The sequence below is a fragment of the Sceloporus occidentalis genome, unplaced genomic scaffold (assembly GCF_023333645.1).
Source record: "Sceloporus occidentalis isolate IW3139 unplaced genomic scaffold, rSceOcc1.0.p SCAF_2, whole genome shotgun sequence".
NCBI lineage: Eukaryota > Metazoa > Chordata > Lepidosauria > Squamata > Phrynosomatidae > Sceloporus > Sceloporus occidentalis.
In genome coordinates this window covers 155,226,757-155,365,292 of record NW_028316982.1, presented here as the reverse complement: position 1 = coordinate 155,365,292, position 138,536 = coordinate 155,226,757, and the positions used below count along the sequence as shown (strand labels likewise).

At 40.6% G+C, this 138,536-nt stretch overlaps 1 protein-coding gene and 1 long non-coding RNA gene across 4 annotated transcripts; one reads left to right on the top strand and one right to left on the bottom strand.

The window, feature by feature from the left end:
- The first annotated feature begins 16,978 nt into the window (after positions 1-16,978).
- LOC149319162 (NEDD4 family-interacting protein 2-like) lies at positions 16,979-74,049 on the top strand. 3 transcript variants are annotated; one of them, XM_089511181.1, is made up of 9 exons: positions 16,979-17,248; positions 35,549-35,708; positions 37,099-37,235; positions 39,395-39,454; positions 44,593-44,680; positions 48,260-48,384; positions 50,584-50,650; positions 52,828-52,933; positions 73,924-74,049. In XM_089511181.1, the coding sequence occupies exons 1-8, from the start codon at positions 17,195-17,197 to the stop codon at positions 52,929-52,931; spliced, it is 795 nt and encodes a 264-aa protein (XP_089367307.1). In that variant the 5' UTR covers positions 16,979-17,194; the 3' UTR covers positions 52,932-52,933; positions 73,924-74,049. The 3 variants fall into 3 exon arrangements, with proteins under 3 accessions (XP_089367307.1, XP_089367306.1, XP_089367309.1); XM_089511180.1 differs by lacking the exon at positions 73,924-74,049 and adding an exon at positions 55,533-57,772 and having other exon boundaries at positions 16,981-17,248; XM_089511183.1 differs by lacking the exons at positions 39,395-39,454; positions 73,924-74,049 and adding an exon at positions 55,533-57,772 and having other exon boundaries at positions 16,983-17,248.
- On the bottom strand, positions 49,052-67,165 carry LOC149319163 (uncharacterized). The gene is made up of 3 exons (XR_016280155.1): positions 67,122-67,165; positions 59,960-59,993; positions 49,052-49,145 (listed from the first exon to the last, which is right to left on the bottom strand). It is a non-coding gene; the product is annotated as an uncharacterized LOC149319163 (long non-coding RNA).
- Positions 74,050-138,536: the final 64,487 nt, after the last annotated feature.

Here is a 138,536-nt window from a genome sequence, read left to right as displayed (position 1 = left end):
TATTATTATTCACCTAATAATTACATGTGTTGTTGCACAAAAACTATTAGGGCCCCTTGGAATAGAATATCAAATCACCATTACAATAGTAAAACATAAAATTACAATAAAACAGTTCACAGCTGAATAATATAGTGAAATGACAACTTGAAACTGCAATATCCTGCATGCTCACAAGACTTTGAAAACAGATGTATATTTGCCTAGCTACCTAGAAAAGATAGTCCCCCTAAATATTAGGAATCATTTCGTCAAGAGTGGTTTGATAGTAGAATAAATTGCCAGAGAGAGTGGTGGACTCTCCTTGTTTGGAGGTCCTTCAACAGCAGTTAGACGGGTATTTTTCAGGAGTTCATAGTTGTGTATTTCTGCATGGCATTGGGTTAGACTAAATAGTCCTTGTGATTCCTTCCAACCCTATGATTCTGTCTGCTTGTTGACCTATGTCAGGGCAAAACTACCAAATAATCCTTGCCTAATGAAGAAAAAAGTAAAGGTTTCCCCTTTGACAAGATTGTCTAGTCATGACTGACTCTTGGGGATGGTGCTCATATCCATTATTTAGCTGAGGGAGCCAGCATTGTTAAAGACAACTCTGTGGTCATATGGCCAGCATGACTGCATGGAACGCGGTTACCTTTCCATGGAAGTGGTACCTATTTATGTACATGCATCTTTTTACATGCTTTCGAACTGCTAGGTTGACAGAAACTGGGACTAGTTACGGGATTCACTCTGTCACACAGCGCCTGGGTCTCAAACTGCTGACCTGGTGATCTTGTGAGCATCAGAATTAGCATTTGAAAAATTCATGGGGTCTCTATGAATGCGCGCGCACACACACACATGCAGAAGAGGGAGTTTTAGCTGGTGTTGCTAGTTGCCTGGTTGCATGACAAGCAGCACCTGCTAAAATTCCCTGTTCTATATGGCTGTTAAAAGTGCATGAGGCATCTCCAGTTTTCAATCTAGCAACCCTATGCTGTAGATGTCTGAAAAAGACTTTTGAGATGCCAAGAATTTCTGTGTACAGGTTGTCTCCTTTATCCAAAAAGTTTGGGTACTCTCCAGAGGTGTTTTGGTTCCCCCCCCCCCCCCCCAGATTTTGTAATATTTGGATGTACATAATGGAGATGGGACCCAAGTCTAAACATGAAATTCATGTATATTTCATACAACTTATATACACTTTGTAAACATAGCCTGAAGGTAATTTTATACATAATATTTTAAATAATTTTGTGCATGAAACAAAGTTTGTGCACAATGAACCATCAGGAAGCAAAAGTGTCACTATCTCAGACATGGATGGATTTTGGAATATTTTGGCTTTTGGAATTACATATAAGGGATACTCAACCTATATAAAGCAAGAGTGCTACCACTGAGCTGTGCATCCTTTCCTCAAGGTGTGTCCCCTCTTTTTAAAGAGTTCTTACATCCAAAGTGAGAACTATGCCATTAGACAAAGAAAAAGAGCATCGTAAGAGTGGCTACTTTATCTCACTTAATGAAATCAAAAGACATACTGATGCTGGTGAATTTATTCTGGTGTAATCAACATGTAATGCTATTCCCTACCTGAAAATAAACTCAATTTGCAGTGTAAGACCATTTTTAAAAATTAGCATTGCTACCCATGACAAAAGCCTATCATTTTAGCCAAAAAAACATTTTGGCCTAAATCCAATTGCTAATTCCAATTAGAGTAGATTAATTCAATAACTTGTTGAACGGTAATCCAACACTTATATAAACCCCATGTAAATTTTCACCATACTTTTAACTGTATCTTTATGCCTCACAGATGCTCTACTCTTCTCCAGAGAGGCTTCTTCTCAACTCATTATCATCATGTCAAGCAAAGAGATAACATTTGTGTATCTCTTACTTATTTTGAATTCTGACGTTTGAAACTCATCTCTTCCACGCCTCCGAATAAATGTGGTGGTATATAACAAGTGACATCCAGTTGGCTGTGTGCTGAACTGGCATGGTTTGTTTTAAAACCAGAAAATGAAGCCCTCTTCCAATCATCACAACAAAAGGAACTATGTATGTTTTTTAATCAGGGTACAAGGTGCAAAGGCCATGAAACATTCTGCATTGAGCCAACCTGGAACAGTGCATTAAGACACAAAACAGGAAGGCTGCATGCACTGCAGTGGAGATAACCTTAATGTAAACAGTCTTCAGATGATCTCCCTCATCTGTTTATATGAAAACATATAAACAGCCTGTGTGTGGGCTTCAAACACAGAATTGACTGGTAATCAGATGCCTACCCACCTGTCTGCTGTCAACCAAAGAGCTCTGCTAGATTTGAGGGTGTTCAGTTTGCCCTTTCATGTAATCCTAGCATGGGTAAACTTGGGAGCGGATATTCTTTCCTTAACTAACATTTGGCTCAAGTTGTGATATCAGACTTTCTTCTGCAAAAGCAATTTCTGTGGTGCTTTCAATTTTAAGATTCAGTGGACTGTGATTTTGTTTTGTTTTTTTAAAAATATTTTTTTAACAAGTATGCAACTCGCAGAATCTGCAAACATACAGCAGAGCTTTAACTTTGTTCTGTGGATGATTGTTTAAATCTCTGTTAAAAACAACAACCTTGCCTTTTAATGTAATATACACCATGGGCAGTCTATATATTGGTTACTGCCATGGTAGCTTTAATGTTAGCTGAAAAGCATTTATTGTTTCATAATGGTCCAAAACACACTGCACGAATAATTCAGTTTGAGATCACTTTAACTGCTCTGGCTCAATGCTATGGAATTCTGGGAACTATAGTGTTTTGTGAGATACTTTGCCTTCTCTCTCAGAGAGCTCTCATGCCACAGAGAGCTCTCATGCCACAATAAACTACAATTCCCAGGATTCCCTAGCATTGAGCCAGGGTAATTAAAGCAGTCTCAAGCTGGATGATTTCTGCAGTGTGATTTGGACCCTAAAAGCAAATGCTGGAACTGCTTAGATGTTGTTGGATTGCAGCTTCCCTTGACTATGCTCTCCAGTGAGGATAGGAATTAAAGGCCAACAAGATTTGCAGGATTACGAATTGCCCACCTATGTTTTAAAGAGAGAATCTGATCTTTGGAGCACTTACTGTGGACATTAGTTCAATTTCATTTCAACATCAGTACAAATGTAGATGCAAACTAAACGCTTCCCACACCTTTGTTGTGCATTTTGCAGCAGGCATCAACTACATGTGATAACACTTGACCTACATCTTTAAATGTAATGCACAGGTAGAATGTGTTAACCCTTGTGGCATTTCCCATTGCGCTCCTACCCACACATAATGCTAGTCACCACAATCAGCCTATAGGTCAAAGCGGCTTCATTTTGCCAGTTTGGGATGAAGCATTCCCACCCCCGACCATGGGCTTGCCACGACCTGTTTGCTATCTAAAATTGAGAAATGCTGAATAAGGTAGACGGGCTGATAGAAATTCAGAAAGGCACTGTGGGAGAGATTGTAGTGTGTCAGCAAGGGGAATGGGTGGAGGGACAGTTCAGCATCTCTATTGATAAATCTTTTTGCTCCAGTGTATTCTCATTGCTTTTGCACATGACTAGGGCAGTCCTATGCTAGGGACCTTATCACATGGGAGGGATCCCGTGCAAAAACAAGATTTAAAGTGAAAGAAACCTGTACAAGCGGATTTATTATCAGATGATGTCTGGGTTAACCCAACATTAACCTGGACAGAAAGTAGAAAAGACACGCAAAGGTGCAATTAATTTTCAGACAACACCATTGTTAAGATGCATTAACGCAACATTAACCTGGCTAGAAAGTAGACAAAACGTGATTCTTTTTACTTCAGGAAAATCCTAAAAATAAAAAGAATTGTATTTTGTCAACTTTCTAGCCAGTTTAAAGTTGCATTAAAATCAATCATGCTTTTGCATTTCTTCTTAGGGGTTTTGGGTTTTTTTAAAATCCTGTTTCTGCACGGGGTGCCTCCTGTGTGATAAACTCCTATGAGCTAGAAGAGGCATTGTCCTCTGTGTGAGAAATAAGGGGCAATGCTTTTTTAAAAGACTCTTTAGCTCTGGATTTTGTTTTGTTTTTGTTGCTGCAAGTATTAAAAATAAATACGTATTTTTTAAAAATTAAAGATCACTTGCTTCTAACCTTTCAAAAGCATATCTGGCCTTTCCATTATCTAGAGATGAGAGCTGCAGGATGCCAATTTGGAGACTTCTTTACCTATCTGATTACATACTGTGGTGCCTCTCATATTATATTTCAGGATACAGTTTTGCTCATCAGATACCACTGGCTTGTCTGTCAAACAAGTATCACAATTGTGTTAGCAGACTGATGTAACAGTTCCTCTGAAAGAAAACATATCAGAGAGTGAACACTGAGAGAACAAAGAGAATGAGTTTTCCTCATTCTCCTGCTGTAATTTAGAGTCACTTGTTTGTTGCTTCGTACCAATCACCACAGTAATCTCAGGCAGGACTTGGGAAGTTTTGGTCTGCCAGATGTTCTGGACTATATCTCTCACAATCCCCTTACCAGCTACGCTAGTGGGAGCTGTCAGCAAAGGTGTCCCCAAACCTAATGAAATACCACTCTCCATGTCCTTGTCATCTAAAATTAATCAGTTTATAACCAAGAACAGCTTTCAGTCAAGACACTCCATTTGGTGGCATGCCCTATCCAGTGAAGCTTTGCTTGTTACTCCCATTGATGTCATGTTAGTGCTATTTTAGTATTCTCTATTTGCCTTGATATTTTGGATCATAGTGTTAACTGTTGTTTCTGCTGTTTTATTTTTATAATGGGTTTGATCTGTCTAACTGCTGATTTCATTATTTTATTGTACACTGCTACCCTGAAGAGTTATAACCTCCCTGATGGGGTATAAAGACATTTCCAACATAATTGCGTAAATAAATACGGTATCGACTAGACCAGGGGTAGGCAACCTTTTTGAGCCAAAGGCCGGGTTGCTCTCCCTCAGACGACTGTGGGGCCGAAGCCGGGGGGTGGAGCTTCCACCCTCCGGGGGCGGGGCCGCATGCCGGGGTGGAGCTTCCACCCTCCGGGGGCCAGGCCTCCTCCTCTTTGCTGGCCCCTGACGGGGCCCCAGGCCCCGTCAGAGGCCGGGAAAAAAGCTGACAGGGGCTGCCAGCGCTGGAGGCCTTCCCTTCTTTGCTGGCCCCTGACAAGGCCCCAGGCCCTGTCAGAGGCTGGCAAAAAAGCCGGCGGGGGCCGCCAGCACTGGAGGCCTCCTCCTCTTTGCCAGCCCTTTTGCCGTCACTGGGGCCCTCCAAGAGGGCTCCGGCAGCGGCAGCAGGCCTCTGGGAGGCCCTTTTGCCATCGCCGGGGTACTCTTGGAGTGCGCCAGCGATGGCATCGGGCCTCCCAGAGGCCCGCTGCCGCCTCCGGAGCCCTGTTTGAGGGCTCCAGCGGCCGCAGCGGGCCTCTCAGAGGCCACCGCCAATGGCAGCGAAGTCTCGTGCAACCTTTCTTGTGGTCGCATGAGACTTCGCCTCTAGGTGCTGCCATTTTGTTTTCAAAGTGGCGGCAAAGTCCCGCGCAACCATGGGGGAGGTTGCGCGAGACTTCACCGCCATTTTGGAAAACAAAATGGCGGCGGCCGGGAGCAGCGAAAGCTGCAATCGGCATCATTGGCGGCAGGGGCAGGCGGAAAGGCCTTCACGGGCTGCTTTCGGCCTGCGGGCCAGAGGTTGCCGACCCCTGATCTAGACAGTCCCTTATACTTTATCATTAGACAGCCTTCATGATTGAGTTGGTCTTTGAGTAAACTTTTGCTGAATTTATTTATTTATTTGCGTAGTCATGAACCTTAAATTTTAAAATGGTAACCATAATAACATATATATAATATAAAACAAGAAAGCTCATATATAATGTCTACATTAGCCTTAACAAATACTGTCAGCCTCTCATATCCATGGGCTTCTGGTACACATATTTGACCAACCACTGATTCAGCCATAGTGAAAGGCATGAGGCTGGAGAGAGACTGAAGATCTGTCAAATGGTGGGAATCCAAACATAGTGCTTGATGTGAATCTATGCCTCCCACCTCTTCACAGATTCTCAGTCTTTCTGCATCCTCACACCTTCTTCATTCATTAAACAATAGTGTGTATTACAACTATTTACATAGCATTTACATTGTATTAGCTATTAAAAGTAATCCAGAGATGATTTAAAGTATATGGGAGGATGTGTATGATTTTTTTTTTACTAATACGACATCATTGTACATAAGGGACTTTATCATCCACAGGCCTGTTACAGACTGCCAAAATAAAGCTGCTTCGGGTCTCTTTGGAGGTATGCTATTTAAATGATGCCTGGGTCCTAAGAGTCCGGAGGTCGCGCCAAAGCCACACTCCATTCCTAAGCACTGGAGTGCAGCTTTGGTGCAGTTTCCGGATTCTTAGGATGCATGCATCATTTAAACAGCATACCTCCAAAGAGACCCAAAGCAGCTTTATTTTGGCAGTCTGTAACAGGCCACAGAATTGGTATCCAAGGTGAGTCCTGGAATCAGTCCACTGCAGATATGGGGGGCAGACAGTACATGGCAGGCTGGACTATACTAGGAAGGCTTCCAAAAGAAAAAGAACAAATAGTATTCCTTTGGTAAACATCAAAAATAAGATTGAATATCTAGTAGTATGTATGGGAGTTGCAGTCCAACACAGCTGGAGGGCACAAGGCTGGCTCTGGAATAACAACCTTTATGCAATATATAGTACCTGTTTGTTTTTACTCATAGCATACTTTGATCTGGATTGGGTAGATGGATTAGTAGGTGGTGGTGGTAGGGGATGTGGGACTACTGCCTTTTAAAATATTCCTGCTGTGATGCCTTTAACATAGGCAAATGTAGATAATGAACTCCCACACATCACATTTCTCTCTGCGTCTGCTTTCATTTCTGCATACCAGGCAGCTGATAAAGATTCAAACATGGATCCAGGGCTTTAGGGGAAAGTATTACCCTCAGAGTTAAATTGATTAGCTCTTAAAACTTGAATGTCTTCATTTGATGGAATATCAGAAACTGTCTTATACGTCAGGCCATTGGTGCACCTATAGGATTACCTTATTTTGAAAAGCAAAAAAGAAGACTCATCTATCTGACTGACTACTTCAAATTCCCAATTGCTATGACGACTCTCACTTCTATATAAGCATCTGAGGAAGTAGGCTCAAGTCTATGAAAGTTCATGGTACCAGTTTCTTTCCTTCAATTAGTCTCAAAGGTGCTACAAGATCCTTTTGCACACTATATAAGCTGTGATAATTGCTTGTAGAAATATTTTTACCCATCATTGTATTTAAATAACAAAAAAAATTGCCTTCCCCTACCCCCTTCCCAGCCTCTTCCCACAATTGCTTCACCAAGCTGCCCTGTTCCATTGTGCTTGTGTGGCCTCAGCTGCCTTGCTTGGCTGGCTTGCCTATCTGTTCTCTTCTCTCCACCCAATCTGTGGCTTTCTCTCTCTGTGTCTCTCACTCTGAGTGTGATGTTAAGTTGGCCTCCCTCTCTTCTCCTAGTGTATCTCTCGATGGAGATGGCCATCAGGAGGTTCTGTTGGAGGACAGGAGACAAAGCAGTAGTGGTCACTTTAAAAATCTGCTACGACAGAAATTTTAGCTCCAAAAAGCAACAATAATGACCACAGATGATTCAGATAACTTATACAATATATACAATGAAGCCATTGAAATAGCTTAAGACTTTCCATTCCTTGGCTCAATTATTAATCAGATGGAGACTACAGTCAAGAAATTAGAAGAAAACTTGAACTTGGAAGAGCAGATATGAAGGAACTAGAAAAATCCTATAGTGTAAGGATATATAATTGAATACCAATATTAGGATTATCTATACCATCATATTTCCCATTTCTATGTATGGTTGTGAAAGCTGGACATTGAAGAAAGTTGATACGAAGAAAATCAAAATCTTTTAAATGTGGTGATTGAGTAGAGTTTGAAGCTTATTGCATGAACTTTAAAACCGTCTCAAGCCTCCCGGCCTGCAGCTAGGACGTGGGATGGAGGCAGGGATTATTGCATGATAATATGACTGATTAGAAAAGACAATAATGCTAGGTAAGGTAGAAGTAGTAGGAAAAGAGGAAGATTGCATTACAGATGGATAGACTCAAACAAGGAAACCACAGCCTTGACTCTGCAAAACGTGAGCAGGGTAGTTGATGACAGAGTGGCTTGGAGGTCTCTCATTCATGGGGTTGCAGTAAGTCAAAGTTGGCCAGATGGCAGTTAATAGAAATAACAAATGGTAACCCTGTGCATCTAACAATACTGGCTGCACTAAGGGTGGGAAACCTGCATCTTACAGTCCAATGTGTCACCCCAGGCTTTTTTTTTAAATATCCAGGCCATTCCCATAGTGACCCAACCACCCTCAGATGAAAACAAATTGTAAGAAAGAAGAATTGCTATTTCTGGAAGTTTCTGAAAGTGATGATTCCCCTTTTAAATAATTTTCATTTTCTCTTTTCTGCTTCTCCACTGCATTTTAAAGTGGTAGAATGCAAACATATAGTTATGCATCTGAGGAAGTAGACCAAAATCTATGAAAGCTCATGCTGACAACTTCTTTATTTCAGTTAGTCTTAAAGGTGCTACAAGATCTCTCTACATGCATTTAAAAATAGCATTTTTTATAAAACCAAAAAGGACTTCTAGCTACTTCCAGTTTTATGATGAGGGTTGCTACTATTCTCAGTGAACTTGGCCCCTTGAGACAGTAAATTGGGCCCCAGTCTGTCAGAGATTTCTTACATACGGACTAGTAGCAGCTATCTGAGGTTTAAGATAATAATAATAATAATAATAATAATAATAATAATAATAATTTGTTTTATTTATATACCGCTATTCCAAAGATCATAGTGGTGAACAGCAAGTAAGCTAATTTGCCCCCAACAGTCTGGGTACTCATTTTAGCGACCTCGGAAGGATGCAAGCCTGAGTCGAGCTTGGGCCCTTTTGCTGGTCTTGAACTCGCAACCTTGTGGTTTTGAGTGAATGGCTGCAGTACAGGCATTTAACCACTGCGCCACCATATATATTTCCTAGCCTGATATGGAGATACTGGAAACTGGGGGTTTCTCTGTGTAAAGCATGTGCTTTACCACCAAGTTACATCCTTTCCCACAAAGAATGTCTCATCTGATCTGATACAATTGGGCACTTAGTATATTGGTTTATTTCCTTGAACACTGTCCCATTACATACATAGCTAAAAATTCAGCCACATTTCTAGAGCAACTGCAGACCTTATTCATAGCCTCCTTACACCAAAAATCCTAATCATTTCAAAGCTTCTCCCCACCACTCTTCTGCTCTAGTACACACTTTTGCACAAATATTACAGTGGTACCCCGGGTTACGAAATTAATCCGTTCCGCGGAGCCCTTTGTAACCCGAAAGATTTCGCAACCCGAAAAAGCCATAGGCGCTAGCGCTAAAAGCCGCGATTTCGTGCGAAATAGCGCCGAAAAGCACCAAAATTTTTTTTCGTAAGCCGAAAAAAAAAACGTAACCCGGAACAGTTTTTTCCTATCGGATTTTTTCGTATCCCGGGAATTTCGTAAGGCGGTGCTTTCGTATCCCGGGGTACCACTGTATTTGGTTAATTAAAAAACAGAACAGTGTTTCCTATTCCCCAAATATTCCAGTGTGTTTCAGTTATCAGTATGGAATTGACTTTATCATATCTTGATTGCTATGACGCAAAATACTGCTGAAGCATACATCTACCATGCAAGGAAACAACACTGCTTACATTGTATATAGAAACCAAAATGAAAGTGTCTGATAGCCATGTACAAAGCAAGATGTGTAGGAGAGCAGTGTGGGTTGCAAGAAAACTTTTCTCTTAGAAGTGATCTAACTGATTTTTCCATCACCTCCTACTTTGTGCAGTCACTAAGTGGTTTGAAAAGGGTAGCTCTCTGAACGAGAGACTTCTGTAGCTATGGTAAATAAGGTGTTACTAGAGGTAAACAAGAGAAATTATAAAGTTCAGGAGGAGTGAAGCTGGTTCACTGGCCCCACAGATCTGTCAGAGGAATAGTCCAGCCCAAGACATGCTTGCTAAGGCAATCTTCATTTCCAGATAGTGGCCTCCCTTTCTCATTCCACATACAAAAGCAAAGTGGAGCAGATGAGGCTTTCTTCAACACAGATGGCATACCCTCCAACATTTCACTGATGAAAAAGTGTGGCCAAGTAACAACAGAGCACAGTCAAGGTGGCAAAAGCTGTTAATGAGGAAGGACAAACAAACTAGGAGAGGCTGCAGCAGTTTGCTTTCCCATGAGCCTACGAGGAAAGACGACAGCCAGTGTAGTGTAGTAGTTTGAGTGTTGGACTATTAATTTTGAAGAACAGGATTCAAATCCCCAGTTAGCAGTGGAAGCCGTGGGTAACCTTGGACAAGTCACATTCTCTCAGCCTCAGAGGAAGGCAAACCCCCTCTGAATATATCTTGCCAAGAAAACCCTTAGATAACCTTAGGGTTATCATAAGTTGGAAACGACTTGAAGGCAAACAACAACAGGGAAAGGCAGGAATCCACCCCATCTGCTCCTCCCCCTCCCCTTGCTGAGTTAACTGAATGACAAATACTTTTTGCACTTTGAACTCAGCTTGTACCAATGGATGTAAGCCAAGGACAAAGGAGTAAATGGGAGGAAGAGAGAGAAACTGGGACATTCTAAAAGCATCCGAAAAAGCGAGAAGACAGGATTAATCGGGACTGCCCCTGCCAAACTGGGACAGATGGGGGGGGGGGGTAGTCTAATCCCATCTGCTGACCGAGGCAGCTACCTTGCTCTGTCTAATGGCAGGGCTAGCCATGAAGGGAGTGGGTTTCAAGGCAACAGGAAAAAACATGATGTTAACCTGTACAGTGACTGAATAATTCATAAAGTAGTTTCACGTTTTATTCTGCTCTACAAGTCCCCTGCCACTTTGTGTCATGACAATAAATTACATATTATTGACTAAGGCAGGGCTACACAAACCGGTGGTCTGTGGAATGGTGCTGGTCTGTGAGCCTTTTGCTGACAATCTGCAGCAAATGTCCAGGAAAATCTACAAATACAGTAATAATATGGCACTAATTATTGATCCCTGATACATTTGAGTGGCGGGGAGGGGGGATTGCTTGTCTACCACATCAGATATCTTGAGAAGTACTGGACTTTGCCACTACACAAACATTTTGTCAAACTTCCAAAAGAAAGTAGCATAGTGCTCAAGTCTGAATCTGAGGAGACAGATATTTATAACACGCAAAGAAGAAAAAGAAAAAAGGAGAGTTTCATCTTCCAACTAAAATGGTATGTTCCAACTAAAAATAGTATGTTTGAGGGAAATCAAAGATTTATAAAGTGTGTGTGTGTGTGTAATCACAGAATGTGATTTGGTGGTGATGGAAAGACAGAATAGAATGATATTGTTCACCAGATGCTCTCCAGTTCTGAAGGGAACCAGCTTGCACCACATTTTCCTGTTTAGCCTCTCAATTTTATAAGTATTAACAAATAGTACAGACTGCCCCTTCAGGGAACGATTTCTCCCCCAACCTGCCCAGTTAATAACAATGACTGCTGGGTATGCTCAGTGACTATGAAATGCTGACTGAATAACAGTGTGTGTGTGTGCGTGTGGAATCAAGCAGGAAGCAGAATAAAACAGTACTCTGGAAGAGAATACATTGCCTTGCTGGAACAGTGAGCCACAGCGCTCACTGCAACATTTCCATCATTCAGACGCCCCCTTTTTAGCATGACAATGCCAATCATCTCACTCATGCATTCTGGCTATGTTATTCACACTATGGAACCACATCGATGCACATCTCTTTAAGTTCAATTGCTCACACATGCAAGCATTCGAATAAAGATGGAGTCAATGATGCAAATGCATCTGGAACATATTCAAGGACTGCAGCATTTTATCTCGAGTCTTTTCAGGTCTATTCTGATTGGTTATTCACAGAACTGATTATGTGGATCTTAAGGGGAAAAAAACTCAGGGGAAACTCCAATATCAATTAATAACTACTACTACTACTACTACTACTACTAAGCTTTATTAATATCCCGCTTTTCTGTTACAAAGACAACCGGAGCGGCTTACAATTTAAAATTCCAACAATATATTATATAAATAACCCAATCTACCCCCTTTAAAATGACAATTAAAATAATCAATTAAAGAAACCATAAATTAAAATTATCCATAATATTAACAGCTTTTCAAATTGGGCGAGGAGGTGCAGGAAACGCAATGTGAGTAACTCCATTTATGGCCAGGGTTTTCCTATTCAGAAAAGGCCTGTCAGAAGAGGTCTGTCTTGATAGCTTTTTAAAAGCTATCTAAGCTGGTTATATGATGGCTCTCCTCCGGCAGGCCATTCCACAATCTGGGAGCGGCAGAAGAAAAAGTCCTCTGGGAAGTAGCAGTCAGTCTGGTCTTTATAGGCTGCAATAGGTTCTTCTCAGCAGACCTGAGTGTGCGGGGTGGATTATATGGAAGAAGGCGATCCTGTAAATAGGTTGGGTCCAAGCCATGTAGGGCTTTAAAGGTCAAAATCAACACCTTGTACTGCACCTGGAACCAATAGGCAGCCAGTGGTGTGATTTCAAGCTAGGTGTTATATGGTCACTACTGGTTTTTCCGGTGACTAACCTGGTTACCATGTTTTGTACAAACTGGAGTTTCTGGGTTAAGCACAAAGGGTAGCCCCATTTACTGAATTAAATGGGATTTTTGGCAGCCCCCCAACTTAACTGGGTGCATTTGGGATGCATGTGAACAATGGAGATTCAACCCGGATTCATCCTGGATTAGTCTCACAGTGTAAGGCCCCATTCTCACTAGCTCAGTTGCCCTGGGTAGATCCAGTCCAGATTTGCTAAGGCAGTACCGAATCTCCCTGGCAAAGAAGTTCCCACTACCCTTTACCTTGATCGAAGCTCCCCGATGCAATTTTGCCCCATTTGCAGAGTAGCACTTTAAACTGGAGCCTCCTTGTTGTCAATCAAATTCACTTCCACTCGTCAAAGGTGACCTGTCCTACAACCATTGCCCAATGGAATAGGTGCTTTCCCCCCTCCTTTAAAAAGAAACAACTGGCGGCAGCTTTCACATATTCTGTCAACTTGTCAAATTTAAAAACCTTCAGGTGTTTGTGTGTTTGTGTTGTGTGCATTTGGGTCATTACAGATTATGGCAACCCTAAGGTGACCCCATCCTGGGGTTTTCTTGGCAATATTGGTTCCGAGGAGATTTGCCATTGCCTTCCCCCTGAGAATGAGAGAGCATGACTCCCCCAAGGTTACCTCATGGGTTTCCACAGCCTTACCTCTGAATGCCAGCCTCTTGCCTCCTCTTCACTTCCCAGTCCAGCATTCCCTCCTCTTTGGAGCCTCTTCCCTGCCTCCCTTTCCTGCCCAATGCCACCTCCAAAGCCCTTGCCTTCCCTCCGAAAGCCAGCCTCTTCCCTTCCGGGGGATTATTCGCATAATCTGTCATAATAATAATAATAATAATAATAATAATAATAATAATAATTGTCACTTGCAAAGCAACCAGTGTGAGAGGGGAGGCAAGTTCTGCCCACTGCCCACCCTCTGACCTTGATCCCTCCCCTGAACTTGACCCGATCATGATCGGGGCCAAGTTCACATTCATTTGCACCAGGTTTTCTGAAAAGAAATGGGGAAATCCCCCGTTTCAAAAATCCCATGCTGAGGGGGATTTGCCCTGGATTGGGTGTGCAAATCCCTGATCCTGGTGTACAAACACCAGTGCCAGTGGAAACTTCCCACTTTTAATCTGGTTTGGGATTCAGGGTAAAAGATAGTCTGAATGGCCTAAGTAACCCCCAAGTAAAAAGTTTTCTCCTACTGAGCTGAGCCAGCAGAGAAAGGCATGTGAAGCACTATCACTATCAAGGGTGGACACAAAAGGCCATTATTATTTTTTCTTTTTAAATATAACCACACAGTTGAATATTTCCTATTTATTACAGGAGTGTCACAACATAAAATGCCTTTGTTGCTGGTTTTTTCTTTCTTAGGTAAGGCAAATCAGCTGGGAAAAGTGAATCTATGCCTTGAGCATCACAGAGGCTGCTTAGTCACTTCGGAGCTGATTAATATCCCAGGAGATCCTACCAAGTATTTTTTGATTTCTGTGGGTTGCCCAAATTCTCTGTCTTACTCATGCAGCAAAATTAGGTGAATGGGTTGCTATTTATAGAAAAAATGGCTTTGCGCTACTGTGCTGTTCATATGAGAAATATGTTTATTAAATTTTGAGCCCACCCTTCCCCTAAAATGTCTAAAAAAATAAACTTCTCAGGGGAGCATGCATGGTTTTCTTTGTCCCACTCCCTTCATCATAACAACCATTGCTGCCAGTGACTAGTCTGACCCTGGCTTTGCACAGAAGATAGTTGGGACCCTGTGGCCCTCCATAGGGCATTGAATGACAACACCCATTTTGAAAAATGCACCTTTATCCCAACAGGGATAAGGGATTTTAGAGCCAATGAACTAATCTCCTATATCTATCCATCTGGCATATGGCCTTTCTCTTTTCCTGTTGCCCTCAACTTTACCAAGCATGATAAGTCACACTCTCTCAGCCTCAGAGGGTGGCAATAGCAACCCTCCTCTGAAGATACCTGCCAAGAAAACGCCTTAGGGTCGCCATAAGTCAAAATTACTTGAAGCCATCCAACAACAACAAGTTGTCTTTTCTAGTGAGTCCTTTCTTCTCATGATATGGCCAAGTCTATGAAAGCTTATGTTACAGTATATCGTGAGTCTGAAAGGTGCTAGAAGATCCCTTTGCATACTGTTATTCCAGGTGAACACAGCTAGGGCTCTGAATTCAAGTCATCTTTGCTTCTATGGAGAGTTCAGGTGTGATTTCCATTAGGACCCATTTATTTGTCTTTTTAGCCACCCACAGTATCCCCAGAACTCTTCTCCAAACTCAATGACTTTATTTTCTTCCCATCAGCTTTCTTCGCCATCCTGCTTTCACAACCATACATAGAAATAGGACATACGATGGCGTAGACAATCATAACTTTAATATTCAGTGATATATATATTTGTATTGCAATTTTTACTGTACACTGCTATGATCATTGTGGAATAGCGGTCTATAAATAAAACCTATTATTATTATTATTATTATTATTATTATATCATGACATTTCAGGATCTTGTCTAGTTCCTTCATACCTGCCCTTCCAAGTCCTAGCCTTCTTCTGATTTCCTAACTGCAGTCTCCACTCTGATTAATGATTGAACCCAAGTATGGAAAATCTTGAACTATTTCAATGTCTTCATCCTCTGCTTTAAAATTATGTAGATCATCTGTGATTATTATTTTTGTTTTCTTAATGTTCAACTGTAAATCTGCCTTTAAGAGAGTCAGAAGTTTATCGCACCGGGTTCTCGGCCCGGCCCGGCAGGAAACGGAAACGAGTGGGGGACGGATTTTACCGCACACACCCGTCCCTCACTCGTTCCGTTCCCCCTCTCTTCCCTGCCCATTCCGTTCCAGAGGGGACGCTTTTTGAGAACTGTTCAGAACAGTTCTCAAAAATTTCCCCCTCTGGAACGGATTAAGAACGGAAGAGAGGGGGAACGGAACGAATGAGGGACGGATGCGTGCGGTAAAATCCGTCCCCCACTCGTTCCGCACTCATCCCTACTCCTTCCGTTCCGTTCTCAGAACGCGTGGAAGGAACGCAGTGCGATAAAGTTCTCAGTGTAGCCTTGTGTTGGACTGAGACTCTGGAGAACAGGATATGATTCCCAGCTTGGCCCTGAAAGTACTGGGTGACCTTGGGCAAGTCACACACTCTCAGCCTCAGTGGAAGGCCATGGAAAACCTCCTCTGAACAAATTTTGGTATACATTGGGGGTTCCTGAAACCAAACCCCAGCAGATGCCAAGGGCCCTACTGTATTGTTATTGTAGTTTGCTGTGGCACCAGAGCTCTGTGACAGAGGAGTTTATCAGACTAGAGAAATTGGAAGTGTAATCCAATGGCAATCGAAACACAATCATGGGGTTTCACATTATTGTGTGATAGACTACCACACGCAATTTTGGGCAATGGGAAGTTAGTCTGAATGCAATCATGGGGTTTCACATTATTGCATGATAGACTACCGCACACAATTTCGGGCAATGGCAAGCTATTTTTGGGCAATGGGAAGTCAGTCCGAACGCAGTTCGAATTCACATAAATTTGCTGAACTAGCGAATTCATGCAAATGTGTTATGGCCCCACTTTCTTTTTATTCAAAATCCGCTGTGTATTCATTGGGTGTCAATCAACCTTTTAGCTATATGTTTTGTTTTCACTGTCCTCAAACTGTTGATGCAATACTTCCTTTCATTTGGGTTAAAATCTCAAGTTAGGAAATATTTCCAAACTGTTTACATTCCCCCCCAAAAAAACAACAACACATTTGACATGACCTGCTGGAACAACAACAATTAATAATAACAATAACAATAATAATAATAAATAATCAGATATTTTACTATGCCCAGAAGTTAAAAATTATAGTGCATTATTTATTATTATTATTATTATTATTATTATTATTAATTGTTGTTGTTCCAGCAGGTCATGTCAAATGTTCTTTTTTTGGCACCGTATATGATGACTCTGGAGGCCAGGGTTCAAATCCTGGCTCTTCCCCTGAGAGACCCTTGGGCGAGTCACACTCTCTCAGCCTCAAAAAATAAGGAAGGCCATGGCGAAGCCCAATCTGAACAAATCTCGCCAAGAAAACCCCTCAGGGTCGCCATAAATCGGACCAAACGCCTCGAAGAAAACAAGGGGGAGGAGGAGGAGGAGGAGGGAAGGAGGGGCCGCCATTTTGCCTCCTTCCTGAGAGAGGCAGCTCCGCCTCGGCCTCTCCTCCTCCTCCTCCTCCTCCTCTTTAGTCACGTCTCTCTGGAGGGAGGAGGAGGAGGAGGAGGAGAAAGGCAAGGCCGGCCTAAGAGGGCGCTCCGAAGGGAAGGGAAGGGAAGGGAAGGGAGGCGAGGGGCCCTGCTAGTCTACCGAGGCGTTTGGGAGCTACCAAGGGCGGGCCAGGCCGACATGGAGCACCTTCACCACCCGCCGCAGCCGCCGGCCTCGAGTCGGTACCAAGTGGTGAGTCAGGGGCGGCCGGGAGGAGGCCTAGCTAGGCCCCAGGAGGGAGAGGGCCTGGGCCCGGTTTATGCAACCAGGCAGGGAGGGAGGCAGGGGGTCTGCCCTTGCAGCACCATGGACACTGGCTGGCTGGGACTGGAAAGGCTGGCTTGGGGAAAGGGGCCACAACAGCACCCCCAAGTCTTTGTGGGCAGCAGGGGGACAAGAGGAGGGAGGGGGTAATGCTTGAGCCCCACTCCCTTAGATGCCCTGGAGAGGAGAGAAAGGGACCACAACACCCCAGATCCACAAAGCCTTGGTGGGCAGGGGGACAAGAGGCATTGAGGCCACTGCCTCTGGGCATGATATGGGGGAATTGGACGACAGCACCCCCCCCCCCATCCACAAAGCAGTGATATCTTTAGGGGTGGACACTTGGGGGGGGGAGATTTGAAGGGAAATGGACCCCAAATCCACAAGGCAGTAATGGCAGGGGGACAAGAGGAGGGGGTAATGCTTGAGCCCCACTCCCTTAGATGCCCTGGAGAGGAAAGAAAGGGACCACAACACCCCAAATCCACAAAGCAGTGATACTTTTATGGGTGGCCATTTGTAAGGGGGAAAGGTTTGTGGCCACTTCTTTAGATGCATGTTAGGGAAAGAAATGGATGACAACACCCCAAATCCACAACATACCTTTGTGGGTGGCCATTTGTGTGTGTGTGTGTGTGTGTGTTGGGGGGGGATTTGAGGCCACTGCCTCTGAGGCTTGTTGAGGAAAGAAATGGATGACAACACCCCAAATCCACAAGACAGTGATACTTTTATGGGTGGCCTTTTGTGGGGGAAAGAGTTCAGCCCAATTCCTTAGAGGCTTGTTGGGGAGATGGACAACAACACCCCCAAATCCACAGCTGAGTTATACCTTCTTTATGGGCAGAGTGACAAGAGGAATTGAGGCCACTTCCTTAGAGACTTGTCGTTGAGGAAATGGGTGACAGCACCCCAAATCCACAAGGCAGTAATGGCAGGGTGTCAAGAGGAGGTGGAAAGCCTTGAGCCCACTCCCTTAGATGCCCTGGGGAGGAAAGAAAGGGACGACAACACCCCAAATCCACAAAGCAGTGTTACCTTTATGGTCAGGGTGGGGATAAGGATGTGTCCTCACTGCCAAGGAGGAGGATCATCAGGCGTTGCAGAATGGAGGACCTTCCAGTAAAAACGGAGGACATGACTAAATAAAAGCTAAAAAACACTCATAGAAATAGAAATTTGTGCTTCTTAAGTCATGCCCAAAATGGAGGAGATTTTGAAAATCCTCCTGGACAGGAGGTTAAAATGGAGGATGTGTCCTGGAAAAGGAGGACCTGTGGAGGAAGAGAAACGCACCACCACAACCCAAATCCACAAAGCAGGGATACCCTTTATGGGGCCAGGCAAAATAAAGGGCACCCCTGTCTTGTGGATTTGGGGGTGTCGTTGTCCTCCTTGGCTACCTCCCTGGATCTGTTTTGTGGAAGGGAAAGAGAAATGCCCAGAAGGAAGTGGTTTGGGGTCTTTTTTCCACTCTTGTTTCCTCTTCCTCCTTCAAAACCTCCTCATAGGTTGTCTTATTTTTGTTTCTGAGAAGGAGAATACAGTCGACGCTTCTTATCCATCAATTCCTTATCCACAGCTTGAAAAACATTTTAAAAATATATAATTTCCAAGAAAACACACCTTGATTTTGCCATTTTATATAAAAGACACCATTTTGCTACACCGTTGTATTGCGTATCCAAGGATTTTGGTATCCACAGGGAGGTTCTGGAACCAAATCCCAGTGGATACCAAGGGCCCCCTGTATATTATTCAGTTATATATAGGTTCATCCCTGTGTCTCTTTCTCATCTTGATCCCAATCCCAGCTTCTTTGGCTTTTCTTTCTTTCTGCCCTTCCTTCACATACTAATGTTAGGTAATTGGGCCTGCTGTCTTCTATATATCCTTGCCTGGGAGTAAACAAACACCACCGAACCCAGCCAGATATTTCTGAGTAAACATGTCTGCAGGACTGCGACCTTCTCCTTGCTTTCCAATCACAGTCACAATGTGATCTGACAGTATGTGAGGCCAGGCTTGTAGTGTTGCCAGTCGAGTAAACATTTCTGGTTTTGTGACTTCTAATTGATATTTGCACATTTAGCCAACAGATATAATTAACAGGTGTATTTAAAAACTCAGTATGGGTGGCTTCTTGGAGTTTGACCAGGGAAATGGTTCTTTGTTAACAGGGAACAACTTCCTTGCTTTTGTTTCCTGGTATGTAAAAAAAGAGCCTTGACTGTAAGCCTGCTGATTAAAATGGCCTGCTCTAATTAATAAACATTAGAGTTATCACCCTGACTGTTAATTAAAACTTAGATAACCCTTCATTTTGAGGAGCATTCCTCAATGCTTGTCACTGCATTTCAGAGCATTTTCAGATGGTAATGCTGAAAATGTTATAGTTGTTTTAAAAAAGGAAGGAAAGAAAGAAAGACCAGTGGCAGATGGGTTTCTGCTTTCGAAAGCACATTTTGTAATAGACATGAGTGGCAGGAAATAAATAACAAATAAATGTATAATATTTTTAGTATCATGTGCAGCCATCTTCTTGAGAGACAGGCAAAAAAGGGCATTTGCTGCATTTGTATGTTTCTGGCAAAGCTCTGTAGGCTGGAGCAAATTGATCCCTACCTTAGTGGCAGAAAGTCCCCCTTTTGCCCTCTGTTTGGATAGCCTGATATAGGGGCTTTTTAGACCGTCCATTAAGGCTGGCCTGGGGGGCAGAGTTGGGGAATCCTGTCCACATGATGCACTCCCTGAGTCTGCCCCCCAGGACACCTTGACGCCATGCGCTATGTCGCTCCTCAGGCGCTGTGTCTGCCTGATGCAGCGCTGAAGGAGTGCTGTATAGCCACAGCTATCGCACCCTGGAAAGGCTGGATTGTGGCCGTGGCATGCGATAGCCATGGCCCCAATCTGGCTGAAGAAGGTGCGGCTAGAGGCCACCCTTTCAGGGCTGTTTGTACAGCCCCATAGTATATCTTATTTAGCCCCATCTTTTGGAAACTTTCATTATCAGTACGAGCATTCATTTTTTAAAAAATGATATAACAGTGTTGAAAGATTCAGTATGTATTCTCAGACTTTACAGAACTGTAAAAGGCTGAGCTTTCAAATAAGCAGTGTATTTCCATACATTACACAAGCACATATTTTGGCATAGTAAAGTGTTTCTTTTCACACCCAATGAATGTCTTTTGTAAACAGATAGTAGCATTTGTTTATGCTGAGAAAATGTAGGTGATGATTTCCTGATTCAGCAGGGCTGGCTTGCAGTTATATCATTCACGGGTGCCTTTAGGAAATAGACGCTGACAGAGTTTAAGGAAATGACCAATGAACTTCGTTTCTTCCTTGCTTGCCCTACCAAGTGACACCACTGTAGGTTTTGAATACAGGAAGCCCTCACTTATCTGATGTATTAGTGCCCAGAGGACTGTAAGAAAGTGGAACTGGTTGATTGAAAAATGGAAAACACTTTTTTAACGCTTGTAAATGCATTTTGGCCACTGAAAATGCAAGTAACACACTATACAGGTTGAGTCTCCCTTATCCAAAATGCTTGTGACCAGAAGTGTTTTTGGATTTTGAAATTTTTTGGATTTTGGAATACCTGTATTTGCATATACATACGTACATGATGAGATATCCTGGAGATGGAAAACAAGTCTAAACACAAAATTCATTTATGCATCATATATGCCTTATACACACAGCCTGAAGGTAATTTTATACAGTATTTTTAATAATTTTGTACATGAAGCAAAGTTTATACATTGAACCATCAGAAAGCAAAGGTGTCCCTGTCTCAGCCACCCATGAAATAATTTTGGTTTTGGGCATATTTCAGATCTTGAATAAAGGAGACTCAGACTCTATATTAGTTTTGAATGTGTGTATAAGCTAAATTAACACACTATATATTTACAAAATTGTGTGCAAGTGGTCCCCAAGAGAGCCTTGTAGGAAAGAAGAAATGACAAAAGAGCAGAACCCCTGTGGAATTAATAGAATTGGTCTGTAATTTGCAAGTGTTGGAAAAGTGAGTGTCGGAAAGCAAGATGTCAAAAGGTGGGCGAAACCTGTAACATTTAAAGTGAATATCTTTTCCAATATTGCTTCTGCTTGCTTGTTTTTGCTTTGTGGGTAGAATGAGAAGGGGGTGGTAATGGCAAACCTGTCCCTAAAAGCATATGACCATATTTTTAATTGGACACCAAGTGGCATTTAAACAAACTAACCGGGAGGGAACAAAAACTTGGCTTGTTAAACTTTCAGAGAATGTGTGAGAATTTCCTCATGCCTCTCATTTTACATGTCATGCTTCTATATACTTATCTTGGTGATATAGTGCAGTGCAGATAAAATTCTGAACTTGTTGGTGATAGTAATTATGTAGTTCAAAATGGATAGAAAAGAAGTCTACTATTAGGCTTGGAGGAGAAATTAAGTTGGATCCAAGGACAGTTTGAATGATGGGGCTGCTGTGATTTGTACTCCATCTCCCTTTTTTTTTAGCCAGACTTAAAATATTTGCCAGAAAATCAAACTTAGGAAAAACTAATTTGCCTTTTTTGCAGTAGCAAATTATGCAGTGTTGTCACAAAAGCCAACCGAGTCCTCAAGCCATTAAAAGCTTCCCAAAACATATGTGATGTATAAGAATAAAATTCAGCGTTAAATCCAAAGCTCTCTCTGTATGTTTATGTTTATAGGTACAGTGATCAAAGAAAAGAGAGACTACCCAGTAGAAATAAAAGATGCTGTGGCTTATATAGTTAGGCACTTATCTATATGCGGCCATCATTTTGAAAGGTTTGTTTGTGGGAGTTGTATGAGTAGAGTTAGCCAGAGTTGTCAGGTTCTTAAGAATATAATATATTCCATTGGAAAAAAAATATTTATCTGTTTTTATATGACATATGCAGTCACTCAGTTGGATGGTGTTACTAAGCAACTTAGCCTTGCTGCATTTTGAGGATCTCCCTAGCACCTTGATTCCAACATCTCCATTGTGTCTGGGAAACATAGGACCAAATCCCACTGCAGAAATCATCCAGTTTGAGACCACTTTAACTGTCCTGCCTCAGTGCTGGGGAATCCTGGGAACTGTAGTTTGTTGTAGCACTAGAACTCTCTGACAGAAAAAGCTAAATGCCTCACAAAAGAATTCCCCAGCACTGAGCCAGGGCAGTTAAAATGGTCTCAAACTGGATGATTTCTGCAATGTGTTTTGGTCTATAGATTAAGCAGGATCTTGGGCTAATTGGGAAACCGTACATATTGATGTCTTCTATTAACATATATTACGAAATAGCTTCTACTATGAGACCTCTGGAATATGCAGATATCTTGCTCTCTTCAGTTTCCTGTTGGTTGTATTTCTTGTCATCTTTTTGATGAAAACTGTCTCCCGAATGAAGGTTTTAAGACAGCACAGAATCTGTTTAGTTAGTTTGTGTTCCCCTCCAGTTGTCTGTACAGTCAGAAGCTGACTTCCATGTAGTATAGTATTTTTGTAAAAGTTTGGAGGGTTCATGAAACATGAATTTAAACTAGTGGCTGAGGCTTCTGAGAGCTGAAGTCCAAATTCTCTTAAAGGCCACAGTTTGGGGACCACTGGTTTAAACCCTGTGTCATATGGGTCTACAAGGGCTCAACCTTTCCTCAGTCTCTGTCATAGCCTAGTAGCTGTCCTTGTGCTGTTCTTTGAGAGCTGGTGGCGGAGTTGTGATCTCATGTACAGTTGAATATATAACATAATGTATGATGGTGAATCCCTGAGTCAAATCAATGCAAATTCACTGGATCTGAGCCTTAAGCTTCTGTTTCTGCTGTACCACCTTGATTTTAATATGTTAATACTTTGCATGACATTTATAGTAATTATCAGGGGAGCTGAAGTTAGCATTTGATATACACAAAGTATTGTAAATTATAACTATAGAAGAATAACAATATAGGTTCAGTTTATCCAAAATTGTAAATGCTGCAAAATCAGAAACGTTTTGAGTGCCAACATGATGCCACAAGTTAAGTGTACCCAATGTACACAACTTTGTTTCATGCACAAACAACATTATTAAAACTATTATATAAAATAACCTGCATCCTATATGTATAAGGCATATATGAAACATGAATTTTGTGTTTAGACTTGGGTACCATCTCCAATATAACTGATTATCAATATACAGGTATTCCAAAATCTGAAATGCTTCTAATACCAAGCATTTCTGATAAGGGTTACTCAACTTGTAGCATTCCCCCCCTGCTTTTCTTGAAATATTTCCTCCGTACTGCTGTATGGATATATATTTTTAAATGTCTTCATTCCAAATAACATAATAACTGCCCTACTTTGTGCAGCTTCCTTATGACATAGTTTCCCAGAACTGTATTGGGAAAATGAAGCAACTGCTACTGTGTTGACCTTGAACATAATTTAGCTAATCATCTGTTTAGAAAACTGGAGGAAAATTCAGAATACAAAGTCTGTTCGACCTCCAGTAAGTTATGAGACACACACACACACAGAGAGAGAGAGAGAGAGAGAGAGAGAGAGCTGTGGGAGTGGATATTGCTAGTCATATAAAATGGTGAAATTGTGGGCTACTGTATAGCTGAATCAGTGCTGTGACTTCCAGCCAGTAAGATCTACTAACTGCTTGTTTGAACATGAGAGGCCTAAGCTGATAGAGATTACTTTTGCTCCACATAGAGTCAGGTCTTGCTCTTTTGGACAAAGACAAGATTTTTCATGTATGAAATGCTGCAATAGATGTTGTGTCCCTCCCCCTCAACTGCGTGACAGTATTGGGGGATGTTTTGGATTTCCGCATGTCATAGTTATGCCCAAACAGAACACAACCCAGATTATAGAAAAGATAAATTGTCATTTCAGGTTAAAGGTAGTATCTTATTGAGTGCAAATTCTTTGGGCTTTTCTGAAATTGAATTTGCGTATGGCAAACCTGTGTATGGCATGGGCACGCTGTATCGGGTGTGCTACACTTTTCTAAGTTTGCCAATGTAAAATGGAGCTCCCAGATTCAAGAGGAAGCTATGTGGGGTGATGTTTACAACACTACAGTATTACAAATTAGGAATGGACTTCCCTATTATTTCTTTCCGTAAACATTACATTGAATTCTTTTTCACGGAGCTGAGTTTAACCCAACGGTTTCCAAAGTTCAGTCCTGTCTCCTCAGAAGTATGTCCTCTTCATTTCAATAGGTTTACTGCATTATTATTATTCATTTTATTAATTTCTGGGCTTTCTTCCAGGTAAGTGGATACAGAACTGCAGCCCTAAAGTCAGAGCTCTAGTGCATTTTTGGGATGTAGGATCTTGGGGGGCGGGGAGTTTATATTATAAATGTATTTCCCTCAGAGCACAGTCAGTGGACATGTGTGTCTTTGCCCTTTTCCCTCTTAGTGTTATCCCTCTGTGGACATCACAGATTCAGTTTGGTAGGTAGGAGTGAAACTTGTATTTTCTTCTTTGTGTGGAAATTGTGTAATTCCTGAGTAAAATAATTGTAGAAACTAGTGGGGCTGGGTTCTGCTTTTAAGCTTCACTGGGCAGGCCCCAGTGAATTTGGTAAGGACAGGAGCAGTTCCAAAGGGAAAGGCTTCTTGTCACACATATGTAAGCAGTTTCAAAGGGAAAGGCTTCTTATCACATATATTGTTCTTTTGGCAAAACAGAATTTAAATAAATTGATGAATACAAATAAATTAAAATACTAATAACAAAAGGCAACAGTCCCAAAATCCCGTTATCAGCCTTGCCATTTCACTGAGACAAACATCATGATCCCATGCATTTTTATTCAGTTCTTACAGTTAACATAGGTGCAGTACGTACTGCCATAAAACGGTGTACCAGTGCCGATTCTAGGGTTAGGAACCGCATGGCAACCGCACGGTCCCTAACCCTAGAACATGGGCACCACCATTGTTATGTAAGCACCGCGTGGCATCTAAACATTGCTGCGTGGCGCTTACGTAACGAGTGCACCAGGGGCACACTCGTTATGCCGTCCCTGTGGCTTAAAAAGAACGCACTTTTATTGGGTTCTTTTTCTTCTGCAGCAAAGCCGCACAGTTTGGCAGCTGCGGCTTCCCTCCAGAGGAAAAAAGGGCCCCGGCAGGCTGCCCTTTTCGGGTGGTCTGTCCCAGGCCATAGATAATGTTGATTATGGTCAAACCTTAACTTCCACATGTTTAACCTTCACGGATTTGATTATTTGTGAGTTTGCCATCAATAGTTAAATGGGATCCCCCCCTTCTAGACTAGACCACATCTTCCTTTGTAATGAACAAGCACAAGTGTCTTCGATGCCCGACTTGTGTTCTTTTTTCCAAAGAGCAGAGAAGAGAACAGGGTTTCTCTTCACTCATTCCAAAGGCTGGTGGGCTCCTCTGCTTTCAGGAAACTCTGCAGTCACTTCTTTTCCCTTGGGCTTGGGTGAGGAGAAGGGAGTCTTCCCTTTACTCCTTCAAAAGGCAGAAGCTGATGGCTGGCAGGGTTCCCTGGCTCAAAAGTAGTGGAGAGGAACTTTTTCTCTTCTCCTTGCTCATTCCAATGGCAAAAGGGATGGCATCAGATTCTGCCTTTGGAAAGAGTGAAGGGAAGCATCTTTCTGGGTTTTTTTTTCATTCCAAAGACAAAAGCTGTGGCATTAGCTTGAACCTTTGGAAGATGTGAAGATCAAAGGCAAAAAGGGTGGCAACCATGCTCCCCAGAGGTAGTGGAGCTTGCCAGCCATCTGCTTCTGCCCTTGAAGTGAATGAGCCTAAGCGCTGTATTAGAGTCTCAAATGTACTTATTCTCATTTGTTCCAAAGGTGGAAGCAAGTGGTTGGTGTTAAATATTAAGAGTTAGATTTCAGTAAGCCTAGAGATTTTTGCGGCTTTCCCACTTTCACAGGGTCCTGTACTTCAACACCTGTGAATGTAGAGGGTCAATTGTATAACAAATGCAACAACCTATTGTTTGTAGATGTACTCTCAGATCTACACAGAATAGCAGCAAGTGCTGAGAAAAACTAATATTAGTCCTTTACATGATAACCATAGGTGCCTCGAAATCACACATTTACATCTCTGTTTGTACAAATAAGTCAGAATAAGCTCAAAAATCTGGTTATGGATGTCTATTTGGAGGTAAGAGGGACTAGGACAAGGCACAGGCAGCACACTATATCCAGGGAACACTGACAATCCATGTCTCTGCATGTAATGCTAAGGATTATAATCTACAAAACTGTGCAGAAGCACTACTGTGAGATCACATTTTTTTAATTCCATCAACATCCAGCATTGTCCAGCAGAAAAAAAAACCTGAATCAAGAAACTGGGAAAGAAGAGGGCACAATAATTATAAGCAAAAATCTAGTACACTTACCCATTCACTCCAGGAAAAAATCCACAAACTCCCACCCTCACACATCTTGCCACACTATTTACATAGACACATAGACATACATTCAAATCCTCGTGAGACTTAACACAGACCCACCTATTCTCCAAAGAAAACACACAAAAACAAAAGAAAATTCTGAATCCTGGAGAGTTGCAGGAGACCTCAGTCTACCAGCTTTTTCTACCCACTCTTTTGCTTTTGGAATTGGCTGGAAAGCTAGAAAAAAATTCAGTACATAGGCATGCTCAGTGTGGATACCCTGTCAGGCAATGTTTTGAGCATGCTCAGCCAGCAAGCATGCTCAGACATCACTCAGGATTCAGGAGATTCAGGAAGTGACTGCAGAATTTATTTATTTACCTCCGCACTAGGCCATTAAAATGTGACGGGCCCAGATTTATTGAGCTAATGATAATCGGTCCCTTAGACTGGAACATTGTTTCCAACCTTGCTGGGACTATGCTCTCCTTTCAAGTCATACTCCACTTTACTGGGAATCCATAGAATTTGTGCAGTTGTCTAGAGTACATTTTAAACAGAACTGTTACTAAACATTGCAGGAAGATGCATGAATTTCCAATGCCTTCCAGTGACAGTTTAATTGTCTCAGACTAGCTAGCTGAAAAGGGTGGCACACTCACGCAATGACCACTCTTTTTCTATTCTTGATGTTATCAATGATAATTGGGAATGTGCAAATAGCAGCAGACAAAGGCAGTTCTGTTGTTGGCACCACTTCAGGGACGGAACCAATGTCAGAGTGATTTAGATGCAGTGCATTGTGCCGTATTAGCAGAACACAGGATCTAGGTGCAGGGTTTCTACTGCCTGTGAAAGCTTTCTCTGATACAGATGGTGCACTTTCTCCTCTATGCTGAAACAGCAGTAGAAGCCACTGGTGGTACAGTCTTGTGATAGTAAAGTAGCATACATTCTGTTCAAAAGAATGGGGTGTGTGAAATGATGAGGGCTGGGAAATGTGGTGTAACTACTGATTCTTAGAAGAACATCCTAGTAGCTGTAGAAGAAGTCCTATCTACTTCCTGCATGACAGTGCTGTTAAAAAGCACTGGATAGGTTTTTCCATGACAAGTACAATAGACCTTTACAGAGAAGAGGCCTAGGAGCCATTTCAGAGGACAAGAATGGGCTTCCTATTATTAAAGGAACATTTTCAACAGCAATTCAGCCATTTAATGAGTTCTCCCTAAAGGCTTGTGATTCTGAGTTACATAATATTTATTTGTGTCATCCAAGACAGTGTTTGGGTCTGGCTTACAGCTGTATGCAGCAAAGGTTTGTCAATTCACAGTCACTATAGTTGTTGGTGATGGAGCTAGAGCGTAGTAGGTAGACATTACAGTTTTGACTAGTTGATTCAAGAAGGCCAGATTTGCATAATTATACATGGCCTATTACATTCCAGAGACCTGAGATCCTCTGACTATCACAGAGCCTAATATTTTTGTACCTGTTCCATTCTTTGCTTGAATGCGACTCTCTGAGGATAAAGTGTACACAGTCCCAGGCTTTTATTATGCTTGAACCCAGATGTGTACCATATTCCTAGTTTAAACCTGTAGTCTTATGGTAGGCAGAAATAGTTGTTTAACATCTGCTTCACAGGTTTCTGTTTGTTCCTATTTCAAAGAGCAGACATTGACACCAGAACAGAGCTATTGATTAACACTCTTTTCTTGTTCACTTGATTCAATACACTGGAGCAAGCTGAAGGATTTTGAACAGTCCCTTACTAATATTAATTATGGTAAACATTATGCTCGTCATTTCTAGACCTTTACCTGTAGGGACCATAACATTTCTAAACAGTTATGATTCTGCTTCCTCTCTTCTTGACATGTTTCATCATATTTTTTTTTTTAAAAAACAAACAAACCAAAATACACTTGTCCCTCCATATTCGCTAGGGTTAGTGGCACAAGACCTCTGTGAATATGGGAAAAAAATGCAAATAACAAAACCACAATTTTTTACCTGAGAAGACGCCTCTCTAAGAATCTCTAGGTCCTCCAGGGCAACTCTGTGGTCAACGTCCAACAGACACTGACCATAGAACAGCACTGGAGGAGCTACAAATGCCTAGTAGAGTATTCTCTCTAGGAATCTCTAGGGCTTTCAGTGCAACTTTTAGTTAAAGTTGACCTTAGAGTTGCACTGGAGGACCTAGATATTCCTAGAGAGAACATATGAATTAAATCCGTGGATAATCACATCCGCAAATATCAAAGCCACAAATATGCAGGGATGAGTGTATATGTTTTAAGAACAAGGCTGGGGAGTAGTGGCGATCTTGGGTTACTTCTTGTCTTACTTCAGAGTAATTTTTTAATGTTACCCTTACTCCTGTAAAAACCTCTTACTCCTTTACTCCTCACTCCTAATCCTATTCTCCAGCCCCTGGGAAAAGCCCCAGTTGCTTTGCAAGTCTGATGTGTGTTTGTGTGTACGTGTCTCTCTTTGCCTCCCACTCCCTTCCCTAGTGCAATATAATAAAATTGTTTTTGGTGTTTGCATGGACAATATAATAACAAGAATAAGGAGTAACAAATATATTTTGTTACTCCTTCTTCCTCCTCCTGCTCCTGTAGAAACGTCTTACTCCTTTACTCCTACTCCCCAGCCCTGTTTAAGAATATCTCAGACTTCTGCCCTTCCTTAAGCATAACAGTAATCTCCCTTGTGTACTTCCCTTCACACACAGTTACATAGTTTGTGAAGTCAAAGGCTTTCATGGCTGGCATGCTTTTGTTAGTCAACTTTAAAATCCATTTTTAAAAACTTCTATGAGTCTTTTGTGACTGTAGAATATTTCTGACTGCCCATATTTGGCCATGCTAATTAATTTTTCATGTTCGTTATGGTGATGACATCATTTTCCATTTAAAAAAAAACAGCAGAAAATTGTTGTTAAAAATGATAAAATGAGGCAGATGGTTTCCCCAAGAGACCATCCTTTCTGCACCTTGATGCTGAGGAAATTGTTACTGTGTTCTGGCAGGACATTGTTCAACTGATGAGATTTTGTTTGTTTCTCGTAATGAGAGCTACAATCCTGCATATGCTTCCTTCTAAGTAAGCCACCATGAAACAATTGAAACATTTTTTTCCTGAGTAATATACATAACATTTGCACTATAAGTTATGAAAGTAATGTACAACTTAATGATTGTACAGAACATGATTTACAAAGTTTGTCTTGTTCTGTAATTTTTTAAATTGCTTGTGTATATTGACTTTTTATAGTACTTGTATCATTTGCAGGCACTGAACTTACTTTGTTGGCGTAGCCATGAGTATTAGAATCTGGACAAGCAAGCAAACATACTTCAGAAGCGTTTTGGCTTCAAAAGAGAAATTTTAAATCCACAGGGCTTCTGAAACTATATATAATTTAAAAGGATTTGGCTCAGAAACAAGGGAGAGTTCTGGAGGGCAAGGCTGGAGCTATGTCTTTGACAGCTACTTATCTCTCCTCCCACGGACTTTGTGGGTTTCGTTTTTTTCTTTACTTCTGAATCAAAAAAATTTCCAATTCCCTGCATTAATGGAGATCAAATAAATAATAGTTATTTGACTTGTGTTTAGTTTTGTTCATAAAATGCATGTCATATTTATGTGCCAAATAAGTCACTGAAAAGATGTCATTGAGTCAAAAAAGTAATTTGCCTTTTCTTTCTTTAATCTGTGGAATATACATTCCCTTTTGGAAGTGTACAAAAGCAACACAAATAATTCCCTCAGGGAGAAGTTTATTTTGAAAACAGATGTAATATTGCTCAAACTAATTAGCATAATCTTATGCTGAAGGCAGAACCTGTTCTTCTGCACCAGCATGCCAAAATTCTCCCTTCTCATTAGACAATTAAATAGAAATAAAGGGGTAACTCAATGACAGAACAGTAATAAAAGTAGAACTGGGGGGGGGGGGAATTCACTTTCCCCCTCAAATATGGAGCCATGTTAACCCCTTTCAGCATAAAAAGGAAATTTAAAAGCGTGTGTGTGAGAGATAAGGGAGACACTAGCCGCAACTTTGAGAGCAATTGATTTATTTTAGCATGAGCTTTCATGGATTTCAAACCACTGCACTTCATCAGATGCACTGTTGAAATATAGTATTAAGGAACAGGTATATCAGGTGCTGTAGGCTGTATTTCAGAGGAAGGAAGTGTTAAAACTGCCTCTGAGTATTCCTTGCCTGAGAAAACCCTATGAAATTCATAGAGAAACTGTAGGTCGACAGGTGAACTGAAGGCGCACACACACACACACACACACACACACAGTTACATAGTTTGTGAAGTCAAAGGCTTTCATGGCTGGCATCCATAGTTTTTTTTGTTTTGTTTGGGTTTTTTTGGGCGATGTGGCCATGTCCTGGAAGAGTTTATTCCTGATGTTATGTGAGTGGGATAAGAATGGAATGTGATACACTATAATGCCAGTTCCTTCCTCTAAAATGTAGCCTGCACCACCTAGTGTTCATTGGTAGTATACCATCCAAGTACTAACCAGTGCTGGCCATGCTTAGCTTCCAAGAGCTAGAGTATTTAAGCCAGACAACTATGCCTATATCCCAGTCTTCCAGAGGTAGATAATTGTGGCAGGTCCAGGACATTTTTCTCCCTTCGTACCCTCTGGAGGAGGCACACAGAATGACAACATTATTCCAAACAAAAGTAAAAACAGAAGTGGCATAAAGCCTTATACAGGAGGCTTTTAAAATCTTAAATAGTGCAGGGAGTTTTTGAAAAGTGAATTTCTACTTCTAGAGGCTTCCAAAATTGGAATTGCCCCTTTTCAGCATGAGTCTTTTGTGAAGTCTAGAGGAATACTGCTGCTTTGGAAGGCCCCACGCAGCCCCACAGTTGCCCTTTGTCCATCTCTGCTTTCTTCCAAGTGGTACCCTGTCTACACAAGTAACCAAACTATGAATATAGTTGGAATCTAGCTGCCTTAGATAGGTTTTGTTGATAGTGCAGATGTGAATTTGTATGCATAAGATACTTTGGCTGTAGATGAAATAAAAATTGATTCTGTTTATTACCTGTCTTTGATGAGTCTCATCATTCAAAAGGCTGGAATTAATGCACATCATGTAATTAACGTTCTGCATAATAGCTTGGTAAGTCTTGCTGGATCATATCTTTTTGGTAAATGTCTACTGTTCTGAAAAACCTGAGCCAGTTTTTAGAAAATGTTTGATTGAAATAAGGAAATTTTGAAACAAATGACAACAAAAATGTCATCCCTTATCCTCCAGGTTTTCTTGATTATTGCTTTCTTCTGCATTTAAAATTTGATTGGTATGGTTATAACTTCAATGAAATGCTGAACTTTTTAATGCAAAGCTGTAATGAGAGGAGAAGGAAACACATCAGGAAAAAGTTAGATTAACACCCATCTCTTTAATTTTGTAATTTCTCATGTATGGCCTCATGTATAGTGAGGTGATATATGTTTCTTTGAGGACTACACTATAGTATATGCTTTCTTTGAAAATATGTTCAGATTGGTCCTTAGATACTAAGCAGCAGACAGACTTCAGTTTCCAGATAAACCATCAAACACCTCTCAAGTATAAAAGGTGTTCAAGGTGTCCAATCCTTGTCAGATCATGACTGGGCTTGTGTCTGTTCTTGGAGCCTGGCTAGGAAATAATCAGGGCATATGTGATAGACAGAGGATGCTTTTGCTGCTTCTAAGTGCTTTTATGCTTGGAAGGTGGTGTCAACTCCCCACTGCCCAGCTGTCTGGCATGATCTGCATTTATTACTGTCACATCTCGTTCAGACTCCATATTCTAAAACCAGAGCCTTGCAAACATGGTAGAAAAATAAAAGACTTCTGAAAACAAGTCTGACAGTGGTTATGGAGAATTTTTTGTTGTTGAATAAATGGAGAATTAAAATGGGAGGGGGCAGAGATGCAATTGTACATGAAAGTCTTTTCCTCAGACATTTCTGAGTAACTGGAGGTAAATTAGATTTTCTGTGTTGAGCACATAGTTCTGAAGAGAACTTTGTGTTTGGATAAATGTGTGTACAGAGCTCCCATGTTTTGCTCTGTAACTACATACAGTGAAACACAGTTACAAACTCCTCTTCAGATCTCCTTGCTAATGTGTAAAGGTTTGTGTTGCATGCTGATGGGTGTGTAGTATTGTCTGGGGCTGGGCTGATGTGCTTCTCTATATATTCAGCCTTACACAACTTCAGGCAAATGCATGAGCAAGGTAAAAAGCTAATATGCAACATAACTACAGTGAGTTTGGTTTTGTTCTGTATACTCTCAGTTTGGAGTATACAGTATTTGACAGCTGGTCAGTTTAAAAAAGTTATGTGACACTTTTAAACGACACATCAACATTTACAGTTGGTGTACAGCACATAAAGCCACAAGAATAAGTTTGCTTGCTGTGTCTGTATGTTGCTTGCCTTCAAGTTGTTTCTGACTTATGGCAACCCTAAGGTGAACATATAACAGGATTTTCTTGCGAAGTTTCTTCAGAGGGGGTTTGCCATTGCTATCCTGTGAGGATGAGTAGGAATGCCATATCCCGCCTGTAGGCGGGGCAGTCCCGCTTTTGGCGGTGCCGGCCCGGTCCAGTTTTGCACCAAAACCGGGACTGCCCCACCCGCGGCCACCTCCGCCCCCGCGCGTGCCTTCTTTGTGGCCGTGGGGTCCTCCAAGGCCTCGCTGAGGCCTGGGAGGGCTCTCTGCAGTCCGAGCTCCGGCCACGGAGACGCTCCCTCCCAGGCCCCGGCGAGGCCTTGGAGGCGGCTCCACGGTTGGAGCTCCGGCCGCAGGGTCCTCCAAGGTCTCACTGAGGCCTGGGAGGGCTCTCTGCGGTCCGAGCTCTGGCCACGGAGACGCTCCCTCCCGGGCCCCGGCAAGGCCTACATATCAAAATGTAGGACTTTTTAAAAAGTCCTACATTTTGATATGTTGACCTACATTTGTCCCGGTTTGGAGGTCTTCGCTTATGGCAACCCTATGAGAGACTGTGACTTGCCCAAGGTCACCCAGTGGGTTTTCATAACTGACCAGGGATTTGGACTCTGCTCTCCAGAGTCATAGTCCAACACTCAAACCACTACACCATGCTGCCTCTCTGCTGGCATGTATTTACATGCAGGAAGTAGAAAGAGGAAAGGTTCCTCTTCTGCAGACAGCATGCAAATACAGTAATAGCCTCTTAAGAGACTAGTTTTAAAAAAAGTCTTCAATCAAACTGGTGATGGAAGAAGGATGGAATAATCTCTCATCAACCAGCTTGCTTGATTTTCGACTTGAACATGAAGGAAAAGGACTTTGTTTGTTCTGTACCTAACACACTGGCTAAATTAGACTGGTAGAAAAAGGAAAGAAATGCCTTCTCCTTTGTCCTCTTCACTTACCTACATAGAATTTCTGGTCATCTGTGGAGACCAGTAAATAGATTAAATACAGGGTTAATTTACAGATCATAAAAATGTTTCATACATTACTTTAAAAAAACAGTGGGGTTGGTGGATGGGTGTGTACTGAAACTCTTCTAGTTTAATATAAATCTTTCTCACATGGCAGGAACTGGGAATTTCCTCTTGGAATCTCAGTCTAGTTCTTGGGTTTCCTCAGATGGCCATAACCCAATCGCTTGGATCCCATCATTTGGTTATTTTTTCTGATTTCATTTTATCCCAAGGCTTAATTAACAATTTGTAAGCCACTCTGATAGCCTTTTGGCTTAAGAGCGAGGTATATGTAAATTATTATTATTATTATTATTATTATTATTATTATTATTTACTGGCAGTAACAGTTTTAAGCTAAAAGTAGGCCTCTTTAATCACTGTCTTTCCTTTTGGCCTTGGCCACCATTGGAAAGTGACCCTTGCGTTCTCTCTAAAATTGAATTTGGCACTTTGCCTAAAAGAGGGTCAACATTCTTGCTTTACTGTGTGGGTAGCTTCAGAATCCCTGTGTCCTGTAGACCAAATTGATGCATCTGTCCTTTCTTATGATAATGTTAACGAAGTTACCAAGAGAAGAGACAGTAGTTTAGTAAGGTAGTGGCTTCTTAGGGGGTGGAGGTATTCCATTTGCATAGTGAATCCAAGCAATGACATTTTAATCTGAAATAATGAGGAATGACCTTTAATAACAAATCTTGAAATCTCTTAGATGAACGGAGGCAGATCTTAATTACTGAATGATTTAGAGATGTTTTTTCATTCCTTAATTGTAAACCATCCTGATTTGCAACCCATGCGTCTTCCTTTTTAAATTAAGAAATTAATTAAAAGGGCTTTAGGAAAGGGCATCACTATAACATTTTTGACCTCAGTGATGCTCATATGTATGTTAAGGCTGGGAAAGAGAGAAAGAAGGAGAAGCCCATTTATTTCATAGAATCATAGAGTTGAAAGAGACCACAAGGGCCATCCAGTCCAACCCCCTGCCATGCAGGAAATCCAAATCAAAGCATCCCCGACAGATGGCCATCCAGCCTCCGTTTGAAGACCTCCAAGGAGGGAGACTCCACTACACTCCGAGGAAGTGTGTTCCCCTGTCGAACAGCCCTTACTTTGAACCTGTTAGCACAGATTTGTTTGATAATTTTTTTGCTTGGTGTGTGTTTTTTATTCAAGTGTTCTGGTTCAGATTTTATAGGCACAATACAACACTGGAATGGGGGTTATTTCTTTCAGTACTTTTAATAGTTTCATTATGTATCTTCACTTCTGGGAACAAATGAATTGGGTTACTGTAGGTGAACAATTATATTTCTTTCTTAAAAGCTTCATAATGAGGACGATCCCCCAGAATCATCAGTGGTTGAACAGCCATCCACCTCCACAGAAACTGTACCAGCTTCTCAAACAGAGGCATCTTTACCTGAAGCAGATACTTCACCTCCACCTTATTGTAGTATTGCCGCAGAAGCAGCTGCAACATCAGGTATCTCCCTTTCAGTATGTCTCATTCACAGATATTTTTAACAATGCAAATAACAGCCCAAACTCTTTTTTCCATTCAGTAGTAATATAGTACTATGATCATTTCGTACTTTCTACTTCTGTTCTGTTTAAATATCATTTGCTCAGTTCTCCCCATACTCATTTTATTTAAAGAAAAGAACAAATAGTCTTCTCTTGAATCTTAAACATCTTTTTTTAGAGAAACACTTAGCTGAACAAAATCAGTTGTGATTTTCATTAAAAAAAAAGAACTTCACAGTTTTTTCTGTACGTCAGCCCTTCGTATCTGTGGACTTCCCATCCACTGATTCAAACATCCGTGGGCAGCAAGCCAGTGTTGTCCCAAATGGTAGTGCATGCCAGTGGCCACACTGTCATTAGGGATAGCCCCTGTTGCCCCATGGTGGCATGTGCACATGGCCGCACCACCATTAAATTTGGTTGTCCCCAGTGGTGGCGCGGCCGCATGAGCACACTGCCACGGGACAGGGGGGGGCTGTCCCTGTTGGTGGCTTGGCCACAGACATGCACCACCATTGGGGACAATGCAGGGCTTGAACATCCGGAACACATCCTTATGGATACTGAAGGCCAACTGTACTATGTTGATTTAATCACCACATGACAATATTATTATATTAATAGTACACATGGATACTATTTGCTATCTGCATTTCAGTTCAAAGTTAAAAAAAAGTCTTAGAGTCAATAGGTGCAAGAAAACTATTTTAATAGAAAACTATTTTGCAAACTGGTTATCAGAGTGTTGAATATGTTTTGATATCTGTGTCTTTCTGTGTTCTTTCTTATGGGAAACAAAATGTTACATGCACAGAATTCTAAATCATTGTGACACAATTAATTTAGAAACTGAAAGATTGAGAATGGCATTTATGCCGAAATTTTATAATAATAATAATAATAAATAATAATAAATTATTTATTTATAGCCCACCCAATCTCAAGGAATCCGGGCAGGTTACAGGAATAAAAATATACAGTATACAGAATACAATTAAAAATTCAACATTAGTCCCTTTCCAATCCCCAATTCCCCTCTCTCCCTCCAGGCTAGAAGATGGCAGTTGTTGCCATGGAGGGAGGGCTCAGTCTCTTGTGGGCGTTCCCGATGTCATTGGACCCGCCCCTTCTCTCCTTCCATGATGGAAAAATTTGAGAACACATGCACATACAACTAAAATATTCTTGTAAACAGAAAAAACTAGGAAGTCCATGGTTTTTTACTTTTTCTTAAAAAAAGTATGGTATATCTGGTCTAGTTTAGTGTAGCTTCTTTAACAGTGCTGTGGATTGTAGTTCTGGCTGGTTCTTTAGACTGAATGTTTGGTTTTTTCTTTCTTTCTTTCCAGAAATTGAATCGCCTAATGAATTTTATCCTGTGCCACCTCCATACAGTGTAGCTACCTCTCTTCCCACTTACGATGAAGCAGAGAAGGCCAAAGCTGCAGCAATGGCAGCTGCTGCAGCAGAAGCAGCAGCCCACAGAGTAAGTGAGAAATTTGTGCAATGTTGAAATACAGTTTTTCTTAGACAAACATTTCTAGTGCTTCCATGATTTATTAAGCTCAGTTGGTTATTGAAATAAATTTGGATTAAAAAAATAGTATAAAACACTTTAAAATTTGGGGTGTCTGCACCACACCTCCTAACTATTTAAAGTCCATTTGACTACTTCACGTTTGTCTTCATTCTTTGCATAATCATTAGCCTCACATTCCAGAACCTGTGACTGAACAAGCTTTGTGTGGCCCACAGGCAACATATTTGTTTCTTATTCTTGCAGAGTGTATGGTGTACCATCATTCATACTGCTTGAGTTGCATTTGGCATGACAAATGAAGTAAAATGCAGGTGCTTGACTTCCTGGGTATACTTAATTAGCACATTAGACTTTATGTGAATGTTCTACCTGGCTATTTTAAAATATATCCATGCGTATGTCATTATATTTATTTTCCAGTTCTGATGATATCATTTTATTTGTCCAAAGTATGTCTTTCATTTAAATAAAAGGAGATAAAAGGCTAGTATTAGAATCTTTTTTCTACTTTAATTGTGTATATCTGGCAGGATGTAATTGTTCATTAGGTTTCTTCTCAAAGGTAGCAATGAGTAATTTCAGCAATTTTCTTCCCACTGCGAGAAAGTCTTCCAAAACTGTAATTTTCAAAGGCTATTTGCAATTCAGGACTTATTCTGTGCAGAATTAGCATGTGATTGATTTGAATAGAAAAAGCATTTTCTGTGCAGGGAACAGCATTTTCTATACATAAATTGATATTTCTGTTTTGAAATGCTGTTTTATGTGCAAAACAATCATGTGTAAATTTTGCACAGAATAGGCTCCGAATGGAAAGATTCTGATTAGTTCAGGATTCTGCTAGTCAGGGTTTCTCATCACTCCAAAAACTTGTTTGTTGATCTTTTTTCAAATATTTCAAATATTCTTTCCATCCCCAATATCTTTTTTAAATTATTTTTATTAAACATATACATTTGAATTCACAAAAATAGCAATTAATAAACACACACACACACACACACATTCCTAACCTCAGAACATTGTTCTGAAAATGATAGGTAGCACGAAATGGCCCCTAAGCAAGAAATTTAGAAACCATAAGAATGATAGGTGCAAAAGCGTATGTGGAAGTGGAGTTATCATATTTTTTGTGTATGAGAACATGATAAATTTCCTTTCCCTTTATCCTGAGGGAATGCAATATATAGGGGAGCAATTTGTATGGAAATAGCATGTATCCCAGAAGCATCCTCATACAAGAAAGTTGAAGTATTTCAGAAGACTGTCTCTAGTGGTTGGAGAGTTGGGTTGCATGAAAAACAATTTACCATTTTTAAAATGGTGAAGCATGGTGCCATTGTAGGAATGGCCATCTCACTGTCCCATCTTTGCCTCACTTCATCTCATCAGTGCTTTCTCATACTGCTTAATTGTATGAGATTGGATGGGACAATTGCTGCCTAATTTTTATGCTCTATGCATACTACCACATACTGTAGCTAAGCCAGTTGTGCAGGCAAAAATTAATAAAAAGTATTACTGTTTGGCTGTCTGCTGTCTCTCCAATGTCACAGAAATCATGAGGTTTATCAAAATCCCAGTCCTTAGATCACAGTGATTGGGCATATTCTGGTCAAATGAAGCCTTAGAAACTGGAATTGTTGGTCATTCAGTCTGACACACTCTCCTTTCCCCTGCCCAAGGCATTTTCAGTGAAAAAGACCCCAAATTCCACATGAACCTTTTGGCTGCAGTCCAGCTTTGATTCTGGTAATTTTGTTGAGAAACCTGCTTTCATTGTGGGAAGCACCAGTACTTGTTCAGATCAGACCAGTTTGTTCAAGCTTCATCCACTTCCAGTACATATCCCTACTAAAATGCATGTTTGTATATTACATTTTCCTGGGTATTTCTCATTTCTAATTAGTGAAAACACATTATTACTATACATGGTTTCCAGTATTTGAATTGTAAGAGTTGTTTCAAGCTATGTATTTGCACTTCATTTTGAAATGTATCAAATTCAAAGTTAGTTTGGTAGGAACAGTGCTTCAATGTTTTACTTATACTGAATGGCTTAACACTCCTTTAGTTCTTCTGTCTTATTTTCTTTACATGCTTAGCACGGCCAATTTAGGGAGTCTAGGAGTCTGTTTGATGAAATATTCCTGAGTCCACCAGAGGTATGGTACAGTTCTATGAAGTTCAGATTTTGTAGCTATTCTTCTTTCTGGCAAGCAAAACTGAGTAATACTCCCTATACCTTTTCTTCCTCCTTTTGATGAAATTGTCATTATTCAAATCCAGAATGACACATAAAATTCTCATTTGTTTCCTAAAAGGCATTAACTTACAGGGCAATCCTCTCCAGTTTCAGAGTAAGATCTGCTGAGTTCAGTTGGGCTTACTCCAAGGAAAGTGAATATAGAAGGCTGCAGTTTCAGGCGGGATACAGACCGCCCCTTTGGGGCGGCCTTCACCCGCCCCTTTCCCCGATGGATCGGGGCCTGAGCTGCCACAGCGGCAGCCCTGGAGGACCTGATCCGCCGCTTTTCCAGGCCTCGGGGAAGCAGCAAAATGCCACTTCCCCAGAAAGGGGTGCCCTTGGGGCTTCATGCCCCAAGGACACCCCGAAAGCAGCAGGTAGACAGAGAAAGTGGCTGAGCTCTTCAGTATCGCTGGTGCAGCTGTGTAAGGGCTGCGCCTGCGATATGTGGCATGGTACGTCAAAATGGCGGTGCCCATGTGTACAGGGCACCGCCATTTTGACGCCCCCGTCACGTGCTGGGGTGAGGTCGGTATGGATGCATCGTCCTTGGCCAACCCCTAGCACGTGACAGGGACGGACTATCTGCCGGTATGTACAGCGCGTCACTCAGGCATATGCAAGACTAAGCAGCATGGGACAAAATGGGGTTTACTTCACACTAAACATACATAGTACTGTGCTGATAGAAAAATATATTTTTAGTTCTTGTAGTTGTGGAAGTAAAAAGCAAATAATTTGAAAGACCAGGAATTAACAATCCAGTAAAGTGAGCCATCCTTAACAGGATTAGGCAACTTGAGGCAATACATATATTGTTGGGAGTTCAGATTCCATCAGCCCTAGCCGGCATAGCCAGTAATGAGGGATAATGGGTGTTGCAGTCCAACAGCATCATTTTAATCAACAATACAATTCAACTGCCCCCCTTCTTATTTTCTGATGATTGTATAATGGTGTCACTGGTCCTGTTCATGTTATTACTCACATGAATATGATAATCCTGTTGATTATGCAGGAGACTAATTGACATAAAGAGCCTCTGTGAGTACAGGAGGCTCTCTTCTTCACATGTTGTGCCAAATGTAAATTAATGAGCAGTGCACCTTTGGGGTCGGAGTTAAATATATTAATCCACTGTCCCATTCGGCATTCTTACCTTTTTCTTTTAGTACATTTGAATTACATGTAGGACTAGAAGCATGCCAAAATTGTGTAGGAGCACAGAATGTGATGGCAAATTTTTTAGAAATAGAAAGTTGCATTTTCAATCTTTAGGACTGCAAAGCTGTGACTGAACGTATTTAATGAATGCCTGCTGAAAGTGAAAACCCAGAAACCAAAGAGAGAGGCAGATAAGATTTTTAGAAGATAGAAGTTGGGGGCAGTGTATTTGTCTTATTTGTTGTGTGTGGCATTCCTATGATTATCAAAACCAAAACTATAGATAAATGGGACAAACCAGTACATCTGCATAATTTATATAGATTATAGCAGAGAATTAACGTGAGTTCATATGCAATTTGGACTGTATGGGCACAGCATTTGTTTTGTTTTAGTACAGTCGTTATACACTGCTGAATGTTCAACATTTTCTGATAAGTTTAGAATTGTGCCAACATCAAAGTTTAGTTACATGCTACAGATCACATCTGGCCTTTATAGCAAGTAACCTTAATTATGGTGCTCTTGGTGGCATGTTGAAACATGTAAAGAGAGGAAACAGTTTTATTCATACTATCCAGTTGTGGAGGACAAGTGAAAAGACAAAAGTTCAACGGATATTAAGATATCATTAGGTATAATGCAATCAGTGTCTGAAAATTGTAGGAAATTGTATCTACCCAGAGTAGTTAAAGAGTAGGCTATAGGCTGTCATCACTGTTGAGCAGTCTGATAAGAAAGTTGTAAATAAATGCTCACATGAATTGTAGGGGCATAGATGCACTAAAAATAAATATTAAAAATTAAATGGAAGATTGAAAGCCAGTTCCACTTTTAAAAACACAAGTATGCATGGTCATCTTCTAAAATAAATCCTGATGAAAAAAGAGAGACTCTAACAAGTGTACCTGTTTCTTGGCGCAGATGCATACTATCTAGATTATCTTGAAGAATTTTACCCAACATCAATCCTTTTTTAGGCCTATTCATTCATATGTATGCTTAAAGGGAAAACATGCCTGAGGTAAATTGCTTGGGAAATGTCATGACTTTAATGTCATGCTATAAATCTTGGTCTATCTGAATTATTTTATGATGCCGACAATAATCTTTTAATAATAATAATAATTAATAATTTGTTTTATTTATATACCGCTATTCCAAAGATCATAGCGGTGAACAGCAAGTAAGCTAATTAGCAAGTAAGCTAATTTGCCCCCAACAGTCTGGGTACTCATTTTAGCGACCTCGGAAGGATGCAAGCCTGAGTCAAGCTTGGGCCCTTTTGCTGGTCTTGAACTCGCAACCTTGTGGTTTCAAGTGAATGGCTGCAGTACAGGCATTTAACCACTGCGCCACCAGGGCTCCATCCTGTATGCCAAAAATGTGAATCCACAGTACGGATAACATTGTTCATTAAGGTTTCTTGAATATTAGCACCCTCTGGTGCCTGAATATCAGCAAACCATTTAGTTTGAAAATATTGTTAGTCTTTTGTGGATTAAATGATCACTTCAATTACCAGTGTGATAGCATAGTTGCATTAGAGTATGTCACATAGTACTAAGTAGTAATATTTTTCCAAAATGCAAGAGTTGTTTCTAAGAGTGGGACTAAATTAAAATTATTTGGACTCAAAACCACCCGAAACTCCAAAATTGTGTGTGAATACTTTGGGAATAAAAGTGTGTGCAATCTTGCAAAGGTGCTACTAAATTTAAACATTGGTCCAGTGTTGCTTGTTTGAGTTTTAATTCTCTTAAAAGTCTTTAGACTTCCTAGAATTCCTTGAGAATGGGGAACAGTGTTTCATGAAAGACACAAGCTTTGGAGAAATTTCCAAAGTCATGTTCATGCAGCAAAACTACAGTAGTATGATACTTTACGGAGTAATAGATCTATTAAAGCATGGCATTTTATGAACTGTAGTTGTTTTTTAAAATTAAAAGTGACCAGATGTCTTCCAGTTTTGAAATAGCATCCTGTCCAGCTTGTGGCAGTGGGAGGGAGAGGGAACAAAAGTGTAGTAAAACCATCGTTAAAAATGTAAGGGGGGTATAGGATGTTTTTGGCCTCACTGGAGCACTTGTTGTGTGCATGCTATCCATGAGCTGCACCTTGTGCATTCTAGCATTAAAAGCAATAGACACACATCTCACATACAATAACATAATTTTACATGTTAACGTTTTAATAATTTTAATATACAGTATTAAAATTTACTTCCAAGACAGTGATTCTGGGAAACAGGCCCCAATATCCACAACCATTCGGACTTACGTAGAAATAGGAGTGGCATCTACATAGAAGAAAGTTGCCATCTCCAAAATAAGTAGATACAAATCTTCAATGAGTTCTACCATGTAGTCTAACTGATAACATAAGCCTATTTTTTCAAAATTCAAGGCATAGCATGAAGGTACTCTAAGTTTGATCAGTATGCAATCAGTACCCTTCATAAATTGCTCTGACGTATGGGAAAGATAGGTTCAATGTGAATGCAATAAAATAAGTGTAAAAGAGAAAAAAGGTAATTCTTTTCAGTAGTAGGCTCCAATGTTGAATGGACATAATTATGAATATTATATGAATTTCAGCTGTTTCAAACTCACTTCAGATCACATCTATACGCTGTCCTGTAACAGTGTTCTCAGAATGGTTTACAATAAGTTCAGATTACACATATATAAAGCAGGAAGAGATGAAAATGTTTGGGAAAATCATCATGTTTTAACTGGTGAAACACCAGAATCTGTGCCAGGCAAGTCTCCCCAGAGAGGGTTTCCATTAATGAAAATGTTCTTACCTTAGTAGTCACATGTTGTACCTCACCTAGAAAAAGACCTCAGAGGAAATTCAAATATCCTGGTTCTAAACTGTAAAAGACTTTCAGAATCAACACTTGTACCTTGAACTAGGCCCAACAGAAGTCTGGGATCCAGTGAAATACTGGTATGATATGCTCATCCTGCTCAGCCCAAATTAGCAATCTTATTGTGTTTACAGTCTGTCTTCAAATGAAATCATAGATACAATTCATAACAGTAGAAACAGGAACTTACTTGGGCATGGATAGTTGAAAACAGACTATCCCTTCATAGGTATGTGTTGCCGTAGGTTGGTGTCGCCGTTTGAATTGGTAAAAGGCACTGTGTGGCATGAAGGCTGTCTGTGGTTCAAGTGACACAGAAGGATCAAGATCACCCCAAAACTGTTTTAGGAGCACTGGAATCTCAGCCAAAATAGGCATAACACTGTCTACTTGGGTCATCAAAAGGACTTTGGACAGCAAGACCTTAAAAACTGGTTAATGCAATTTGAAATAGCAAAACCTCTTTAATGTAGCATGGCATGTGTTTTAAAAGAACAGTATTGAAGGGTAATACAGATTATTATGTATATTCAATATCTGTGCAACTTGTATATGTCTGTAGCAACCTTGTTTGCTTGCATGAATCTGTATATACTCATGTATAAGTCTAGAAATTTTAGTCAAAAATTGATCCAAAAAACTTGAGTAGATTGAAAGGCAAGAGTGTAATCTGTCTTGGAAGCACTGAGCCCACTCACATTCTCTCATCCTGCCAACCTTTAGAGTGAAAACAAAGTTATGCCTGCTGGAATTTTGTTAGGTCTTTGGCATCATTTTCCTTTGCTTCGTTCTTTACAACTTTTGTTACATGCCCCTAAGTTTTACCCTTGACTTATCCATGGGTCCTGTCAAAATCTATAATTTTGGCTCCAAAACCAGCCCTTGACTTATACATGCGGTTGATTTATAGTCTAGTGTATATAGTAATTCCTGCTTAAATATTTAGTTTGCAAAATCTTAATTATTTTAATTCTAGATAAGCTGTATTATTTTAAAATGTAACTGTCATAAACTTAAAGGAAGAAGAGTATCCCCCAAGGGATGATTTCAGTGATGCAGACCAGCTCCGTGTTGGCAATGATGGCATCTTCATGTTGGCCTTTTTCAGTAAGTATCACATAACTTTGCATCTGCAGTTTCTGCAAGCAGTATTTCTGTAAGGCAGAACGATGAACATGTAGTTTTCCGAATGTTGTTGGACTACAACTCCAGTCAGCCTTAGCCAGTATAGCCAAGATGTGATGGGAGTAGCAGTCCAGCATCTGAAGGGTCACATGTTCCCCCTCCCTGATTTATGGTAAATACAGCAAGAAGCTTGATCTAGGTAATGATGCTGTTGTTCTAGTCACACAAGATACAGTGCTCTTAGTACGGAACAAAAGGTCCTTTTTATAATTGTGCAGTCATTGCTGTGCTACTTATATGTTATGTAAAACTTAGTTTGATGTAGTGTGTATGCGCATGTACAACAGATTAAAGAACTTAAAATTTCATGTGTTGTGTAAAGACAAGTTGAACAACTTGTAATCTGTAATTTAAAGTCCATCTGCTTGGTCCAGGACTCAGAGGAAGAGAAGAACTGCTGGACCTCATTCCCTTACCCACCATCATTCCCTTCTCCTTTTGTGTTATGTCTTTTTAAACTGTATGCCTGGGGGCAGGGAAGTATCTAATTAAAAATAATAATTGTAAGCAGCTCTGAAACCCTTTAATATAATAATAATAATAAATTTTATTTGTATACCGCTTTTCCATAGATCAAAGCGGTTTACAGACCATATAAAAACCATTAAAAACATCTCATAAAAATAGATAAAAATAGATAAAATCCACTAATACAAATTATACAAAATCTGAACACAATCATTCAACAGGGTAAGGCAGAGAATCGATGGGAACGGGAATACACAGCTTCATTTTACAGGGGGGAAGGCTTGACAGAAGAGGAAGGTTTTGAGCCTCTTTTTAAATGTTACCAGGGAGGTCACAAGACGGAGCTCCTCGGGGAGACCATTCCAAATTTGTGGGGCCGCCACTGAATAGGCCATCTGGGATGTAGAAACATGTTTGGAAGATGGAATTTCCAACAAGTTCATCCCGGACGTCCTGAGTGTGCGGGGCGGATTATATGGGGAGATGCGGTCCCTCAAGTAACTCGGGCCCAAGCCATATAGGGCTTTATAGGTAATAACCAACACCTTGTATTGTGCTCGGAAGCGAATAGGCAGCCAGTGGAGATCTTTCAGGATAGGTGTTATATGGTCAAACCTGGATGCACCGGTGACCAATCTGGCTGCCATGTTTTGTACTAGCTGAAGCTTCCGGGCTTGGTACAAGGGTAGCCCCATGTAGAGTGCATTACAGAAATCTAGACGAGAGGTTACCAGAGCGTGTACCACAGTTTCAAGGTCCCTTTGGCCCAGGTAGGGTCGCAGTTGGCATATCAACCGAAGTTGATAGCAAGCACTTCTGACCGTCACATCTACTTGAGATGTCAACTGCAGAGACGAGTCCAGAAGTACTCCTAAACTGCGAACTTTGTCCTTCAGGGGAAGTGTGACCCCATTCAGGACAGGTGGATAAATTTCCTTCCCCGGGCCTGGGGAACCTATCACCAGTACTTCCGTTTTCTCTGGATTCAGACTGAGTTTGTTTTCCCTCATCCAGCCCATTACCGACTCCAGGCAGGCGTTCAAAGGAGAGACTCCATCCTTAGTCACTGCAACAGTCGGAGAGACAGATAAGCATATTTGGGTGTCATCAGCATACTGATAACACCACACCCCGTGTCTCCGGATGATCTCTCCCAGCGGTTTCATGTAAATGTTAAACAAAGTGGGGGACAAGATAGCTCCCTGAGGGACACCAGATGTAAGTTCCCTCTTAGAGGAGCAAGTGTCCCCCAACAGCACCATCTGGAATCTGCCCGAGAGGTAGGAACGTAACCACTGGAGCGCAGTGCCCCCGATACCCAACTCTCTCAGGCGTTCCAGAAGGATACCGTGGTCAATGGTATAAAAAGCCGCTAAGATGTCCAAAAGCACCAACAAGGTCACACTTCCCCTGTCAATGCTCAGACGGAGATCATCGACTAAGGCGACCATGGCAGTCTCAACTCCAAATCCCACTCTGAAGCCAGTTTGAAATGGGTCCAGATAATCAGTTTCATCCAAGACAGATTGGAGCTGGAAGGCAACTGCTCTCCTTTAGGGCTGAAGGGCGGAATATAAATACCGTAAATAAAAAAAATGTGTTTATCAGATAAATTAGAAACAATCAGACACAACCATGAAATAACAAATATCAGAAATGTAGAACCATTTCCATGGGATGTTTTAGATAATGTTTTGTTTCATGTACCAGTACCAAATGTATTTCCTCAAAATTGTCTTGCTCAAGAGTAATGAATAAAAGGGTCTCATTTTGTATTTACAGACATTGTAGATCAAAATCCAGACATTCATTTTTGTGTTTTCATTACATGCACTAAACACGGCCAAAGACCTTTTTTTAAAAAAATTGTTTCTGTAGTTGGCATATTTCTGTTATGGAAAGGGTTGTAATCCGTGTGTGATATATGACTGCCATCTTGTGATAATTTTCTGTATTGCAGCTTTTAGGGTCCAGCATTTAAGCTGGTAATATGTTAACAATATTTGCATATTGCTTGAAATACATTTGGCTTTCAATGTACAGAGGTTTTGTGATTTTTAAAAGTCACATACTTATAGATAGGTTATACATATATGTGGATTTATTTTTATCTATATTTGCTAAATTTATATCTCATCTATCTGCCAAAAATGGCACTTGAGGCAATTGATAATTGTAAGCCCAAATACACACACACACACACACACACACACACACACACACACTTAAAAATATAGAGTGGAAAGACATCATCAAAAAGAAACAGGAGCACCCAACCTGTCAGAGCCATCTTCAACAAAAGCCTGTCCCAAATGTCAAAGGCCTTTAACAAAAGGCCAAAGAGGTCTTTGTTTTTATTGGATACTGCTTGTAAAACAAAAAGACACAGAAGACTGAAGAAGGATAAAGAGTCAGTGTCTACTCTTAGCATCATGTAAACTAGGCCAGCATAACTTGTGACCCAGAAATTCCAACATAGCATACCAGCTATATAGTCACCATTTTTCTGTGCCACAAGCAGGTGGTAAAACCAGGTTTACTGAACTGCTAGTAGGCTACTGTACATGGCCTTTAGGGTGTGTTCTGTTTGGTAGATGACAAGTTGTATAACTCAGATGATGGCAAAAAAACAGTAGTAGGCCAATAAATCAAATTGACACAATTGATTTATTTATACTTCTAAAAATGCATGTTCTAGAAAAGTAGAGTTACACATATGAAAATAATGATAAAAATAATGGTAGGACCTCTTGCAAATGAAAGGCAAGTTTGAAAGGCAGGTTTGTACATTTGTTTCATACAATGTATAAAATTACAGTTCTCTCAAACATTTAGTGCATTGCTGTGTTCCTTGATTCCCTTTGCTAAGTGGTTTCACTTCTGTTGTTCCTTGTGTAAAATCTGAATCTGAAGTTTGGAAGACCAGTAAATACTCTTCAATAAGTATACTGATAAAGTCAGACTTAATAAGCATTATCAGAATTCAGCTAAATTGGAAAACGTTCTTAACAAGAGATATTTATTTCATTTCAGTGGCATTCATTTTCAACTGGATTGGATTTTGTTTATCATTCTGTATAACTAACACCATAGCAGGAAGATATGGTGCCATCTGTGGATTTGGACTGTCCTTGATCAAATGGATACTTATTGTCAGGGTAAGTATTGCTGTTTAAATTACAAATTGATTTTTTTAAACCATACATTAGGATAGGACAGGCTAATTCCTGAGAGTCGTGTTTTCTTTCAGATTCCACATAAATATTAAAATCTAAAATAAATATTCTTTGATATTGGCAAAGATCCTGTTCAGTGATTGCAGAATGCAAAGATCCACCAGTGTACTTAAGGTGGAGTTCTGAAGGTGCCATCTGTTTCATTTTCCCTGTTTGTGCAACATACCACATAGTCTATGGAGGGAGGGGAAATAAGGGCTGCAGAAAATTTTAATTGTACATGAGGGAAAATTTACCTAGATATGAGAAGACCTTTAAAAAAATCAGAAGAAGTAAGAGATGGGAATGATTTTCCCCCTGGTTTTTCCTGTTTCTCTCCCCCCCCCCCCCCCGAAGGCATTTTTCCCTCCTGGAAATGGATTATGGAATATTTTCCATATTTTAGATTGGTGACTAAAACGTTTAAAGCCAAAGTGTTCACATATTTATGACCCAAAATAACTTCTAAAGACTATGTAAGAATCTTTAGAAAGGCTTTTGTGTAAGATTATATATTGAATATACAAAATATTTTTCTTTCTTCAGTCAGTCAGTCAACCTTTATTAGGCATAGAGTTTCTTTCTTTTACTAATGTTGATACTTCTTGTTTTCACTGAGATTTTGCTGCCCAAGTTTAGAGTTATCTTTACTGTTCAGTTCAGAGTTCAGCTGTTTCTTACAGTTTAGACCCTTGTAGCTCCATCTGTAACAAAACAGAAAAAATTAAAAAGTAAGTTCAATTTGTAACTGTTGTTGTAAGGCTAAGAAGCCACCTCTCCTTAAATGGTAAACAGCATTTTCATTATTGAAGCACTGGCCTAAATACATATGCTAGTTACAGCTAAAGTACACCCATTGAATCAGTGGGATTTAGAAAAGTGTAGGTTCACCATTCAACAGCTGATCCAATATGAATTGAATGAATTGGGACTCTAGTTTGCACTTGTAATGCAATTCAGGTTACAGATGTTTTAAAAATATAGTATAGTCTATAATACTGAGGGAAGCTTATTTGTATATTTGCAGGTATTGGAATTTATTCATTTACTGGAATTTATTCATTCATTTATGTAAATACTATAAACTAAAACAGTGAAAAACAATATTTAAATAATTAACCTATGAATGGTTTTAAAGTATCAACCTGGGCAAATAAGTATGCCATGCCATCTGATGCTTTAAATTAAGAGCCCTATGTTGTCTATTTAAAATTTGACTTAACCAAAATTTTATGCTGGCTGACTAATTATTTTGTGACACAAAACAACATAGAATTGACAAGTTGAATCAGTTGTGATGTCAACAGAGAAAGAAATGATGAACCTGCAGTAAATTTATTTTTCCAAGTTGTAGTGAAGGCTCTATAGTATTAGGAATATGAGGCTAAAACTCTGGTCAGAGTTCTTGGAGACATTTGATTCAACTCTTTTTATCAGCGAAGCATGTCGTCTGGAGACTGTTCAAGACTAGATACCTGTCTCCAAAATCATCACACCCTACCCTCCAGCTGCCTGTTCAGATTCCCACATTACAGAGAAGACAAAACTGTCTACCATGCTCACTAACAGGAACGATTGAATTGGCCCTTCAAGGTTCATTTAGCTGCGTTCAGCTCACTGCTGGGAACAGAATGCAGGAGCATCTAGTTTGAAAATGAAAAGAGTTTAATGAATTGGAGCTCTTTATGGGACTGGTTTACTTGGCAGTGATTATCAGTAGGGGGTGTACAGAAGGTCAAAAGCTTTCCTTTTGTGGGGTCAGCCAAACATCCCCATCTGATAAGATTAAACTAATGTAACTTTTGGTGTTAATATCAAAAGCAGCAGGCTGTTGTAATGTATTTGGGATGGCAGACAATGGAAGGGGGGAGGGAGAAATACCAGCAGAACTTCACACCAGCAGAACTATTTATAACAGTGAATGATAGGTTCTAGTGAGCAGTGCTTAATACACTTTTTCACAGAATGGTTCATTTCACAGGTTTTCAAACTACACAAAGAAAAATACCTCAAAACCTATTTTCTATTCTAATGCTTTATAGAATATTCGTCTTCCAACATGCATTGACCCTGTATGTACTAAAATGCATTTGGTTTGTCAGGTATCCTTCATATGTAATATAGCTTACCTGTTTGTTTTAGTTTTCAGATTACTTTACTGGGTATTTCAATGGACAATACTGGCTTTGGTGGATATTTCTTGTGCTTGGTAAGTCCTGAACTTTGAATTTTGTAACTAGAATTTTATATAAATAAAATTTTATACAAATAGAAAAATCTAAATTTGATTTAATAAGTATTTTGCCAATGTGTGAATTTTCACAGGTATGTTAACAAGCATCAAATGTTGATTGGTATTGCTAACAAAACTTATCGCAAACCATATACCATGGAGTGAATTTTTATATTGCTACCTTTCAAATAAAATACTTTTCAAAAGAGACACTTACGAGTTAATAGTGAAATACATACAACCAATCTTCAAGGTGTAAAATTTGAACAGTATTTAGCTTTTTAAAAGATGTTTGTGAAAATATTGCCCCATATTTGTCTTTAAAATTGTATTTGTATTTGCAAATGTGTAGGTTATTTTTTCCTAAATCTAATTTGTAAACTAGATTTAGATCTCTGTTACAACAAACTATGCTGAGGATAAATTTTTCTGAATGTTGTTATTAAATCCCTTCTATTTTTGAAATGATCTCAATGTGGCTACATTATACCATCAATCTAAATATAAACATTCCCAAAGTTAAAATTTATTCCTTTCCTATTTAAGGAGCCTAGTTTTCATAAGCAATTTTGTACCATGATTGCCTGGAAAAAAAAAACTCTGAGACTCTATAAATTATTTTGAATACCAATGTGTCTATCAGTTTCTATTTGATTCATGGAGGCATCCATTTTTGCCTTAGAAATGCACCATGCATTAATCATTATGCACTCAGGCAAGGGAAGGGCTTTATGCCTACTGAACACAGTTCTTCTGTTTCCCAGTTGTCTTTTGAAAAGCTGTCTGCTAAGCTTCAAGCTTTGGGGGAAGGGAAAGAAGGCTTCGTATTTTAGCACCCAGTGTGTCTCCATAGCTTGGCTCACTTGCCTGGGTCAGCTGGTGAAATTGACTTGGTGTGAGACTGTTAACCAGCTTCATGCATCTAATCTTGTTCCTAGGCCACAAATCCTGTAGCCTATCTGAACTATAACTTTGTTTATAAAAATCTGTATTGCCTCTCCAAAATAAAGATGCCCAAGGCGGTTTGCAAATTAAATGAAATACAGTTGTCCCTCAACATTTGCGGCTTTGACACTCACAGTTTCAATTATTCGCGAGGTCAAGGCTGCTGCATATGCACTCCTCCTCTTCATCCTTCCCAGGCTTTTTCCCTGGGGAGGAAAAAGCCCAGGAGGGAGAAACCAGGAAGAGTGCGCGCACCAATCCCACCCGTTTCCAGGATGGAGAACTGCCTCATTCCTTAAACAGCTCTCTGCCTTGGGAAGGGGTTTGGGGAAAATAATCCCCCATATTTTTTCAGAACAGGGAGCTGTGTGGGAAAAGATAGCTCTCTTGCCTTGGAAAGGGGTTTTGGGGAAAGCAAACTCACCTTTCCTGCCATTCCAAAGCATCAGAGAACTCCCTGGAGCTCCCTGAAGCCTTGGAAGGGAAGGAGGGAGCCGCAAATGCCCACCCCCTGCCTTTCCAGCACTTTAGAGAGCTTACTAAAACTGTTTGATGCTTCAGAAGGGAGATGGGGGTGTGGACACACACCCTGCTCTTGCACCACCATCTTATTTGAGAATTTTGTCTTTCGCAAGGGTCTTGTGGCTATAACCCCCATGAATGTCAAGGGCCAACTTGTAATAACATATAAAATAAATGTATACAACAGTGGTTCATAAAAAAATAGACAATACATTCTCAGGCATACAGAAGCCAAAATGCCCAGACAGCCAATAGGATAAAACTAAAAGTCAGGGAAAAGGTCTACACTAAAACATCAAGAAAAAATAAGACTGCAGACTGGAACATGCACACCCGTGCGTTTTGATTCATACTTCATGCTCCTTAAATGGTAGCATTTCTATGAAAAATACACCTGAAAAAGATCAGTGAAACCATAGTTACATATTAATCAAAAATTCAAAGTTGTCTAAAGATTGTATCCAGGAAATATTGTCTTTCATTTGAGTTGTCATGCAACTTTAGCTTCTGCCTGTCCACTTAGAAATTAATCATTAGTTACATTTTGTACCAATTTTTCTGTACCATTTTTCTAAAATGGCAAATTATTCTTTATCCCTTTTTCTTAATTCTGCACCTGTGTCCATATTATTCTGTTGCCACAGATGTACATCTTTTAATGTTTCTTATTTTATCTTTGGTTTTAGGCCTTCTGTTGTTTTTCCGAGGTTTTGTTAATTACCTGAAAGTCAGAAATATGTCTGAAAGTATGGCAGCTGCTCATAGAACAAGATTTTTCTTCTTGTACTAGAGGTAAGCAGTGTTGTTCCTCCTGTAGGTGAGAACTTTAATTATATCTGAATGGAAATATTAAATAACAATGTATTGAATTTGATTTGTTAATTTTAATAACAACCATACACAAGACGTAATGATAATAACTTTTGTAGGGAAGTTTGGTTTTTTTATTCTGTCTAGAATATGTCTTCTTTGCCTTTAGCATTGCTGAAAAACCCTTTGTTTTTCAGATCTTGCTGGACTTGGCCAATTTTGAGTTAGGATGGGAAGTGTTGATCAGATCACCAGGAGAGCCACCATTTCATATTGTTCCTTTCAAAACAAAAACATCTTGCATGACTGTACATTAGATGTTCTTGTAGCACTTTTGTTGTTGTCTACCTTCAAGTCGTTTCAGACTTATGACAACCCTAAAGTGAACGTATCATAGGGGTTTTTTTGGCACGTTTCTTCAGAGAGGGTTTGCTATTGCCTTCCTCTGAGCCCGAGAAAGTGTGACTTGCCCAAGGTCACCCAGTGGGTTTACATGGCTGACCCTGAATTCAAACCCTGGTCTCCAGAGTCCTAGTCCATTTCTCAAACCACTACACCACGCTGGCTCTTAGTTCTAGTTGATAGTAATGCAAGATGGGAATATTCTCCAGTGAATATTCTCTTGAGAATTTTTTGAGAATTTTAAAATTTTTCAGTACCTCTCTAAATAACTTTCAGATGACTCTTGAGTGTTATATAATGTTTCAGATGGTTTGATAACATTGCAAATGTTATGGAACTTCTGCTGCTGTTGTAAATTGCACCCTCCCACTACACCACCATCATTTTTCACTTCCCTTTCCACTGTACCTGCTCTTCCACTCCCTCATTCTTTTACTGTTTTCATCCCTTCCCTCTCCTTCCGCACTTTTCAAATGTTTCCCGCTTGCCACGTCTGCCTTCCTCCATCTCACTCCCACCATTATAATCTCCCACCTCTTTGAAGGGGAGAGACTGACACAGAATAGGCATTCTGTGTTCATCAGTTTCCCTTTCTAACCTGGTTGAGCTGGTATGAAGGTGGTGCTTGAGTTACCAGCTTGTGCCCAAGCTTCAGGTTATGCTATACCTACTTTTCCATGTTGGACAGGATAATGGTGATCTGGGAGTGGAGGCACTGTCCATAGTTTTTTTTTTTTTTTAATGTTGAGAATAACTGTATGAAAGCTTTTAAATAGAAACGCTATTGGGATAGAAAAGATGCAAGATAAAATTGATTTGTGTAAATTATTTGAAATATGGGATAAAGCTTGTTTGTGTGGATAAACTTTTTAAAATTAATAAATTATAACAAAGGCCTGAAAGACATGGGCCAAAACAAGTGGCTTCCAGCTGCATTGGAGGAACGTTGTTTATACAATCACATCTTCAATATGGCCGGAAGTTGCGGTGGGGCCATGCTGTGGCCCTTTAGACAGGAGCAAAAAGAAGCCAGGATAATCCAGCTCCTGACAGCACAGCTTGGTTCAGGCTGTGGCAGCCTGCTTTCAGGGTGGGACATGTGGGCACTGCAGACCTGATCAATTTGTGGTTGGAGCGGCCTTGGGCTATGCTTTCTTGGCCATCTGCTTCACCCCTAAGTAAGGAAAACTAAGTAACAATTCTAAAGGCCCAATTTAACAGTGAAGGTTTTATGGCCTTCTCAAAGGGTTTTCCAAATAGATCCACGTAGTAGTGAGAGAAGTGGGTTTATAATCATGGGGCCACCACTGAAAAAACTGTCACCTGCAAGGACTAGTTACACTTATGCTGGTGGCCGCAGCAGCATTTGAATAAAGGCTTGATTTTCCAAAATTCAGCTGAGAAGTTGCTTAATTAATATTTTAAGTGGAAGTCATAGGAGACTTTAAAGACTTTAAAAGCACCTTAAATTTAGCCTGTAAAGCTACCCAGTTGAGTCCTTGCACTTGTTTTGTATCTTCAGTTCAGTTCTGACATAGGATTTATTTGGTATGATTTATTCAGTGCCTTCCTTGGACTATAGCACTTGATATTACTTGGTCCAGGGCAGACTGTCCCGAAGCACCGTGCTGCTGCCGATACTAGGGATAAGGACCGTGCACCAACTGCATGGTCCCTAACCTTAGCACAGTATGGCGGTATCCTGTCTATACAGATGCCACCATCTTGGCGTAAATGGCGCGCAGCATATACACGTTGCTGCATGTAACCTATGTCACAAGTGCACCATTGGCACACTCAGGACGCCCACCCAGCGACCCAAAAAGAACCCAGTTTTTCTGGGTTCTCTTTGGGGGTGGAGGGACGCCGGGCAGTTTGACTGCTGCGGTGTCCCTCCGCAGGAAAACAGGCCTCCGCCAGCCAGGACTTTCCCAGAGGTATGTACCGGGCCACTTGAAAGTCTCCCTTTCTAGTACTGTACTATCCAGGCCTGAGACTGTTTTTGCTGGTGAAATACTCTCTTTGTCCTGAAATCCCCAGACTAAATTTAAGAGATTGCATTTATTTTTACATGAAAATGAATTATTAAAGATGCATCTTAAAGAAGCTTCTTGATTATATCATTATCTTGGTAAATGGAGGTTTATTTAAGTAAAATTAACTCTTTCTTTATTCCCAGACTGCATCGGCCAGACATTCCTTTCTCGTACCAATGTGAACTTCCAGCAATCTGTAACCTTCCAAGCGCATAGGGAAAGACGACTACTAAAAACAGAAGACAAATTTGAAGCAGGATCTTTTTGCCACTTAGTGTGAATGACAGGGTGGTTTAAGCTAAAGTGCCATTTCTGTTCATTCTAGTCAATATTTATATTAAGCAATGCCTTTTGTCTTGCACATATGCATATGTGCTAATTAATTAACAAGAACTTTACAAAGAATAAAGTTCATGCATATAGTCTGCTAAGCAGTTGAATACAGACAGACTTGACTAATCTATGTTTTAATCTGAGAGATTTTAAGTGGGAGCTTGTTTTCACAGTATTATATTCACTTACTGGGCTGATATTTTGTTGGGTACAAACAGCTTGTACCAAATGATTCATAGTAAACCCCTTGGACTCCGTTACTATGTAAATTGCATTCATCCAATTATGCACATAGAACATATTTTATCACATAGTTTGTAGTTCTATAAATGCATGTTTAAAAAGCATTTTATTGAAGGCTGACCAAGGTTGTTCAAGTGTACCTCTCGCAGTGGTCTCATTACTGTGAATTTGCTTTTCCCTTTCATGAACATATGCAATATCAGCCTTAATTGCTGCCATTCTGAAGCCTGATATAAGCAGCTGCTTGAAGTTTAGCAGTCTCAATATATGGTCTGATTTTTATGTGATGGGAAGATTCTGGTTGTTGCTGCCCTGCAGCTCGTTTACTACTGCTCTGGTGATATACAGAACCAGAAGACAAAAAGGAACCATGGCTTTACGTGGGAAAGTCTGCAGTGGCTTCCATTCTCAGGAAGGAATGGAATTACTGGGGCTTTTCCAATTTCTTTCTTGGGGGAAAAATGGCATTGAGCCACTCCAAGAACAAGGAAATCAGCTTTTACACTTGCAAAAAGATGTGTGCAAAGTACCATTCTTTTCCAATCATGGCAAAACATTATCAGTCAACACTTTTTTGATTTTGCCTGTTTGATCTGCTTATTGATTTTTCAGCTGGATAGTTTGATTTAGTACAAGTCTTGTAAGAAAGTTAGGCACAAATCTGTAACGAGCCAAATCAATTAAGTTGTGCGCCTGAACAAACAGTGTCCTCTAAGTTCCTGGTGTGGTGGAAGAACATTATACTCAGTTAATTCTCACATTCATCATCTCATTAAAAGGCCTAGCATACACAGTTGCTAGCCCAATCCTGCACTTTTCTTAACTAGGTGGACCTCTGCTTGACTTCTTTGCCACCCAATCTATCACCATCAGGTGTAACTGGAGTGTATGTTCTCCTGGCATTCCAGCTGCATAGCCTTCTTTCTGCTGGATGTTTTTAGGGATGTTATACTCAGTTTTAATTGAAAGGAATGGAAATGGCATGGCAACAGTGGATGAGCAGCCTAGATTTTGAGCTTGGAGCATCAATTTTCATTGTCATTACATTCTGTGAAGATATTTACACAACCATTTATTATTTAAGGAGTAGCTCAAGTGTCTTTAAGATGTTATTCATTATGCTTTTTTAATGGAAATGCAGATGAAGTTAGATAAATTGTTATAAGCACATTTTCATTCTTCTCCCTGATAGCAACACACTGTTGATGTTACACACATAACAGTACTGATGTTCCTTTTCAGTTAATAAAACAAAAATACATCTAGGGCTTTATGGGGAGGCAGTGTGAATAAGCACATGTGTAGCTTCCCCAAACATCTCTGGGACTTTGCACTGTGGCATGGAGGGAGACGTTATCTCTTAAATATCTGCAACAACTCTCATCTCAGTTTGCTGCCAATCACTAACCCTGCCTCTTGGGAGTGGGAAATGCACATGTATTCTTCTGTTTATTTCTTAATTTAATCTCTTGCATTTTTAATACTAACATGTAGAGGAATTATATGTTGTCTTATTTAGTGCTGTATCCAATTTTGTATCTATTGTATGCACAAGGATGACAGTTTATATTCTTTAATATTTCAGGATTACTTTTAAAAAACATGCAAGATTTTAAGTGCAAATGCCCATTCCTGCTTTTCATGAAAACTAATTCTCTTATGAGTTTTTACGTTCCTTTTTGAATTTGTCTCTATTTTTCTATTTTTTCCCTCCCTCCCTCCCTTCTTTCCTTCCTTCCTTCGTTTCCTTCCTTCTGCATTGTTTGTTCTCATGAGAGACAAGTGAATAAATTGTTTTGTTTTGAAATTAAGGCTCCCAGATTCTGCATTTTACATTTAGGCCACATTTTTTAATATGCTAAACGACTCAAAATATGAACACTTTACCCTTTATTCCATTTTAAAAACTATTAACTTACAAGTCAAACTAATTGTGATACAGGTGATCTGTGAATATATGAATGTCTCTGTGTTACAGATCAAAGCAACTTTTGAAACTAGGCTGCTATAGAGCACTTTTTTAAATTCTTTTCCTCCATGCCAGTTTCCTGATTTTAATCACATATGTGTAAAAACTATTTGTCCTACAGCAAAAAAGTGTTATATGTGATGCAGGAGTAAAGTAACATTGTTCTGACTATAGTAATAAGTGCTTTTCAGCTAACAAATTTCAAAGTTTTAAAATCTCATATAACAGCCAGGAAACTATGGCTCCACAATAGAAACAGCAGAGCTGTATAAAATATTTGTCCCTCATGTAAAATGATTGTGTAATAGAGCAGACTATACATTTGCTATCCTTCCACTGGAAAGTGAAGTCTACAAGATCTATTTTTTTGTTTGTTTGTATGTGTGTGTGGGGAGGGGGGTTAACTCTTAAAAATGAGCGTGCTAAATTTTTTTCTTTGAAAAAAGTAAGTTTTTCTGTAACATGAAGCTATTATGCATGTACATCTGAAAGCCTGTGATATGATAGCCCTGTTTTAATATTTGAAAAGATGTCACATTGAGGATGGAGCAAGTTTGTTTTCTACTACTCTGGAGAGTAGGACACGGAGCAAAGGATGTAAACTACAAGAAAAAAATATTCCACCTATACCTTAGAAAAACCTCTTGACAGTAAGAGCTGCTGAACAGTGGGAGAGTGATGGAGTTCCCTTCCTTGAAGGTTTTTAAACAGATGGTTATCTGTCAAAGGTGTTTTAATTGTGTTTACCTGCATGGCAAGGGATTGGACTGGATGGCCCCTGAGGTCTCTTCCAACCCTATGATCCCATGATTCTATGAATCAAGTGACAACTTAAATATTGTTTGCTGCTGTTTTCCCTTCAATCCTTTATCCCAAGGTGAACTACCCCCAAGGTAAAGTTTCAAGACAAAATGAAATTTGACTGCTGTGGCTGAAACTCTCCACACTTTGTGGGAAGTTGTTCATGACCACTCATTGCCAATCAGTTCCTCCTTATGTGTGCGTGTTGTTTGCCTTCAAGTCATTTCCGACTTATGGGGATCCTAAGGCAGACTTATGGTGACCTATCACAAAAACCCTTTGATTTCCTCTTTGTAGTAGAAATAAAAGCTGAGCCATTTCTAAATTTTGACTATAGTGAGTTGGGACACATAGGTCATAGACTCTCTTGGCATCATAAACATTAAAAGCTGTTTGCTGGCATAAAACACTTAAAACCTTATTATGTGAGAAAAGAAAGTCGAAATGGAGCTCTGTGTCCCCACATGGTTTCCAAGCATTTCTTTTCTCTTCCCAAGGAAAATGGTCATAAAAGCTTGCCTTCTGTTGAACAAATGTTTCCAGTATGATAAAAGGAATGCTTTCCCTTAGGAAAAGAATATAAGTGCTATGATATCACATGGAGAGGCACAAAGGAACCTTCTCTCCCATTTTTATTTATTTATTTAGGCTTTCTTTTCTCATGAGATAAGTTACTCAAGCTTTGTAGTTTAGAGGTTGGAAAAGATGAAGTCTGGGAACAGACTGGGGCCATTTTTTCTCTGTTGTTAACCTGCTTGAACAATTCTCATAGCTATTGAGGGAAGATGAGTCACACTTGTGGAGTTGTTTCTCTTAGTTTTCTTCACTGCATAACCTTTGGGAGTCCATTTTGCGTTGGTCTTGCCTTAGGGATGGGTGCACCTCAGCTCAAGGGCTCCCCATACGTCCAGTGATGAGAATTTGAATTTGTTCACACACCAAAGAAAAATAATTTGTTTGGAGTGCTAGTTCTGCCATTGGTGGTGAGGGGATGCTGGACCCTATCAGTTAAAAGGCTGGAATACTGCTATGCTGTGTACCATCTGCTGTATCATTTACCATGAACAAAGCTTATGCTATAGCAATAACGTGGCAGTGTTTGGCACCAAAAGAACCATTGGCGAGGACTGGAACTACACATAGTTCTGGAACAAGACATTAACCAGAAGTGAAAGAGCCATGAAATTTATGACATGTCTGGCTTCCAGTATTGGTGGCACTTACCTTTGCTGTCTCCCAGTTGCCTCTGACAGTTGATCTGTCACGTTAATAAACCAAGACAACCAATGGAACCAGAATAAAACAAAAAAGAGATTTATTTTAATTTATACCAGAATGGGCAATGAATTAAGAGGCATAGTGGCCAAAGGAAATTGGCAGAGTTGAGGACCTTTTAAGGGGAGCACACTGGGGAATTGTCCCAGGCCTCACCTGTGTTGAGTTCACACATGGAGAGGGCACATCAATGCTGGCACTGATGCATTGTTTCCAACTAATTTCTTTCATTATCCCACCAATTTGAGCCCCTTAACCAAATGGAAGGGGGATCATTCTAGATGCAAAGTGACTATATGATATCTTTCTTGTTTTGTTTATATTTTTAATTTTTTTCTCCCCAAAGGACCTCTGGCAGGTTAAATGATATTCCTCCAACAACTCCATGAGATAGGGTTAGGTTGAGAGTCAATAACTGGAACAAAGTTGCCTGGTAACCTTTGGGGCTGAATGGGGATTAGAGCATAGATCTCCTGAATTTCAAATAATCTCTCTACCTATTATATCAGGTTGCTCAGATAAACATTCTGCCCCAGGTTTCTCTGTATCTTAAGACAACCCTGGCAGAAGAAACAAGTCTCAGAAAAGATGTGTCTTAGGAAAGAAGGGGCCAATAAAGGAAGACAAGAGTAGAAAAGACCTCATGCCAGGCTGAAAGATATACTAGGGCTGGGAAACTGGCCTTCTGGATGGTGTTGGACTACAGTGATATGAGATAGTTTTCTACCAATATGGGACCCAAGGCAGTTTGCAATACAAATTAAAACAATGTTTAGGTAAAACAGAATATAATGGAAATGTTTTAAAACATTAAACAAAAAGTCCAATTTAAAACAAAACAGTTAACATTGAAAACAGTATTTTAAAAAATACAGCAAACCTCATTAGAGATCCATCTGCCACCATCAGTTAAAAGCTGAAGATCTGCTTTTGTTTGTTTGTTTTTAAAGGGTATGTGCCAGCCAAACAAACAGAGAAGGAGCCAACTGAGACATCTATGAGAAGGAATTCCGTAACCCATATAGTTATGGCAAGTTCCATACAGTAACAAAAGCCCAAATAGGGCCAGTGGGAATTGGAGTTCAGCAACCACAAAAGAGACACCCAAGTTCCCCAGCTCTATTTGTTATGTTTTTCCAGAGATCATGTAACCAGATGCATTGTTCCTCTTCTAAATCTAGAACACTTTTTTCCTAACCAGGTATCCTCCAGAGGTCATTGATTATGCCTGTTGGGGATGATGGGAGCTGCAGTCTACCACTACTCTAGGGTTCTGGGTTAGAAAAGGCTGGTCTAGATTTGGGTTAGCAAAGGCTGTTCTTAATTTGCTATTAAATCTTTAAAACCATAACTTGTTCACAGAACTGAAAGAGAACTGAGACCTTGATTAATTTATTCTATTTTCTGTCTGCCATCTTGGTCTATTCTTCTATTCTATTCAGATCATGGAAGCAGGGGTCTGAATGAATTTCAAATCTGATAACCAACTTTCTCTTTTGCCTTGAGTACCGAGGAAACTTAAAAAAAAAACAAACCACGAAAACTCAGCACCCATAGCTACCTAGGATAAATAATAGCCAGATCCTTACTGAGTATCCAGATGAGGAACTGATGGGTAATGAGTTTATTGAGCTTTGGTTTCTGCTTGACCGTTCTGCCCACCCAGAAGGCTCAATAAACCACTTCGCTCTCTTCCGTTGTTCTACGGAGAAGAGGCCTTCCTGAATTCAGCTATATAAGCATTTAATGAGTGACCTATTTGTAAAACAGCTTTCCTAATTGGCAATTGCAAATGAGAGTGGAGATAGAATGTCGAAAGCTTTCCCCTTTTATAACCTCATCTTCGTCTATTTCCCCTCTGAATGGAATGTTACCAAGGCAGAAATGGCATAAAGTTTATTCTACTCCAGCAGTGAAATGCAGTGTTGACAACACCTATCCACAGCTTTTCTCACCTAGCTGTCATCAGGCGAAAGGGGACGGGTAGGGGGAGAGAAAGAAAAGAAACATTCAGTCTTTTGGATTTCACTTTTAAAATAATCTCCTAACCTGGATTTAACAATTTTGTATAAATAGTGGGGCATATGAGTGCAAATGTAATTGTTTCAAGGAACAGCCACCTTTTTTACTTCACAGCTGTAGATGAGACCTGGGCAAATGGAACAGTTTCTGGTTGGATTGTGTTGGGTAAAAGCAGGAGGAAAAGTCAGCACAACTATTCCTAAATTTTGAACTTTTAAGTGTTGCCTAGAAGCTGTATGAAGGCTGGTTCCTATCTTCCATACCATAGTATCTTCTGTACTATTACTTTTATTTTGAGCCTTGAAACTATATAGTCTGATTGTTGAGTTAGTGTAGGAACTTAAATGTCCTTCCTCAGGGAAGTGTTTCTCATGTGAATGGCTGTTCAAAAAAGTGCACGGATATAAAATAGTTTTAAAAAAATACACCGGTACTAGGAAAATGAAGATTTCTATCCTACAACTTGACCTGTTGCTTCAGTTATATGAATTACTTCCAAGTGCCATGTGGCTGAGTGCATGCCATGTCATGGGCAGCCAATGAATGACGACATCTGAATGATGAAATCTTCCATTCTGCTCCCCTTCCCATGCCATCTCTATCTGTATTTTTAACAAACATTTGGCCACCATTCTGGGGAACAGTGAGCTTTCCTAAAAATGTAGCAAAGGTTCCTCCAGTGAGCTCAGTTTACACAGTAAACACATGATTGCCTTTAATGTATGGCAATCATGTGTAATGTGTAACATATCATGTATATTCTTGTTCTTAAAATAGCATCTCTAAGGGATTGATTGCAATTATGGTGCATGGAGAAGGGGTCTTTAACTATGTTCCTCTTTAAAATTACTCTCCTCTTTAACTATGCACTATGCTCCTCTTTAAAACCAGAGCTTGTAGCAAATGTGTTAGAAATGTGTTGGTAGTGTTTGGTTTTAATTTTTTTTTTTTTTTAAATGTTAAAATGCAATACAGGTTGAATTTCTCTTACCAGAAGTGTTCTGGATTTATTTATTTATTGGATTTTGGAAAATATGCATATACTTAATGAGATGTCTTGGAGATGGGAGCCAAATGTAATATATACCTTATACACATATCCTGAAGATAATTTTATACATATTTGTAATAGTTTTGTTCATGAAACAAAGTTTGTGTGCACTGAAACATCAGAAAGTAAAAGTATAATTATCTCAGCCACTCGGATTTTAGAATACCAAATAAGAGAGAGACAACCTGTAGTGCTCTAGTATGCTTCTGGTGTACTTAAAACTGCACTACATATATGGTTTTCCATATTTCCTCTCAGCATCTGCATTTTTTGGCTGTCCGCGGAGGTGTTGCTACACAGCAGGGGTGGGCAACATCTTGTCTGTGCGCTGCATGTAGCCCACAGGGCCAATTCTGTAGCCCTAAGGGCCTCCAAGAGGTCAAAAATATTTATTTGTATTTTTCAAAACGCTGTGAAATGCCTTCTAGAGACCATGAAAGGCTTTTCTGCCATGTTTTGGGCCCCCTGGGCCATTTATGGGTTATACAGACAGGTAGCATGCAGCCACCCCTTTTCACCCCAGATTGGGGCCGTGGCAACCCCATGCCACAGCCTCCAGAGGATACAAAGTGAAGCTACAAAAAGCAGCTTCTTTTCAACATCCAGGAAGGGATGACAGCCATTCCACGCTGTCCACAGTGGCATCATCATGGCACACCATGTGAATGGCACATGCCAAAATGGTGCCATGGGGGCGGGGTCATGGTATCGAGCATGTGGACATTATGCCTTGACTCCACCCACAGGTTGGCACAAAGTGCCAGTCTGTATTACCCCAGAGACTCACAAAATGCCTTTTTAAAAACCATATATATATATATATATATATATGCATGCGTGCATGCAATGGGAGGAGTGCAGTGGGAATTGTATGGCCCCCCCAAGGTCTCATAGGAGAATGTGGCTCTATAGCCTCCCACAGTTGCTAGCTTCTGCTACAGAGATTGTCATAGTGAGGGTCTACCCTTGTACCACTAAACCACTGAACAGGCTCAGACTGTTGAGCGATACAGAAATAAGAACAAGGAAGAAGAGACTGAGGTTCATCGGGATGAAAGGTGAACAACCAGCTTTCCTAGCATGCATCTTTCCAGCCTTAGAGAGACAGAGAAAGGGGAGGAGAGAGTTTTAAAAAACACTGTATGGCCCAAGTGACTTTAATACTGAGTCATACAGGGACTAGGGACATGAACCTGCCCTAATGTGGCAGTGTTCCAACTATCCTTTTTTACAGGTGGCAGAGATGCACCGCAGCTCAAAGTAGCATTTTGGTGGCTTCTCATAGTTATGTCTTGTTGCTCTGGCAACAAATTCTTAAAATTATGCAAAAGGAGCATTCTGAGGGCTCCAACAACAAATTGTGCCCCTAGGCGGCACCAAAGCCAGCCAAACATAGGCCGTCCCATTACCCCTATGGCTTCAAAAACTCATGAATCATGTAGTGTTGCAAAAATGTTCTAACAGGATTAACAACAATGAATTATCGGTTGGGGACACTCAAATTAATAATTTAATGAATTATATTTTAAAAGTAACATTACAAATTCTACTTAAATATCACACACCCCAAAGGTTTCTTTTCTCAAGCAGTAAAATTGGTATTGCTGCCCAAAACAAAGGATGATTTTTCACTAGGATCATAGTGAAGGGACATTACCTCTTCCTTTCCTATCTCTGCTCTGGTGGGAAATTGTTTTTCATTAACCATATGCTTGTATTTTAAACCATGTACGTAGCACAACATCCAATTTGTACAAGTACAGTCAGCCCTCCTTACCCATGGATTTTTTTATCCACAGATTCAACCATTCACAGCTTGAAAATATTCCAAAAAATTATAAATTCCAAATAGCAAACCTTGATTTTCAATTTTATATAAGGGTCACCATTTTACTATGCTATTGTATTTAATGGGACTTCAGCATCCATGGATTGTGTTATCCATGGGGGATCCTGGAACCAAATGCCAGTGGATAACAAGGGCCCACTGTACATATTTTTTAACTGTTTGATCTTGTTTTAGTATCTTAAACAGTTTAATATGTTTTTTGACTGTAAAAGTTCTTTTTTACATTTAAAATGGCTTTAAATTGAGCCATTTTAGATCAAGGTTTCAATTCATATTTTAAACCAGGCTTTGAATCTCTGCTCAGCCATGGAAACCCATGGGTCACCTTTGAATAGTCACCACATCTTACTTTAAGAGGAAGAAGGCAATGGCAAGCTTTCTCTGAATAAATATCGCCAAGAAACCCCCATGATAGATTTGCCTCAGGGTCACCATAAGTTGGAAGTGACTTGGAAGCTCATAAACAGAACAGTAACAATAAAAAATAAATAACTTAATAAATGATAAAAACAGTTTGATCTCCAGAAGCTCAATAGTGGCATGCAATCTTTCTTCAAAGACACATCCACCTTTCCTGATCCTTTGTACTGTATGGTATGCACAAAGCAGGCTAGTTGGTACCTTGCATGAACTGAGGATTCCTGAGAATCCTGAATCCTTCACCCCATGCAAGGCTTTTATGACAGATCATCAGGCAAGGAGAAAAGCATCTCTTGAAGTTAAATGGCAGATTGAGCAGTTGCTAAAGATCTAGAAGCCATACCAACCCCATTTTGGCACACAGCCCGCAGTAGAGTAGTTCACTATCCATCTTTCATTCCAAAACCAAAACTGACTTGGGCTAAAGTAGACCCAGGGGCACGGTGGCTTAGCGGTTAAGAAGCTGACTGACGATCACAAGGTTGACAGGTCATCAGTTTGAGACCCAAATGCCATGTGACAGAGTACGTTCCCATCACTAGTCCCAGCTTCTGTCAACCTAGCAGTTTGAAAGCACGTAAAAGTGCAAGTAGATACAAGGTAACAGCATTCTGTGCTGTCGCGATGGCCACATGATAACAGAGTTATCTTTGACAATTCTGGCACTTCAGCTTAGTAATAGAGATTAGGATCACCCCCTACAGTTGGTCACGACTTAACAACCTTGTTAAAGGGGAAATGTTTACCTTTACCTTAAAGTAGACCTAGCTTCCTCCCCAGTAGCCTTTAATTGGTTAACCACAGTCCTCACAGGCTTCTAAGGGTGCAATTTTTAGACTTAACAATTTGGCACAGAAGTCCAAAAGGGGTTGGTGTAGTCTAGGGTCCCTGGGAGCCACATCAGAAGTCTTGGTAGGCCTGTGTTGTCCATGAACCATGAAATTTCCAGTCTGGTTTTGATGCTGCATCATTGTTTTGATGCCCAGTACTCATACATGTGTGATTATTTACATAGCTAATTTGAAAGAAGAAAATCATTAGTACAAGAAAGAAGCCCTTTCCTTCAAATGTCCAGCAATTTCATTAGCTCCCTTTCCGAATTTGGGCTGTGGACTCTCCCCTGCGGTAATGAAATGCACTGTCTGCCTTTAAAACAAACATTTCTTTAAAGCAAAGTCTTGTCAGTTCAATTTCCTCACTTTCTTTTGCAAGGAAGTGCACTGACAAAGCTCTACAGAAAAACAGTCTGCTATAGCCTAGTTTCTCTCTGGTTGAGACTGGATAAAATGCTGTGGGGGACTTGTGGAAGGATCAGACGAAGGACAAAGATGCAGTTATGGCATGTTTTTTGGATTGTGTAGATAAGAAAGGAGAAACAAGAAATCTCCACTGATCTATGAGAAAATACCCCTCTGTCCGAGAGAAACTACTATATCATTTTTCAGTTATGTCAAGGAAAGGAAAGTTTTCTTTTACTTTTGCTCTTCCTGTGCTTCTATTATACATAAAACAAGTGAGAAAAAAATCAAACCTACCTTCCTTTGAAAGAACTGGGGAGAGGGAAAGAGCAGTGAACCCCCACTGTACATCCTGTTTACTTAGTTGGGCCATTTCTGAGATGCTCTACAACACTGAGACACATTTAGTCAGCTGGGGTGGAGGAGGAATAATCTCTCTTTCAAAAAGAAATCTGCAACACAATCCTGTGTAGAGCTAGGTGAGGTCAGTACAACCTGCTTTCAAAGATTGCATACAGTTCTTGACTGTACCTTCAGCCATTTCCATCCATATTTTCCTGAAGGCCACATGATCAGTTGGGTCACAGATGAAAATAAGTTTCTGTAGAGACATAGCAATCCTAATGTTGGTCACAGGAGGGTGCACTCTCTTCAGAACTAAGTACATAAAACTATGCTTACCTCTGCTCAGTGATCAGATGCCAGACCAGTTTAAATGCATTTAAACTTGAAAGCAGGGATGGGAATCATGGGACCCTCCAGATGCTGTAGGATTGCACCCATAGACAGCATAGGCAATGGTGAGCAACACTGGGAGCATCAGTCCAATAGCATCTGGAGGGCCATGTGATTTTCATTCTTGCTGTAAAGCCTATACCCATTTGTTAAACTCAGCTAGAGCAAACACTCAAAATCAATTGCTAAATGATGTTGAGATTTATGTCAGTTGCACTGATTCCATTGGTTTACGCTGGTTGGAACCAGCAATTGGATCGAGGCCTTAAATGTTCTAGTAACTACTTTTTAAAATGTTATTTAAACAGAGCATTTAAAATTTAAGTGCAAACAACTCAGCTGTTATTTGTATATAATATGAAATTGGATTGAACATGCAGACTATGTACTTACCTTGTGATCTCTGACAAAGCCACTGCTTAGTATGTTATACAACTGGTGAGGGATCTCAACCCAAGTCTACACAGTCTGTCCAACATTCTATCCACTACGCCACATGAATGATGACCATACCAATATTGTTTGAACTGAAAAGCAGAAATAGCCATCAAATTTCCATACCCTTCCAATCTTCCTGATTTGAAGGGGCAATTCATATTCCATCTTTCCCCTAGAACTGGGACTCAAGACTACTTATAAAAATTAAAACAGATATCGATAAAAATGCATAAAGGGAAAAACATGTAAAAAGTTATGATTAAAATGTAATTAAACTCTATAAATAAAAACAATTTAAAATATATCCATAAAAAAACAAAAACAAAAATACAACATGAGACTGTTAAAAGCTCTTTCCTAACCAACAGCCTGATCCTAAAGGACTGTTGGAATAATTTTAAAAAAGATGTCTTTACATGCTAATGAGAGGACAACAGGGAGGGAATCAGACAGCAAGCTTCCCTAGGAAGAGGGTTCCAGAGCTTGGGAACAGCAGAGAAGGTCCATCCCTGAAGATCTCAAAGCTGTTGGCAAAAGCCATTGGCTCTTAGGCTGCATCTGCACTGCAGAAATAATCCATTTTAACAGCCATGGCTCATTGCGGTGGAGTTCTGAGACTTGTAGTTTCTTGTGGCAACAGCTCTCTGACAAAGAAGACTAAATGTCTCAAAAAACGGTAAGTCCTAGAATTCCATAGCATTGTGCCATGGCAGTTAAAGTGGTGTCAAACTGGATTATTTCTGCAGTGCAGATGCAGCCTTAGGGGGAGAATACAGTCCTTCAGATGGTAATACACTGCATTCAACATTCAAGTGAGATATGTTATTGGAATGGCCTCTATAGGTAGGTAGGTAGGTAGGTAGGTGTGTGTGTGTGTGTGTGTGTGAGAGAGAGAGAGAGAGAGAGAGTGTGTGTGTGTGTGTGAGAGAGAGAGAGAGAGTGTGTGTGTGAGAGAGAGAGAGAGAGAGAGAGAGCGCAATCTTGTTGGCAGGACTGTTCACACATGCTCATAAAAGATTATGGAGGCACCTGCTGGTTACTTTGCCTATTATAGGCAGGCACACACAGCTACAGCTAGAGGATAATCATATTTTTTTTTCCAGTTCAGGCTTTAATGCATTGTTTACTGCAGACACGCTGCAGCAAATTGGCAATGAAAATCTGTGTTTCTCTAGCCCGCCTTCACCATCCCTCGAATGCTTCTAAAAATTGTTCAGCTAGACAGAAGTTGAGGATAAAAGGGAATGGCTGGTTAGACATAAAAAGCCTTTTTAAAAATGAGCTGTGCTAGTAGAGGTTCTGTTAAATGATATATGAATACACAAATCTCGGTCAGATACTCCACCAGCCCAGAACCACCAATTTGTCATGTGCATGTGGCCTCCCCACACCCAAAGTGCTTTGCATCTGAAAATTTAACGCTGCTTAAAGAAATTAATTTCACTTAACCTCATCTTTGGTAAGGTGACAGTGATGTTGGCCTCCAGTCCAAGTTATAGGAAGGATTCCTTCAATAATTGCAGAGCATAAGAAAAGCACTAAATAAAAAATGTTTTTCCACCCCTTCTAAATAAATACAAGCTGCAAGGAATATCTTGCTTGCTAGTTGTAATTCCTAAAGCCTGAAATATTCAATGTTTTTGTAGATGTGGACAGTAAAATGTTATGTATTTTTGCAAACTCCTTACAGCCTTATGCATACAATTCTTATATTGTAAGGTGACTTGGGCAGGTAACTTGCAAACTCTGAAGAAAGAATAAAATGAGAATGTTCTTCCCCCAAATACCAATAAGTTGGCCTTGCCAAAGTTTGCATCGCCTGGAGCTTTTGCTTCAAACTGGTTGGAGCGGATGTGCTGAAGAGTTTGATCATTTATTTGTGTGCATCACAAAACCACTGCATAATTTGGCAGAGGATAGGAATGGAAACGATTTTACAGGTCAAGAATGAGGTCAGTTGGCAGGACTTGGAAGGAACTGCACAAGGGTTCTGGCCATAGTCCTTCTGATGTTCAGTCCTCTTACATCCGCATGACACTGAAGCTGAACTTAATATTGTGTTAAATACTCCATAGAGGTTCCTGTGCACCCTGTCCCCTGGGCAAGATAATAGTAACATTCACTTGATTCAGATCTAAGAAAAATTTTGGAATCAGACAATTACAAAACAACAGCCATGCTGGGAGTCCTTTATAAGCCCTTTTGAATTTGCTTTAAAACTCCATTGTTACATTAGACATTTTGCAGGAATTTTGAACATCCTCCCCTCCCCTTGCTTTCCACTAAATGTCTGTTTTCTGTTTTCAATACATCTACAAAACAGCTAGAGCCAGTAGTGAATCATTGCTGTTATCAAGTTCTCTGACAGCCTGGTTTCAACAAGTCAAGCCTCTCTTTAACCTGCTATTTTAAGCTGGCTGAATGGAAACCTCTACCTGCCAGAACAAAACCCTTTTGCATGTATTAGGAACAATCTCTTATTGTCTTCAAGGATAACATAGTGTCAGTAAAAAGCAAGAGCTGAAAGCTAGTGTGGTGATTCAGAACTTGCAATAGCTATATTGCCCTTGCATGCTGCTGTTTCAATATAAACCTGTAGACAAGATTAAATGCTTGCACAATAGGTTGGTCTTCCTATCTCTCTCCCTCCCTCCCTCCCTGTCTCACACACAGAGCAACTAAATAAAGTAAGAGTGGAGTACACACTGCTGTAATGTAAGCATACCTGACATCCCTTGTGCTGAATATGGGGGTTTCATATTTTCATATCTAGGGCCAGGGATGTTCTTAAGAGGTCACAGAACAGTAGAAAGTTTCCCATGAGAAAGGCATGTTGACCTGAGGGCATGTGGAAGGCCTGGGTGATATCAAAATAAAGGTTAAATGGGTTTACTGATCCCTCCATCCTCCACCTAGGCTTTCCACATATCCTCTGGCACTGGAGACTAGCGAGCTTATCACATTAACAAATATGCTGGTTTACCTCTTCCAGCTTGAATTCAGGATCTGGGATGTTATCATACCTAAATCGCTGCCAATCTAGCCGGGATGCCGCCACCCAGATGCATCCTGGGTCAAAGCCTTGCTCATCTGGCTAATTTTTGAAGTCAGAAGCTCCCTGACTTCGAAAAAGTGCTGGCTGAGCGAGGCTTTGACCCAGAATGCATCTGGGCAGTGGCGGTTTATTTGTTAATGTGATAAGCTCCAAAGACAATTCCTTTTCTCCTACCTTCCGCCTGCTATGTTCCCAGCCAACTTTCCTATCCAGCTACGTTAGAGTTGTCCTACATCCAATCCCTGTTTTGTTAATCCAAAATTAAATCCAATTATCAGAATTGCCCCCTTTGTGAATTCCATAAGAGAGCACCTAAACTCTTTGTATTTTTATAGTTTTTTGTGGGTTTTCCAGGCTATTTGAGCATGTTTTAGAAGAGATTATTCCTGACGCTTCTTTCTATTTTGTGTGGGAACGCTAAGTATCACTTGAGGCTAAGATATCAGATATAAATACAAGCCCCAGCTCTAGCCTTGAGTGTGCACAGAGAGCCTCTTTCACTCGTTGTGTCACCCTCAGATGCTGTCTGAGCTATATCCCACTTTCCATGGATCTCACTTCAGGACTGGTAAATGTTATCCCCTCTACACCCCTAAGCCTCCGCTATCCAGTTTCTGTATCCCCATCTCAATTAGCTCTGCATGGTGTTTCTGCTCTGACCAGTGGGGTGCCACAAGAGTCTGTCCTGGGCCCAGTGCTATTCAATATATTTATTAATGACTTGCATGACAGTATTGGGGGCATAGTTATCAAATTTGCAGATGACACCAAATAAGGAGGAATAGCTAATACCTCAGAGGACAGGATCAAAATTCAAAATGACCTGAATAGACTAGAAAGCTGGGCCAAAGCTAACAAAATGAAATTCAACACAGAGAGATGTAAGGTACTGCACTTAATGAAATGAGATATAGGATGGGGGACACCTGGCTGAACGAGACTACATGTGAAAGGGATCTGGGAGTCAAAACACTTCATTTATTTACTGCTTCATACTGAAAAACGATGTCTAAGCGGTTTACAACTGTAAGCTAATTGCCCCCAACAAGCTGGGTACTCATTTTAGTGACCTTGGAAGGATGCAAGCCTGAGTCAAGCTTGAGCCCTTTTGCTGGTATTGAACTCGCAATCTTATGGTTTTGAGTGAGTGACTGCAGTACAGGCATTTAATCACTGCGCCACCAGAGTCCAAGTAGACCACAAGTTGAACGTGAGTCAATAGTGTGATATGGCAGCTAAAAAGGCCAATGCAATTTTAAGCTGTATCAATAGAAGTATAGTGTCTACTAGATCAAGGGAAGTAATAGTGTCACTTTATTCTACTTTGGTCAGGCCGCACCTAGAATATTGTGTCTAGTTCTGGGCACCACAATTCAAAAAGGATGTTGAGATACTAGAGCGTGTCCAAAGGAGGGTGACTAAAATGGTAAAGGATCTGGAAACCATGCCCTATGAGGAACGATTTAGGGAGCTGGGGATGTTTAGCCTGGAGAAGAGAAGGTTCAGAGGTGATATGATAGCCCTGTTTAAATACTTGAAGGGATGTCATATTGAGGAGGGAACAAGCTTGTTTTTTGCTGCTCTAGAGAATAGGACTCGGAACAATGGATGAAAGCTACAGGAAAAGAGATACCACCTCAACATTAGGAGGAACTTCCTGACAGTAAGGGCTGTTCGACAGTGGAACACACTCTCTCAGAGTGTGGTGGAGTCTCTCTTATTGGAAGTCTTTAAACAGGCTGGATGGCTATCTGTTAGGGATGCTTTGATTGAGAATTCCTGCATGGCAGGGGATTGGACTGGATGGCCCTTGTGGTCTCTTCCAACTCTATGAGTCTATGATTCTATGCTTGAATTACTATTGTCTTTGGCTGCACTCTTGCAGATTTCTAAATATTTTTTTCTTTATTCATTAAATCTGGCGGCCTCCTTTAGCTAAACTATTGCCCCAACATTTAAGGAGACACTGACACAGTTGGTGGGGACTCTCAGTCCACCCACCTTTTTATTTAACAATAAATAAATACATACCACTGCAAAAAAGTTTAAATTGTATTAATAGAGATCAAAACATGCTACAAAGGCTTGACCTGAAATATGAAATTAGCTGTCCATCTAGGGCATATAGATGGCAAACTGTTCGCCACACCAGTTTTTATGCCCTCAAGAGCCTCTGCTTCTGTGGATCAAGGGATAAAGCTATTTATTTTCTCAGATTCAGATTCAGCTGTTTTGAAATTTGTTCATCATTCCTATATATGCCCCTCTGCTCATATGGCCAATACATGGAAGCCTATGATAAGTCCATTTGTCTAGCACAGCAGATATGTAGCCCACTGTATTTCGCAGAGATTTTGTATGTAGTCTACAAAGCATGGAGAGCTAGCGTGGTGTTGAACATTGGATTGCTACTCTGAAAACCAGGATACAATTCCTTGCTTGGCCATGAAAACCCACTGGGTGACCATGGGCAGATCACACAAACTCAGCCTCAGAAAAACCCACGCCAGATCCACCTTAGGGTCACCATAAGTCAGAAATTATTTGAAGGCATTCAACAACACCACAAATCAGGCAGAAGTGCAGTATGGGCGAAAAAAACAACCCTTGTCCTGGGCTATAGTCCTCCCTGCTTTTCACTATATGTGCCAGTATTTTGTGTTGTGTGTGCCACTTGTGATACCCATTTATGTGAGAAACAGTTCCCCATAAATCTTACATAAGGAACATAAAAACTGGGTGCTGCAAACTCTTTGACACATAAAAGCACTCCCTGTCAAAACAAAATCATTCCATTCCCTGATGTGTGTTGCATTAACAACATTTGTAGTATGTGGTCCTTGACCCAATCTGCCAGAAACTGTCAATTGTTCATCTCTCTCTCTGCCCCTCTCTCTCTCTCTCTCTCTCTCTCCTCCGCCTTCTCCTTTGCTCAGGTAGGCTTGCCCCACATGAACAATGGATCTTTTGTGCTCCAGAACACATTCCACCACACCTAACATCCGCTTTCACACATAAAATCTTTTCCTCTCACCCATAGCATTACCTGTGTCCCTTGGGCTTTATGAACATTCTTTTGCTTTTCTTTCTTCTTTTTTTGCATAGGGAAGTGGAAGAGAGGCTTCATTTGAAGAGCATTGCTTAGAGAAGATGGACAAGATGATGATGATGATCCCTAGGGACATTATAATTCTCCTCATGTAAAAGCTTAAACATACTACACAAAATAATCAAGTGTTTACCAGAATACAGTATTCTTTTCTCGTTTTTATTTTAAAATGTCTGCCATTGTTTTATTTCTTTCCCTTTACAACAGTAACTAAGCGCTTAAACCACAATACTGTCACTCCAAGTATTTAGCCTCAAAGCTTCTGTATCTCTGTCTGTCTGTCTGTCTGTCTGTCTGTCTATCAATCATAATTTTTATCCTGCCCTTCTTTCCTCTGACATTCCTCTGTTTATAGTAAACAACAAAAATTAAAAATGTAGGAATTTCTGAACATACCAATGGTGTTACATTTCTCTTCTCTTTTAACTTTATCCTTCCTCAACCCATATTCTTCCTCCTCCTCTTCCTCCTCCTCCTCCTCCTCTTTGATTTATTACCCATCTCGAGGTGAGGTACATCAAGAGATTAAAGTACAATATAGAACTAAAGATATTAAACAATTTAAATGCTTAGGTTAAAACACGTAAACATAGGATTAAGATTACCATTACACATTAATATCATCCTGACATAATATTAAAAATATGCCAATTTAAAATTCAAAGTTGAAAATGAACAGGACTAAAATGGCCACAATCCATAGTCGGACTTGTAGTACAATAAATCTGTGTGCCCTAAGGTTTTTTTTTCATTTTTCTTTTGAAGGGGGTGGCTTTTCTCTACCAGGTCCCCAAAGCAGCTTCTTTCTCATTTGCCTTCCTTCCCTTAATCTGATTTCCTGTTGTTTTCCTGGGCTATGGCTTGCCTCCTTTTCTCCAGCTGTTATTTTTCTCCAATCCTTTACTATTGGACACAGAGCTGCTTTTGTCTTCCTGACATCCACAGCAGATGTCTGTCTGACTCAAATGCTCCTGAGCACCTGTTGATTTGCCTCCTCTCCCTCCCCAAGCTCATACTTTAAAGAGCCCTGCAGAGTGAACACACATCTGGAACCCTGCTGGGGGGAACAAGTAGTGTGGGGGGAGTGGTTCTGACTGGAGCATGCTCCCCACATCCCCTCCTCCTGCTGTCAAAATCCCATCCACAACTGGTTGCTTTTTTAGGACTTTGTTGCAGTTCTCTGTATATGACACAGCCTACGGCCTTCAAATGCAGTCAGCCACAATGCATCCACATTTAGATTATGATAACAGGGACTTGAAACAAAATGTTGCGACACAAAATATTTCTCTTAAGCATTTCAATCGATCAGCTGTACTGGTCTTCCATGTTAACACCATTCTGTTCTTCCTTCCCATCCAGTTTTCTCTCCACTCATGTCATTTATGTTATTATGACTAGTCTACTGAGCATGTCCAATTGTCATTGCATTGTTTTTATTATTATTATTGGCGTGGCAGCTCTGGAAGGGATTCTACTTCTTACAGATGCTTTTCTAAAGATCATTCCCCCCTTTTTACCCTTTTATAAACATGAGTGTCAACCCTATGGACACCTCCCTTTTGTACTGTGGGTGGTATCTTTCTCACTACACAGGCAATGGCACTTATCTCCAAATGTCAGAAACGTTATGTTCTGATAGATCTTCTTCTGTAACTTCTCTTTCTCAAGAGATTTTTTTGTTCTTCCTGTTGATTTAGCACACTTTGGCTGAAAGGGCTATTGAAGTGACCAAAGATGAATCACATTACAATAAATCATTACAACATGTTTAAGAAGAAGGAGGGAGAAAGAATATCAAGAGGAGACATACAAACCCCCAATTCATCCATTTGTCAGGGTTGATGGTGCAGCCCACAAATCTGTAATCCCACCCCACTCCTTGCAAATGGCACCCAATTTTCAGGAATGGTGCTGGTTGGTAGTTCCCATGCGAGTGGTGCAATGAATCCTCTCCAGATTTTATTTCAAACTTCAAGGGACATATCCAAAGTGCTGAATGTAATTTAGGAATAGACAAAGGACATGGAGACCACCAGATGCCACTGCCAGACACTAACAGAGGGGTGCCTGTCTTAATGTATGGCACCTTAAAGATTTACAAGCATATTGTAATAGAAACTTTCATGGATTAGAACCCACAGATTTAGGTATAAAGTATGAATGCCTAAACACTGGTTTGTATGGTGCTCCCTTCCCACTTTTAGAAATAGCAATAGCAAGTGGTTTACAATATGTATGCTAATTGCCTCCAACAAACTGAGCACTCATTTTAGCCACCTGTGGAAAGATACAAGGCTGAGTGGGCCTTGGACCCCTGCCTGGGATTGAACTCACAACCTTGTGGCTGCAGTGCAGGCATTTAACCACTGCACCACCACTTTTGAGGGGTTGAGAAAGGGGAGATGGAATGCATTGAGAAACAATTACTTGCATAATGTAAGTTGATAATGTAAGTTGATAATGGAGCCAAAGGCCTGTTACAGACTGCCAGAATAAAGCTGCTTCGGGTCTCTTTGGAGGTATGCTATTTAAATGATGCATGGGGTCCTAAGAGTCCGGAGGTCACGCCAAAGCCACACTCCATTCCTAAGCACTGGAGTGCAGCTTTGGTGCAGTTTCCAGATTCTTAGGATGCATGCATCATTTAAATAGCATGCCTCCAAAGAGACCTGAAGCAGCTTTATTTTGGCAGTCTGTAACAGGCCATAGTCTTAATAGCTGAAATATACAGCTATTTTTTTCTCTCCCTTAGGTTTTCCTTTCACGTATTATGTGTTATGAAATGTGGGGGAAGGAGACTTTTCCTCCTGAATCCACTTCAGGGTTGTGCACACTTGGAAGTTTCCTTCTCTCCTTCAGGGAATGGGATGAAGGAATTATTTTTGACATCCACAATTTATTTTCAGGATAGGTGGAAATAGGCTGACTTCTATGGATGGTTCCACCTCAGCCCTGAGATCTCAACCATCATGTTTTGAGATTTCATATCCTCTAGCTATAATTGTCCATTTTTGAGATACTATCATAACATGGTGGACATACAAACACATTTCACAATCATGGGATGCAGCTTTTGCAATATAAAGATGCCAATTTGATTTTTTAATATCTGTCTGTCTGTCTGTCTATCTATCTATCTAATCTTCTTTCTACTCTCCTCCTTTTTATCCTCAGCTTATTTCCATTGGCACACACTGAATTCAAGATGCAAACAAAGATTGAACTCAACTCAGAAGGATCCAGAGACAGGGCAAAATATTTCTCTACCCTGTAGGCTCAGGCAAGAGTAAACTGCTGCAGCCTCTCCTATCTTGTGTATTTTTTCTCTTTGATAACTTTTTTGACATCTTGACCACATTCTGCAAAAGGTGAAGTTAACACTGGGAGGAAAGACTTCTGCAGTGGCATGGGATGCTTGGACATTCTCCTTTCTGTACACCTTCAGAGGTTTTTGGATCTCTGCTCTCATAATCCTTAACCACAGGCTGTCCTGAAGGTGCTGCAATGCAGGATTACTGCTGCTTGCGGTGATCCTGCATTATGTCTTTTTGCACTGGATCTTGGCCATTAAAAGTTACGTCTGAATGAAGTTCTTTGATCTTATACCCCATAACCTTTTTTGCAAACAGCAATGCTAGAAACGTTTTTTTATAAATGCATCTGGAACAGCTCCTTCTGCTAAGATTGTCTGTCTGCAGTGTCAGTTTTCTCTGATCTTTTCCCCAAGAATCTTGGCCCTCCCTGAGGCTTCTGCTTCCTGGGCTCCAGCTGACAGCTCAGGAGTTCCTCTCCTTGCAGCCTGTTTCCTTCCTCCGTTTGTGTATCTGCCAGTCAGTGTCATAAGGCTCTTCCTGTTTCATCCCTTCTTTGACAAGGTTAAGCCAGACTGATGATCTGCAGTTGTGCTTCACTTCATTCCATCACCACCACGCCTGCCCCAATCAGAAATTCTTTCTGAGCAAATGTGAACTCTGTGGCATGTGTTAGGAACTGAAGGCAGGGCAAGTATTATGTATTAGCCTATGTATTTCTACATTCACTAATTCTCCAAGGAATGAGAATGGAATGACATCTATGGGGGATGGGGAAGGGAAGGATGAAACAGACTCAGCACCCTGCTTCTCCACTCTCTCCTCCCACCTCACAGGAATACACTAAAGCTAAATCCATTGTATTACCAATTCACACAGTGGGCAATCCTGATCATATAAATGGAGGTATTGCTCTGAATCACAGGAACATATTGTTATGAGTTTTATTACCTTGATCATTATGAATGGACACTATACAAGGAATGGAAAACCAGGGATTTAACAAAATGGCTGGAAAAATATATCCCTTACTTTTAGAAACACTTTGCAATTCTGGAAGGAACAAGCTCTGAATATGGAGACATAAAGAGACAGAGAACTGAAAGCTAAGCTGGAGGAAGCCTTAGAATACTTTATCACATAAGGCTGGTAAATCACAATTACAACAGGATAATAGCGTCTTTGGCTGATATTTATCACACAACATTGTGTCTCACTTGTTGCTGTTTGGCATTTCTTAGTTGGTGGAGTGCACCTTTTCATTGATGGGGGGGAAAGTCAATGGCTCACAACATTGCTGCTTTTCCACTACTGCCTCTGGTGCAATTGGAGCCTTTCTGCTGCGATTCCAATATTCCAGCAGTCACACGGCCTGAGTGGGTGTGATTCTCCTCTTTTCATCCTCCCTTCCCATCTTCAACTTGCTATTCCTAAGCAAAATAAGGTTGCTTTCAGTTTGTTTCCCTTTCCTTTCCTTTTCTATTTCTATTTTGTTTTCTTTATTTTATCATTTTGTCATAATTGTGTAATCGTGGCAAAAATAAAAATTAAAAAATGGAAAGGCATGCATGCTCTGGATAGGGCATACATGGGGAGGAAGGTGAGGTTAGCCAGGCAGTGCTCAAAAACAAGCATGGGACCATGGATCACAGAAACATCATAATAGCAAAATTGCAGAGAAGCAATTGTTTACAAACTAGTATGTTCCCATTTGCTTTGACAGTGCAATTGCTGTAAGACAACATGCTGGTGTGATAAAGTCCAGAAACTGGAGGTTTCGGGTTATTTATTCATGATATGCTTTCTTTTTCCTAGTGTGGATCTTGAAACAACTTACAAAATAGATTAAAAGAGAGTGCTGCTAAAATCAATTATAATAGCAAAAAGTGACTTAAAAACAAATAAACTGCCAGGTTAAAATAAATCTGAACTTAAAACAGTTTAAACACAATTGGAACTAACAGGTGAAAAGAAAAAGCATACAAAAAGTACATCACCATTATTAAAAACCCTTCTATGAGGGGGTGCTGAAACATTCTCCGTCTGACCCACCTTCCTAAATCTGATTGTAATTTTAGCCCAAAACATACTGCAGAAATAATCCAATTTGAGACCTCTTTAACTGCCCTAGTTCAGTGTTAGGGAATCCTGGGAACTGTGGAACCAGAGCTCCCTGACAAAGAAGGCTAAATGTCTCTTACAAAACCATTGTTCTTAGAATTCCCTAGCATTGAGCCAGCCAGTTAAAATGGTCTCAAAATGGATTATTTCTGCAGTGTGTTTTGCACCTTTGTCACTGTAGTTTGAAAACTTTTAGAGACCGAGTGCCCAAATTTAGTGGCATTCCTGTATTAGGTGTCACCAGGTGCCGGGGGACGGGGCAGGGCAGGGCGAGACTTCTGGTGGGGGGCAGGGACTTCCAACTTCTGAGGGTGGCGGTTCTGGGGAGGAGAACCCAAGGCACACTCTCTTAGCCTCAGACTAACAATAGCAACCCCGCCCCCAGGATGAAATTTGCCAAGTAAACGTCATGATAGTTTCACCTTAGTTGCCATTAGTCAGAAATGGCTTGAAGACACCACACACACAAGTCACATGCTCTCAGCCTCAGGGAATGGGGATGGAAATCTCCCTCTGACAAAGCTAGCACCATGATAATTTCATCTTAGGGTCGCCAGGAACCAGCACCCCAAAGAGAGGGAGGGTGGTCTTGGCCCTATAAGTTGGAAATGACTTGGAGGAGCACAACAACAACAATCATAATAAATCACAGAAGGCACAGCACAATAACAAGAACAAAGAGAGCCAGCAGTTTAACTGTGAGACTCTGAATCCCAGCTCTGCCATGAAACTAACTGGGAGACCTTGGGCAAGTGACACTCTCTGAGCCTCAGAAGAAGGTAATAGCAAAACACCCCTCTGAAGAAATCTTGCCAAGAAAACCTCATGATAGTTTCGCCTTAATTTCGCCATGAAACACACTGGGAGGCCTTGGGCAAGTCATACTCTCTGAGCCTCAGAGGAAGGCAATGGCAAAACCTCCTCTGAACAAACCTTGCCAAGAAAACCCCATAATAGCATCACCATACACCAGAAATGATTTGAAGGCATACAACAATAGTTTCCAAATTCTGGCCTTCAACTCCCAGAATCCCCAACCATTGATCAAGTTGGCTGAGGCTTCTAGGAAAGGAAATCCAAAATACCCTGAATTTGGGAATCGCAGGAACACAACAATAGCTGCTAGGTATAAGATTCAAGGGGAACCAACATGGCATAGTGGTTTCAGTGCTGAACTATCACTCTGGAGACCAGGCTTCAAATCCCACTTCAGCCATGGATCCCACTGGGTGACTTGGGGCGAGTCACCCTCTCTCAGCTCTATAGGGCAGCAATCACAAACTCCCTTTGATGAAACATACCAAGAAAACCCCATGATAGGGTCGTCTTAAGGTCACCAGAAACAGCTTGAAGGCACACAACACAGAGACACACACAAGTGTGGGATGGGGAGGATATGCCTTGGGGAGGACTTCCAGCTGGAAGGGCTGAGCTTCTAGCCAGTAAGGCTTCAGCCCAGAAGTGCTGCACCCTGCCCTTCCTTGTCGTGGCTTGGTTTTTTGCGGGGGAACTAGGCCGCGGTAAGGAGCCAGGCTGGCAGCACACACCTCACTCCCCTCCTTGCTGTGATCACTGCATGCCCTCTGGCATGGCTTCACGTGCCAGAGAGGGCATGCATGCCACAGGTTCACCAACACGGACTTAGCCAGTCCAGATTACTGCTGAGGCAGTAGCAGTCTTCATGTAATCTATATACACATCTTCTGAAATCTATGTGGGATAGATGCCTTGCCAAGATTGTTATTGCTAAGGTGACTGAAATGGGCAACAGATTATTCCTTTTATAACGCATGCTTAAATGAGAACCCCACAGCTCTCTGACACTCCTTTCATTTGAAACATGTTTGTTATGTAAAGTAGTCTGTAGTTATCCAGTTCATTTAGAGTTTTTCACATACTCTGTAATTATATAAATAAAGGGGATCCCAAGGCCAGTATTATGCAGGCTGTTAAAAGCATTCTGAAACAGTACAGACCTGTTCATTTGTTGTCCTTCCAAGCTCTCTGACTTGTTTTGATAATTAGTGGAAGAAAACTAGAACTCCCTGGTCTTACCTAAGGAGTTCTACATTCTTTACTCAGAACCTGTAATGGCTTTGATTTAGTTTGTTCATTTAATTATTTTGATTTCAGTCCATTCCAATCTCCTATAATCATAGCAGAAGTTCTGCTTTCAAAAACTATATAAAAACACAGCCTTGGTTATTAAAAAACTTTGTAAACTTCCATTGATGATTATTGTATCAAACCAGTCTGGAGTGAAATGTACCTCAAGAAAGTCATAAAATTAAAATACCTAAGGGAAGGTATTAAGCTTGGCACAATTTACAAAAACTAGGTTTAGGTGTAGGATTCCTGAAAAACCATGTGACATTTTCCTCCTGGCTGGGGAATATTTGGATCATGATGCTGAAGAAAAATACAATAATTTTTTGTCTCCAGCACTGCTGGGGATTGAGTCCATCTCTTAAAGGGGTAAATAAAAGAAATGAAAAAGAAAGTTATATATCATGTATTTACAGGCTCAAATATGTATAGACCTGAACTTAGAGTCACTTCCAGATGGCATTTTGAGAGGGACTGCAGAAGGAAAAGGAAGTATTTGGATCTGCTGTGTGTCAGTGTGTGTTTGTGTACAGCCCACTGGTGAGAGATCTTGGAAAGAAAGTTGCCCTCTGGCTCCCATGTAGTTGTCCAGCCCTGTTTTGTTGAATAAGGGCACGTCTGCAACACAGATCAAAACTACTCTCAAAGCCTGTTTAGAATCCTAAGAAATTCTTGGGATTGGTACACAGCTTTCCTGAACTCTGGAAGGAACTATGCCTTTTGCCTGACCAATGTGGGTCGTCCTTGTAGACATTAGGAGGGTGGAATTGGGTCCAGACATGGGGAAGCTGGATTAGTCTCACTTTTAATTACAGCGCTTTAGAAATAAAGTTTAATAATAATAATAATAATAATAATAATAACAACTACTTTGGTGTTGCAAAACTCTTCACAAATTGTTGGAAAAGACTGCCTAAGACTGGATTCTTCTTAGCTGGAGTCAAGCAATCATCCAGAATAGAACTGACAATTATGGTGTGATACAGGCAACCGCCCCTGGATACGCATGCTTCTCCCCACTTTTGTACCACTATTCTCTGGTTCACAGGCCTTGAGCACTGCAAAATCCTGTGGATAACAACAATGATCGGATAGGCTGCACACAGAGGTGGCTCCAGATTTCCAGGGTGAAATTTATTACATTATAAGGGAAAGCCAAGGGAGTTGAGTGGATTAAGAAGAAATATTTGGGGGGAGTGCTTGCTACTCCCTGCTACTCTTTGGAGTTGGCTCCAAAATGCACACCAGGCATAATGATGACCTGGTGTCATTCTCCATCTGACTGCTTGACAAAGTTTTGAAAAGTCCTTTCTAAACTCATAATTCAAGCACCAGTATTCTGTTTTCACCGCTCCCTCTGCATTCCCTTTTGGTTTACAGCACCATTCTAGTCCAGGGTCATTTAAAAAAGAAAAAGAAAAGAGTTCCCAATGCCAAATGGTCACACTGGGAATTTTTGCTGGTTCTCTGGGTGCCGTTTGCCTTTATGGCAAACCTTGTTCTGTTTTGTTCCCCATTTGGATGGGAAACATGAGAAGTTCCATTAATCTTCAGCAGGCAATTTCAGAAACGTTAGATCCACTTATAACCTCATGATGAATTACTTCACTGTTTGGGAAATATTTAATAACATCTTTCTGTTGTGTGTGTTGCTGTGGTAGTGTCTGTGATATACATGCCACAGCTGGTTCCAGAATGGGCTGCTGTTCAGTCTCAACTCACCAGCTTCTTCTTCTAGCTTGTGTCCTTCTGTTGAAGCACAGCTGGTTTACATCTGTCACAATGGCTGGAGGGATATCTCTAAGAAGTTTATCACATGGGGAAAACTGGAAGTTTAAAAGGGTCAGAACCCACGGTTATCCAGCATATTACACACAATTGCGCAAATGGTTTTCACACAACATTGCACACAAACCACTTAGAATCTGACAAGAAAGTAACATGAACCAGGAAATAAGCATTTTCAGGGAAATATCGGACATTCATTTCTGGACCTTATCGCACACGCTGTTGCCCCTGATCTGGGCATGGGCAGGGGACGCACATGGCCAAGTGAAAATGCATTTTATCGCATGCCACGTTGTCCTGAAGGCGTCCCCATGCCATCACCTGGCCCTAAGCCATCCTTTCGCCTTTCAAAATTCACACACCTGAGCCCTGATCGAGGATGGCTTAGTGCTGGCTGATGGCATAGGGCTGCCTTGAGGATAGTGTGTCATGCAATAAAATGCTTTTGCACTCGGACATGTATGTCACCTGCCCATGCCTACAGCGGGGGCAAAAAGTGTGTGCAATAAGGTCCTCCATTTTCATTTGCTTTTGGGGGGGCAATTGCTGTAGTGTGAAAGCCACTTGAGGTTTATTCACAGGATTCTCCCTGTTTTTGTGTTTGTTGCCAGATTTCCCATGGTTCTCTTAAAACAAACAGCTGATGCAAGGGCACAGAGAGAGAGAGAGAGAGAGAGAGAGAGAGAGAGAGAGTCCCAGCACACCTTTCCTCTGTTTCTCTCTCTGTGTGTGTCTCCTGCTTCAGCCTCAGGGATCCCCAAACTGTCCCCTTTAAAAGAGTTTGGACTTTAGCTCCCAGAATCCCAGGCTATTGGCCAACATGGCTGAGGCTTCTGGGAGCTGAAGTCCAAAATCCCTTAAAGGGGACAATTTGGGGATCACTTCAGTCTTTCCTTTGAGCCAGAGCTCTTAAAGATTGTAAGCCTGCAGGCAGGGAACTGTCTAATTAAAAATAATAATTATAAACAGCTCTGAGAGCCTTCAGGGCTGAAGGGTGGGGTATAAATACCATAAACAAACAAACAAACAAACAAACAAACAAACAGCTACTGAGGGAAGACAGGGTCAGTGCAAGTGAGATAGAAAAAAGGCTGAGTTCCCCTTCGCTCTTTCCTGTGTGTATGTCTGTCTCCTGCTTCAGCTTTACTCCATAGCCAGGGCCTTAAAGGAACAGCTGCTGAGGGATGGCAGGGACACACACACACACACACACACACACACTTGTCCCAGTCTACGTGTGAAAACCATTTGTACGTTTGCATGCAAGTGTGGATTGATCTCGGATTCTACATGGGATAACAGTGCTTTGCATGTAAAAACCATTTGCGCAATTGTGAGTTAGAACTAGGGTTGCCATAAGTGAGGACCTCCAAACCGGGACAAATGTAGGACAAATGCAGGACAACATTTTCAAATGTAGGACACATTTTTAAAAAATGGAGGACACGCAAAAAAATTGAGGCTTTTTTAGAAATGTTAATATAAATCCATGTTTCTTAGGCATGATCAAAATGGAGGACATTTTGACATTATTCGTAGACAGATCACGGAAATGTACTTCCTTTTCTGGCCACCCCCCTCTCCCCATTCCAAAGAGCACATTTGAGCATTGAACATGGCTTTATTTTAACATTGCCTCTTGCATATTTCAGAGGCTTATTCCACAACCAAACCCTTTGGTCAAGGGACTTTGGTTTTCCTTCATTTTGACTTGTTTTGTCCGTATTCCTCCCCACTAAATAAAGGAGACATGAAATGGAGTTAATGGGTACAAGTAGTTAAACAAAAAAGTCTTGTGAGACTCTGTAGGCAAGAGGTGCACCATGTTAAGAACTGCATTAAGCACACTTAGGCTGCTGCCACACTGCTGTCACTCTCATCACTCCATCCTATGGAATCCTGGGATTTGTAGTTTGTTGTGGTGCCAAGGCTGGGCTTTGAAATCTCAGGCATAAGAGAGGCAAAAGGCTTGGGCTGCATCTACACTGGAGAAATAATCTGGTTTGAGACCACTTTAACTGTCTTGCCTGAATGCTATGGAATTCTGGGAATGGTGGTTTGTTCCAGCACCACAGCAGAATGGCAGTTAACCCCTGGAAAGCTCTCTGACCAAGGTGACCAATGCCCTCACCCCAAAATGTAGGGCACCCAAGCAAAAAAAAAAGTAGGACATGGCCAAAAATAAAAGCTAAAAACACCCATGTACTTATAAATCCATGCTTCTTAGCCATGATCCAAATGGAGGACATTTTGAAATGTGACCGAAGAGGACATGTCCCGGAAAAGGAGGAGGATGCCTGGTCACCTTGTCTCTGGTCCAAAATACACTGCAGAAGTAAAACATAGCTGGACTGAAATGCCCAGAGTTCCTCACCAAAGCTGCATCCACACTGAGGAAATAATCCAGTTTGAGAGTGACTTAACTGTCCTGGGTTAGTGCTGGGGAATGCTGGGAATTGTAGTACATTGTGGCCCCAGAGCTATCTCTGACAGGGAGTCCCATAACCCTCCAAACGTAGTTGAACTGCAGTGCCCAGAATTCCTCCCCAGGTGCATCCACACTCAGGAAATGGTCCAGTTTGAGACTGCTCAGTGCTGGGGAATCCTGGGAATTGGAGTCTATTGTGGCCTCAGAGCCATGACTGACAGAGAAGTCTCAATGTCTCCCAAACACTAGCATTCCCAGGATTCCCTAGCACTGAGTTAAAGCAGTCTCAAAGTGGGTTATTATTCCTGCAGTGTGTGTGAGAGATATAAAAGCTAGGGACTGGATTCATTTGGAGGATCTCTGTGTCCAAAACACACTGCTTGGACTGCCAGGGCTCAGTGCTATGGAATCCTGGGAATTGTAGTTTATTGTGGCACCAGAGCTCTCTGACAGAGAAGCCCAAATGCCTCACAGACCCCAGAATTCCAGAGCATTGAGCTTTGGCAGTTAAAGGGGTCTCAAAGTGCAGAGGGGGGGGGGGGGAGAGAAAAGCCAGGGAGTGTGAATGAGCTCTGAGAGGAGGAGGAGGAGGAGGAGGAGAAGGAGGGAGGGAGGGAGCCAAGGGAAGTGGCCAGGACCACCAGAGGAGCCCCTGCTTTTCCTCATCATCGCAGCCTTCTCACTGTTGGCAAGAGGCTCTGCTCCCAGCCAGGCAACGCCTCCATTCAGTCTCCTTTTGTCAAAAGAGCTCTGGTGCCACAAGAAACTACAATTCCCAGAATCCCATAGCACTGAGCCATGGATGTTTAAGGGGGGGGGGGTCAAACTATTTCTGCAGCCTTTGCTACCCCAAAGCCTTCTATTATTTACCAGCAACTTGCAAGGCAAAATCTCTTCCTTCCAAGCCCTTGAAAACCAACCCAAGGGGAGGGGGGCTGATTGCTTCTTTCCCATTGGTCAGCTTCGGGAGAAATTTGCATATTACAAGGAAAGGTGTTTAGGGCCTCAAAAACGATCCTGTGATAAAGAATTACAACAATACTGAGTGGTAGACATTTAAAAGATGAGGCATTTAGACTCCCAGGGAAACAGGAACGACTGATGGCCTTTTTTTCTTTGCTCACTGTAACCTGAAAGTAATGCCTTTTGCAGGGTATATATACCAAGTGGGCTGGCAATAGCTCTGAGTGACAGATGTCTTTAAGACCTGCTCTCTAGGCTTAAGTCAGGCAGGGAGGCGGGGAGGGTGGCACACAGCCATGGGGAGGGCTGGAGCTGCCTCCAGGGCCTTGCTGGGGGGGGGGAGGTCCCAGGGGAGGGGCCAAACTGGGGTGGGACTGTGTGGCCCTGCCCCAAACCGGGAAAGTCCTGCCCCCAGGCGGGATATGGCAAGCCTAGTTAGAACAGGTTCTTAACATTTTAAACTTCCAATTTTTCCCCATGTGATAAACTCCAAAGTGGTAATTGCTAAGAAGATCCAGAGTGGATCTTGGGAGCTGCCAATCTTGAGAACAACTCTTGGCTTTGACAAAAAGCCTGCATGTCTGAGATGGAATCATTTATCTCACTTTATATAACTAGAGAAATTGGCTTGTCCCTCATTTCTGATTTTCCTTATCAAGTATTTCAGAGGTGACTGAAGAATTCAGAAAAGATGGAACTATGGGTGTCACTTCAGAATGCATATCAGAGGCTGTAGCTGTGAATTTGGTACACACCTCTCCAGGATCAAATTCCTCTGAACTCAACAGGACTTCATTTCAAGTAGACATGTGTGTGCCATGAATGCGATTATGATTCCCAAAGTAAACAATAACAATTTATCATGTCAAGAATAAGGTAACGCTAAACATACTGCTGTTTAAAAATATTCCAGGGTAGCCATGATAGCTGTATAACAAAATTCAAAATCCACTATCAGCTATACTTTTTGTGGACCAGCTCCAAAGCATAAAATATACCATTCTTCCAAAGCTTCACTGGCTTCTTCATCAGGCAAAAGTGTTAAAAATCATATAAGAATAAAATGGTGATGATGTCACAGGCCTACATTCTGTCTGAGTCGTCAATTAAGATGGTATTGAGAGATTTCAATAAAGGCAGAGTCCACTCTCCTTACTGACCATATGAAGACTAGAGACAAAGAGCAATAAAAGGCAGGTAATAAAATTTCAACATGCATTAGCAACAGAAAAGTAAGTTATCTTGAGATCCAGTTGTCCTGAAGCTAACTGCTCTTTTCTTAGGCAGAAAACACTGAATTTCTCAAGCAGTCTCTGTACTGTTGCATCTGGGAAAACCTTTACATGTTGTATAGGTGAAATATGCAAACTGTAATCTCAAAGTGCAGTCCAGTGTAGGGTTGCCATAAGTCAGGACCTCCAAACCGGGACAAATGTAGGACAACATTTTCAAATGTAGGACACAGTTTTAATAAATGGAGGACACGCGAAAAAAATGATGCTTTTTTAAAAATGTTAATATAAATGCATGTTTCTTAGGCATGATCAAAATGGAGGACATTTTGAAATTTGACAGAAGAGGACATGTCCTGGAAAAGGAGGAGGATGTCTGGTCACTTTGTCTCTGGTCCAAAATACACTGCAGAAATAAAACATAGCTGGACTGAAATGCCCAGAGTTCCTCACCAAAGCTGCATCCACACTGAGGAAAGAATCCAGTTCGAGAGTGATTTAACTGTCCAGGGTTAGTTCTGGGGAATGCTGGGAATTGTAGTACACTGTGGCCCCAGAGCTATCTCTGACAGGGAGTCACATAACCCTCCAAACGTAGTTGAACTGCAGTGCCCAGAATGCCTCACCAGGTGCATCCACACTGAGGAAATGGTCCAGTTTGAGACTGCTCAGTGCTGGGGAATCCTGGGAATTGTAGTCTATTGTGGCCTCAGAGCCTCTGACAGAGAAGTCTCAATGTCTCCCAAACACTCACATTCCCAGGATTCCCTAGCATTGAGTTAAAGCAGTCTCAAAGTGGGTTATTACTACTGCAGAGTGTGAGAGAGATAGAAAGGCTAGGGACTGGATTCATTCATTAACTCACAAAAGGAGGATATCTGTGTCCAAAACACACTGCTTTGACTGCCAGGGCTCAGTGCTATGGAATCCTGGGAATTGTAGTTTATTGTGGCACCAGAGCTCTCTGACAGAGAGGATTAAATGCCTCACAGACACCAGAATTCCAGAGCATTGAGCCCTGGCAGTCAAAGTTAGAAAAAATACACAGGGGCAAAATAAATATTGAAAATGGCTACGCACCTCCTCCTCCTCTTCCTCATCATCATCCTCATCATCATCCTCACCTCAGTGCCAAAGGAAATGGCCCTCTCCCCTCTGCTGCCTTGCTGGGGCCAAACAGAGGAGGAGCTCCTCGTCCTGAGTCTGGCAACAATTATTGCCAACAAGCCTCGAAGATAATTCCCCAAACGTTTGGCCAAAACTCACCAAATTCCCCCCCCCCCCCATATCTCACCAAATATTCAGTCAAAATCCCTGAAAAGTCCCTGCAATGTTAATATGGCAATAAAACGTAGCCCTAATTGAATAAAAATAATTGGAACTTATTTCAACTCTCAAAATTACCATTAAAACCAACCACCAAAATCACACCAAAAGCTCTGAAAAGTACCCATTTGGGTGTGAAAGTCACCAGATTGGCAAAACCCAGGACAAACCTGAGTCAAGGAGGAAACTCTGCACCACCCCTAGTGGTGAAAAACCGGGAATGTCCCGCCGGCAGGAGGGTTATGGCAACCCTAGTCCAGTGAGAGATTTTTGCCTTTGCTGGAGGTAGAAAACTCCAAAGAGTTAAGTCCTAATTCTTTGTTTTCCTCTCGCTTAGAATTCCTCTGCTGCAGCTAAACTTTGGTATCTTAAAATTCAAGGGGGAGAAATATTCAGGAGTAGCTGTGATAGCCATGAACAAAATATAACGAAGTACAAAATCCAGAAGTAATGATAATTTTTTTTGTTTTGGAGATGGGAGGAAAAAGCCATTACTACTGGTGGATTTTGTATTTTGTTATATTTGTTGCATGGCCAAACTGCTGCATCTTGTCCTAGCATGTATGCTCTTCTTCATTAATAGATCTTGTCTTTTTGATCACACTCTGATGTTGCTGGGCTACACATGTCTCAGTTTTCTTCTGTGAAATATCAGAGGATATTATATTTATCGACGTTCAGTATATTCTCCAGATGTTGAGAACTAGGGCACTGAATCTTGAGAGGGAAGTGGACCTCTGCAGGTGTTAGATTATGCTAGCCCATGTTGTCAGCCCTAAGTTGGTTTCACATGTCGAGGAAGGTGTTGAGAAGATACTTCAGAATGTGCCAATTTAACTCCCACCCCACATCTTGTTTGGATCACCACAGATTAGGGCAGGGGAAAGAGAAGGGGAAAGGAAAGGTTTCATTCCCACCCTACCTACATTCCTTTATCTTTTGGCCTGCCTCTTAAACCAGCACATTTTCTCATGAAGCCATGTTGTCTCTTTGCTTTCCTTGGCCCACTGACAGGTCAGGAAACTTTCAAATCACCATTGACACTGCTGATGTGGTGATAAGTGCTGTCTGTTAGTATAAGCGAGAGTATTTTCGCATCTAAAGTATAAATAGCTCTTAAAAGTTCATTTGCCAGGAGAAAACATGCCCAGCCATGAAGCAGAAGTCATGTGAGCTGTTCAATCCCCTGGACAGAGTCCCTCCTGCATTCCTCTCATTCTCAGTCTTTGTATGGCCCTTCATGGAAGCTATTTTCATTAAAGTGTTGTCAGGACCAGCCCAAGACATCTTGCTGCCTGAGACAGAGCAGCAAATGACACTCTCCACTAGGCAAAATGCATAGAACAATATCAAGGGCTGCTGCCACACTGCAGAATTAAAGCAGTTTGACTGTCTTTAACTGTCATGACTCCATCCTATGGAATCCTGGGAATTGTAGTTTGCTGTAGCATCAGAGCTCTCTAACAAAGATGTCTAAATATCTCAATAACCTACAAACCATAGGTTTCCATAGGATGAAGCCGTGGCATTTAAACCCGTGTCAAACTGCATTACTTCTGCAGCAAAGATGCAGCAAGACTAATCAAATTATGTTGCACTTGAGGCAGAAAATGCCACAAACAGCACTTTCCAGTAAAAAAGAAATGAACAGAACTTGGAAAAGTTACTTTTCCACTGGATATGCTGGCCGGGGGATTTTGAGAGTCAAAACAATTTTTTCCCCAAGGACAAAGCCTTTGTCCTATGGGGAGTAGCCATAGGACAAATAAACTAAATAAAACCATATAATAACTTGAATATTTATTTATTTATTTATTTACACTAAAACGTTGATGCCCAAGACAGATGTTTTATCCTGCCTAATGGTAGACCACCTTTGGGCATCACCGGCAGAAACCTTTGACTTACATTTCCCATCATCTCTATTAAGCAAGGATTGTGAGAATTATAGCCCAAACTTTCAGAAATGTGAAGATTATTTCCCCTTGCTTTATGTTGTATTTGTTGTACTTCTTAATTGGTTTCACTTTCTCTTTCTCAGTCAGAGAGCTTTCTGGACAGGAAAGAGTAACCACAGAGTTATCAGGTGTATATTTAAGTAAACTCCTGCCAAAAATGTTGAATACAGTCAGCTGGTCAGAAATGGGGAACACTACTAAAAAAGATGTAGAAAGGAAAAATCAAGAGGCCCAGGTCTCTTCAGAAAATTTGGGGGGGATATTCAGAGTTTGTAAAGAGCTCAGATGTAAAATTGTTGGTCTTGAAACAAAAATATATAACATGTACCTAAGACAAGACAAACCTGAGGACACCAATTCCGGAAAAAGTTTGCTTAGAAAGCATTATTACAGATAAAATTAATCAGCATATAGTATAGCAAGTCTTACTGAAGAAGGATTAAGGAAATCCTCAAGTCTGATTCACTTTTGAGAATTTCAACAAACTTACATACAAGGGCGATCCGGCAGAAGTTGTGAGCCTTTACATGCCAAAAGCTATTGACAAAGCTTCTCACCAATAGCTTTTGAGCAAATGCAGCAGACAGGGGATAGGAGGAAATGGAGTTAAGATCATTTTCATTTGTAATTTTCAAAGATGGGATATTGAGGAAAGTGTTTGAAATCTATCCCATGTTTTGGTCCATCATCCCTCCAGATCCAGGTTGCTCTGTCTGCCCACCCTCTACTCTGCTGCTGATGTTGCTGAATGCCAGGTCAATCTGAAATAAAACAGTCAGCATCTACGACCTAGTTGAAGATGAATGGGCTGACCTGGTATGCATTACAGACACATGAGGGATGAGCTTGGTGGTATCAACTTGTCACTTGGTAGTGGCAGCTTTGTCCACCTGGATATCCAGTGCAGCATCAGCCTAGACCAAGAAGCCAGGGGGGAGGTGTTGCTGTCATCCATAAGGATTCTGTCAGTCTCAGAAGGAAGCCCATCTGTTCTGTTCTATCTTGTGTTGGGCCAAACAGACAACACAGGGATTCTGCTGGTGTACTACCCACCCCACTGCCCAAGAGGCTACCTAGCAGAGCTGGCTGAGGTGGTCTTGGAGACTCTCAGGACTGTGATTCTGGCAGATTTCAACATCCATGTGGAAGCTATCCTGGCAGAATCTGCTCGGGACCTCATCTCTACCATTACAATGAGTGCATACTTCTTGTGCAATTTAAACTCAGTTTGCAGTAACTGAAGTAAACTGATGAAAAAGGGGGAAAGTTGGAGGACAAAAGCAAACTTGGAGCATTTTAAGAGCAGCTGAAAAAAGTGAAATAATAGGTTTAATGAGGACTATTCCTGAAAAACTGGGGCAGCTGGAGGATGTGCTGTGGCTTCACTTGCATGTTCTTTCACAGATCTTGGCTTGGAAGTTGTAATCCAAAAAAGTAAGTTTGCTGAGCTCTTTTCCTTCAGCCTGCAGCCCTGTGCAAATTGCATTTTAGATTAGTGAGAGTCTGCTCAACCCTAATGCTCTTCAGAGTCCAATCAGATTTAAAACTGACTGGGTTATTTTGAAGAAAGCAAACAAGCACTGCCTCTCAAGTCCACTTAGGTCACAAAATTGTTCAGAGGACAGAATGAGCCCCCATCTGCCACACTTGGGTCACTGGGGGGAAATGGAGCTCAAATGCAGAGATAGGGGGAGATTGTGACTTAATGCAAAGGGTTTGGCAAAAGGGTGAAGTTTCTATTTTTTATTACACAGAAATTCATATATAAGACTTCAGCATTAATCAGTTCTAAAACAATAACAGATTAGTCAAGTAACTGGTAACTATTTCATATCTCTTGTCTCTGCTTGCCAAACGTAACTAGAAACCCATGCACATTAAGACATTTAGGATCCAAAAAAACCAAAGGGCCACATTAATAGACAGAATGCAGATGTCTTAAATTTTATGAGGCCCTGGTCTTAATAGCAGCTGTCTTTTCCACATGGTATTAGTTGTGACCATCTGTAGATTAAGAGGAACTGCCAGATTCTCTCTAAAGTTGGCGATCCCAAACAAGACTGCCACATGCTTCTGGGTGCTCTTTTCATTGTAGGCGAGCCCAGTTCCTCTTTACTTAACATTCAACCCCTTTGAGGAATGGAATCAATTTTCAGTGAGGGCTCTCCCCCAAGTACAAAACAGCACAACTTGTGTGGATTACATATTTAATAGACAGCAATAGAGTTGCTTCATGGGAAATACTCAGCTTATATGTTTTAGGAGGGCAGAGCCATTTGGCAGGATACAGTACAGCACTGGTACATGATTCAAATCATTTGCAGATGACTTGGCCCCATAGAAAGGAAGAACACACTGCTGTTATCAATACATCAGGGGTGGGAAGTAAGGAGGACATGATTTCCTGGAAAATCAAGAGGTGTTTTCTATAGATCATCAAGGATTTGTGACCCCTAATTATTTCACAATAACAACACTAACAACAGTTCATCCACCCCCCTCCAAGTAAGGCAACTGTAATTAATAAAGCAGGAGGGAAGAGAAGAGGAGGGTGGAAACTAGGAATTAGATTTTTTGGTGACAGCATCATGAGTTCAGTACCAAAAATAAATTTCTAGGCTGTGATGTAATTTGATATGCCTCATTCTTTAATTCTAAGTGCACCCCTCCCCTGAAACACTTTCAAGACACTGTTTTGCATATTTCTGCAGGCTTCTAGATCGGGGGGGGGGGGGGGCGCTAAGATCCTGCAGTCTAAAACCCATCCATCCCAGCAGTGGTGGAGTCTCTTTCTTCCAAGATTTTTAAACAGTGGCTGGATGGTCATCTTCTTGACAGTAGTTTGATTGTGTATTCCTGCATGGCAGGGGGTTGAACTGGATGGCCCTTGTGATCTATTCCAGCTTTATAATTTTATGATTCTATGTGAAAAGTTGGTCAGAGGCTTTAGCATACACCCCGGTGACTTTGACTGAGAGGCTGAGCTCAGCAAGATTAGTTTCGATGGCAACTTCCAGAACTCCCACCTTCCATGACTACTGGTTATGTTGACTGTGGGATAATTGCGGGGGTGGGGGGGGGGGAGGTTGTCATCAAAACAAAGATTGACCATGCTGACATTAGTCATTGAAACAAAGATAATTTTCCCATGCTCAGTGCTTCCACTATACTATTATCAGTGGTTGTGGGTGGCAAAGAAAGGTGTAGAGGCATTGGAAAGTTACGCTTCTTGGGCAACCCTGCCCTGCAAAATTCTGTGCAACTATGTGGAAGAAACTGAGGAGTGAAACAGATGGCCCCAATGGGGAGGCTTGGAACAGCCACAATTAAGGCTGGATTGGGGCCATGACAAACAGATGTGTGGCCCCAATCCAACCAGTTTCCAGCCCAGATAGAAGCGGAAAAAATCGCTCCGAATTGGGGCAGAGAAAAGCCTCCCCTTTGCCTCTGGAGCCAGCTTTTCAGTAACTCTGGGGCATGTGGTGTCTAAGCGCCATGCCCCCAAGTTACCCCAAAGCCGCCCAATGCGTAATCACCAGCACAACTTACAGGCAACTTGGGGGCGTGGTGCATATACGTCATGCCCGCAAACCAGTGTGAAGCTGGCTGAAGCTGCCAGTTTGTTCCGGCCCAAAGATTGACCATGCTGACATTTGCACAAGTGCACCCCTCCCTCCTATCACCACATTCATGCAAGTTATTAATAAGAAGCATGCTCTCTCTCAGTCTTACATATTACTCCCTCTGTAGCTGTATGAAAAGAGAACTGAACTGGGCCAGAAACAGCGAGCAACTAAAATGTCTAAACACTGAAGTAGGGGCCAGCATGGTGAGTGAAGAAGTTTGAGTGTTGGACTAGAACTCTGGAAGACCAGGATTCAAATTACTGCCATGGAAACCCATGACCTTGGGTAAGTCCCTTCAGTCTTAGAAGACAAATCACCTCTGAAAAATCTTGCCAATGAAACCTTATAATAAGGGCACCATAAGTCAGAGTCAACCTGAAGGCAAATAATAACAAAGACTGAGCTGTGAAAAGTCTAGCTTTTATTTTTTTAAAAAAACAATAACAATAAATTCTATCAATCACAGACTGTCATTCACAGATTTTAATGAAAATAACACAACAAAAATAAATACTTTCATTTATCTGAGAAGAATATGGCTTTTAGAATTTTGTGAAAGCATCCTCAGTTTATAGTAAGAATGGAAAGAATTTGGGAGATGCCAGGTGGAAACTGCCAGACTTCAGTTCACAAATGTTGTTGGCCTTCAGTTCCCAGAAGCTACAGCCACAGCAGTCAATGATTCTGAGAGCCTAAATTCAACAAAATCTTGGAACCACTGTATTCAGCCACTGCAGAACAACCTCATTTTTGTTCCCCAGCAACAGAAATACAATTGGAGCTGCCTGGTCACTTTCCACCTTCCTCTTCCCAGCCAATAAATGATCATGACAGTGGCCACAGGACTTGACAGTTGCCTGGGAGTATGGAGAGAAGTATGGAGCTTTATGTGCAGTATGTTAAGCCTTGCCTGCTTTGAAATAGGATCTCAGCCAATGTGTGATGCCACTACATTATACGATGGTCTTAAGTCATGCAGTTTTTCCCTTTTCAAATAAAAAGAATGGATTTATATGAGTCAGGAATATTCACATCTACTGGCTGTGCATAGACTGCCCAATTCATGTATTACATTATATACAGGACAGGAACAAGAAGAGATGTGTGCCAGGTCCATAGGGATATACAGTCGGCCCTCTGGATCCACAGATTCTGTATCCATGGATTCAATCATCCACAGCTTGAAACTATTTTTAAAAATCAAAAAAACAAACCTTAATTTGACAATTTTATGTAAGGGATATCATTTTACTACACCATTGTACCCAATGGGACTTGAGCATCCATAGATTCTGAGTTCCAAAGGGACTCCTGTAATTCTTCACTAATTTCATTCTCAAAGGAAGCAACAAATAATTTTAGCCATTTTTTCCACTGCAAGAAAGTCTTCAAAACTTTTTTGAATACTAGTTTTTGAATGCTATTTATCCAGCACTTATTTTTCACAAAGGTCACAGCTTTTTTTATGCACAGAAAACAGAATTTTCTGGGCAGAAAGCAGCATTTTTTTGTACAGAAAATAATATTTTTGAGTGCAGAATGTGCTGTTTCCTGTACAGGAAAGTCTGCAATTGGAGACTTTTTCTCCACAACTTTTTCTCCACAACATTTGCATCTTTTTTTTGCATAGAAAACAGCATTTTCTGGACATAAATTAATATTTCTGCCATGAAATTGCAGTTTTCTGCACAGAATCCCCATGTGAAAATTTTGTACACAAAGAGTCCCAAACTGTAAAGATTCTTGTTAGTCGATTTGTCCTTATACATTTGTCCTTATACCTAAGAAACATATTTTAAACTTTTCCATCCCTACTGGTCTATTACTGCTGTATAACTGTTGGCATATGAATAAATCTGAATATGAACATGAAGGAAATGAAGAACATGAAGATGAAGAAGAAGGAAATGGCATTAGCACATAGTACTAAATGGGATGCAAACTAATTACTGTGGTTTGTTATTGTGTGCCTCCAAGTCATTTTTGATCTATGGTGACTTTAAGGTAAACCTATCATAGAGTTTTCTTGGCAAGTTTCTTCAGAGGGGCCTTGCCATTGCCATCCTCTGACGTTGAGAGTGTGTGACATGCCCAAGGTCAACCAGTGGCTTTTTATGCTCAAGCAAGGAATCGAGCCCTGATCTCCAGAGTCGTAGCCCAACACTCAAACTACTACACCACATAGCATCTAAGAATCTTCTGAAACACATGGGAGCTGGCAACCTGTTCAATATTTTCGAGATTGTAAACTGGAGTTAGGATCTTGGGAGTCACATTTGCGGTGATCAATGACAACGTATCAAAAATGTGACCCTGTTAAGTCAGGCAGCACCCCAACCAAAGGGTTTCCAAGGCACTGCAAATTGGGGTGCTGGGAAATAATGACTCCAGTGGTCTCCTGGTCATGGGTACATTGAGACAAGCAAGTGTGGGAGGACCTCCAGGGATTTATCCAGCTGCCCATCTCAAGTTGCCCCACAACTGGGAGAGTGCTACAGACATCATTTTCAGGACCCTGATCTGCAGCACCTCATAAAACCTTTGGTTAGGGTGCTGCCTGGCCAAAAAAGATTTGGGTTGAGGGTGGCAATGGCAGACATAGCTATGATGACAGAGCTCCATTATCTTAGCAACATCTTACAATGCAGGATTTCAGCCATGCTTTTAAAATCTCTGTCATCAGGGATAATTATTTCTATCTATGTATAAGTCACTCAGATGCTGTGTGTTTGTCTTTTTTTCATCGCCTCTTAGTTTTTGCTCCCAAGGTATCATATTGTCAAAAGTTACCACAAAATACGCCTAGAACTGCCGTTCCTGTTGAGAACAGTGTAGCTACTTTATTTTGTCAGGAAAAAAAAGGAGCGAGTTTATATAACAATTTACCACAAATATCTGTGCAGTCATATATTTTTAATGTTAGCCATCACAATATCTTCCCCAAGTGGAATGTATAATTCCAGAAAGTTCCTTGGATCCAAACCACAGCATGTGTTATAATTTATCCAATGACTGGGAACCATCATCATGCAAATTGGAACTCACCCCCCCCCCCCATTCTTTTTTCAGGAGTTGGTGAGAAAAGGAAAAGGAAGCCAGCAAAACAGCTTTGGTTTAATGCCGTGTGGTATTTCATTGAATTGGAGGACAACATTTTGCTTTAGAAATATGGAAATGTGGTCTGGTGAATTATATACAGAACCTGAATTTGGGAATCAAATTACAGTGATGGTCACAGAGAAGAAAATTCTGTATTCCCTCTCCCATCCCTCCTCTGGGTTGGGGCAGGGGGAGAATCAAGTGAGATTTCTCTAGACCAGTCACTCCCAGCCTTTGGTCCTCCAGATATTTTGAACTCCAGGTCCCATAAATCTTATTGCTCACATTGTTTGGGGCTTCTGAGATCTGAAGTCCAAAACAAATGGAGGACCAAAGATTGAGAATCACTGCTGTAGATGGAATTTTACACTGTTTCCTGTTGTATGATCTGTCCTAAAATATACAACATACTATCTCCCCCCCTCCCTGTGGGAGGGTTTGCTTCTCCTTCTCTGAAGGAAGACGATTTTGCATGAACAGTATAGGTTTCCCAAAAGCAGGATCCTAAAAAATTTCATTGATGTTCTACTGATTTGGTAGGCTGAAAACAAATGCCTCTATAGGACCACGGCTCAACAGTTTGGAATTGGATTTTCTAATCCTGTATGTCAGGCAACAAAATATATCTATGGCATCACAGTGTTCCTGGTTGGCGTGTAACAAGTGAGTGTAAAAATACCCATGTATATTTCATCCAATCAAAGTACTGTGTTGTGTGTGTTCCTACAAACATACATAAAAATTGTCATTCACAGTTTTGTTTCATTTCTGTTTATTTCTTACAGATAACATATGACTTAGCTGATTTGGATTCCTGTATTTTTAGGTGTTTGTCATGGCCATCATAGCTACATAATCTAAGCTTTTGGGGACATATTGACTATAAACACTCAGGCACCATGCTCTGTTCACCACACGGTCTGTACTATTGATACCATATGATTTTGTGTGTATGTATATATATCTTAGAAATAGACAGGTACACAAACATTCACCGATGGTGTATTACTCATCATTTCTGCTATATATAATCAAGAAAATAATTCTTTTGTATATTCTCAATATAATTCTAAAGAATGGAAAAAATCAGTTATCTGAATTGTATGGAAAGCTTCCATGGACAGAGAAGACACTACTCTTCAGAAAGTTCTTCACATGACACACTTATGGAGGAACAAGGGTTAGCACTCTCACTCTCCTCAGATGTTTATTATTCACGTTTCCAGAATGTCTGAAAAGGTAAGGTGCCTGCCTACTTACCGTATATACTCAACAATTAGTCAACCTCATGTATAAGTCAAGGACAAAATTATGGATTTTGATACAATCTTCAGAAAAATCAAGGATAAAATTTAGGGTCATGTAATAAAGAATGTAAAGTACAAAGCAAAGGCAACTATGCCAAAGAAGTTACAAAATTTCAGCAGGCATATTTGTGCACGTCCTAAAGGCTGGATGGACAAAACTAACATCCAGACATTCAAAAAGGCTAAAAGCAATGCTGTGGCATAGAGAATAGAGGGAGTCAGTACATTTTTTAGATTATCCAAGGACAGACTAACCTTTTGCTGTTTGCTACTCTACTCACCCTATTATTTCTTTCAGCAATAAACCTTATAGTCTCTATTCACTTGTAAGAATTACATCCAGGGAGACAGAGGTTCACACAAGAACTTACTTTACTGTAAGAAGCAGAAAACATCACAGCATTAGTAGTGTTTCACCAAACAGAGGCTTAAGCAGAGAGAGAGCAAATTCCAGCATACCCCAGTTATAGTATGAGAATTAGGGAATGGCTCAAAACCTGTTGGCCTGATTACTAATGAGTAACACACATGTTCTACTCCAGAGAAGGGGATCTTTGAGTCTTAACACACACACCTGTAAGTGAGTAAGACACAGAATCCTTGCAAGCCAAATCTCTAACAGAGAAGGGGATGGTTCCTTTTTTGATAACAGTTGAAGTACAGTACTCCCACTGACCCATGGATAGATCGACCCAGGTTTTTGAGGTCAATTTTTAACTAAAGTTTCTAGACTTATACCTGAGTATATACAGTAAGTCATTTTCAGTTAAGAGCAGCTTTATCTTGTATATGTTCATGCATATGGTCCATTCCATTTCTTTTATAATTTTATCTCAAATGTTCCTTTATGAGTGCCAAAGAAGCAGTTTTTCAGTGGGGAAAAAATAGGATGAGCACAATTAACACATCCATGTTTGCACTTTATTACTGAAAAATGAATTCACATCCTTTCTGGCTATATAGTATACGGAAGAGTGGAACTGTCCCTGTCTCCCCATATGAAGTACAGTACAGTATGATATGATTTATACATGAAAATTAAAGGTAGAGACTTCAGGCATTGTACTATAGAGAGATAAATGTATGGGTTCTACCTGGCTCCAGAGTTAACAAGGAGGTGGAAGAAGGTTAAGGAGGAAGACTGAAAATTTCCCTCATTACTGGCAATAGTGGAAAATTACTGTGGCAACCTGATCCTATGCACATTTGTTCAGAGGTAAGTAACACACATTAAGTTCAGATCCCCATCCTGTATATTCCTTGAATGTCTTGCTTCCTGTACATTTACAATTTATGCATTCCAGGGGGGGAAATGATTGCTAGGCAAGATAAAGTATGGTTTCATTCACAGGCATGCCAGCAGAAGGATAGATTAATCAGTCTGTATTTTTCATTACATTTTTTGAGGAGAATCTACAAAGCCTCAGAGATCCAAGAGAGCTTCAGGCATCTGAATTATCAAGCACTGAATGAACTGTTGCCCAATGGCAAATATTTTTTCCATTGTGACAGATGCATATTCCAGATATCCGTTACTGGCATTTTTTCGTCTACCTCATCGGATACTTTGCTTCCTGCTCTGGATCCACTATTAAGCACATGCGGTATCCCATCTTTTATCAAATATGACAGTCGGCCAGTGTTCAGGCATCTAGATGTTTTTGGGTATTGCTCTCCCTCAAAATGTTTTGAAATTTTTTGAGAGTTCAGATATAAAAAGGATTAGGTCTTCTTGGCCAGAAAACAACAGCAGGGGTAGGATATTTTATGCAAAACAATTTAAAATGAGTATTATAAATTGAATTTTGCTAAAAGCAATCTGTAAATGCTTTTTGGGATACTGCAGACCTGCACCTTATCCTTGGAAAAGAAAATGTCTGGAGGATATAATGTTTTCAGGAGGAAAGAAAGTTGTATTTTGCAGCTATGTGGAACATCAGGATCACTGATACCAAAGCAAAGAAGCATTAGAGAAGGCGATAATAATCTCTAAGAAAAGATGAGGTGCTCAGCATCTGATTGATCTGGTCTCCTGAATAATTGATTAACCTGGTCTCCTGAATCCAATTATCTTCTGTAGTAAAGGGTAATTGTGTCCCTAGATGTTTTTGACCTACAACTCCCATCACTAACTGGTTTATAAATATCACCAATTTCTATGGCAGTGCTATAGTAGGATTGCTATTTTAAAAAAATGTAAGTAGATTGATACTATGTGAATCATTATTTTGTCCCATAATCACATTAATGAAAGGTAGTACATACATACTGATTTGGGAGTACTCCTTATCACACATTCCTTCATTACTGTGACAGGGCTGATCCTGCATGTTCTGTTTCACCCTCATCCTTAACCCCATCTCCCTGCATTATGCCCTACCCAGCATGCTTTGTGTGTGTGTGCATGCATGGGGTTGTATCTGCTATCTTGATAGGGCCTTTGTCCTGTGCCAGCTCCTTCTCATAGCACTATCTTGAATATAGCAAAGGCGGTATGTGAACGAACCACATTATAGATTCCTTCCATTCAAGGGTTAGTGCTTAGGGGATTTGGGAAATTGTAGCCCAAAAATAACTGTTTCAAGCTTTGCCTGAGTATAATGTGGAAGAAATAGTGCTGCACTTAGCTTCACATCACTTTCATAATGTCAGAGTGGGCTCCTTACACTAGCACCCTCAAACTTTTTCTTATGAAGGGGCAAAGCACATAAAAAATGATTGTGGGGCCAGGTCTCTAGCCCTTCCTCCAATGATAAAAAGCATCTTCCAGCTCTACCCCGATTGTCAATACATTTATGTGGATATATGAGTTAGAGTGTCCTGGGACCCAAATCACAGTTTGGAATGGTACCATGAACAACTTGTGGTCCCAGTAGTAGTTCAGGTCTGAGCACCTCCCTTCTTAATGTACAGGTCAACACTAGATGAACAATTGAATCACTGATAGTTCTACTACCATTTTTTATACCTTTCCCCCCTTCACACATTTATTGCTTGAAGACAATGCTGTCTGATGGTGTTATGTGACTCAAAATTTCAAAAGTTCTTGTACTCTCTGCAATTATTTGCTTGTTTTTTTAAAGGAAATAACTCAGTATTGATGGGTGAACTTTCAGCTTAGTTTGGGGGCAAGGGTGAGGAAGAAAAAGAGGAAAACCAGCCTGGAATTCAAGCTGACCATGTGTGTCTGGATTCCTTTATGGTCTCCTAACACATAGTTAATTGTAAAGCCCTACATTGACAATGAAATTAGTGTCATGGTTTCTTTCTTTCTTTCTTTTTTTAAAAATAAAGAAATAACAGCATCAGTCTCTGGGTGCACCTGTTTATGGCTTCTTGGCAGACTCGGTCAGGAGGTTATGCGTATGTATGAATGATTCTGTCTGCTTCTGCAGCTGTTCTACAACCATTAAAACACTACATTTATTTAGCCTTTCTGAACTCCACAATTTAGACTAATATAAAAACAGAGAGAAAGGTTCTAATGCTATGTCTGGACTGTGACAGTAGTTTAGACAACTGATTTGGCATGTGGATTCTTAATGACAGCATTAAAGCTTATAGGAAGGCCCTCTTATCAAGTTTGCAGCACAGAGAAGTGCCAAGGGAAATGGTTGAGATCACATACATGGATTTTCTAAAAGCATTTGAGCCAGAACTTTAAAAACAAGTTCTTTTTTTGGACAACTCCCAGAATTCTTCAGCCAGCATTGCCATGCTGTTTGGAGGATTCTGGGAGTTGAAGTCCAAAAAAGGTAGCCTCCCCAAGTTGGGGCTTTGACCATAAACAATCTCAGAACACATCAGATAAGAGCATAAGCCCACTTAACAGTCTTATTATGTTTGCAGTGGTTCCACAGGTGGGAACTATGAATGACCTCTTCATTAGACTAGCTAATTTGCTCTGCATGGCATATCCTCCAACTGTCCCTGTTTAGTAGTGACAGTCTTATTAATCCTCTGTCTTTCCACTTTATAAAAAAGTACCAGTTTCTCTCTCCTCCCTCTATTTTCCTCCTTCCTCAGTTTCCTCCTTCCTCTCCATATAATCCGCCCCGCACTCTCAGATCGAGTGATAAACATCTCCTAAGAGTTCCAGATGCTAGACGGGCCATCACTACACAAAGGGCCTTTTCCATCTCGGCCCCTAAGCTCTGGAACTCGACCCCCTCCCTAGCCCAATTTAAAAAAGGTCTGAAAACGTATCTTTTCAAACAGGCATACCCCCAATAGCCCTGTTGTGATCCCTCTCCCCCTCACCGTTGTTACAATTGCTGCTAGCTTGGAATTGTTATTGCTGTTGTTTTATATAATGTTTTATATAATGTAATTGTAAATTTCTGACAATGTTTTTATTGTAAATTGTATGTTGTTGGATTGCAAAATCCACCATTGTAACCCGCCTTGATCTCTGGAAAGGCGGGCTAGAAATAAAGCTTTTATTATTTATTATTTATTTCAATTGCTGCAAATTATGTCAAAAAATGGAAAAGTAGCAGAAATACAGTAGAAAGACCACTGACTGGTATAACATACAGAGACCACATAAAACCAGTCTTAAAGGAACTGCTCTGGTTGTCAATTGGCTTCTGGTCTGAATGCCCTAAATGGCTTGGAATTTTGATACTTGAAGGAGTGCCTCTCCCTATCAATGCCTGGCTAAGGACTGAGGCATCTTTGAGGCCCGTGTTCAGTGTCTGACCAATATGGACAATAAAGTAGGGAAGAGATGGAATAGGGCTTCCTCAGCTGTTGGGCTCTACTTTTGAAATAGAGAACTGATTGGCAACAACACTGGTTTTTTTCCGTAGTGCCAGGTCAAGACATGGCTTTTTTTATTAAAGCAGTAAGGGGCTACTTTACTTTTGAGCACATCACAATTTATAAAAACTCTTTTTTGACTTTTTGAGCTGTTTAATTTGTTTATATTGTTCAATAGGCCTTTATCTTGTTTAAGTTATGTATTGATCTTAATCTGGAATTTTGTTTGTATTGTTTCCCCTGAGATCTCAAGATAAAAAGGTGGGATAAAAACAAGCAAGCAAACAAATACTTGCAAAGAAAAAAAAAAAAGGTGTTGGTGCTTCTGAAAATGTGGCTCCCTAAAAATAACTGTTAAATGCATGATGGAAATTTTTCCAAGTTACAGGTTTTACATAATTGGACTGCCTGTGAGTCCATTAAATTACATCATCTTCTAGTAGCTTTCAAACAAGCAAAACATGTAACATAATAGTGTTTCCAAGATGCAAAGTGAATAGTGCTTTTTCCCCCCTGACTGGCTGGCCTTATGGCATTTGAAGGCAGAGAGTTATTTCATGGCAAAGTCCTAGCAGACCTTTGTACATTTGGGTACTGAGCTGTTTAACCAAGTACGATGAAACTAATTCTGTGTTTATTTTTGGAAGCCACTTATGTTGTTGAGACTCATTTGCTCTGTCTTGGAATCCTTTCCTGAAATGTAGGTAGGCCATAATGAAATAATAAAACCCACAACTAAAAATATAATTTCTAAAATATCTTAACTTGATAATTTTAGAATAACTGTAGTTACATAAAGCCAGTGTGGCATAGTGGTTAGAGTGTTGGGCTACCACTCTGGAGACCAGGGTTTGATTCCCAGCTTGAAGGAGCCTTGAGGAGTGAACATTCACCTATCCTCCTGCTCCACTACCCAGCTCTCTCCTTGGGAGAAATGTGAGCAGTGAAGGAGCCTTGAAGTTGTTCCACATCCTTGTGGATTGAGTGAAATCCTTTGGTGGGCTGAAATTGGCCCATGGGCTGAATGTTGTTCAGGCTTGTTTTATAGGGAAAAGGAGAATCACTGTTTATCGAATCTAGCTTTTAAGAAGAACAGAGATTTCTCTGCAGCACTTAAAAAAAACTAGCACAGCTAAAAGTGTTGGAAATTACTTTTAACTTACATGGCCCCTACCTAAATTAGTGTTGTTATCGTGCCTGGGTCTATGAGCTGAATGAGGTTTGGATTAGCAGATTCTCATTCACTCCATCCTTCCCCTATATCTTTTTTGGTTCTTCTGCTTGTAAATTTTAGCCCAATTGTCTAAAATTAGCCAAATTACTGTTAAGTTATCCATCAGCAGATCACTGAGACAGCTAGTCACACTAGTGTTTTTGAGTAGATCCAGGGAGATTTGATGATGCAATACCGAATCAAAGTTCCCACTATGTTTACCTCAATCTAATTTCTCTGTGGCAATTTAACCCTGATGTAGTTCACATTACCATTTGCATCAATTTAAAATGCAGCCAAATTTTGCCTGATCTTTGGTTTTTTAAACTGTCAATGAAATGATGTGCATCACACTGTTTGGGCAAATCCTCCCCAGTCAGCCTTAGAGGATGGCAATGGCAAGCCTCTCAGAACAACCCTTAGCAAGAAACCCTGGGATCAGTTTGCCTTGGGGGGAATCACACTCTCTCAGCCAAGAAACTTCCATGGGTTTAAATGCAATATAATATGTGTGCGAGAGCTTTAGTTTGTACCAACTTAGGAGCACAGTATGTTGTGGTTTTATTTCTTGGAAAAGTGGAAAACACAACCCCTAACCCCAGGCCCACAAAAAATGTAAAGCAAATTATGCAGACCTTTGTAATACCGATGATGCCAGTATTTAAAGGTGCTGTTTACTGCAGCCATACAATAGCAAAGATGTGCATAAGCTGTCAATTTTTTTAAGTACTCCATCTAATGATGTTCCCAGGAGAAACCCCTCCCTGGCTATGGCTTTGGTTTTGGCTGGCAGGGTGGGAGCAAAGTGGTGGGCATGATCTCCTACCTGCACAGTAACCCCTCCCTTCCTGTGCTCCAAATTGAATCAACAGCAAGTTGCCATTTGCAGCTGGTGAAAAAAAGACTAGTTCTTCTGAAAAGAACACTGAAACCCCTGTTTCAAAAAGAACTGGGTTAAGGGGGATTTGCACACACACCCTGCACATTTTGGTCAGGATAAACCAGTGCAAATGTGAACGACCCCCTTTTAAACAGGTTTGCAAACCAGTTTATAATGAAGCGTTACCAACCCCAAAGATAGGTCTGTTAGTGAAAGAGGTCTGCATCTAACTGTTACACTTTGCAGAAGGTATAACTAGAGTAGATTTGCTGAATCAATAGGAACCTAGTAAATCAACATTATGTAAATCCCATTGAGTTATAGGATTTATTCAAGATGGGATTAACAATTAGATTTGCCTCCTGTTTCCAGGGGGAAGACCCACAGAAAAAAAGGCTATTAACTATAATAGCTTCAGACCACAGTGAAAAAAAATGGATTAATAAGGATAATGTCCCATCCTTATCATGCATTTGTTTGTTTTTTAATGCTGGTGTTGTTAGCGTACTCTTATGATTGGGCTATAATCAACCACGATTAAAGGTTTAGGGTTGTTGTTCTTTTTAGTGAAAATCTGACTTTGAACAGCTGACAACATTCTCTAAAATGAATGCATGGAAACTATATGGGATATCAGACAGTTTGGCACTTAAAGCAGACAGTAGACAGCAAGGGATATGGTGATATAATGCATATACTAGTGTAATAAATAACTCTTGTACATTTTCCATCCAAATGAATACTTCTTTGCAACTTCCCTTTTCTGTTCATTGTATCAGACTCAGGAAGAACATGAAAGGGAATACAATACAAATAGAAGAGTACATGTTACTATGAAAGGCGGATGTGCTTAGAGGCTTCTGTTAGAAAAACAACAAAGCTAATGTATGTCTAAGAAAGGGGATCGAATCCTAGTTTTAGCTAACTACAGTACATGCAGAGTCACACCTGCCCTCAGCTTCTCAGTAACAAAGGCAAGATGTCTCCTCTCCAAGAGGAGAGGTTAAGAGAGTATGAGGAGAAGGAAAGTGACATCAGAAATAACAGTGTGGAGTTGGAAGGTCTGCATAGTTCAGAACAGACAAACGGCAGTCAAAGGGCACATCCGCACTGCATGATTATAGCAGTTTCATACCACTTTCATGGCTATGGCTCCATCTTATGGAATCCTGGGTTTTGTAGTTTGGGAGTACTACACAGAATTCTCTTGTGCATTCGCTTGAACCATTGGCAGAGAATTCAAAAGACGTCCCCAAACTACAAATCACAGGATTCCATCTAGCGGATGAATGCAGTTCAAGTAATATAAAAGTGCTATAACTGTGTAGGGTGCATATACCCTAAGAAACCCACAGGTTTCCCTCTGTCTTTATCTATTGCTCCTCCCCAACAAATGCATGCATCTTCAATGCAAAGCAAGTTGAACCATTATTTCAACAGTGAAGAACATATTTTCACATATATTGTTTCCTTGGGACATTGCAGTGTAGTTGTATCATGAAGTGCCTCTGTTCAGAATTCTGTATGGTCAGACATGCTCTTGTCTAGGATACTTCATTTCATTTTTTCATTTGTGCTGGAAACATTTGAACCCCCACTCCATCCTTTAACATTTCATGGCCACTTTTAGCTGTCCTTTGGATTCTTCCTTTACTTTCTTTCCCTGTTTTTTTTTTTTTTTTTGGCACATCTGCAAACACTGCCATTCTTACAAGTCTGCTGGTGCCTCTCTCATGTGTTTAAGAGTATTAATACCACTGCAACTGCCATGGCTCCATCCTTGTGAATCCTAGGATTCAGTCCTGTAATTCAGTATCCCTTGAAATGCAGCACTACAGTAATTCCAGAATTCTGTACAATGTTGCCATGGTGGTTAAGCAGTGTCAAACTGCTGTGACTATGTAAATTAGAAACATTGGTAATACAGCCTTTTTGGATTAGGAATAGCACCAAAAATGTGTTTACTATTAGCCTGAATTGGGGATGGAGAATCACCATCCTTCCTAATGTTGGACAACAGGTGCCAGCATGGTGTAGTGGTTTGAGTGCTGGACTATGATTCTAGAGACCAGGGTTCGATTCCCATCTTGGTCATAAAACCCACTGTGTGATCTTGGATAAGTCACAGCCTCTCAGCCTCAGGGGAAGGTAGTGGAAAACTTCCTCTGAACAAATCTTGCCAAGAAAACTCCATCATAAGTTTGCCTTAAGGTTGCTATAAGTCACAGCATACCTCCAAAGTGACCTGAAGCAACTTTATTTTGGCCTGTCTGATCGGGCGCTCAATGTTCCTACTTCAGTTAAACTGTTCTTCATAGATCTAAATTTAAACCAATCTCTGGCTGTTCTGCTCCACCAATAAATAGATTGTTTTTTCTAAAACCTCTGTCAGAATGTCTTTCCAACATATTTTAGCATCCCCATTATTTTTCAGACTGCTACTACCAAATAACATAGTTAGGCTATATTATTTGTGTGGAGCATGGAGGCCAACTTCATTCTTTGGATGCAGACAGTGGACTTTCATTATAGTAAATCAGAACCACCTGGGAACTGGTAGTATACTTGTGCAAACCTTTGATTAAAATGAAGAACTTGGAAGAGTGATTCCTGGTTGCTGCAGTTTTACTGCCCCACAGTTTTACTGTAGCAATGATCAAAAGATGAAATGTACATTCCCAACATATGTCACATACATGAGAAACATTTGTCCAGAACACATTGCAGAAATAATCCAGTCTGAGACAGATTTATCTGCCCTGGCTCAATTCTAGGCAATTTTGAGAACTGTAGTTTTGTGAGACATATAGCCTTCTCTGTTAGGGAGCTCTGATACCACAATAAACTAGTTCCCAAGCTTCCCTAACACTGAGCCAAGGCAATTAATGTGGTCTCAAACTGGATTATTTCTGCAGTGTGTTTTGATTTCTGCTACAAAGCTCTGAAACTGTTCAAACAATTGGTGCCAACATGAAGTGATTTCAAAAACCACTGGCCTGCTCAGTTTATACAGTTAGATCTCATGGAAGCTGCTCATTGCCCTTAGAATTTGAATTCAAGAATCTCATCATATGCCTAGCTCTCAGATGGTCTGTGACTTTTTAGCAGCCTTTCCAATAGATTACCATCTGACAAAACTATCATCCTCATTGCAAGGTCTGTGATTGGAGTGAACAAAATTCACTGCCTTTAGACTTAATGCATTGCAAGCAAATGTTTGGTTGATGCCCTGCTTCACTTTCAGTAACTGGCATTTGGTAAGGTAGCCACATTAATCTTTTGCAGCAAAACCAGCAGAGAGTTGCGGCACCTTACAAGTTTTATTTGGCACAAGTATTTGTGGACTGGAGCCCACTTTTTCAGGTGCCAGTATTCAGTAATTTCCTGTGATGATGAATCACATACATCTTTTGCCATGCTGGTTGGAGCTTGTTATCAAACATATCTAAAGGTACCACCTTAAGAAACACCACTTCACTTAACTGGATGGCAGTTTCTCAAGAGAAGCACCTTTCCCAATTTTGGTTATCACTATCTATGGAAAATGCAGACTTTGCACCTGAAACAACAGCCATCCATGTCACTGTCATGGAGAGGTTCTCAGTGAGAGAACTATTCCATCAGTTGGTCTGATGCAGAGACACTGGAGTTATAAAGTCTGCAAGTAACTCATGTTACTTTACTCTGGGATCTAAATGACAATCAAGCGATAAGTAATGTTTAGCAAGGAGGCTGTGTGCTAAAATGGTGGAATGAGAAATGCTCTATCATTACAAATGGCAACTTCTGCCCTGTTGAAAGATATTCAGCTGTGGATTCCTGTACTGGCAAGGAGTTAGATTAAGTGGCCCTTGTGTTGTTTTCTAGCTGCGTAATTCTATGATTCTATGAATTATAGAATCCACAGAATAATGTTAAAAACCCCTAAAAGTGCTGAAATCTCTCCCTCCTTATTGTGCACCAGGACCTGGCTATTTTCAACAAGAGACATAAATGTATGGATAAGTAAAATTAGCAAACTGACTATTAAGATCATGGTTGTTTATCCAATTCCTTTGCAAAGCAAAGATAGCCATATAATGCTGTTCTAAAAATATAGCCCTAATCCCATTTAGTAAATTTAACAGTTAAGTTTAGTGGATTTAACTGAATACAGTAGGAGCTGCATCTGAATAAACCTGAATATGACTAGGCTGTGTATGTCCAATTCTGAACTTGACATGATGGTTGTCTCCTAAACTGATGTTTTGTTAGATATAAAGCAAGCTGGTTAATGGTTACCCCAAATTCTGTTTCAGCTCTAGAAGGGGCTGATAGCAACCAAAAACTAGGTCTGTCAATCAGTGGCGATCTGATAAGGTTCCATCAATTAGACTAGAGAATGGCTTGGTAAATGTGATATGCCACCAAAATTATGTATGCGCAGAGTAGACAAAAACAAATGCAGAAAAATACAACTTATTCAGCAAACAGTTATATATTAGTTTGGCCATCGTAACTGACATAATATTAAGCTAGAAAACCATAAAAATATATTATTATTACTGTATTACAACTGCTACCACTATCCTACCTCACTCCCAGTCTGGAACTCAAAAGTCAAAACAGATATGGCTAAAAAAAATTCATCATATCAAAGTTAAAAATATATTTAAACTACTAGTAAAACGAAACGTAATTCAAAACAAGCCATTAAAACGAAAACATAAACAACCACACAGCACAAGAAAGGTCCTTTCCCCTAAGCACTCAGCTCTCAAAGTCCTTCTTGTTGATATGAAAAGATCTATGCCTGCCTATAAAAGGATAGTGAGGCTGTTGCCAGTCTACTCTCTGTAGGAAGAGGGTTCCAGCGCCTGAAAGCATGGATATTCCCACCAGCTGTGTCTGTGAGGCAGTGGGATGGAGAAAAGGGACTCCTCAGAAGATCTCACATAGCAGGTTCATAGTATAGGGTGATAACCGGGATCTGACCAGTATAGGGCTTGATAGATCATAACTGGAACTTTTAATTGTGCCTGAAAACAGACTGGCAACCAGAGGAGCTTTCAGCAAAACTCTCCCATGGTGGCATATGGGAGGCTGCTGGGAAAGTGATAAGAGGATACCATTAGACTAAGGGAGGCATCCAATTCAGTTATCAGTTGTTTTTAAGGCCTGCTGTGAAAACCCTGGAAGCTATTCCTGAGCCCCTTGGCCTTCCTCTTCTCTCTGAGAGAGCTGCTGTGTGTGCTACATAGACTGTTTTGCCTGATATAAACTCAGGTGTGTTGGAGGATCCTATCCCATTGTAACAGATAAAATATGGTTCAACAGTTACTCCAGTCGGCTTCTGTACATTAAATGGAGGGGCACCATCTTGTTCTTTGACTCAGGCAGGAAAAGGTTTGGGGTTGGTCTTGGCTTATTGGTAGAGTGAAACAGTTTCAGTGCCCCTCAAAATCATTTCCCCTTCCAATGATCCACAGGCCTAAGGCCCAAGAAGATTTTTTCACATGGGTAAGAGAACAACTTTGGGATGGGGTTTTGAGTAGATAAAGGGCAGAAAAACCAAAGGCTGAGCAACCTCACTCTTCCATTCTTCAACTCCCTACTTGCAGCCTTCAGGGTTGCTTTTTGAGTTTTTTTTTTAATTTACCCAAACTGCTGGGGAAGCTATTCAAACAGCCGTTGTGTAATGTCTAGTTGGACCTACAGTTGCATGGGAAAATGGGTTTTTATTAATGAATACAACATACCTTCTTTGATTTGAATGATTTTGGAGTGCTGAAAAGATTCAAAAGGCATTGCTTCCTGCACCAGCAGTATGCCTTTATGCTTCTCAGTAGTTTACCTCTACCCAGCTGCTATATCTCATTAACAAGTATTTGGCTATCCTAGCAAACTTGGGAGTGTTGACACTTGAAAGGCAGGCGTTGGCAGGCCCTCAAGTGCAGCGGCTGGAAACTGCCTGAAGATAGCACAGAGGTGGGGACTGCTGAAGGAGGAAAGTGTGATGTGAGGAACCCTGGAAACAACAGTGTCAGGGACAGGGACAAATTTACCTTCTCCTCACTGGATCCCATATTATATCTTGCTTCATCTGTCCCACAGAATTCAGTGGCAAAGTTTATGAAAACGAGTCTTCCACATCCCCAGAATCCCACATCTCTGCAGGTGCTTTCCTAGTTTTCTACTTCATAGAAAATAGGAATCTATCTAATCTCTCACTCTCTCTCTCTCCTCTGTCTCTGTCTCCTATATTCCAAAGTCATAAGGAGAGTCTTATGAAGGAAAGAGCCTCTTCTGTCAATGGAGGCTCTCAATGTACAGTTGGCCTTTTGTATCCACAGAGTCCTTATCCATAGATTCAAACATCCATGGCTCAAAAGTATTATAAAATCAAGGTTAGCTTTTCAAAACACTGAAAAAATCAGTGATCTGAATTGTATGGAAAGCTCCCATGGAAAAGGAAGACTCTACTCTTCAGAAAGTTGTTCTCCACATGAGACAATTGTGGAGGGGGAGAGGCTAGCACTCTCATCCACCTCAGATTTTTTGTTATTCATGTTTCCATGATGCCTGAAAGGGGAAGGTGTCTGTCTATCTACGTATCTATTATAGGGAATGGATTGATCTCCAGATATTGTTGAACTGCAATTCCCATGATTCTTCACAGTGGCTGTGCTGTATAGGGATGGTGGAAGTGCAGTCCAAAAACAACTGGACACCACATACATCCATCAACCCTGATTCATCAGGCTTGCCTCAGTGGGTAAATGATATTTGTAGATGGACTAGTTTCTTGATCAGACCAGACCAGAGCTCTCCTTGGAAGCAAAGATGATCAAGTTGAGACCATCATGCATTGGCCACATAATTAGAAGGCACGGATCACTAGAAAAAGCAATAATTCTAGGAAAGGTAGAGGGTAGAAGAAAGAGAGGAAGATCACAAACCAGATGGATAGACTCAATCAGGGGGGTTATGGGCAAGGGCTTGTAGTTCCCTAAAATAATTGGCACTCTCCTGAACTACAGCACTAGCAACCTCTAGCAGAAAATTCTTAGTGCCCAACCAAGCAATTTCAGCATTCCATAAGATGGAACCATGGTAGTTAAAGTGGAATGAAAGTGCTGTAACTGTGCAGTATGGATATATCATTAGATACCTGTTTGTCACATTTGTACTTTATATTTTCTGATGTTCACTTAAACCACATGTCCACACAAATATGCACATCTGCATGTAATTCATAAAAAACATACATTTAGCATGTGAAGGGGCCTGAACTTTGATGTGGGAAATTCCAATGTAGGCCTTCCCAGATGGTGGCATCTAGAATGTACATTTTTAGAATTAATCATTTTCCTCCCTCAGAATTCTTTTCAAATAATACTGCACTGTGAAAAATTAGTTGATATTTGGATATTTCTACTTGTACCTTACACCTACAGGTGTAAGTTGTACTACTGTTATAATTTACTAATGATGGGAAATGCTTGTACATCTAACGCATGCAGTTTTGACTTAGTCCCTTGTGTACCCTTTGTGCTTCCTGTCAAGTAGAACCACAAACAGAAATACCCCACCATCTGAAGTTTCCTTTCCTCAGAACTAAGCTCAGCTAAGTTACGCATGGTTTTGGCCACAGCAGTTACATCTGCTTCTAACTTTCTTACATGTGGTTCATGTAAGTTAAAAATTCAGGAGACTACATTCTTTGCTTTGTCAATATTGAACTCAGTGCCCCAACTTCCTTTATAGTTTCCATCGTCTCTTTCAGCTCACCAATGTCTTCTCTCTCATCTCAAAGACCTCAAAGGCTTATTTCAGATGCCATGAAACTTTATTTGGACTAAGTAATCAGAGGAGGGTATGTCTGGGGAAAGCTGTGATTGTAGAGTCTAGTATTTCATGACTATGGTCCAGTATGAGGGGAGCTCCAAAGAGGAGTTTAATATAAGAATAATCCATAAATGTATGCAGTAGTCAGATATTATGATCTGTATTAATTAACTTGCATATTTTAAGACACATTGATTTCAGTGGCTTAAATGAAACTTAAGAGGAAAATTGCTGTTGGTATTATTTGCCATCAAAATGACCTCAACTCATGGAAACCCTACAATTGAGAGACCTCCAAGTCACAGTGTTATCAACAGTCCTGCTCAGATCTTGCAAGCTAAGGGATGTGCCTTTCTTGGTAGAGTCTATCTGAAATGTGGCTTTCTTCCTTTCATCCTGCCATCTACCTTACAAAACCTTATTGTCTTTTCTAGTGAGTCATATTTTCTCATGGTATGTCCAAAGTATGACAATCTCAGCTAAGTTGTCTTGGTTTTTAGGGAGCGTTCAAGCTTGATTTGCCTTTGGACCAATTTGTTTGTTTCTTTATTTGTTTTGGAAGTCTACATAGAGTGACCCTCATGCCAAGTTCGGAAACTTCAATTGGTACAAAATATGGCAGTCAGGCTGGTGACGGGCACATCCAGAACTGCCCATATTACACCGGTACTAAAATCTCTGAACTGGCTACCTATCAGTTTCTGGACAAGGTACAAGGTGTTGGTTCTAACCTTTAAAGCCCTACATGGCTTGGGTCCTGACTACTTGAGGCAGTGTCTACTTCCATACAATCCTCCCCACACCTTTTGGTCCTCTGGGAAGAATCTGCTACAACCTAAGAAGACTAGACTCTCTGCGGTGACCCAGAGGACTTTCTCATCAGCCACCCCCAGGCTCTGGAATGACCTGCCAGACGAGATCTGCCATATTACCACCTGTGAAGCCTTTAAAAGGGCTATTAATGCGGATCTCTTCCGGCAGGCCTTTCCAGACTAGGTTAGATCCATTAGATCCATTAGACTTGCCTCACCCTCTATTGATACTGATATCAAAATTGATTGATACCATCACCCCCGTCCCCCCCTCCTAGACGAAGACTAATTTCTAGTGCTAATCTGCCTGAAATTTTAGTGTATTCATATCGGACAGTTTTAAATTTTTTGATGTCTAATCTTTTTTAGGGGTTGGTCACTGTTTTTATGATGGGGGAGGGGTTGCGTTTGGGGGTTTTTAAATTGTAATTTTTAATTGTTTGATGTTTTATTTATAATGTTGGAATCTGCTTTGATTCCTTTGTGAAAAGCAGAATACAAATTATTGTTGTTGTTGTTGTTGTTAAGTCAGTGGTATCTGCAGAACTCTTCTCCAGCACCACTTTTCAGATTAGTTTGTTCTCTTTGTGTGTGAAAATTTATTTCACCATCACTTTGGCCCAAAATGTACCAGAGCATGGCTAAACTGCATGCTAAAGCCTACATGCTCTGAAAGGGACTTGTCCTTTTTCTTTCTTTTCTTCACAAAAGTTGTCCATCTTGATGCTTGACAAGTGGCTATCAAACCACAGGGAAACATCTCAGACATTCTCAGGGGGAAAAAATGGGAAAAAAATTAATTGCAGATTGGGTCACGAGCATCATCTGAGATGACTGGAATGTTTGTTTCATAGACGATCATGCAGGACACATTTCCTCCCTTACATGGCAGGCAGGCTACATACATCTCACTGTGTTTGTCTAGACATCCAGTTTTCACCTGTGGCTCAATGTGCAAAAGTTGCAGCTGGGGCCAGTGAAAGATCAGGAGTGGGGCCAGTTGTACCAAAACAAGCTATGTGCCACTAGATGAGGCATAAAATCCAGTGAAATGGTAGAAATACAACAGCAGCACATTCAGTGACTAAAGGTTACGTTAGATATTGACAAATAACAGTGCTTTTTTCATGCACTTGTGAACAACCTCTTTCTATATTTCTTCATCTGAATCTTTTTGTGGGACAAACCTCAGAAACAGCACAACAGGAAGAAAAGAAAGTAGAGAAGCCTTGCCTTTGCAGAAAGAGTTCTTCTGAGGGGGAAACTCTACATTTCAAAAGCAATTGCGCTGTTTGAAAAGAGACAAGAGGAAGCTAGAGCAGACAGTCTCTTCCCTCCTCCACACAAAGGCACACAGACTTAACCTACCGCTGAACCTTTGCCCTTGAGTGACCACTGCTATTAGGATGGCGGTCAAAAGGTTGCAGGGTGACAGAAAATGGTGCATTATTGAATGAAAATGGAAATGAAAATGAAAAAAAAAGCCCACTATTTTCATGACTCTGTGTAGTTTATCATGGCAAAATGATAATGAAATCTTAAATGTGTTTCACTCAGTTTCAAATAGGTTGTTTCAAGCCATTGATTTTTTCATCAAAATGAGCATGAGCTGAGAGTTCATTCTTGCCTCCTGCTATGGTCCCTGTTATTCATGTTTGGGTTCTCTGTAATCCAGCTCCACTTGATATGATGAGATACACAAATTCTATCTGTAGAATTGTATCTGTGACACCTTCACTAGTGACACTCACCACTTCATCATATAGTTTCCAAGTGATGCATACTTTTGAGAAAAAATAGAGGGCCCCTACACTGCATGGTTATAGCAGTTTGATACCACTTTAAGTATCATGACCAAATCCCAGGTTCCAACAGTGTGTTTGGCATCAACCAAACAGGATGTATTTTCTTTAACCTATGATTCCATTTGATGTAATTCTGGGGCTTGTAGTTGGGTGAAAAACATAGAATTCTCTGCTCTAGTGTTGCAGTTCAGGGTCATGCATACTATTTGGGTCCCACCTATATAAAGGACCATATCATCCATACTGTGATCTTCAGGACTAGCTACCCTCTGGGGCACACTTAGAAAATACAAGGGAGAGAAAACTTTCTCCATATCTGTTCTGAGTAGGCTTTGAAACTCTTCCCTCCCTATTGGGATAAAAGACCTTTTGTTCTGGCAAGATTTTGGTAACTTGCTACTGAGGAAGGAACTTTTAAGGGATGGCTACGGTACTTGTTTTAAAAATTAAAGGTTGCTTTTCATTCCATTGTGATTCTTTTAACATTACAATTGTCTTCTTTTTTTAAAACCCTCTTTTTATCTGTACCTTTAAAAAAATCTAGTTTGCAATCCACACTGAGGGCCCTTTCACACTGGACAATTATATTGCTGTCATTCTGCTTTAATTGTCACATTTCCATCCTGCTGAATCTTGGGAGTTTAGGGGAAGAGTATTTAGAATTCTTAGCCTGAGAGTTACTCTACTGCCTCCTTGAAGTAGAAATCCTAGAATTCAATAGGATGCAGTCATAACCAGTAAAGCAGAATCATAGCACTATAAAGGCACTGTGAAAAGACTCCCGAGTGCCAGGTTGTAAAGACAAACAGAATATATATGAATCAAAGAAAGAATGAAACAAGAAGTAAGTGATGTATAAGCAGCGACAAGACTCTTTCATGCGTATCTCCACTTCATAACCTGAGATATAGTTCCCAGTGTGAAAAAAAACAGTGATCAGAAATCATTTTATTCAAAGACTCTCCACATTAAATGCAAGTCCATGGCAGGCTATACATTGATGGCAAGCTTGTACCATTTGAGATGCATGTGCAACAGTTCCCCTCCTTCCTGGGCATGATTTTTGGTACGGTGATAGTTAAATATGTCAGCTATAACTTGCTTGTCCCCACTGAGGTCTTTTCTCAAAACTGGTTGGAAGGAAATAAGAAATGGGTCAGCTGGATATTTTGCAACTCCAAGCTTTTCTTATTGATTTTCCTACACTACAAAACACATTCCATGTTGGGTAGTTAGAAAAGGATTTTCCTGACATCCTTAATTATTTTGAAGGCGCATTGCCCCCTCTGAGTTCCTCATAGATGCCAAGGTTTGAGAAGGAAGTGCTTTGTCTTTCAATTAAAAATATCCAAACAACCCCACAGAGTTATGATGAGAGAAACCAAAACAAGTCCTCAACTGGAGATAAATGGAGGTTGGCTGATGACTGGTGGGGAGGTCGAGGAAGGCCCCTGCTCTGACCTCCTGACCTCTGGCATCACAGGTGGTGAACAGGCACAAAGGGGACATGGCTGTAGATGCTGCTTGGGGGTACTTTACATAGGGCTGATTGTAAACTTGTCCATTTCTGAGCACCCCACAGGGGTTCCCACCAAGTCAGCAGACACAACTGAGGCTGAAGGGAAGTAAGCCCAGCCATAAAAGAGCCTGATTGCCACTATTAATAGAATTGAGGCTGTAAACAAATTTATAGTGTGTTGTTTTCAACACAGGGTGGGGCTGGGCCATAAAGTGAAAGCAAGCGAAAGACAGGCGGGAGGGTGAGGGGAAGGAAGGGATAAAGGCAAGTGAACAGAATGTGAGAAGAAAGGGAATCTGGATAAATGCATCTTGGTGGAGGATCCACCAGGAAAAAAATCATTACCATCATTATCATTTTTAAAATGCATTCTTCAATGATGCATATAATGAAGATAATGGTGGTGCTGGTAGTGGTGGTTATGTAGTTCTTGAAGAAGATAAAAAAAGATTTTGGGTCTTCAGGTTAGTCCCAGCTAGAGTGTATCCATTTCATAAGGTTGAGTCCACATGTATCTAAACGCATTCATTCAGTTTTGGGACCATCAATACAATTTGGGCTGAAACATGCACAAATAAAACAATAACGAAAACAATTCTGGAGTTATGCTAACTCTGTGGTATTAAACGCCATGGTTTTTTTTAAAAAAAAGTAAAAAAAAAAAAAAATCAACAGCAACCCGCAATGGCTTTTCTGGAATAATGAAGGAGGGAGAAGAGAAGATACTGACATCACGTGATTGAACAATCTTGGAACTGCCACAGGAGAATTTATCACTAGTGTGATTGGGAGCTTATTGACAGGTTTTCCCCATCAATGGCAAGATGCAACTATGATTGGAGGACAAGGCAGCAATGAGGACAAGATGGTGTGGTTCAATAGGTATAACCAAAGGCACTATTATCAAACTTTTGTGGCAGTTTAGGAGCCACATGTAATAAAGTCCTTAGTAAACAATCCTTCCTCAAAATGTACATTGAAAACAAATCACTGCTGCCATAGGAAATTGTGACCATGATGGATACAACCCCTTTGCACCATCAAATTTTCCTGAATCTTTTTGGTTATTTCCCACCTAGAGTGAACCTATTAATCCACTGTTGAATGGTTAGTCAAGTTGTACTTAAATCCAATTGATTCATTGGGTCTACTCTAGTTGGAACTAATTAATGGGATTCAGATCAACATTCCAACTTTACAGGATTTGTAATATGCCCTGCAAAGTGGAATTTATTTGTTTGTTTATTTATTGTACATAATTCTACTCTGCCATCTCATCATAGCACAGCCATAGGCCTTGGGTCTCAAAGGCTATACCAGCAGAGCACAAGCCCTTTTGGTTTCTCTCAAGCCGGAAAGGCTTAAAATATAGCCCTAGTAGCAGACTGAGATGTAGCTGATATGAAATGAAATTAGAACTGGGCACTGCTTGATTTACTGTCTTTGTTCAGTAGATTGAGTTATGTTAAGTTGTATGGCACATTCCAGGATAAGCCCCCCCCCCCTCTCTTTTTCACTTCAAATTCTGTCAAATTTTGAATTAAAACTGTTCCTGCTTTGGGGCAGTAGCAGAGGACTGAAAAATCAGTAAACTCTCAATCAAATTCCAACATCTTTCTATGCTATGTTTTGAAAAAATGCCACATAATTCTACCACAAGTATACAGATCTTACTACTACACTGACATCTTCCTGTCTGATGTAACCAAAAATTCTACCACACACCACAGACATCTCAAATTCTGCATTTTTGTTTTGTTTTTACTTATCTGTGATGATTTATTTGGGAAAAGAGGTATGAAAATATGGATATGGTTTTGCAGCCCCCTTCGTCTGAAATATTGGAGTGTATGAGACAGTCATCTCAAGGGTAAATACTTCTGAAACAAATGAAGCACTTTGTTGAATTATTTCAACATTTTTTTTTGTTCAAGGTGGACAAAATGTGGCCCTGGGACCATTCCTGGTTCCCAAGGGGATTTTTGGTGGCTTTCATTTCCCATTCCACACTACCAAGTGAAGTGCTTCTTCTGGAAGCCTTCAGGGTCAGAGATTCATCTTTCATGCAATTTGCAGAGTTCCCCATTTTGAAAAACCAGATCCACTTCTGATTTTTCTTTTGTTTTGGGAACTGTGTGGCCCTGGGATGGTGTTGGTGGGTATGTGTCCCATGGCAGAACATTGGTACTTAGACCTGCTAAACTATCCTACCCTACCCTAGTTTATCATGTTTATCAGGAAACAGTAGCTAAAGTAAAGTCACCTTTAAATCCCATTTCTTTCAAAAGTAGATCTAAGGATGTGCAGAATTCATTTTATGTTGAAAACAGTAGGCTGTCAAAAGGCTTAACTATGACCACCTTTGTTTGTACATTATGAGCCTATGCTAAAGAGTGCTACTTGCAGTTTTGAAATCAGTGGGACTGATGGCTACTATATTATGGCTACTAACATAAGTCCTATCACTCAAGGAAGCAGAAATATGACAGGCAGAGCAGTCCTACCAATATCAGCTAAGCTTTGACCTCATGACCTCTGAATTGAAACATCTAAAGCCTTGATGGACTCAGGCTAGTAAGGTGGAAAATGCAGGAGCTGTTCCATATCTGTTCTTCTCTTACTTTCTGACATCTTTTTATTTTTTGCTAACTCAAGCCCACTGGAGGCAGTCAGAGATGTTGATCTCTGTATGACAACTCCAGGACTGGTATAGATTTGAAGACATCACTGGCTACCAAAAGAGTTGGGGATTGTTTGGACCCATTGTCTTGTTTGGCACACTGGCATTTTTAGCAAATGTGGCCGCCCAACTTACCAGGATGGCTGGGTTGCTGCCAGGGGTCCCGCACTGTTCTCATGGCCCAGTGGGCCCAGCTGCACCCTAGCATGCCTTGCTGGGGTGCGCAGGCCCATGATTGGCTGCTTTGGGGGGGGGGAGGGGAGGGACTTCCACCTCCCGGAGAGCCTCTCTGTGAGGCGGAGAGTCCTTCTTGATGGTGCCCTGATCCTCCAGGCAGCCGATTGGTCAGCTGGCCACGTGGTGCTCCCATCTGTGCCATTTTAGCTCGGCTCTCCCATCCTCCCTCCCTTGGGTTAGTGGGTTTTTTCCTGTCACAATTTCTGGGGTGGCAGCATACAGTAGGTCATGGATCTGGTGGGTGTGATTTTTAGGGCTGCGTAGCACTGGATCGGGAGTCCTTTGGGACACGAGTGCGCTGAGGGCATGTGTTGTGGCCATTGTGGGGGCCACATTGTGGCAGTGCCTCCCCGTGAATAGGGGCTTGACTGAGAACATGCAATTGGCTGGTTGCACGTCTGCGAGATGGCGTTTCCAGAGCCCCTATGTCATCCTGGGCATGAACAGGCATTTTGATTCATCAAACAACCAGGGGGTTTACGATGTTCCAGATTCAGACCTCATGCTTTGGGTCAACCCTACCTTGGTTGCTATTTGTTTAATAAAGTTGTGGCCTTTTCCTTCCAAATGTGGATCTTGCTATTATTGTGGTGGCGCCCCTCCTAGGCAATCTGTGCAGCCTCAGGAAGAATTCAGGGGGAAAATTGGCCCCTAGACATACCACAGTTTCCCAGCTCTGTTTTATGTCTCGGGTTTATATGCCCTGCTTCTGAGACTCTATTTAAGGCATTTAAAATTTGCGCTCTTCCTGGAAACTAAAGGTAGGATCAAGTGGCAGACTTTTGCTGGGAGTATAGCATCATTCAGTAGAAACAGATTATTTTCCCCCACTGCAGTCCTCATCCTGTGTCCCCAAAACCAACTCTGGAAGGCTAGGAGTCCCTGTGGATCTGGGTTTTGGGTGACACTTAGGACTGCAGTGAGAAGGTAAGAAGATAAGAGTGTTTTCTTGTGACTGTTGGTGGAATGCTGGATTTAGCTCCAATTGTAATGTGATATATGAACATAAAGCACACATAGCTAGGGTAAAATCACATGGTTGTTAGATGAACATAAGTTGAAAACAACAAAAAAGACAGTTTATTTATTTGCTTCCATTAGTTGCATGTGTTACCTTGTGTTTTTGTTTTTGTTCAAGAAAACAAAAGAAAGAAGAGAGCAAGGAAGGATATGGGCCTAGTATTCATTGTCATTAACATCTGCATCCTGGACACACTAATCTGAACCATGTGGTAAGTAAATAAACTATTTCTTTTAGGTATATTAAATTCCTTTTGCTGACGATGAAGGACATTACTAGATTTCAATAAGGGAGAAAAGAGGAATGATAAATCAGAACAGATTGCTCATAGTTTTCGGATGTCATAACAAACTGCCACCCCAATTGGTAATTTCTGTTCAGTTCATTAGTTCTTAATTAATGCTCCTGTAATGTAAAGAGTAAACAACGGTTGCTCTGCTTTGTGGCTTAATTAAGCAGAACAAAACTTTCCAAAATGTGGAACCTCAGGAGCGGAAGGTATTGTACTGGTGCGCAAGAGGCTGCCAACAATAATATGAAAAAAATGTCCTGGGCTTGCCAAGACTGCTTCCCTGTGAAGCTGAAGCTTCTGCAAGTTATATGAAGTCTTTTCTACACACAGGGGTTCTTCTTCTTCTTTCCTGCCTCACAGCTTGAAAAAAATATATTTTTCAATGTCAGACATCTTCTCTTCCGTATGCAGGCTATCCAACCCTCTTGAAACACTTAACTACAATTGCTATTTAATACACACACTAATGAGTAAAAAAACCTGCAACCCCCAGAATTCTCAAGGTACTATGACACACTCTCCAACATTTCACAGATTTAAAATGGGACACATTTGTTCAAGGAACATCAGAGTGTGGTCAAGATGGCAAATGTTGTTCATGAGGAAGAACATGCAATCTAGCAGAGGTTGCAGCAGTTTGCTCTTGCCTGAACCTACCTGGGAGGGCCAGATTCAACTTCTTTTCTCTTCCCCCTGAAGAGTTAACTGAGAGCAAACCATGTTTGCATTTGGAATTCAGTTTACAGCGACTGAATTAAGCTGTGGGCAAATGAGAAAGTGGGAGAGGAGAGAAACTGGGACATTTTAAAGGCAGCTGGGAATATGAAATGACAGAGGATTATTCAGGATTGACCCTGAGTTCAGTTGGAGGGCATGGCATGATGGCCACTGGCCATGATGGTTCATTGATACTGCAAATTCTAATCCAAAAAAGTAATATTTCCAAAATCTGTGGACAAAATGTTCTATTGTGGCATTATGATACTGTATCCATGTGTCCCTTCTATCCTTTTTTGTACTGAGCAACTGTACAATAAATCACGTGAGTACCAAGTGACACAAACTCAGACATAGTTTCAACAAATGATTGACTATTTGTAACACAAGGAGGTAGCACTCTGGCCAGAGATATCAAGAATAGGCTTCTAAGAAAGTGGTAATTCCTGGTATGTCTTGAAGCATGGCTATAGCCAGTTAATTAACTCATTAATTTATCAGGTCATAGATTTTTCTCTTCACAGGGTTTTACGTGATTAATAGATTACATAACTAGATTTCCTCACAATGATTGATGTAAATCCGATACTTTGATTTGTTATTTAAAGGCTGTTAGAGTTCATTCAGGGAAATGTCTGTTTCTCTGGAAGATTCAGTTATATAATAAGACTCAAAATGAGTAGAAGCATTATGATTTGTAGGAAATAAATTACATGGCTCTGTTGCCAGGCAAGGTACTCTGTTTGCAGTATCACTGTAGTCTTGAGACAAAGAAGGTTATGAAAGCCCAGCCAATGAATAACTAGGAAGCCATTAAATAGTTGGGTTTGACGAGCAATTGAAGAAGATTGGAAAGGAAGAAAAAATGAATCCTGGTCTGGAATGGAATGGGGGCATGAGTTATTTTCCTAGCTCTTAAGTAGTCATGGGCCTTAAAGAATCTCAAACCCTTTAGGCAATCCTCTCTCCTACAAATATTGGTCTGTATGTGTGCACACGTGTGTATAGTGATACTCTTCAGTTTTCCTCCTCTATTGATTTTATTCTGGTTTCTACTGCATATTGTTGTATTATATACAATACTGTGTATTATTATTTGGGCTAAACTGCAATGAGTGAGCCAGCATGGTAGGTTTGAGTTTAGGACTTGCTCTGGAGAATGGGGATTGATTCCTCGCTTGGCCATGGAAACCTCCTGGGTAACTCTGGGCAAATCACACTCTCTCACCCCCAGAAAACACCATGCCTTAGGGTTGTCATAATTTGGAAATGACTTAAAGGCACACAACAACAACAACAACAACAACAACAACAACAACAAACAGCATGCTACCATTAACTTATTTGTATGCCTTTAGTATGTTTATTATTGGTAACACAGTGCTAGGTAGTTGGATAATTAAGCACAACATTTTTATCAACCTCACTTCTAATTTCTTCATCTCTTGGTTTCTCTTGGTTTCCTCTGCTTCTCTCTTGTTCCCCTGTTTCAATGGGTCACATATTTTGAAGAATTCAAAAAGGTTGACACCATTGATTTGAAGCTAAAGATTCATTTAGCTAAATACATGTCCTGCCTACATCTATTTTATAGAACCCTATTTTAATCTTTTAGTATAGTTGTTCAAATAAGTGCTGGGCACTTGGGTATTTGTGGGAAGTGGAAAGTTTCCCTCAATTCCCCTTCCTTCCTTCCTTCCTTCCTTCCTTCCTTCCTTCCTTCCTTCCTTCCTCCCCTACCCCCCTCTCTCAGTCTCTCTCACTTAGAAGGATTTGTATTTTATTTAGTGAAAAAAAATCCAGGTTGGGGGAAGTGACTTTAAAATGCCAACGAGAACACTTTTTAAGATGCCAATAAAAATATGTTGCAGTAGAGTCAACAGTGACATCCTCTATGCAACTCTTGGTTAAATCCCATGTCTATTCTGGAAACGAAATGTTCAAGTTCTATGATTCTATGATTCTAAGTAACAAGTAACTCAAAATAATCTAACTAATTAAATTACATCTGTTAGCAGTGTTAAAGGCAACCAGATTCTAACATTCAACGTGATTAAATTAATTGAGAAACCTAAGATTTTCTGCTGTGTCTGAATTGTAAGTTATGTGAATGATCCCACTACATGACATCCAGCCCTCTCACAGAAGGCAAACTGGATGGAAGTAGGACTAGAACAATGTTGGGAAAAAGTATATCATGCATAGAAGAAAGAGGCAGACTTCTCTGTGGCTAGCTTGCTATGTGCATGTGTCAGGAACATCACATATTTAACAGCTTACCACACATTAGCAATTGCCTTAGAGCCCACCATTGCACCCCATGCCACAGTTTGGGAATCACTGCAATAATCCAGGAGCCGCCATTGTCTATCAAATCATTATAAATTGCATGGCTGTGTGTTGTTCAACTGGTGAACCATCCACTTGGAGAGAGCACAAGTTCCATGGCCTTTTCTCAGCAGGTTAGCTATGTTTATGAATAGTTTCCATGGGGATTCAAATGAGTCGAGCTTCCTCAAATTTGAAAAATGAGCCGATCACGACAACAGGACAAATTGCTGAGATATTGTGCCATCGGTTTTTTGTTTTGTCTTTGTTTTGTTTCAAGAACCACAGCTAGCTGTCATGTTGGCACGAAGAAAAGCTGGCAACAATGAATTTTATTACAAACTGCTCTCCAAATAATACAGTCCTATTACAGCTAAATCAGATGGTGTGTTAAAGGCACAATTGCAATTCCATATTGTTAACTTTATAAAAATAAAATAGATAGTGGGTGAGTTTTACATTGGGGTTTCTCAAAGAAAATTCCCCATCTGAAACTGTGGCCTAAATCCAATTGTTAGTCCCAATTAGAATACACTGCATCTGCACAGCAGAATTTGCACCTTTGTGAGAAATGTAGTTTGTTGTGGTACCCAAGCTCTCTGACAGAGAAGGCTAAATGTCTCACAAAACTACAAATCCCAGAATTCCATGGCATTGAGCCATGGCAATGTCAAACTATCTTATTTTTGTGGTACAGATACAGTCTTAGGCATGTTACAGACCGCCCGTTTGGGGCGGCCTGTAACCAGCCCTTTCCCCACCGGATCGGGGCCTCAGCTGCCACAATGGCAGCCTCTGAGGCCCTGATCCGCCACTTTCCAGGCTGCGGGGAAGCGGCAAAAGGCCGCTTCCCCGCGGCCTGGAAAGGGATGTCCTTGGGGCTTCAAGCCCCAAGGACACCTGGTGGCGGTGGGGAGGAGGAGAAAGGGGCCGCTTGGCCCCTTTCTGCTCTGTGTTGCTGGCACAGCCATGTAAAGGCTGCACCCAGTGATGCAAAGTTGGAAGGAGCTCCGAAATGGAGCTCCTTCTGGGGCCGCGGAAAGGGCGCCCCAGGCGCCCCGTTTGGAGGCGGGGCGGTCGTGACATAGCAATGGCGGCCCTCTTGTGGAACGGGCGCCGCTATTTTGTATGGACCCAGTCTGTGCTAGGGTTAGGGGTGTCAGGAAGTGATGCCCCTTCCTAACCCTAGTACGTCCTGGGGACGTACTTTGTGCGTTTATGTAACGCACACATCTAGTCATATTTTTTTCGCCATTATGCTATAGTAGTTCCTTAAGCAGTGATGATGTCTCAAAACCAGGGCTGAGCAGCTGTGGCCTTACACATAATTTTGGAGAACAAGTCCCGTAATCTTTCTGCTGGTTAGGACTTTTGGAAATTCTCATTCCTCTTGGGGGGCATTCACACTATGGAAATAACCAGTGTGAAACCGGGTTATTTCCTTGGTGTTCACACTCATCCCAATACCCAGTGTACATTGCAGGGAGGGGCTACCCAAATACCCACTTAATCCAGGATATTCGATACCATTTCCCCCCTGTCTTTTTGAAAGATCTGCATCCTTGCCTGTGAATGTGAATGTGCTATCAAATCCATTCAGAGCACAAACTGATCCTTCTCAAACAGGAAGAGAAGGATTTAGTAAGCAGGGTCAGAATACACACATCCCACCTGAATGTTGCTGTTCTGTTGCCCATGTCCATCCTCTGAGGCTGAGAGATGGTGACTAGCTCCAGGTCAACATATCCAGGGGTTTTCTTGGTAAGTGTTGGTTCAGAGGGATTTTTACCCAAGAGACATGCTCTGAGGCTAAGAAAATGTGAAGGGCATTGATGGCTGATTCCCCATAGCTCACAAAAAAGGGGCAGGAGAGGGTTGATGCAGTTGTGCATCATTTGATAGACATTTAAAAACAAACAAACCCAAGAATGATGGAATGCATTTGTAAAGGAGGCTCCATTGTAAAGAGATACAATGGCAGTGTGAATGGCAGCAGGGTTAAAATGCCACAAGAGGTTTAATTGCTGTAAAGTAGTGGGAACAGTGATTCAATATTGCAGCACTGCTGAGATCTGGAGCTCCTCAGGACAAAAACATAAGTGTGAATGACCCTTGGATATCTTATGAGATGTACTTGGAATAAACATGATACTGCTGCTAGCCATTACCACCCAGTTTTAGCTACCAATTGTTCCATCATTTTAACCCTGTTGTTTGTTTTTATTTATTAACTTTCACCTGGCCTTATTTCACTGATCAAAATAACCAAGGAGCTTATTGCACAGCCAGGAAGCTCCCAGCTTTGAAAAGAAGCCAGCTGAATTCGGATTCTAGCTGGAACCTACCCAGGATGCACCCACCCAGTGGCCTCAGTGGCAAAAACACGTGCAATAGTATCCAGATGCAGCCTGAATTAGAATTCAATTCGGGAGAGGTAAGCCACTTTTTAAAGCTGTGTGATAAACTCCCAAGTCTCTTAACAGCTTGCAAAAGTTACTTAACCATAAAATAAAATTTAAACAAGGAACTGCCACTACAGGGAATCATAATTAGCAAGTCTGAGCCTTTAAAAATGATATAATAGGGCCATCAATGAAACACTTGAATGTTTTATTAATCTCAAACAGGCACCTCCTATTGTTCTATATTAACCCTATAAAACTGTCTTGATTATCAGAGAGAACGGAGAGGAAAACAATTCTTGGAAGCTCCACACACCACAAATATCATAGCACACACAAAAATCATAATCTTATGATGAGGGCAGATTTTGCAGAGGGGGGAAAACCCATTTTGAATAGTATGTTCTATTTAATATTTTTGGGGGAGTACAACAATTCTACTTGGTGAGATGATCCAACGGCTTTATCCAGTGCCTTGCTGAACTCATCACAGGGCAGAAATGAAGGACGTCTGTTGGTTTTTAAAAAAGGAAACAGCAGCTTCTGGTGTGTATGTGTCAAAGTGGGGGAAGAGGCTAGTCTCAAATCACCATCCAGATCATTCCCAGTAACAGGTGTTCTTTAAATGTAAAGCTACAGGTATATGATCATGCATTTCTCATATTTGTTATTTTTTCAAAATGTACTTAATTCTGAAACAACATAAAAGAGCAGACTATTATAATTGTATCTCAGAAAGTTACAACAGTTGTTGTGTGCGTTCAAGTAGTTTCTGTCTTATGACTACTCTAAGGTGAACCTATGGTGGGATTTTCTGGGCCTGAAAATGTGTTATTCATCCAAAGTCACCCCGTGAGCTTCTATGGTGTGGAGAATTGAACTCTGATCTTCAAAGACCTAGGCCGCTGGTCAAACCACTGCAATACATTGGCTTGTATATGTACACATCATACATATATATGCATGCGTGTGTGTGTGTTATTTTCATATGTAGATCTCAGTTGATACATCAGTTCATCCATGAATGCCAATATCCAGATCCTTTTAAACAGTTTCTTAAAGTTAGGTCTTCTGCATTTCTTCAATGCTAATCTGTTTGCTGTAATAAACTGAAACAAATACCTTATGATGGAGAGAGGCATTCAGAATATGTCATTAACTTTGACAGTGAGCTTGGTCTATTGTCTAAATATTTTAGTTCAGCTCTGTATATGGAACACATCCAAAGGGAGATGATGGCTGCATCCACACTGCAGAAATAATCTGGTTTGACACCACTTTAACTTCCATGGCTCAATGCTATGGAATTCAAACTACAGTTCACATAATTCCATAGTACTGGGCCATGGAAGTTAAAGTGGTGTAAAACTAGATTGTTTCTGCAGTGTGAATGCAGCCCAGATTTTCTCCTGCATGACTGTGGAACAAAGCTCCATATCAAAGGAGAACATACGTTTTTAACATTGAAGGAGAACAAGACATCTCACATATGTTCTGCCCACTACTGTTCTATAAAGTGCAACAATAAATGTTTCTTGGATCACTTTGATCCCATTGATGACTACTTGTAATGATGGGTCATAATTCAATATTTTTATAACAAAATAGTAGGAGTAAACTACAGAGCAAACTAATATCAGATACTGTTTCTTCAGCACAAAGGATGCATGCAGAGTGACTTTTATTTATGAATAAAAATATTTATGAATTAAAAAGTAATTAATAAAACATATGGATGAACAGGTACTTCTGCTATCAAAAGGCAAGTGATCCATACTTTTGATTGTAGATTAGCTATTTTTTTTGGGGGGGGTGGATTACTCTGTTATTATCATTTTAGCTGTCCTCTTCACCAGCTGTCGCACAACCACCTCAGCCTTTTCCTTCAATGATTTATTGTGCTGCTTTATGAGAAAAACAAGGCATTTGTACCAAAAAAGAACTTTGATTTGTTTTCTCTTTCAAGATGAAGTTTTGCCAAGGCTTAGAAAACCAGCATCTGTTTTGCATGCCATATGCATGCTGGCATTTGCTATGCAGATGTACAGAAGTTGACTGTAGGTCCAGACTAGCAGTCATTAAAAAATGTATATGTTAAGCTGGAAGAAAAATGGGCAAATAAATAAATAAAAAATTAAACCCACAATGGTTTCAATTTGAGGGGTCTGGGAGTACAGAGTTATTTTTATCCTAGGATGCTTTTCATTTGATTTTTTTTTAATGCTGTACCATATGTTCTACCAGAGGTTCAAAAGGACTGGGAACAAACATTTAATCTTTTTTTTAAAATAAAAAAAATGGCATTAAGTCCTCATGAAGAAGCGAATGCAGTCAAATAGCTTATCTCCACCAAGCTGTTTCCCTTAATGTGTTCCTAATTATGATCCCATATATTGCTCATTGTGACTGGCTGAACAATATGGCAGTAATTTCTTAACAGGCCATGCTGTTCTTTGAACTGCAAGTACAGAGGGCCAGAACGGAACCAGATCAATGGGACAGAGTGCTAGGAAGTGAAGCCAGATGTAGCCTCTGGAGATCCATTTCCAGATGTTCTCCAGAAAGGAACCTGAGCTCACAGCTGGGAGTGTTCCCTCCCTCCTTTCTTAGGAAGTACTCTTGTGATAATAATAATAATAATAATAATAATAATAATAATAATACAGTATAGATATTCTGTAATTTAGATCATAGCACTTTGAGGAAGCTATGTGAACATTCACTAAATATTAGCAAATTTAATATTTGTGAAAAGTGGCAGCACTCAAAGTATCTCAGTTTCAGATACTTTGGCTCCTGAAACAATGGGATTAGAAATGATTCCTTGCTCCTCAGAAACAGTGTACGTTTCCCAATGCTGCTCATTAGAAGAGCCCTGCAGGATCAGACCACAGGCCTACCTAGGACCTTATCGCACTCACTTTTTCCCCATTCTGTTCCTGTTCACAAAGTGGACAGGTCGTGAAACAAGATGAGGGCTGATGCTACCGCATTCACTGTACCACTTGATATGTCAATATACTGGGAACAATTGCTATCACACAGCGGTACTGGAGAAGACGACATGTTATTATTTTTAGACCTGCCTGTGGATGGATATCACCGCACAGCCAGGTCTCTTCCCAAGCGCAACCCGTTCTTCCCCATTTTCTGTGCATGCATACTTGCAAAAGAGGATTGGGCATGAAGTTCAAAAGGGAGGGGATTTCTATAGTCTCCCATAGCCTTGTGCTGTGATCTGTGGTGTTGCATATCTCACTGTGTATAAGCATATAATGGCTTTGCATATTTCGGGTATTGTTGTTGCCCTTGCGTTGCCCCTGACCGATGGTGACTATATGCATGAGTCAGCTCCAACACACACATACCACATCACACACACACACACACACATCCTTCACTGGTCTGCTTTGGTCCTGTAAATTCAGGCCCATGGCCTCCTTGTTTGAGTCTATCTATCTGACATGTGGTCTTCCTTTCTTTCTGCTGTCCCTTACATTTCCTAGAATTATTGTCTTTTCTAATGAGTCTTTCCTTATCATGCTGTGGCCAAAGTACAGCAATCCCAATTTCATTGTTTTGGCTTCCAGGGACATTTCAGGCTTCATTTGTTCAAGGAACCATGTCAAAGCTGCACACTCCACCCATGGTCTATCTCTGGGCTCTGCAATGCTCCCTGCACCTACAACTGCACAAGATGCCAAAGAAACACTCAGAGTCTCCAAGTTCTATTTACAGAACTTTATTACTAAGTATATACAGCACTAAGTAGGTGGCAACCAACCAACCACTTCTCAACAATAACTCATACTGTCCATAGGCCATGCCCATATTTATGCACACTGTCCATGGCATGATCTCTCCTCATAGTTTTATCCAGACATTGTTAAGTGAAATGTGATTTCAGGTATTTGCAATTGTCCCTTGCATCAGCCTGTTGTCATCCTGGGCATGTCCTCCAAGTGGTGTGATGATGACACTCCAGATGGTGCAACCTTCCCAGGTGTTGCATCTTCCAGCTACTTCCTCAGCCAGCTGCCATATTCAGTGCTGTAAAATTCTTAATATAATGGAATACATACATACATACATACACTGACAAATCATTTCTTTGTGTTTTTGGCTGTCCACAGTATCCTCAGCACTCTTTTCCAGCACCAAATATCAAATTATTTGATTTTTTTCTTATCCATTTTCTTCACTGTCCAGCTCTCACATCCATACATGGTGATGGGAATACAGTGGCTTGAATGATTCTGACTAAAGTGCTTAGCTGTATATCTTTACGTTTTGGGATCTTGTCTTGTTCTTTCAAGCTGGCCTTTCCATTCTTAGTCTTCTTTCGATTTCTTGATTCTGATTGATATTGGATCCAAGGTATGGGAGCTATTTTTCTATTCCAATTGTCTCATTGTCTAGGCTGAATTTATGTATTTTTCTGTTTTCTTTATATTCAGCATTAACCCTGCCTTTGCACTTTCATCTTTGAACTTTCTTAGCAATTTTTCCAAGTTTGTGATGTTTTCTGCTACTAGTATGGTGTTATTTATATATCTTAGATTGTTGGTGTTCCTTCCTTCTATCTTCACTCTGCCTTCTTCTGAGTCTAAACCTTCATATGCTATTTTCTGCATATAAGTTGAATATGTAGGGATAAAATCCAGCCTTGTCTGTTCTCTTTGCTACTGTAATTTGAAACAATTCTATTTCTCTGAATTCTGTTCTAACTGTTGGCTCTTGTTCTATTGCTCAGACAATGCTATAATTGTGGTTTTATTATGAGTAAAATTTGCACATGGATGATTTGCATAGAAAACAGGATTTTCTGTGGAGAAAAATATGGATTTTTTGTGTGCATAGGAATGTATATTTCTGCATCGAAATATTACTTCGCTTGGTTTCCGGCACAGAAAATCTGTTATCTGTGGAAAACAACCATGTGCACATTTTATAGACAATAAGTCTTGAATTGTGAATAACCTTTGAAAACTGCATGGTCTTCAAAGACTTTCTCTAAGCACAAAGAAAATAATTGAAATTACTCATTGCTATTCCCCATCACTATGTCTGCATGTGAGAGCTGGACAGTGGAGAGATCTGACGGAAAGAAAATCAACTTATTAGAATAGCCAGTCAGTAATGGAAGCCCACTGGTGTGCAAGTCACACTCTCTCAGCCACAGAGGAAGGCAAAGGCAATTAAGCATGCAAAAGTTAAGGAAAAAAACCCACAAATAGGGTGCACATCCTACGTAAAGGCCTCCCTGACAAAGATTATATATTAAAAGTCTACTTGTTCAACCTACCTTGAACATAGGTTTGAATGTTTGAATATCATTGAAAACCCAATGATAGGGTCGCCATAAGCCAGAAACAACTTGAAGGCACATGACAACAAACAAAATATAGAACAGGATGGAGAATAGAGTGCAGTTTCCAAAGTTGACATGGTTCAGAATAGACGTATTTTCCCATTCTTGTTCCAGATAGGGATGTACTTCTTTGCTAATTCATTTCTCAGTCCTTCTCATTAATTCTCTCCCTAGTCCCAGATGAAATTAATTATTATTGAAAATGAATATACAATTACAATTTGAATAAAACAAATATATATATTTTTTTAAACATCAGCAGCACAAGTTTTTTCTTCTTCTTCTCTTTTTTCTTTTCTACCCACTGTGTTTCTGTAAGTGAGAAGCTGAGGTTTGTAAATGAGACAGCCTGATGTGGAATAGTGGAACCACATTGCATATATTGTCTAACCTCACCCCTCACACAACAATATCACTTCATGTTTGTTAGTATCCAAGCAGCATGGAGGACCCCCAAGATGAAATGAAAGGCATTGTGGTCCAAGGGATAGCAGTAGGTATCAGACATGGCACTGTGGGATGGCTGTGGTGAGACTTAACACTATTTGAACAAGACTGTGGTTGTGGCATCTGGCCAATGGTTGAAGTGAAAATTTAGAGTGACAACAACTTCTTGCCAAGATATAGCATTGTCCCATGGGCTCTCTTTTTATTCCAAAGGTCAAAACACTCTGCAGCCACCCAGATCAACTTCATCAAATTCCCACAAAAGCATTAGTAATGTGCTGACTTTATACATATATTAAAAAGAGTTTTTAAAAAGACTTTCTTTGTACAGCAATCAACTTCTAAAATAATGTTTGTATTTAAAAACATGACAAATGGTTCTTGGTAACTAGACAGATCTTATATCTTATGTGATGGAGGGAAATACTCTATGACATATATATCTGATAATGGAATCAGTCCACAGAATGATGTTTATGTTATTATGACAGCTTCATTTTTCAACATTATTCCAACAAACTATATTAGGAAGGCAACTCTACTTGAAAATAAGCAGTGAAGACTAAATTCAGAGAAGGAAACAGGGATTCTTCCATTGCTTGGTTACCTGAAGAGACTTTTGCAACTTGGGAGAAAGGAAGTTTATGTACTGGATTTTGTTTGTTTGTTTGTTTGTTTCTCACATTTTGGGCAGCTGGCAGCTCCAAGGTGAGGGAGGCAGTGAATCCAGCCCACACTTTAGGCCAAACTTTAAAGGAGCTATTGAAATTGCTGAAGACATTCTCAACAGCCTATCTCCAGAATATGTTTGGCACCTTGGGTAGCTCAAGTTCAGAGTGGATTTAGTGGATCAATTACATCACAATGACCATCACAGGAATCCCAGGGTGAAATGGGTGGGAAAAGACATTTCATTGACTATTCTTAAATTTCTTGAGAACTACAACCCATTCCCCACCAAAAACCAACCTATCAACCAACCCAGAGAGAAAACTCTTAAAACAGAAAATGCCTTGCTTATATGAAAAGCTGAGCATGTTCTCCACGCTCCCTTATCTTTCCACAGATATATGAACTGATGCAATGATACACCAGGTGAGCAACTGCAAACAGGGAGAGAGTGAATTCATGTCATTTTAGTCTGGAGGACTGAGTAGTTGCATGTTACTGCCAAGGAACTGCATCTATCTCCTGATGTACTTGCTTCATGCCAGACATAATATACTCTAAATGGAAAGCAATGACATCATATTTTCCCCTTACATATTATCCAGAGAGAGAGAAGAGGAGGAGAAGGGGGAAATGTGAAGTAACTGCATTTGGCCACAACCCTGTTGCTCCTGCAATGTCTCATTCCACCCTTACCCTCCGTAAATAATACCTGTAAAGTGTTTCCTGAATAAATTACCCCCTTTTATCCCTGGAGTACTATGGAATGCTGCATGCTTCCAAGTTTCCCACATTATAGCAACCAGTTTATAGGACAAGCATGTAGCCATCTCAGCAGAGATGCTGTTGAGTTTTTGGTGGCCTGGGAAGTGAAGAGTTATGTCTGCATCCCTCCCTAGTCTAACAGTATTAAAATGTGTTTTCTCCCTTCCCTTGTCCATTTCGGTTTCACAATGTTCCATTCTGTACCTCATAAGTGCTTAATTTATTCCGACTCTTTGGCCTGACCTGTAATCCCCCCTCTCCTCACCCATCTGACCCATCTGTGTTTCATTTCCCACTCATCAACAGCCAAAGAGCTAGGCCTAGGCGCTGTTTGGAACCATTAGACAGGGGTTGGCAGTGTTCCCTCTTCCTGCACCACATCCTCCCCTGAAAAATATGACCATCAGATCAGAGAACAGAGTCTGCTTTGTCCCTCAGCAACCAAGATCTGGAAGTACTTTCAATCATTTGCACTCTATACCCACTCAAATGCATTAATGTGATCAACATTGGGCCTGTTGTAGGCATTCCGACCCCCTCCTCTCTCTCTCTCTCTCTCTCTCTCTCTCTCTCTCCAGCAAATAGCTTGCTAACATTCCAGGCATGTACTTCCCTGAAAACAAGGCTGAGACGGGGCCCTGAATATTCAATTGGAAAATCACCAAGAGCGAGAGCTTAGCTTGGCACGGCTGGTGTTGATTCTTAATAAGTGACTTCCTAAAAGCTGAGGCATGGGGCTTACGGCTTCAATGACTTGTTTGAAAAATATTTTGTAGGTGCCTCATACCACTTTATTTCCTGTGGTATGCGTCATATTGCGAGTTATTCTGAGCCAGGCTGTTTAAGAGCGCTAACATTTTTTTCCAAGATTGTGGGGTTTTAACGAAAAAATGTGCTTATACAAGATGAGCTCATAGCTATTAGTGCTGATGTAGATTTAACTACTTGGAGACCAAAACCTACAAAACTTAATACCGGTTGTCACTGTGTGTTTGGGGTGGGATGGGGTGTGGAAGGATAAGGAAAGATACCTGAGTACCCAAAGAAAAATCTTGACAAGTGTAGAGAATGCTTGTCAAAGAGTGAGGACCAATTTTGAATTTCCCTCCCTCCCTGCAGTCCTAGTCTTCACCCAGATGTAGAAGGGAGTCTTTCTTGAACATTTACATTTAGTCACTCATAAAGATTACCAGCAAAACACAATACCTTTAGTTCTCCTTGGGAAAGATCAGTGCTTTATGTCTTTGAATTCTGCTTTAGGAATTGTTCAGTTAAGTGGTGCCTGAGCAGATCCAACCAAAGAATCTCCAGTGACTATACCCAGGGAAATCCATTTTGTCCAGGGCAGCTGGAGGCACTAGATATCGTCTAATGTTTAATTCATTTCTTCTGACCTTTCATCAACCTTACTACCATGATAAGACAAGACTAGCTGTGCTGAAGGGGTCCAACTTGTGCTTGTATCAACAAGCAGGAGCGAGCCCTAGGCAGCTCATTCAACCAATCACAGGGCAGTCTTGTTCTATGATGCCAACTGGAGAGTTTCTTTCAGTTATTGTCTTTCAGGTTTGTCCTCGCTGTCTTTTCTTTAATCTGAAAGGAGCTGGATGTATTATGTGAATGATACTTGAAGTCCTGAGTGGCAGAATTTGTGCATTTCTTTAAAAGTGTAGTTGGCAAAAATGATGGGGTGTTAACCCTTGAAGGGCAACTTGTTGCTGTTCTTTGGTCCAAGGAGTTCACCTGACTATAAGAAGAAACGTTTAAAATGCACGTTGAGAGAAAGGATGGGCAGTTCCATTAAGAGCTTCTCCGTGTTTTATATTCCTTGTGAAATGGATCTATAAGGAAAAATCTGTTTTGTGTTTTCATGGTTTGCTTTTTAGTCAGGGCGAACATTTCATACACCTTTCCTGAAGACCTGGTCTAACTTCTCACTTGTAAAGCATATCAGATACTTGACTGTTTCTGACTGAGGTAACATTTTTACACCTTGCATGGCAGCAATATTAGATTTGCCATTGCAAATATGATAGGCCCTGAACTATTGGCAATCCCTGGCTACAGGGAACATGAGTACATTTTTATGTGCTTACTGTAAATACTCATGTCTGTTTTCACCACTTGGATATTCTTTGTTTCATATTCACATATTTTTTTAAAGTGGACACAGTGATAGCTGTAGGGTGATTTAGGGGATGGTGAGGGGAACAGGCATTGTTCGTTCTTGGGCAAGATACCCTTCCTGGGTTCTATGCTCTGTGTGGGCTGCCAAACTCCAACAGATCCATTCCCTTTCCATGGCATTTTTACTGTTTCTCCTGATCTTTACTACCACCAGTTGTCAGACAGAAAGCTGGCATACTAACATCTGACATGAGCACTGCATTTTTTAAAACAATAACAACAAAAACAGTGTGCAAACAAGTGCAGGGCTGGAATGCATTAAGTGATCCCTTTTGCCTTGGATAAATGTACTAAGGAGATATTTACACATGGCATCTTGGTGTCATACATGATTGGGAATACACTTTTGCTTTCTGGGGGTAAAAGTGGTCTAATTGGGGAGTGGCCTGTGTAAGAAAAGATGAATTGTCTTGCTGTTTTAGACCAGTGGTCCTAGAGACAGAGACCATCTTTTGTGTCTTCACCTTGCAATGATGTGCTTATCCTTCAACACTGTTTTTCTGTTTACTTAGGATTGAATCTACTTCTTCTCATTTCTATAACCAAGATGCATAGACCTTTTCATTAGTTCATTTACTAAGGACAAATTCACATGTTTTGTCCCCCCCCCCCAACCATATAAAGAGATGAATTCAAAATTAGATACCAATAATAGTCCTTTTGGGGACAAAGATATTAATTGTACTGTGAACATTCTCATTGTACTGAATATTAATTCAGCTCTAGATACAAATGTATAGAGGCTTCAGGCCTGAGTTCTGATACCCAGCTGATGACCACTCACCCATTTTTCACTTCTTGTAGCTCACTGCTATTTGTGTGAGTTCATTCATGTTGCTGCCTCCCACTGTTACTGTGCTGTCTTGTCTGTTTCATCCAGCTTTTCTCAAATCTTCTAAGTATGCTGAACAACAATTCCTATTATCCCCAGAGAGTGGGCCAATGGCAATGTAGATTTAGTTCAGTTTATCTGGAGGGCACCAGATTGGGAGTGAAAGCTGTGTTGGAAGATCAAAAGCAAAGTATCTGTTTTCATTACTCAGTGATTTCAGATTCCTAAAGCCACAGTCTTTATAGTGCAGATTTATTTTTATTTTCAAAATGTTACATTTCTTTTAATGAGATCATATGAAAATAAAATATTTAAAATTCAGAATAAATCACTTGATGCATGCTTTATTTAGATACAGTATGTTGAACATCTTGTGGGGGTTTTGTGAGTTGGCTCCTAGAAGTATTTAAATGCCAATGATTATGCACATTCAGATGCAGGCATGGGGAATATGCACCAATTCCAGACATCAACAGAGATTTTACACATTACCCAGTCAATATGCACAATCTGACTGATGTCAGTTAATGTAAATTGACTGTAGACCTTTTGTAAATCATTGGTTAATATGCACAG

Bases quoted from the DNA above. Each gene is read 5' to 3' on its own strand.
- LOC149319162 (XM_089511181.1), top strand. From the start codon at position 17,195: ATGGAGCACCTTCACCACCCGCCGCAGCCGCCGGCCTCGAGTCGGTAC. The intron at 17,249-35,548 runs GTGAGTCAGGGG...CTTTCTTAAAAG, and splicing joins CCTCGAGTCGGTACCAAGTG to CTTCATAATGAGGACGATCC. The intron at 44,681-48,259 runs GTAAGTATCACA...ATTTCATTTCAG, and splicing joins CTTCATGTTGGCCTTTTTCA to TGGCATTCATTTTCAACTGG.